This window comes from Gopherus flavomarginatus, chromosome 3 (genome assembly GCF_025201925.1).
Source record: "Gopherus flavomarginatus isolate rGopFla2 chromosome 3, rGopFla2.mat.asm, whole genome shotgun sequence".
Lineage (NCBI taxonomy): Eukaryota > Metazoa > Chordata > Testudines > Testudinidae > Gopherus > Gopherus flavomarginatus.
The window spans coordinates 58341388-58485566 of record NC_066619.1 but is presented as its reverse complement, the minus strand read 5'-3'; the positions used below and the strand labels follow the sequence as shown (position 1 = coordinate 58485566).

Here is a 144179-nt window from a genome sequence, read left to right as displayed (position 1 = left end):
GTTAATACAGTATGTTACCAATTTGCACAAGAAGAACACTGTCTCATTTCACTTGCAAAGTGATGAAACCACTAAATAAAGTGAATTCAGCCATAGGTGCTAATCTACAGTTCTTTAAACTTTTGTACAGAGTTCCTGACTTGCTTAAAACCATCTTTCTCTGGGCTGCAAGTTCTATGTTGCACTTTTAGGAAGACTAGCACACAAGCTTGCCCAGTGTGAGGGCAGCCCAATGAAAGCATGTCTGATAGTGTACAGTAGCATTTCAGCCATATATATATACATATATATAACCATATTACAAAAATCTGTGAGTGGGTTCATTTCCAAAGTCACAAATGGGAGTTAGGTGCCCAATGGACACAGACTTCTAAGGAAATTAGGTGCATAAATGCCCTCTGGTGCCTTTGGAAAATCACCCCTTTACACTATTTAAAATATTTAGTGTATAGAACATAAAAACATACCATATTGAAAGAAATAATTCCAAAGGCATTGTCATTTGATAAGACTGTTACAGTGACAGACCTTGGTGACCCAAGCTTTATTCCTGCAGATGGTTTCTAAAATTAACAAGACATATGGTAAGTGAACCAGCGATGCAGATGGTTAAAAAAAATGTAGTTTTTCAGTAAGAATTTGTTTTTAAATGAATATGTTTTCATTCAAAGTGCCAGTATGTCTTTTTGTTGTTGTTGGAATTTTTTTATTTTTTGATTGGTTCATTGTATTTTTGTGTCTGGTTACAAGTTCCAGGCAAAAGGTATTCAAGTCAACAGAATGCACATAAATCATTCTTACTGCTTATGGAAAACACATTCTATAGAGTCTCAGTCTGGTTACACAAAAAAGTGCTCAAAAGAAACTTTGAAGACATTAATCATAGCCTGACAATCTATTAATGATACCATAGCAATAAGGAATTAGATATGAAGCATGCAGTCATGCTAGAAACTAAAGAGCTCTTTTTTAGCACTCTGTATAGGCTCAAATTTTGGAGCTAAGTTTTATATGAATCTATATGTCATGAGCAGATTGTTTACAGCAGTTTACCATATATGGGTAAACTCAGTTTATGACTTTTCTAGTATATTTCTGAGTTAAATACTGATAGGCTGAGGAAGGGGAAAAGGAAAGGGAAAGGAGGAGGAAACATGTATTTACATTTACTATCAATCATTCGTGCTAACTATTAAACACAGGGGTAAAATAAAGATTCACTTTTATTGCAGTGACTTTAAACTTTACCATGGACTGTTAACTTCAAAAAAAAAATAAAAGGGAGAAAACAAGCTTCTTCGTAGTTGCCTCAATCTAACATGGATTAGCAATATACACTGATTTACCTACATGCTCTTCAAGGTATATTTTCCAGGGAGATCTTTTTCTGAAGCAATGAGGATCATCCTGTTTCCCTACCACTTTTCACCCTCCCCCTTGAAGCAATGTTTTTCTGGGAAAGGAAGAAAGATTCTCTTCAGAACCTCACAGTTTTGCTTCTTAATGAACTGGAAACAATCCCTGTTAAAGTCGCCATAGCCGAAAATATTGGCTCTGCAGAAAATCTCAACACGGTAAACAAACTCATGTCTTGTGCATGGAACTGCTAAGAAGTAGCACAAGGATATCAGGTTGCCTGCTGTCCAAACTTTAAGCTTTAGACATGGGAAACCAAATTCACCACTGAAGTAAGCAAGTAAGCCGCAGCCACATATGCCAAAGTCTTCTTTCTAGTGAAACAGATAAACTAAAAACTAGCACTTACCTGTAATGTCAAGTAAAATGTGAACATCTCATCAGCCTCTGGAAGATCATCATCACAGACCGATATATACACAGTTCTGTTTGTTTCTGTATCAGGTATGTATGTTGCTGCGTATGTGTCAAAAAAGTCACCTGTGTTTTCCCCATAAATCTACAATAAATACACACATGAATATAACCTACTCCCCACTTTCTATAATTTTCTTCTGACTTTGCTTCATATATTACATATGATGTTTTCTATATATTACTCATCCCTCAATCTTCACTACCATCAGCCCAAGTGTTTCTGGACAGATGGCACAGGACAACAACATAGTAAGCAACTTCGTATACCCATGCCGAGAAACTAAGCATGTCACTTATTCACAGCTGGTCATGATTTCATCAGGGAGCCTTAATCCATTCCAGTTATGTGACTATCTTGCACATAGTGCACCACAGTGTCATATTTTAAATAGGAACACTATTTTTAAATACAATTTACAAGAACATGCACACCACACATTATTAGTATAACAAATACTAGTACAGATGCAACAGCCGAGTGCTCCGTATTGTGATGTGATGATCATGGGTCCAGAAGGAACCTTTTCTTCTCCCCATTCTCCACAGTAATGGAGATTATATGCATCACAGAGAATTCTGGCAGATGAAGTAGACCATACTCTAATAGTGGGTGCCGGAGAGTAACATCAATGCCTTCTGAATAGGGACTGCCTGTTGGTCATTCCATTTGTGTGGAATAATAATATATATTCAGTTATGGGAATTATTATACATTATTCATTTCAACACTCACTAGCTATGAATAAATAAAGATTTTAACATAACTTACTTTAAACATACATTTATTAAACTATTATGTTCTTGCTAAACTGCAATCAGTCAACACTGAGAAATACACACTGCCCAATTCTGCTCCCACCGAAGTCAATGTCAAAAATCTCCCATTGGCTCACTTGACAGCAGGACTGTCATTTGACAAATTACATACCTATTGCTTTGAACCATCAAAGCTATCCAGGCGAGGTGTGCAAGCGCACTGAAGTACTGAGCTGAGAAAGCCAACTGAACCAGTGCGGCTGCAATGCCTCAAGTTACCATCCAAACTAGCACTGAAAGTTTGAACTGAACAATGCAGATGGAGCTATTTGTAAGAGCTGATGGGGAACAGTGAAATTCAATTAGTGTTGAGAATGCTTGTGAGAAAGTTCAAGCATTTTGGTATGTGTACACAAAGACCAACATTATCGAACTGGGTTGCCTAAAGTTAGGTGCCTAAGTATGGACTTAGGTGCCTGACTTTTTGCAACAAACTTTGACTAGAAAATTCTGGAAAGAGTACTGCCTGAAGCAGTATTGAAAAGACCAAAAATCTCTACTGTGGACAGACCACACACATCTTCCTACAAGAGCAGTTCAAAATTTTCACTTTTCTGAAATTGCAGAAGATTTTGCTTATTTGAATTTGTTGGTTTTTAGCCAGCTTATAGAATGGTTTAACATTTTCAGAATTTAAAGAAAGTTTGAATTTTTTAATATTCACTTCTTACATTTATTGCACTATGCTGTTGCTTCATTATATTAAAGCTTAACCACAAAGATGCATGTATGCATATCATATAATCTATGCACATGCTAAATTAAGCCTATTGCCACTCTTGAAGTTTACTAACTTTCTTCAACTTTTTATTTAAAATGCAATAAAGTCAAACAATTAACTAGTACATTGTCAATATATAGGACTATGTTTTATTTTCTAATCTCTTAGTTTTCTGTTTTTTTTCAAAGCTGTTTTACACTTGTTCTAGCCAAGGAATTTATACCAAGGTATTGATGCAGTAGTGAATGAAAAATGTTTATCCATTTTAGCTGGAATCAGAGGGTTTTCACTCAAAGAAAACTATCTAATCTCTCAGATCATGGTGTCCTGACTTCTACACAGCAAGTGCCTCTCAGGATAGGTCTTCCTGTTTCCCTTCTGAATGGGCAAATCTCTTCTATATCTTCCCTTAAATGGCCTTTTATGAAATAATAAAGCCACATGCCTAATTAATGAAGTCACTAAAGAGGTACAGCTGTTCTCCCTCAGCCCAGAAAAACTGGAGAAGGACAAATTCTCTTCTCCCCACTCTTCGGGACTGGACTTTCAAGTACCAGCTAGATTCCAAATCAGATTGGCCTATAAACTCACAGAGCTCCACTAGGAGTAGTAGTTGGCTTTCTGAGTAGCTATCAGTAGCCTGAAAACATTTCTATTGGCACAGTCAATGGAAATTTCCTTGCTTGTAGCAACTGGGTATTTCTGACTCAAAACAGTTCCCTCAGTGAGCCCCAAAGGTACCTAGCTATACATCCCATTGCACTGACCCAGTTTAAAAAAAAAAGAAAAAAGAAAACATACCAGCAGCAATCAACATTTCATACAGATATCCAAATTTCATTTAAAAAGAGAACTGGCCTTTTCTTACCGATACAATTGCTGTGATGTTAGCTGGCTCTCCTGTCCTTTCAACAACAAGACGTATAACTGTTGTACTAGTTTCAAGAACTACAAATTCTGTTTGACCAGTAAACTTTACTTCTGTTTCTCCAGATGTGAAGCTGATGAATAATCCTAAAAGAAAGTTAACTAATAAACAAGCAGAGGGCATACCTACAAAAAAAAAATAAAAAAGTTTAAGAATAAAAGAAGTTGATGTTAGTATGTAGGAAACAATTTCTATGAATCACTGACTTACAGCCAACACGTCATATTCTACTCATTTCTTTTTTTAATTAAACTTGTTTTATTTTATTACAATTTGATGTATAATTGGATATTTTCTCCTTTCAGGGAGAAATATGATACAAACCCTAAGGACCATATTTTCAGTAAGATTCACATAATTACCAAATGCAGGGTTTTGTATTCACATCTGATCCACTCACCTAGAGCCAGAGTCTGACAAATTACTTGCATTCATTGGGCCCAATCCTGAAATCTCTATTAAATCTTCAAAATATCAGTTTTGCCTGAGTACAGATTGCAAAGAGCAAGCCCAAAACTCGGTGCAGGGCTGGGTCTACATTTTGTAGGTACAGATAATACTGCCTGCTAAAAACTGACTCCAAGTGTTTAAAATATATTCCACTTCCTATTGTATATTTTTTAATTCGCCTTCCAGATCTCTGGTACTCTAAGCTATTTAGTGTGTGTATATATATATGACCTCTATTTTTATTACTGTTTCTCTCAGTCTCTCTCCCAGATTCCTTTCAGATTTTTTTTTTATTACACTCAGTTGTGGCATCATGTTTTAATGAGACTGTGAACTCTTCAGGGTTGTGACTCTCCCTTACCATGTGGGTGTATACTTTTCTCTTAGGATAGACTCAGCTTGATTTGAGTCCCCTTACTCAGGGCCAAGTACAGTGGCAAGTTGAGTGTCCCTCAAGTGCCAGTGAATTCAATGGAAGTTGAGAGTTCTCAGCATTTCCCAGAGGTACAACACATGTTGCAGGAATGGTTCCCAATGGAGACAATTTTCTTTAGACAGAGTTCCTTCAGCTGATGAAAACAGTGTTATAAATTTACTTTTAGATCTCTCTCCACAAAGTACTAAAGATTTTCTTGTAAAATGGCAATTCACACATGTTCTAATAAATGAATGTTCTGGCAAGAACGGTCACTGGCACAGACAGTGCATTTTGAATGTTCGTGAAAAGTGAATGTGAAATTTTTAATCAGGATGTATTCAAAGAGTGCCTGTGATTCTAAAAACTATGCACATCCAATAAGGTAGAAGAAACATGTGATTGCCCTATTCTTGCAATGAACTCTGCACAGGCAGATCTCTGAAAAAATGAAGCTTCACACAGACTCAGGGCTCTGCCCATGCAGAACTTATTGCAGGATCAATGTGACTGGTGTCCAGTCAAAACAGGATGAATATTGCACTTTGTATATTCACAATGAACTATAAACAAGCTACAGGCCAAGAATAATTCAAATAAATCATGTATTGAATAATTTTGAACAATAAATAAACTCAAGAAAATTACAATCTCATCACAGAAAATTTACAAACGGGAAAAAAGACAATGTTGTTTGTTTAAATTATTAGTAATAAGTTATTCACTCAGTTCTACCAAACACCATTTTGGAAACAGCTGGGTAATGAAAACCCACAGGCAGACATTATCCAAAAGACAAAATCAGTGACGGAACAGTCATCATTCTGGTGAAACAAATGATTAATTTTACAACCCATTTGAAATGTTTCATTATTTCTGATAAGAATGTCATCCAATAAAATATTTTTTTGCTTGAGGAATTTCACTCCACCATAAACTGAATCTTAATTACCATGAGTACAATCCCACAAACCTTCTATCTGCAGAACTCCCACGGATTTAAAATGAGAGTTCCGCATATAAAAGGCTTTCAGGATCAGTTCCCCCAAGTTTCAATATTATCTACAATATGGACTGGCCAGTGACCCCAACTGCTCCACTCCACTCTTCCTCAACCTCTTTCAAGTATGTACACCACCATGTCTGCATGAAGGGAGCAGTGAATGAATTCCCCTCAAGCTTGAGGTCTACAATTGTTACAACCCTTGCATGGGGCATGCAACAAGAAGGGAGGTTCTTCATACACTCCCTCCTCTCTGCATACCTGTACAAGGGCCTGTCACAATCTGCCCTTATGAGGTAACTTTCCAAGCACAGGAAAAAGGTTTCAAGGAAAAAGAGCCACTTTAAAGAGACATGATAACACTCATTGAACAAACAACTCACAACTTACGGGATCCAGAGTTACAGCAATATGATTTCAAACTAAATTAAAACTTAAGTTTTGGAAGGGATATAATAATAAAGCCCTAACCAATGGGAATTAGGTTAAAACTTCCCCTATGGGCAGGTTACCCCATAACTGCCTAGTACAGGGTTTCTTGCATCTTTGCCTGTATTGAACACAGTCAGGGACAGAATGCTGGATTAGATAGACAACTGGTCAGATGAAGGAAGGCAATTCCTAAATTACAGTGACTCTGTAGGGTGACCCACATTAGTCACCTATTAATACCTATCAATTCAACTATGAAATGGTCTGATGCAAAAAAACAAAAACAAAATAATTGAGGACAAAAAGGACAGAGCAAAAAAATAAAGATTATGAATGAAAACCCAATCCTGCCATTTCAATTGGAATGGAAGGTTCTAGGCACCTCACAGGACTGAGACATAAGAAAGCTAACCTACAAGTGGTGTGTATTGGTCTCTACCCTAAATTGCTCTCCAGAGTATAAATGTTATTTTGAGTGCCTATATTACAGCTTGAATGTGAATAATCGCTGTAACCTTTGTAAACTTTGAGACAATTACATAGTCTGCAAATGCAGGCATCATCTATATGAAACTGAAGAGTTTGTTGACCTTTTCGCTTCAGCTGTTACCTTGTCATAGGCTTAGCAAGTAGCTTCCCACGGTGTGTGCTGCAAGTAAACAATACTGAAAATATGATCCTTAGGGGGCAAGGTTATCAAGTTTAGAATTACTTGAATTCTATTACCTCTACTAGGGGACATTCTAAAACTATAGGATTACTCCTGTGGAACAAGAGAGGTTTCGTAATCATGCCATCAATTATTCAGCAGGTGAAATTCTTCCTCATTAAATTATCTGAACTATGATTTACTATGTGCAACCAGCCAAAAATGACTTTTATCTCTGTGCATATTAAACCAACTTTAAAATATTACAGTTAGTAAAAGTAATGTAAATCAAGACTTGAAGAGTTCAGCTCATGGGAATCAAAATATTATCCAAGGAGCAGGTATAGCTCACAATATTTTACCTTATAAAATACTAGTCATGATTTATATACTGATTCCTCCGATCCTGCAAAGATTTACACATGTGCTGAAGTACACACACTGTGAGTGGTCCCATACTACTCATATTGTATCAAATTCAACAAGTATCTTGGCAGGATGGGGCCTAAATTATTTTTTTCTGAGACAAGAATTATACATCTTTTTTTACCTATTGTACCATATTAATATTGGTAATTTTATCTTTGACATTTCATATTTATATTGAAATTTACAGTAGTTTTTCCACAGTAAAAATACTAAACTTTTAGTATATAATACATTCCAACCTGCAATGCTGCTAAATTACTAATGTTTATTGGGTCCAACTCTGCCACCTCGAATCCTTTAATAGGAGTACTGCTTTTGAGAGGACTGAGTGAGAAGAAATTTCAAGACAAGATTAAAATCACATAAATATGTAACATGTTGCCACAACTGCTATTGAGTGTGAGGGGGAATATAACAAATCTTTAAGAAAAAAGGGTCTAAACAGCCTTTTTGACTCTGTAGCCTCGGAAGTCAAATAGAAACTCAATGGGCGAACAGCTGTGTAGGTCAATTTGGGCTGGATAGAGCCATAGCAAATAGAGATTTAGAGTGTCAATAGTAGCTTCAAATGATGTTAAACGCAATTCTGGATCCTAAAAATTAATGGGTTTATTCTAAGGGTTTATATAATCAAGAATATAAAAAACTAGCTCCCAAAAGAAAATAACAGACTTTTAAAGACAGTGAAGGATGCTGTAAATCCCAAAATTACACCCTTGTTAGACATTCAATTTAAAAATCAAAGAATTTTTAAACAAGTAATGCTACTTAGCAGGTAACATACAGGTTCTTGGCTAAATATAGCATTTTCTGGAGCACATTTATGTTTCTACAGAAAGAGCAAACTCCCAGTATAGAACAGGTAAGATTACTTACTGATCCTATACAATATTTTCTAAAACGTCACAAATCACAAATAAGTCAGAGACCATATCACCGCTGTTCTGCTCCCTCTGTCAATCCATGTTGACTGTCACCAAACAGCATGTTACAAAAAAAGCATTAATGCAGTCTGTGGTATGCATTTCATTCAATAAATTGAAAGAATGCCACACACTGGTTTTAAACTACCACACTTCACAATGTCTTTGCTGCCTTAGGAGATTCCATAGTCGAATAACAGGTGGATGATGTGGTTTTCACTTCAAAGACGTGCAAGCCAGATGCCCCAAAAGCATACAAGCTTTTCTGATACTTTGTACCATTATTTTCTCTGTGGTTTCTTTTTCTCACACATTATTCATAACCTTTCAGAAGAAAATATTGCCCACTTTTGCACCTAAGTTTCTAAGATCATAGCAAATTATTCTAAGACTGGACTTCAGTTATGCTGAGTTTTGCTTCTGGGCCCTGATATCACAAAGACTTACTTGAATAGACTTATTTCTATAAATTGTGAGCAATTCCACTGAAGTAAATGTGCAGATCAAGGGGTGAGGACCAGGGGCGCTCTAGACATTTCGCCGCCCCAAGCACAGTGTCATGCCGCAGGGGGCGCTCTGCCGGTCGCTAGCTCCGGTGGACCTCCCGCAGGCGTGCCTCCCGCATGGACCAGTGGACCCTCCACAGACATGCCGCCGAAGGCACCCTGCCTGCTGCCCTCCCGGCGACTGGCAGAGCACCCTCCGTGGCACGCCGCCCCAAGCACGCGCTTGGCGTGCTGGGGCCTGGAGCCGACCCTGGTGAGGACAGTGAAGATTGCTTTATGTTCAAGCATTATGATGTTGAATTTCTGCCAACCACCAAACCAACAAAATAAATTTAGGGTTTTTTTTTAATTTAATTTTAGAAGGTCTTTTCCACAGATTTTTATACTCTGACTTTTACATTCAATAATCAAAAGCCTATAAAATGGAAGGCACCACCCACTTTCTCTGGATGGTGGCACACACTCAGTCTGCAAAAAAGGATCAACCTAGGATAGGAAACAGCAGTGAAAGGATTTGCACTTGAAAAGGCAGTAGACAGGTCATAATCTGACATTAAAGGAGAAGGACAGTGCAAGATAGCAAAGTAGGAAGAGAGAAGGGCAAGAGGAGAGAAGAGATCACTAATGGGGGAAGCAAAAGGAGATAAGCATCTGGAGCCAAGACTAACTATCGGACCTAGCATAGCTGATGGTGAGGGGAAGATGGTGGGGGAAATGGACAAATGTTTTAGAGTGGAGTGATCTCTTCAGATCTGTGACTATTTTGTATTGCTTACCTTCACATTGTACTCAGGGTTACTAAGGTGTATAGGTATAGCACATCAAGGTAGGTATAGCATCTACCACATGCCTTCCTATCTGTCCCCATTATCTCCCCTCAATTATTATACACTCAGCCAAGCAGAACCTCAAAATAATGGCATGTCTGCAACTCTGCAGTGTGAGCAGCATGATGGCCATCTCGGGCTGACAGACAGTACCCCATCCTCAACTGGGTCTGTTCCACTGTACACCCTGCAGGATCTCTTCCTGAATCAGCATGGAGTCAGAACTGCTCTTTCATCTTTACAGGCAGTTTCTCCAAAGGATGGCTGAAGCACACTAGGTTGGAACAGTGCAGGAAGGTCTACAATGTCACCACCTTTGCTGTATATGTTGTAGAGATACAAAAAGAACTCCTGGTTTACAGCATTGAACTTTATAAAAATTAGGAAGCATAATATTATAAAATCATATGAACTGTAATATCATCAGTTCATTAAGATTCAGAGCTTCCTATGTGGCCAGTAATGATCACAAAATAACAGTGAAGGAGTTTCTGTATTTAAGGCTTATTGGAACATTTCTCTTTTTCACCTCACAGCTTCAGTAGCTCAGCTGTCAATATTAAGGATCAAATTTTCAAAGGACACAATTTGTGTGCCAGCAAAACGTGGCATTTGAATAGTGTGTATTGCCCCAGCCTCTCTCCCCCGTGGAGTTGGGGGGTGGAGAAATAAATCCCTTACTTTGATGGGAGAGCGCTGGCCAGACAGTGCTTCCATGTCACTACTGCAGAATGACAGCCTACTCCAGCGAGAGAAGCCTGATGCCTCTACGTACTGCAAAATGGAGGAAGCAGGAGATTTATAAAAGCCCAAGAAGCCAGGCTGGTTGCTTGTCTCTTTGCTCCCCTCTTCCCCATCTGGACTACTCTGGTGGATGTGACATTTTGTGGGAGACTGTTAGTATCCCAGTTTTTCCATGCATATTATTTGGGGGCCCTGCCCCCAGCTTCTGTCTCAGAATGCCGACCCTCCTTCCCTCTTTGCTGCAGGGAGCATCACTCACAGGTGTCTGTTCTCCCGTTTAATGCAAAATATTGGGAAATACTTGACTTAGCTCCCACATATAACATACACGCTGCCAACTGCAGGGAGCTCTCAGCTGGCTTCCACTGTCCCAAAACTCCCAACTCAGTAGCTTCATTCTGCCCACTAAGTACTGCTGCCATGATGGAGCACAAGCAAGCTCTCATTTCAGTTTCCAGGAGGGTATATTTGCATTTGAAGGAGATTATTTTTAATTACACAAATATTAGGCAATTATTCTCCTGAACAACAGCTTTTTACCACAGCTGCAGGCCTCTTTAAAACTTTATGAAAATTCACTAACTTGACATGTAGCACTGAGAATGGAGCAACAGCTAGTTTAATGTACCTGAAAGTATCTCTCTATGAAAAACCTCTTTCTCTCAATTAAGTCCCCTTGAAGAGAACACTCAACCTTCATTGTATAAATATTGTCCTGAGGAAAGAAGTTTGAGCAACCTTTCATGACATTCATACCTACTAGCCAGAAAGCTAACTCTTAGACAGCAAACTAAATCTATTGTACCAGCCAAGAAACTATACTAAAGATGGTGAGGTCTCCCAGCTGAATCTAGAGGTAGAACCCTGATGGGAAGCCCAAAGCATCCGAGCCTCTTCCTTGAAGCTAATGGGAGAGAGGTGAATGCCATCTTCTCTTCCTTCTGCTCCTTTGTCCAGGTGACGGAAGTGGGACCATTGCAATTCATACTCTCCTTCTGTACTTTCCAGTGGCTTTTCTCTTCATCCTCTCAAAAGGAGATGGATGTTCCTTTCGTGTGCTCTTAGTATTTCTCAAGTTTATAATGATCTCAGGAGAAATGAGCTGTCTTAAAAATCAGGTAGACCTCAGTGTTCTGCAAGGTTTAACTTACCTGCTCTACCCATTTTCTTCAGGCAGAGCACAGAATGAAGTGCCAAATTATCAGGTGTTAAACTCACATATTGAGCTCTTTGCCTTGCCAATGGCAAGCAGGCAAGAAAATTGTTCATATAGAGTATAGGTCTTTAATAACAAACATTTGTGGATACCTTACAACCTGTTCTGAATAGACTTCCTGATCATAGCCTTACTGGGCATCCCACTGAACCATAATAATTATGATTAGCATTAAGGGCCAGATTCTGATCTCAGTTATGCAAAGTAATCCAGAGTAATTCCAATAGTATTTACCCAACTGGAGTTAATCCATATTTACAGCAGAGATCAGAATCTGATCCTGTGTAATAAACCATCAAACTTTGGCTGAAATCTGCTAAGACAACATTCTTTTATCAACATATTATGGATTTGATTCTAATTCATTTGCACTAAATTTACACCAGTACAACTCCAATGATTTCAACTGATCTACTCCTGATCTACACTGAAGCAAGTGAGATCAGAATTTGTCCATGTGTAGCTATATCCAAAGCCCAGTAATACCATATACTGTACCAGATAAATATACTATAGTATTGCAACAATTGGCAATACAGCTTGTATTATTTTTGGCATGCACATAACTATCACTGAAGCGAAAGGAAAGTCCCATAGAAGGATCCCATTTTAACAAACCCTTACTCTCATGCAAATAATCCTGTTTCACACAAGTATTCACATTGAAGTCAGAATTATTCACACAAGGGTTTGCAAGGTCAGAGCCACTCACGCATGACACAATATAGGTGGCATTCTACCTCTCAAAAGAAGTGGGATGGATATGCTTTTCACTTAACTGAGACTATGTTTACACTGCAATTAACAACCACTGGCTGGCCCATGCCAACTGACTTGCGCTTGCAGGGCTCAGGAGAAGAGGCTATTTAACCATAGTGTAGACATTCGGGCTTGGGCTGGAGCCCGGGCTTTATAACCCTGTGTGGTTGGAGGGTCACAGAGCTTGGGCTGCAGCCCAAGCCCTAACTACACCACAGTTAAACAGCCCTAGCCCAAGATCCACGAGCTTGAGTCAGCTAGCATGGGCCAGCCGTGGGTATCTAACTCCAGTGTAGACATACCCCGAGAGGCCTCCTATCTCCCATAAAACATGCAACCGCCACCCCTCACACTTAGCCAGTTTCTATTCTGTTGTATCTCTCTCACATGGCTTCTTACACAGTTGACCAAAAAGATACTTGTCATTACAGATGGTGACCCACAGCTGCCATCAATTATAGAAGGAACTGCAGGTGCTCACCACATCCCAGAATCAGGCCCTTAAATACCGGGGCCAGAAGCTAAGCTGGTGTAAACTGATATCATTCCATTGGATTCAATGGAGCTATGCCATTTTACACGAGCTGAAGATCTGGCCCTTGGACTTCAGAATAATTTCCATTTGTACCTTGAATTTGGAGGTATCTGTTACCCTCTCAAAAGTTAAACTTACCACATTTTTAAAATATGAAGTGTGAATGTGAGGACAAAATTTATCCCTCTAATTACTGTTTGCCTGGCTGAGCCATATATCGCACGCATAACATATTACTGGATACTTTAGTGCATATTCATTAATTTATCTCTCATGCTGGAATGCTTTGAAAAATAAAAACAAACAACCTTGACTATTGCTTCTTACATAATAATTTTATAGAAAAAATGATTTGTAAGGTGAACAGATGTGAATTATAGCCTCTTGACAGGGATTAAAGAGTATTATTTCAAGTGAACTGACAAAAGAATTATTGCTATGTATTGTGGTTCCTTGCAAGGGAATAAGCACGTATGAGCTACACAGCAAATTAATGTGTTACCTAATCATAAAAATAAATCATTCATCACAAAAATATATTCTTAAATATTAAAACTTGTACTGAATATTTATACCAAATTACAGAAATATATCAATATGTGCATCAATTATTTGATTAAATATATTTCGTTATTACAGGGAAGCAAAGAAGAGGATTTTTTCTATAGATCTGTCTTTTACAAAGGCCCCAAAACAATACATCTCCATAGAAGAAAAAATTCCATTTGCATCATTTTGGAATTGATGTAATACAAGGCCTCCTCTCCAATCTATACTATGAATTAATCCCTTACATCTCTGCAATCTGTTTTTAAATCATACAAATGATAAAGTGCTGTGTACTGAAGGGAGCTCTGAAAGCAAAAGCTGTCTGGGTTCAAAGACTCATCATATTATCTTTGTTAAGTGGTTTGGGTTTTCTTAAAAACTTTTCTAAAGCTTTTAACCTGTGCCACAATTTAATAATGACTATTTAATAATTATAATAATTCCCTTATTAGCTGGGTATTTAATTTTCCTGCCCCATAGCACCCTGTAGCTCAAGACAAGAAAATCTCTTTGTTGCGTAGTTATTTAAGACCAGCAACAATAACTAGGCTGGAAAGAAAGGTACTTTGAGAGGATTACACGGGGCAAGTTCTCAACAGCACCAAGCCGAGAGCAGCAAATTACAAACCCAAGTACTTCAGTGCATGTAACCAAATTGGCTGGCTGAAATGCTAATTGCTTTTCAGCAAAGCTAAAGACAGACAGAGGACCTTGTGCTTCAGAGAATGACACACATTTTTTACCCCACTTCTGTGCCATTGTCTTGCTGAGAATTATACAAAATCTATTCATAAAGGTAGCTCTTTCCCTAACCTTTAAAAATGTGGGAAATTTCTACAGCTCGCCTCTGCCCAGTACCTCAGATCTGTTGGTGTGCCAAACCCATAACAGATGGCTGAATTAACTCCATGTTAAATCCCTAATAAAGTAAAGCTTGAAAGAGTTCAAAGCTCCAAATATATAGGATGAGGCCTGGAGAAGTGACAGGGGAAAGGAATAGCTTCTTGTTCTAGCAAATGAAGAATGCAAACTCTGATTTACATAACTGTATTTTAACTTGGAAAAGTACAACTGACACAATATCAAAATATCTTAACATTTAAAGAGATCATACTATGGCATTTTAGAGGGAATTTTCTTGTCAACATATTGAAAAATCCACTATCACAAAATTCAAAATGTGTACAGACTGTGCCTTTCATTGTATTTCATTTTGCCAGATAAATTCAAGAACTTAAACAGCTTCTTCCCTGATTAAATCAACGGCAATATTCTATCCTAAAGACCACCATTGGTATTTATAACAAATTGCAACATTTGGTGAGTTATACAACAATTGTAATAGTTTTCAAGAAAATACTAATCAGGCAAGCAATGAGTCAGTATTTAGGGCTGTGAGTTTGTTTTTGTTTTTTAAGATTTGAAACACTGCAGCATCTCTAGTTCTCAGCCCCTTGCTATAGCCATTTAACAATTCCTAATAACCCCATGAGCCCAATCCTGCAAAATCTCATTCATGCACAAAGTCTTTACTCAAGTTCAATAGAACTACTTGCTTGAGTCAGGACTTCTTGTGTAAGTCTTCACAGTTTTCAAAGTGAAAAGTTAACATTGTCCCACCTGGATTAGGCTGTATGACTGACCAGTTATTCATCAAGTCAGTCTCTCTCCCTCAAAAAACTAACGTACTTCTCTTGATAAAATGCAAACTTTCTCTGAATTGCTGGAACTCTGTTAATGTCTGAAATCCACAGAATCAGATCTATAAACATGAACATGGCAATGAGGGTGTTATGCATAGCAAGCAACGCTTAACTAGTACACTGTGCTTTTTTTGATGGGAGAAGTATTCTGTTCAACAGTGATTATAATCTTAGGCCTGGTCCACACTACGCAGTTAAATCGATTTTAACAGCGTTAAATCGATTTAACGCTGTACCCGTCCACACTACTATGCACTTTAAATCGATTTAAAGGGCTCTTTAAATCGATTTCTGTACTCGTACAAAACGAGAGGAGTAACGCTAAAATCGATATTACTATATCGACTTAGGGTTACTGTGGACGCAAATCGACGTTATTGGCCTCATTCTTTTACAGTAGCTACCTACAATGCACCGCTCCAGAAATCGATGCTAGCCTCGGACCACAGACGCACACCACCCAATTAATGTGCCTAGTGTGGATGTGCACAATCGACTTTATAATATCTGTTTTATAAAATTGGTTTTAGCTAATTTGAATTCATCCTGTAGTGTAGACGTACCCTAAGGGTCTGATCCCGCAAAGACTTAAGTACATACTTTATGCAAGCGAATAGTACCACTGCAGTCAATAAGAAAACTCATGTGTGTAACATGATGCATGTGCTTAAGTCTATGCAGGTTCAGGGTCTAGTTAATGCATATGAAGAGTTTTCACATAATAATTCATACTTGCTCCTTCCTAATTATATTTAGGATGTAATATTCCTTATATTTCTTAAAAGGGCAATTTTTACAGTGACAGTAATACTAAGAACACATTTTAAAAGGGCACTCAGGAAGAGCAAATAAGAGAGAGAAGTGTTATCCAGCAATAAAATGAAGTTAAATTATCTTAGACATTCTATTTAATATAATAGCCAGAATCCAATGTATAGCACAGTTTGTTAATATCTATAAAACCACCTTAGGCTAAGAGATCTTCAAAAGTACTCAAGACAAGTTTAGTAGGTCCAACTCTATCGAACTTTGAACCATGAAAACATTTTCAAGTTTTCATTTTAAAATTTAAAATATTTATTGAAATTATATTCATGTTAGATATCAAATATTTCAAAATACAATACATAAGCAATAATAATTCCCATTCTTTACCCATGTTCTAATTTCTGACAACGGTGGAAGTTGAGTACTCCAAAAGGTGATTTTTTGGTTATCAATACATTGTCTCAAAATTACCGTACTTGGCTTACAGTTTATGGACCAGATCCTATAGAAATATACATATGTCAGTAACTTTACTCATATTAGTAATTCCATTAACATCTATGAGCCAGTTATTGCAGCACTTCTGCACTTGTTTAACTTTACTCATGCAAGTTGCTCCATTGAAGTCACTCAGATTACTCACATGAGTAAAGTACAACATATGTAAAAGTGTTTGCAAGATCAAGCCTCCTGTGAGCCTTACACGTGTGAGTAAAGTTACTCAAGTGTGCAAGCATTTACAAGATTGAGTCCTATATTTGAGAGGATTTTTAATGGAAACCTATGAGTCTTTCAAGCAAATAAACTAGACCCTCACTATTTTAAATAAAATGATGCAATGCATCTGATATGGCTTTAAACCTTTCCTATATTAGGCTGACTTCTAATTTTCTTTAAAAAAGCACAAAACGTTAATAACAAAAGGACACATTTTAGGCCCAATTTTGAAACCTTTATTCCGCTAAAGCTCCCATCCATTTCCATGGCTGTTTTATCTGCATTAGGATTTCAGGATCAAGCTCATACATTTGCTTGCAGTTCTTCAATATCCAAAATATATTATTTTTGAGCCCTCATAATTTTGCTAGCCCAGATAAGAAGTCCAGCCCTAAACCCAGAAAGCTAATAGCAGTTTTCCCATTGATTTCAGTATGAGCAGGCTTCAACTCCCATAACTATAAGGTGATAACCCTGCACTTTTGATGCCAGAATGCTTATTCAGATGTAAACAAACTATGATTTCATGGATTTCTTCCATTTAAAAATGTAAGAACACAATAACTTTGTGTTTAAATAGTATTAGGATAAAGAAACAAATGTCTTAATTTTCCTGGCTTTTGACTAATACTTCATCCTTAATTCATGAAGTGGTTTAAAACATACTTGTATGGAATGTTAGCTTTGTCTTTAAATTTTCTGAAAGCTGGACATTTTCAGTTGCATCTTTAGTATTATTTAAACCATACTGATCCCCCTCCCCAAAAATGCTCTCAGTTTGCAGATAAACACTGAGTACATTTTTGTGGGATAGGTTGTTTTAGTTTAAAAGAGGGGTAATCTATTTTCTGGATGTATATATCTTTGGCTATTATACTGTACTAATATATGTTTTCTTCTCAATGCCTATCATTTAACTGCTGGAATAGTTCCAAGTAGATATGTATTTATAATGAGTGCACAATATATATGAGAAGCACAAAGCACACTTTCGGATGCTGTTCAAATAGTGTATCAAAATAATAATTTGCATGCCACACCAAATCTATCTATATTGTAAATTTACTGGAGACACATTTAGTTCCCATTAAATTTGAAATATGGTTTGTTTATCTGGTTTAACCAGAGTGGATTCTGCAATAATTCATACAAAATCAAAACATCAAAAAGTGGTAGAACAGTAAACCCTTTTAAACATCTACACTATTCCATTTTCATTTATTTTAATTGCTATTATTTGCAAATTAATTCTATGATGGGATGCTCGTTGGCCAAGTTTTATTTTTTCCCCGCTTTGTTTTGCGGAGCTATCCACAGTGCAAATATGGGAGAAGTTCCCCCAGTCCGTTTTGTGTTGTCACTCCTTTGAAAACTCAAGCTGATGTTTTGTTGTGTGGTCTTCAGGGTATTAAATACCAATCGCTCACGCGCTTGGGACCTATCAGGCTGAGTTTCTTCTGCCTGCTCTGATCTCCCAGGAACAAGGGTCTCCCTTGGAAGCGCTGCTGTCTCCAGCTGCTCTAGCCCAGAGAAGAGAAAGAGGAGCCGCCAGGACACTTACACACCTCAGCAGACTATATTCTCCAGCAGCCATGCAGGGCGAGCTCCATGCCCAGCTCAGCCCACAGCCAAAAAGCTTCTCCCTGCGGCAACAGGTGCTGCTGCCACAACTCTAGAGCTAGCGGGGGAAGCTTTGCAGCTGAGGAAAGATGCTCCAAATGCAAGGCCCGCTCTCGCCCTGGGAAGAGACGGGCAACAAACCTACCTAGACCGGAGGACATGGACATCCGCGTCCTGTGGACTCCGCCAGCCGCCCGCGCGCTCACTGTCACTCGCACCTTATGCATCCTCCCGGCTCCTACTTCTCCCTCCTCTCCGCGCCGCGTCCCGCACTCCCCGCCCTCCCGCTGCCTTCCCACCCTCTACGAGAGAGGGGGGCGGGGCGGAGCCCTGTACCCGCCAACAGCTTCAGCAGAGCCAGCCCCTTCCAGTGCCCGGCGTAGCTGCCCGGTTGTTTTCCCTGGAGGCGGCAAGGGCAACGCGGGGTCTACTAGGTCCCACAATTTTTGTCTGCATCACACGTAAGCCACTGCCTAAACAGGGAACAAGCATAGCCATCTCTACATCACCAAACGCTTCCTGACCAAAAGCACGTCTGACACAGGAGTGGAGCGGAAGTACAAGATCTTGCCACTCAAACTGTGCACTCTAAACAGTATAGCAGTTCCTACTTCACTAGAAAAAACTCTGGACTCTAATGCATTTCAGACCAATAGCACTAGGAAAGAAAACATTTGGTACCTATCTCCTGAATAATCCTAAAAATGTTAACCCAATTAACTCCAATTTTACTGTCTAAAGAAAAAAGTAGCAGCTCCTATTTCACTAAAAAGTCCAAGCCCCCTGTTGCAAACTAAGAGAGAGTACTACAAAGTCATGTATCCAACATATGAATCCTGCTGTGTCCAAACTAGTTTTTTTTTCCCCCAGCCTTAAAACTTCTACCAACTAAATAGAGAAGTGCAGTTGCTCTAGTACCGGTGCAGACCCACAATGCATCCTTACTCTACTGCACTGCAAAAACACATATCCATCACCTGGGAGCTGCTGGATTCTGCCATTTTTTGGCCTGAAGTCCCCAGATTGTGTCAGCAAAATAGACATATTACCACTCCTAACAGACTAGAAAAATCTAGATTCTGACACATTCTGGTGTAAAAGCAATGCAAAAACACTTAACTGACACAGGTTTTTCCAGATACAGCAATTTTTAAATTTGTAAACTGTTAAATTGATAGAGAACTTTTCCTAGTCCACAATATAACTAGTCTGCAGAGGCACAGCAACTGGATGGTGGGGTGATGAGCAAATGCCTGAGCAGTGGAGCATGTAAAGTGCCTCCTTACCACCTCTTCCACCCAGAGTGGGAGGTGAAGTCTGACGATGAACCTCTGAACTCTGGGGACTGCACTGGCCAAGGACAGCAACTATTAGTGCGGTGCAGAGAAGGGATGGGCCCATTAAAGGGACTTCTGGGTTGTTGGACTTAAGAATATAGACCATACTTATTAATGGGTGACTCTATCCTGGGCAGTAGTAAATCGAAAAGGAACTTGGGGGGCCTGGCAGATAATCAGCTGAACACAAGCTCCCGGTAAGATGTCGTGGCCAAAGTATGATCCTTGGATGTATAAACGGGAAAATTGAGTAGTAGCAAAGAGACTGTGTTTGTCACTAGTGCAATCACTGGAATAAGGTGTCCAATCTGGTGTCCACAATTCAAGAAAGATGTTGAAAAATTGGAGAGGGTTCAGAGAATGATTAAACGATTGGAAAACAATGTCTTATAGTTTAGGCTAGGATTTAATCATGGGTATTTTAAATAAAAGTCATGGATGGGTCATAGGCAATAAACAAAAATTCACAGCCCAGGGACCTGTCCATGACTTGTACTATATATACCCCTGATTAAATCTTAGCTGGCGGCAGGGGGCACTGCTCTGGGGGCCTTGTGGAGGAGCCGCTGCTCTGCAGGGGCCCTAGGAGAGCCACTGCTGATGGTGCTGCTGCTGGGGAAGGGGCCAGAAGCCATGGCTTGGGGGTGCCTCGGGGGGCTGCTGCTAGTGGGCGGGGCCATTGGCATCAACTGCTGGGGCTGCCGAGCGCAGCTGTTCCAGCGATCCCCAGGACTACCTCGTGCCGCTGCACCAGCCACCCCCGGGGCCGCTGTCAGGGGCCATTGAGCTGCAGGTGCTTCCACCACCCCCAGGACCAATAAAACTACAATGGTTGTACCTTTTCTTCCCCCACCGCTAAGGGCAGCAGTCCTCTATATCTTTTTTCAGAGCTCTGAGAATTTCTCTTATTTCCCACGTTAGCCATAACATTGTGACTCCTTTGTTGCAGATGACTGGACAGAGCTCCTGTCAGCTTGCTCCTTAAGCAATCAGAAGGGTTATTGTTGTGTGACATGAAGGACTTGGTGCCCCTCCTAAGGGCTCAGCCTGCTCCCCCCACAGCACTCCAAACCCTTACAAGTTTTAGGAACAAACAATCAGGCCTGGAACTGGATCTACAACAGATCTGGCATTGCACAGAACTATGCCTTCTCTGTTCATTAAAAGCACTAAATAAGGTACATTAAGTAGATTCCCTCAATTCTTTGTTTGATTGGATTTTCTTTGTTTTGATTTTACTGAACTGTGCAGGTTTAAAATTGGCTCAGCTGCAGGTAAACCAATACTGAAAGCAACGACCACCACAGCATCAATGGCCTCTAGTCTGTTTGTTTTGAAATCTTGCCTTTTCCCTTTACTGGCATCATCTGAAAGAAGAGGGAGGACAAGAGGGAGTTGGGAGACAGAATAACAAAAAAAAGGGAGCTCAGAAAAGGGACTAAGGGAGAAACAGCAGAAAGGCAATGGGACCAAGTGACTAGAGGTGAAATAAGACCATGGAGAAACTCTAAGAAAAGGGTCAGAAGGGAACATTTTCTCTTTTGTACACTTTGTTTTTATTTATAAGCAGGTCTCTGTATTATATAAGCAATAAGGCTATTTTTTTTTCAGTCTTGCATGCTTTAAAGTTAGGCATCCATTTAGGTACCAAAATAAAAGTATCCTAACTTTCAGAAGTGCTGCGCTTCAACAAAGTCCATTAAAGTCAATAGGAACCACAAGTGTTCTGCACCTCTTTAAATCAGGTGCTTTTATTTCAGTGTCTAATAAGGATTTATTTTAATTTTTGGCATCCAACTTTTAAGATTGAATTAAATATTTTTACAGAAATAAAAAACAAGCAAGAATCTTAAAATGTTAGGACCTAAGCCTGCAAAGAACTATTCATGAGCTTACATTGTGAATACTTCCTTTGAACTCAGCAGAACTACTCACCATGAGTAAAGTAAAGCACATGAGTCCTCCAGACCCAGATTTACTGTCTATGCTCCATATTTATTAATGTGTCACTTCAACTTAAAAAAGTAAAAAAGTATCACTATCTCTGACAATGTTTTGTTCAGCTCACCTAGGAACAGGATTGCAGGATCCCCAAGTAAGCCTTGATCCTAGATTAAGTGGTTGCACATAAAGGATTTTGTTCCAAGGGAACTCCTCCTGCACAATGGAAAGTCCTAATGAAAACATCTTTATTTCTAGATCTGACCTGCAATGTCCTTCAGCCATGTGTCTAAGGATGCCTGCCCTGCAATTAAAAACCCATCGTTGATCCATGCCAGCTGACTCGTGCTCACAGGTCTCAGGCTAAGGGACTATTTAATTGTGGTGTTAATGTTCGGGGTTGCTTGAAGCCTGAGCTCTGGGACCCTCCCACCTTGCAGGGTCCTGGAGCCCAGGCTGAATCCTGAGCCCGAATGTCTACATCACAATTAAACAGCCCCTTAGCCTGATCCCTGCAAGCATAAGTCATCTGGTACGGACCAGAAGTAGGTTTTTAATTGCAGCGTACACATATCCTTTAAGGTAGACCAAGCTAGTCACAGATAGTGGAGAGCTTATTGACTCTGATCTTGTGTTGATGAACATGTGGTTGAGGTCCTGGTGTTTGCCTGATTTGCCCTATGTGATGTGGCTGTTAGGTGTTTGCAGCAGGCTGATTGATTATGTCTAGCAATTCTTCTAATTATTTCTTCCTGCTGTAACTTGTACTGGAGGAATGGGATGTGGGAAGGAAGGGTTAGGCTTAACTGGCAGTGGTGGTTTGTATCATGACCAATAGTTAGAAGGCCCATGGTCCCGGGAGGGATTATTATTTTGGGGACATCAGGGGAAGAGGAAACAGGGGGAGTTAGTCTGGAAGCACATCAGCTACACAGAGCAGTGCACAGAATTTAATAAAGTCTTACTTGTTCAACTTAACGTGCATTCAGCTTCAGTCTTCGCTAATGAAATACAGTGGCAGCACTGGAGCTGTGAGTTCTCTGCAGGGCAGCAGCTGGCAGCATAAGCCACAGAACTCAATCAGAAGCCCTCCTGGATCTCTGGATTTTGCAGATGCAAACCTAGCCCAGTGATGGACCCGGAGGCATAAGGAGTTCAAGCTGTACACAGATCTGGCCACACAGGAGGATGACAACAACAGGAAAGTAAAACTGTTATTTTACCTTATTGGGGAACACGAAAAAATGCCTGCACCTCTCAAACTCACTACTGGCTCAAGCCTCACAGCAGTCCCTGGAGCCCTGAGGACAAGCACGACAAAGCCACTTTTTAATGCTCCAGAGAGATTGCTGCTCATGTTGTTGCACCTCAAGCCCTACTAGACAGAGATCAGATATTGTCCAGAATGACTGCTGGTATTAGTGACACCCTGAACAGGGGATATCTACCCAGCCTCAGCGAGTTGAGGGAAGGGAATCAGGACATTGATTTCCATCAGTTTCACTGTTGAAACTCGGAGAGAGTGCAGCATGTTAATGGAGTCAAAGAGTCTAACAGAAAAGGACATCCAACAACAGGCAGGCCAGAAGACAAAAGCCAAGTACTGGTAGGAGCAGGACCATATTTTCACGGTAAAGATGAGCTGAATGCTCAGGATAGAATATTTTGAGGACAGAACTGTTGTCCCTACTTTATTATGTAAGAACACCATGCAAAAATTACATGCCTCACACGTGAGCACTGACAGCCATCTTAAGCCTGAGAGTGTATTTACTGGCTAAGAATGAATACACAACTCTGCTCCTTGTTCGAAGGGTATTACACCTACCCGACATATGATTACCACCAGCAGAAAGAGACTCTTATCACATGAGCTGCCCACCTAACCATGGGGTAAGGTGAGAGTGGATATATTCACCTTCAATGAAAAGCAGTCCTTGATTAGAGTAGACTACTATTCAAATTTTTGAGAGGTCAATGCCATGCCTGATACAAAAAGCAAGACAGTTATTGGCAAACTGAAGTGCCATTTTATGAGATACAGTATTCCAAACACCATATTCACTGACAACAGACTCCAATTTGCCTCAGAAAAATTCAGAGAAGTTGCATACAAGTTGGTGTTTCACCATCACACCTCTTCCCCAGCATACCCCAGAGTAATGGTAAGGTGGAATCAGCTGTGAAAACAGCTAAGAGACTGTTACAGAAGGCCCTTATAAGCCTTTTCTAAGGTTGAGATCCTTATTAGCATTTTTGGCACACAGGAATACCCTATCACAGGGATGCCGAAACAGTCCAGTGTAGGATGTAGGACAAAAACCCTGTTACCAGTGACAGGGGACTTGCTACAGCCAGAAGGATAGGGACACTGCCAAGAGAAGACGTCCAACAACCAGAGAAAAAAGGCAATAGAGTATGACATGTCAGCCAAGGACCTACCAGCCCTGGAGACAGACATTCCTTTGGTGATCCAGTCATTAGATAAATGCGAAAAGGAGTGGACTAAAGGAGCCATGAAGGGTTCCGTGGCATCCAGGTCATATGGGGTGACTATGCAAGAGGGACAAGTGATCCAAAGGAACCAGAGGCATGTATGAGCCAGCAGACACAAAGAGAGAGAGCCTATAGTAATACAAAAATCACCACAGAACAGAGAGATAAAGAACTATTCGGAAGCTAACCATACAGGTATAAAGGAAACTCCACAGAGAGACAGGGATATCTGTTGTAAAAGTGAGATTCCAACTCAGTATCAATTATTTGTTTTTAATGTTTGTATTAAAATATTTGTAAAATAGGGAAGATGTATCATTGAAGCTGGAATCAGAATGCGCATGGTCCCAGGAGAGGCTGTTATTGAGGGGACAAGTCACCAGGGGAACAGGAAACAAGTAGAGTTAGGCTGGAAGCAACTCAGCCACATGGACAGAGTAGCCCACAGGGTTTAATAAAGTTCCACTTGTTCAACTTAACTTGCATTCAGCTTCACTCTTTGCAAATGAAACAGTGGTGAGAAAAATACATAGAGAATGGAAAGACTGCTGAATTCTTCATGGAACTGAGTTAAGGTCATGCTATGGGAAAGGGCAAAAATGACCAAATCTTGTATCAGAGAATGGTTAGCATTTCTTTCATCTTAACATGCTTACTTGCTGAATGCTTTCCTAATGGACAAATGTGTGTGAGAGAGAACAAAGGAAAGAGTTTATTGTCTTTGCAGCCCTTCCAAAACGTGAGAGGATTTCAGTGCATATGCAGGGAGAACAGTAATATCTACAGCGTACAGCTTTATATCTACCTGGTTGCTGTGGCAATAGGTTAAACTCATGGAATCCTCTGGTTCCCAGAGAGGACCAGGATACATTGTAGGAGGAACTTAATAAAGTGAGGACTTCAACATAGAAGGTCATTCGCTAGTTCTCTGCATTCACTTGTCTGCTCATACTAGCTCCCCAGCTCAGACTAGAGGATGAGCATTACTATTGATTGCCACATTCTAGCAGTAGCATGGTCTATAGCTAGAGCTGGTTGAAACTTTTCAATGGCCTTTTATCAAAAATGGCATTTCTCATGGAAAATTGTTGACATTGTCAAAATGTTTCATTCGTTTGTGAGAAATGTTGTGTCTTCATAATAGTTTATCAAAACCATTAATGAAATGTTATGAAAATGGTTAACAATCTTCTGCTGACTTGTAATTCTCACAATGTGCTTGCCAAAAATTTCACACAAAACAAAAATCACAAAAAGACTTTTGAAAAAAAATTCAGTTTCAAATACTTTGAAATAAAAACAACATATTTATTTTCTTGCAAAAATAAGTTTCCAGGTTTTTTACTAGCTCCGTTTACAACTTGGATTCAGATGTTCCATCTGCCATGCTGCAGCTGTTGGAGGCATAGCGTATCATTATACTGGCACATAATAAGTTTGCCATCTATGCAGAGGTGGTTTGGTCTTATAATGAGGCCTAATGGCCTCTGTTCAAACCACAGTGGGAGCTTACTGGCTTTCCTGTCACACAGAGAAATATCAAGATGAGAACTTGGCAAGAACTCCCTGTCTTCCCCTCACATGTGGTTATTGTTAAATAAACTTGCAGCCTTGTTTTTTCCAGTCAAGTGTATCCATCTCTTAATTTGCAGTATGTCACTGACAATGTAGATACTAGATGGCAACTCAAAATGCTTTCTTATAAAATGCCCACTAAATTACTGAAAAAACTCATGTAAGCCTTGGTAACAGACATGGGACACTCAAAGCACTTCAGACATTAGATAGCAAATCCAGTATGAATGCTTTTGTGAAAGTAGAATGAATTATATTGTGAAAATAGAAAGGATTAAAGAAATGCTGTCTGTACCTTTAAGAAAAACTGTTGGAATACTGCAATCCAGGTGTCAGGAATACAGACATTCACATAGAACAATTGCACCATTTAAGGGCAATTGGTGAAGTATTAGCCTCAGATCCATAAAGAGTTAGTAAGGAAGTAGGATATGCATGCTGTGCCCCAGGTGAATTTTACAGTTTTGCTTTCTTTGTTCCTTTGTCTGATTCCCGCTCTTTTATCTGTATAAATAAGACTGTTTTGGCCTTGCATGGCCGCTCACATATTCTGAATGTTATTGGCAGAGCGCTGTGCTAATAAAACAGAGTGGTCTGACAAATTGTGAGTCCTGATTCTAACTTTGACAATTTGGAGGTCCCACCGAGATGGCAACCGTCTTCACTGGGGCTGTGTGATTCCTGACTGTTTTTGTGGGATGACCGTGGCAGCCGGCACCTGGGCATTTGGCCCAAGCGGTCCCCCACTAGAGCGGAAAGGCGCACAGCCACAGTGAGGTCTACGCCATCGAACCTGTTGGTTCCCACTCTGTTCTGGTAGGGATCCCGGGATCTGACATCAGGAATCTGGTCAGGTAATTATTTCTGTGTTTTGTCCGGACTGAGGACTGTCCTGTCTCTGTGTCTATCTGTCCACTTGTGGAGTGTTTGAGTCTGGGTGCCGTCTCTGTCTGGGGATCGGCCGACCAAGGGGTTCCTGTCCCCGCGGTCTGAGTGAGTGAAATCTGCACAATTGCAGCCGCACCACACCTTGGGTAAAACCCTTAGTGTGAAAGCAAGGGCAATTGAGGCAGTAGCCTGTGGGCTCCTTTTATGTGTTGCAGCAGGCATCACTCTGACGAACCTGAATTTCCTTCTTGTGTGATTGGTGTGTGAAGTCCTCCTGTACTGGTAACCAGACGTCTAAGTCGGGACAGTTCCCTAAATGAACGCCGGCTCATTTTATGTATTTAGGATGGGTCCAGACTCCTGTAAAAAGGGTCAAGACTCCTGTAAATTTCTGGGAAAATGGTCTAGGCTAACTCAGGGGGATCCCAAAACTCAGTGGCCACTGTGAAAATCTTGGAACAAAGACTGAGTGGACGTCTTAAAGGACAAACTCGGCCAACCTAAAACTAAATTGGCTAAAGGAGAGGTTAATTGTTTCATGCAGTGGTGGGAAGAGGCAAATCATAGGTGGACAAAATCAAAACTGGCCTCTCTCACTTATTCAAATAATAAGTTAAAAGCTTTATTAAAAGCCTCCTCTCCCACCACTAGACCGAGCGCTCCCCTTTACCCCGTTCTCCAAACCCCGGATCGATCCAAACCCCTTCATACTCCCATCTCATTGTAAAAAGGACAAAAAGTCCCTTGTTCTGTTCGCCTTTGTTGTCTGCCTCAGAAACTGATTCTTTATAGTGTCCCACTACCAATTCAGCAAGGTTGGGGGCGGGGGGGGGGCTCCTCAACTAGCCCCCACCCTTCCTGGTCCCTTTCCTTGAACATTTCTTTCAAAATTGTGAAATGACCACAATATCATTCACAAATGGTTCATTGAAAAAAGCAGGATCGGGCCCAGACAAGCAGGCAAGCAACAGAAAAGAAACAGGTTGAAAGCCCTAAGGGAATAGTGTCAGGAGTAAAAAAAAGTAGTAAGTGCAGGCATGAACCCCTGGAACAATACTTAAAAGGGTGAAATCTAAGGTGATAAAGGTGTCATTTTGGAACATAAACAAGTGATTTAAGAAAAGAGAGTGAAAAGTTAACTATAGAGGCTGGAGAGAATTAAGCAGTTAAACTTTGTGGAAAATGTTAAAAAGGACCATGTTAAAGAGAGAGAATTCTTGGTTTCTTTGCAGACATTCTAAGGGAAAATGGGCCCTTTTCCAGAAGAGTGCCTGTAAATAATCCTTATATATATACAGCTATGCAAAAACAAAGCAGTGTAAAAAAAAAATGTTAAGGAAAAGAAAATGTGTATGTATCTATTTGTCTGTGTATGTAAAGTTCTAAGAATCTAAACCAACACATCTGGTTTGTAAAACTACTGTTTTGTAGGTGTAAGATAAATTGATTTTGTTTTTAATGCCACTAAAAATTCATTTGACTCTTTGATTCAAAGTTGCAAAACTGACAGACCTTTTTGCAAGACACAGGTAATTAGTGTTGTTTGGCTTTGGGATTTAGCATTTAACCCTTAAGGGGTAACATGATTCTTTACAAAAATTAAAATGTTTTTAAATAAAGACCAAGTCATGGCTGCAATAGGGCAGTCAGAATCAGGAGAATAGGTAGAGATTCTGGAGTCTTTTTGTTTGTTTGGTTTGTTTTTTTTGTAACAATAGCAGATAAGAGCTGTAATGACAGAATAAGAAGTTAACAGTGACCTCTGAAGCAACAGCAGAGGTGAGGTGCACAAAACAAAAAGAAGCAATGTTAAAAACACTGAGCCTTAAAATGACTATGTGTAATCAGACTGTCACTTTAATAAAAGTACATGAAAACTCTGTAAAAACAAAACAAAGTTATACCTTATGTAAAAATTAATATGGCTAATGTTTTTGAAAAGTTATAGTATAGAAAGAATGTGCATTTTCCGTAGGACATGTGCAGCGTATATTCTAGAAAGGGATGTAAAAAAAAAAAAATGCAAATGAAACATGCTGCTGAATTAAAATCCTATTAGGGCTCCAAAAAGAGCCGCAATAGGCTGTGTTTTCTTTTTCAGATCCCTGTGTGTTAAAACAGAGTCTCTGAGCTCTGCTGATGGCTTTGAATCCAAAAGCCTAGCCTGTGTTGATGCAAATTACCTAACTGATAAAGAAAGGTGAAAACTGCCAGCACAAATGAAGCTGCAAATAAAGAACATACCTGGTCAGCAAACAAACTGCCTACATAAAAGGCATGGTATAACAAGATACCTTTAATAAATTTGATGCTAATGTTACTGTTAATATTAAACATTAAAATAACTTTAATGTTAGTGAGTACCCCTGTAACAACTTGTAGTGTGTATGATTTTTGGAAAAATCCTTTAAAGTAATATGGTAATGATGCTTCTCAGCTATTACCTGTGAATAAACTTAAAGCTTAACACAGCAGGGAAAACATTACAAACTTTGTCTGCTATATAAGAGGCAAAACTTGAGGTACACCACCTCATGAATTTAATAACTAAACAGTGAAATAATTTTTGCATAACCCTTAAAATGTAGAAGCCATTAAAACCTGGCCTGCCTATTAAAAAAAAAAACACACAGGAAAATATGGGGGTAATTCCTCTGTTTTGCCTGCAGTCAGGAAGGGTATTTGTAAAAGAATGAAATCTTTAAGCAATAATCAATGCCACCCCAAAAGGGGTAGAAAACTGTTCTTTTTGTCTTTCAGATAATCCAAAGTACTGTATAATGGACTATGTGTATGTGTTAATTCTTGGGGAAAAGTGTTTAAAAAGTGCTAGCAACCCACCAGAAGACAAATGTAAATGTAATGTAAGTACTGTGTTTACCAATAATCACATTTACTATTTGCCACAACAACAACAACAAAAGAGTCTCCGCTTACTGTAAGCACTGATTTAGCTGAGTTCTCTATCAACCTTGGCATTAAATGGCAAACAGTTACCAATCATCTGTTAAAAGGTAAAAAGGTAACATGGCTCCTAAAAAAAATAAAAACAAAAATGTGGAAAACTGAACTATTCATATTATACACGCAAATGGGGACATGTTAAAAATTGCCACTGCATAAAAGCATAATAGCTTACCATTGGTATAACATTTTCTGGATGGTCTCCCACAACTACAGGCATACTAATATTACTACCCTAATTGTTTTTGGTTTTACATTGTATGTGTTTAATTGAAATGTTTAAAATGTGCTGGTGGATAAAACAAATGTATGTAAAGCTAAAGCCACAGGCCCAAATCACCTCCCAGTATTTTCTATTACGTGGACTAAATAAGAAGTGACACTGGCGATTAATAATCTTAGTGTCAAAAGGGGGATATGTAGGAGCAGGATTTTATAATATCCCATAAGAATTAAAGTATAATTTGATTTCATCCTGCTAGTCACTATTTTTAAATAGCAGAAAGAAATGACCCCCTGGGACTATAGGATTCTGTTTTCCCATATGCATTACAAATTGGGCCCTCTCTAACTCTTTGTTTTAAGATTTAGGTAGTAAGAGACAGGATTCTCTATTGTGTCTGTGTTAAGTAAATTAGAGAAACATTGAAGGCCTGGGTCTCAATGTAAATTGTCTTAGTTATCAATTGTAAAACTTAGCAAGGTTTAATTTGCAATGTTTTTTTGTTCAATATAAAATACTACTGTTTGTATTCTCAAATCTATTTGTGTGAATGAGGAATGTATGCATCAGGACAAGATAAGGTGTGAAGGCCATTGTTATAGCCAGAGTCAAGGGACGGCTGTTAAACTGTCTGGCATCTCAGAGTGGATACATGCTTCGCAGTGTAAGAATGCACCACCCCCAGTGAACCAAACACCACCTCAGGACCACGTAGAGTCAATTTTTTTGACTCCAGAAGAAGACGTAGAGGAACAGCCTGCAATACCTTACAATCTACGCTCTCGTAAGGGTTGCCAGAAGCAGATGACTACATAAAGCAAGGCCCAAGAAGAAGCAGTAGTGAGCCGAGCGCCTGCTGCCTGGTGGACATAAAACTGTGGGTGCAATCCAGGTGTGAGTGCAGTTCCCTCAGTTGAGGTTGTCAGAACCAGAAGGGCCTTGCCTCCAACATGCAGCTCTGGTAGCGCCTGTTCCTCGGCTGCTGGTATCTTAAGGTCTGGGGTGCACACAATGACAATTCTTTTATCCAGCAGCAAGTGTGGATAGCTCAGACCCTTATTATTTCTAAATGCTGGGTCTGCAGCCACATCCCAGCCCACTCTCAAACTGGTGTTCCTGTCCTGGCTATCCCACTCAATTCCCCAGACCTCACTGGAGGACCTTGTCTGTTTAACAAAATATGGAACAGTAATGACACCTGGGAAGAGGCTATTGGCAGTTCCTTTACCCCACTTGGGGGAGCAATACACCAGGCAAAAAGGCTCCTAAGTAGTTAAATAATGGCAAATAAAACCAGAGAAAGTTTAAGAGCCCTGGCCAAGGAAACAGAGGCGATCGGACAGGTGGCCCTCCAGAACCGTCAGGCATTGGACATAGTGCTCGCGGCCAAAGGAGGGACCTGTGCTCTCACTGGAAAACAATGTTGTGTGTTTATACAATACCAATGAGGTAATAGATCGAGCTAGCCACTTAGAACAAATCGCATATCTTCCTCATGAAGAGCTGAGTTCTTTATGGAAGTGGCTAAGTAACCTGTTCAATTTCTCTGGCATAGGAAACTGGTTGTTTCAGGGAGCCCTAACTATCCTGTTTGAAATCTTAGTGATTTTTGTATGCTTTCAGTTAATCTGTTGTATCCAGAATTGTGTCACCCAGATGGCTGCCCCAAAACAGAGTGCTAATATAATGATTTTGAATATCACTGATGAACAAAAAGATAAGAAACGGTTAATTTGTGGAACCCAGTAATTGTTGGTCATGGCGTGCGCTTGACCAAAAGGAGGGATTGTGAAAGTAGAATGAATTATATTGTGAAAATAGAAAGGATTAAAGAAATGCTGTCTGTACCTTTAAGAAAAACTGTTGGAATACTGCAATCCAGGTGTCAGGAATACAGACATTCACATAGAACAATTGCACCATTTAAGGGCAATTGGTGAAGTATTAGCCTCAGATCCATAAAGAGTTAGTAAGGAAGTAGGATATGCATGCTGTGCCCCAGGTGAATTTTACAGTTTTGCTTTCTTTGTTCCTTTGTCTGATTCCCGCTCTTTTATCTGTATAAATAAGACTGTTTTGGCCTTGCATGGCCGCTCACATATTCTGAATGTTATTGGCAGAGCGCTGTGCTAATAAAACAGAGTGGTCTGACAAATTGTGAGTCCTGATTCTAACTTTGACACTTTCCAGAAAACTTATATCTGAATTGTATTTTTCCAAAGGCAAACTCTTATACAGTTCAAATCTGTGTCCAAGCATCTTATCAATATAATTTTTTACTTTATATAATGTAAGTTAAATCTTGTATCCTCCCTCGCACATACATCACTTTTACTTTCTGTTTTCTCAGAAGATATTTCAGACCAATTAAGAAAAGTGTTAAGCAGCTCCATCAGCCCCATACAAACTTTTATGTAGTTTGCCTTACATCATAGATAAGTATTTTGTTTGCCTTCCAGGGGAAAAAAAGTACTCAGTGGCACTAAAAAAGTTTCTAATCTTCTACACAAGTTAATTAAATATTTTAAGTCTCTTCACTTCTCCCCTTAAAGTTTACAAGCCAAAATCTGAGATGCTACTCATTTCTTGTTTATTTTTTCCTCCCTGAAATCAATGGGAGTTTTGCCATTGACTGCAATCGGGTAAGGACTTCTTCCTCCAAATGTAACTATACATCATGAAACTGAAGTCCTATTCATGAGCCGAATCAGGGTGTTCATATTTGTGGTTAAAATGGGTCCTTAAGGCAGCAGCCAATATTGTGGTCGTGTGTGTGTGTGGTGGGGGTGGGGAACGACACATTCCCAGTGAGAGATCTACAAGGCATTGTACTTCAGGGAAGCAAAACACTTTCTGGAACATCCAAGGTTGTAGAAGGTACATGCTTGCTGCTCCACCTGTTAAGGGAGTAATGTGTATGCTCTCCCCTGGACTGGAGTGGCATGAAAAGACGATGTGAATACTCTCACCTCCTCACTGTCCTCTTTGGTTTCAGTTATAGTTCTGGCCTGAGTAAAATTCATCTTCACCAGCTCATGCAGCCTTTGAAACTCATGCAAGTGTTAGGTGAGGGTAAGAACAATATTGAGTACACAGGATGCAAGGCAAACCCTTTAGTCATCTTTTACTGTGAAACAGCCTACAACACCTCTGTAAAAGGATACTCTATAAATGCCTTTTGTTATTAATGAAATACATATTAAAGATGTTTTTTGGTGAGGAGTTGCAGGCAATCCTGATGCAAGAAAACTGCCGGATGTAAAAGTAAATTTAAGAATATTTCCTAGAAAAAACATGAAAAATCTTGTAGCTTTCTCTGTTACACAAAATGTTCCCATACAGCCGTTTATGGTTATGGCATATCAAATCAGGGTGTGAGATTGTTCACACAAAAGATAAAAATATTCTCTTCAACAAAAAGCAACATGTGCCTCCATATTCTCCCCTTTGTATATATAGAATAGTTACTGCATAAATCAGGAGAAAATATACTGTTTAAAATCTGTGTAAGACGAGCTAGCTTGATCTTTTAGAGCTGCTCCCAGTTTATACCCACCATGTGTGGTGCTTCCCTGCGGTTTGTTATTTTACTTCAATGGAAGAGGGAGGAAACCAACAAAGCTCAGTAACCACACTGCATAGCACAATGTAACCATGGAAGCATTTGTCCACTTGGCAGAGCCCCTCCAGAATGGTTCAGCCATTCATTTCATTGAATCAATATTGAAAGCTTTTAAGATTTATTACTTGAGGGTTAGAGGGAAACTAATAAAATAAATTCCTTGTTTCTTCCCATTAAATTCATCTTGTCATGCGAGGCATATTAGAATCTTGTAGACACTTTACTAATGTGAGCTGGGATGCATTTCTGTTTCTCCTTATGGAGGGATTATTCATAATATATTTGCATTAACATGCCTAATACTCAGTGAAAGAGAACGTAAAGGTTTTTGAAGCATTCTGATGTCCGTAAAAAAGCCAAGTAGAATAGAAAGACAAAAGTTGTATAAGAATGGAAGAGAAAGGAAGCTGCTTTAAAATTCATGAAAAAGAGCTATTATGTTTACTGGAATCCCATGTCTGTTATTTCGATATAAAATATAAACTGGAAATTTTATAATTTGTTGCAAAATGCTTACAACATTTTTAATGGAGCAATGATTTGGAATGTATAGCTATATCTTTGTTAAAGTACAATTATGCTAAATGAAATTGTTATTAATTTATAGAAAGCCACTGATACAAAAGATAAACGCAAATATAAAATTAGCTTATTCTGCAAGAAAATGTAACCAACACCTAAAAGATCTGTCCTGGTGCAAATATTCCAATTTCTAACTGGTTGAAGCACAGATATATATTTTTTTTTTTTGGTAAATTTTGCTTCCCCACCCTGAAAAAAAGCTGTGAAGCAAATTCAGTTGAATAAGCAAGATATTTAATACAATAATTACTAACATCATGACAGAAAAATGCTAGTGTAAAAGTCTATTGCTTTTTGCAATTAACAGAAATTGTGAATGTGCTCTCAATGCCTTGTCCAAAGGTATCATCAACGCTGCAGGCTGTGAAGGCAGTAACACTTTAGGATTTGGTCCGCAGTCTCCTGATAAATCCAAATATCTTGAGTGAGGCAAAATTGCACAGGATGCAAATTAGTGTGTGAGAAAAGGTGGCTTAAAATTCACCTCTGCTCTTCCCTGATTCTGCTGCTGAACTATGCTGACTAGATTGTTCCACTGTGAGAGAGTGAGGCAGAGAGAGAAAGTGACCTTATAGTCCACCCTCTCTGTAATTCCACACAACACACCCAAGAGATGCTACACAACGATTATCTCAGCATAACAGATCCCCAAATCATCACAAAAGTATCTGTCTGTGAAGTTTATGAATTCAGGCTGATATGAGGAAATTACTGTGAAAACTGTTGTATCATGAAGGCTCCCATCCATTTGCGCGTATCTACCATGAACTTGCAAGATTGCATCATGTCTCTGCCAGCATGGGAACAATAGTGGGTTGTTAGAACTCAGAAACCACCCATAAGGTGGAAACAGTTTGGAATAAAAAATTGGCTCCTGGCCAGAAAACCCAGTTTGCAGGGTGCCGCAGTTTGGACAGTGGAAAATTACCAAACCCAGAACAAAGAAACCAAGGTGAGGATATATAAACTCACTCACAGAACAATGCAAGGGAGCTCAGGGTGAGACAGAGAAAGTTCAGACAGGAGGAAGGAAGGAGTCAGACAGGCCAAGGTCAAAGGAAGCAAGCTGATCTAATGAGAACACAAGCCAACCACTAAAGCAGGACTTGGGACAGGTCCAAAGGCCACTGACCCAAGCCCAAAGGATGCTCTAGAGTAAAAATTATTCTTGTATAAATGTATGTAGAATTTATAAGAAATACAGATTTATACAAAAATATGATTAAAAGTAATGTGTTAGACTTCAGTGTACACAGTTGTTCTCAGACTTTTGTACTGGTGACCCCTTTCACAAAGCTAGCCCAAGTGCAACCCCCCATTATAAATTAAAAACTTTTTATATATTTAACACCATTATAAATGCTGGAGGCAAAGCAGGGTTTGGAGACTGACAGCTCACGATCCCCCCATGTTATAACCTCGCAACCCCTTGCCTGAGGGGTCCCAACCCCCAGTTTGAGCACCCTGGTGTACAGCATCAGCGTGTTATAATTAAAGCTACGTTTATGTCACTGAAGTTGTGACATTTTCTGCTTCAGCCCCTAGGGCTGCGGGACTGGAGTTGTCAGCCAGCAGGACACCAGCAGGGTTCCAACAACAGGGGACAGCCTCCTCATGGTCCCTCTGCAGGGTTCCAGCGATGGGCGACAGCCTCACATGGGGGGGGGGAGGGGAAGGGACCCCCCCCACAGCTCCCAGCCACCACAGTGGCAGTGGAAACCATGGAGCTGCAGCTGCAAAAGTCAGACAAGTCACAGCTTCTGTAATTCTTTTGTTTATTGCCCATGACCTATCCATGACTTTTACTAAAAATAACCATGACAAAAACCTTAGCCTTAGTTATGATACATCTATCACTTGGCCCCTGGAAGAAGTAAACCAGAAGGCTTGCACCTCTGGGTGGCATTCTGGGAGAGGGCATGTTTAAGCAACAGAGAAGTCTGAGACTGGGCAGAGGCACCACATGGTCTAAGTCAGGGGTGGGCAAAATACAGCCCGGGGGCTAGATCTGGCCCATCTAACATTTCTGTCTGGCCTCCCCTGCCCCCTTGCAATTTCCAAGTTTGAGTCACTAAGAGTCCCCCACAGCGCAGGGGAAGTGCTCAGACAGGCTGCCTGCCTGCCTACCATGGCCCCACACCGCTGCAGAAAGCAGCTGTGGCCAGCTGCTGCTGGTAGCGGCATGTCTCTGCGCATCCCTGATGGGGGAGGAGAGAGGCGGCTTCATGCACTGCCTCACCCCCAGCACCGTCCTCACAGCTCCCACTGCCGGGAAACTGGCCAAGGGGAGCTGCAGAGGCAGTGCATGCAGGTGCAAGCAGCGCATGGAGACCCATTAACCCCCTTCCTCTAAGGGGCGTGCAGAGACATGCCAGCAGCAGCCGGCTGCAACCACTTTCGGGAGCAGCATGGGGCCATGGCCTGCAGGCAGCCTGCCTGAGCCCTGCTACACTGCCAGCCAGGAGCTACCTGTAGTAAGCGCCTCCCGGCCAGAGCCTACACCTCACACCCCATGCTGCACCTCAACATCCGGTCCCAGGTCAGAACCCCCTCCTCCACCCAAACTCCCTCCCAGACCCTGCACTCCAATCCTCTGCCCCAGCCTGGAGCCTCTGCCTGCACCAAACTCCCTTCCAGAACCCGCACCCCATCCATTAGGATAGTAGAAATGTGCAGCCTGTGATCACTTACCAAAATTCATGGAGTGCCCCCCCCTAAAAATTATTGCTCACCCCGATCTAAGTGCTCACAACAGGGTGCTAGAGAATCTGCACTCTCAAAAGTAGCCCTAGTGACCCTGTGTGACATTCTCCTAGTCTTATCTGGACCAGTGATCTGCTAGGTCACTCCAATCCTCGACTCTGGGAGCCAGCCTTACCCTGCTCCACAGTGAGAACCCCCATTCTCAAGCTGTTTACACATAGCATCTAGCTAGGGTTAGAGTTAGGGTTAGGGTTGGGGGGGAGAGGAGCCCAGCATTCCGCTGCTATGACAGTCCAGGCAGTACAGAATCTTTTCTTTAGACATGAAAGGGGGGAGCTGATGGAACTCAGCCCCCAGTTGCTATGATGAGGACGGTTACCAGACGTTCTGTACCATCTACCGGGAATGACCGGGAATCATTCCTATTTTTACCCAGGCACCCCCGGCCGACCTCATCTGAGGCCAGCCAGGAGCACTCACAGGATGATGAGAATAGCTCTCAGTCCTTTTGTACGGTACCGTCTACCACTGGGGAAGGGAGGGGAGAGGATGCTGCTATTCAGTGCCACAGCACCGCATCTACCAGCAGCATGCAGTAGACATAGGGTAACATATAAAAAAGTCAAGAAACAATTTTTTTCCCTTTTCTTTCACGGGGGGGGGAGGGGTGGTAAATTAACGACATATACCCTGAAACACCCCAGACAATGTGTTCGACCCTCCAGGCATTGGGAGCTCAGCCAAGAATGCAAATGCTTCTCAGAGACTGCGGGGACTGTGGGATAGCTGGAGTCCTCAGTACCCCCTCCCTCCCTCCATGAGCGTCCATTTGATTCTTTGGCTTTCCATTACGCTTGTCACACAGCACTGTGCTGTGGACTCTGTATCATGGCCTGGAGATTTTTTCAAATGCTTTCTCATTTTGTCTTCTGTAAGGGAGCTGTGATAGAACAGATTTGTCTCCCCATACAGTGATCAGATCCAGTATCTCCCATACGGTCCATGCTGGAACTCTTTTTGGATTTGGGACTGCATCACCACCCATGCTGATCAGAGCTCCACGCTGGGCAAACGGGAAATGCAATTCAAAAGTTCGCGGGGCTTTTCCTGTCTACCTGGCCAGTGCATCCGAGTTCAGATTGCTGTCCAGAGCAATCACAATGATGCACTGTGGGATACCGCCCGGAAGCCAATACCATCGATTTGCGGCCACGCTAACCCTAATCTGATATGGTAATACCGATTTCAGCACTACTCCTCTCGTCGGGAAGGAGTACAGAAACCAGTTTAAAGAGCCCGTTATATCGATATAAAGGGCCTCGTTGTGTGGACGGGTGCAGCATTAAATCGGTTTAACGCTGCTAAAATCGGTTTAAACGCATAGTGTAGACCAGGCCTCAGACTCAATCCTTTTAATGAGGCCTAGGTGTTCATCAGGCTCACACTTGCCCTCATTAGTGCCACCCCCCACCCCTCAAGCTAGGAAGCAGCTAATTATCACACAGGTGGTGCTAATTGAATAGGGCAGACTAACCCAAGATCTCCTGGTCCTGTAACAGGGCAGGTGCTCTGAGACTGTGGGGCCTATTTCTGTTCCTCTTTGGTCTCACACAAGCAGAGTTCCTCTGAGTGATGTCTTCTGGCTCCCTAGATACCTTTGAAGAGCAGTGGGCACTGTCTGACGTTCTCTGCCCTGTTTTTGTACCTGTGACCCTCACTCTTGACCCTGTTATTCATTAGTTGGACCCTGTAATTATTTGAACCCTGGGTCCAGTAGCTCCTCCCCTTAGGCTGGGGAGGGGCCTTCAGATGCAGGTGGGCTTGTGCCCACCCACCTCTCGTTGGGTTTAACAAGGTAGGCTGTCCTATGACAGATGCTAATATAGGGATATTGAGTCCCCTCATGGCAATCTGGTGGTCTGCCAGCAGGGGGAGCCTAAGTAGCTCTGTAACATCTTAGGACCTAATCATTCACTTCTGCATAAAAATATTCACTTCCCATGTAGAAAATGGGGGAGTTAGCTAACTGTATGACAGTGTTTCCCACTTCCCTGAGATCCTGCCAAAGGCTCTCTTTACGACTCGGGATCTGGTGGGAGACCACGTGCTGAGCAAGTCAAGGAAGAAATGGAAAGCAGAGAAAAGACTTGCCTTATCCCACACTGACCGCATGCTGATTCCCCCAGGAATGTATTACAGACTCAAGCTGTATTACGTTTTTGCAGCTTTCCTCCCTTTAAGTCCTGTAAGCAGATATTGGCTGGACAGCTGAGTTCCACTGGAGTTATCCTATCAGGGACTTCATATTATTGCATCTGCCTCCTCTAACTCCCTTAAATGATAATCCCAAGTGTGGAGTGGAGGGAGATGCACCACTGTAAGATTGCCTGTGGGTGTACATATCTGAGTGAATCTCTTAATTACCCATATTGTAACATGCCTTTTCATTCAGGGGATTATAATATGTATTTAGATGCCTAACTTTAAATACCAAATTTGAAATCTTGGCCTATGTCTTTAACTATAAAATGCTAGTAATTTACAAAATAGTAAGGGAAGGTAACATGCATATATATCAGAAAGACTAAGTGTGATTATTTACTGAAGATGACTCAGAAAAGGTATCAGCTTTTCCCCTTACCTCCTTTCCTTTTCGACTCCTTTATTAAAATACTTTTGTTCCCAGCGGGACTGTATTTCCTAGCTTCTTCTCTGTTCAAGCAACATTGAACACAACATGTCCAAATGAAAGGGAGTGGAGAGCCTGCTGCAGTTGCACTTGGAATGCCATGTAGCGATTAACACTGACCTTGTTGCTCATTGAGTATGCGCTATTACGATATGCAAAGTAACTTACAGAGGGATGTAGAAAGGCTGTTTTCCCATTAGCATTCATAGTAGTTGCGCAGCTACCATCCTGCTCATGAAGTTGGGAATATACCCTTTTGTATATTGATGGGAAAATGTCACTAGTTACAAACAGTTACAGACAGGGGTGTAGTAAGGTCAAAGCAAACTCCAATACTTTTTTTTTCCGAGGGAAAGTGCTGCTTCGGCAGTTCTCTTTCACCCTGATGGTGCACCTCTAGATAAAAGAAATGGTGGAATTCCCTGTCCTGACCCTCCTTGTAGCCCCACCACCCAAAGACTAAAGAAAAATGTGCCATTTTCAATACAATACGCCATCAGTTGTGTATGTTGGAACAATCACAAAACTTGGCTGCAGGTGTTACTGAGTATGAAATGTGCCCTCTCAAGGTCCACCCACTACTCTGATCAGTCTTATAAAACAGTCTTTCAGCAACATGAATGGAGTCTGAATTCCCAGTTTCCCAGTTACTGACAATGACAATTGCTTCATTTCTACTGCTGAAAGCTTCCTTTTTAAAGACGAGTGGGTGTTTCAGACACTACTTGCCAAGAGTCCAGTGACAATTCTTAATAGCTGAAATTCCCACTCCCTGGTTACTACTATTTTCTGTCATCTGGAGAGACCATGAGAAAATCTTGGTTTGTAGATAATTAACCCAATACTGTCAGCTTGCATAAGGCTTCCTACACTCTCTATTAATGTAGCTGGAGGAGGATTTAATCTTCCCACCATTTGCTGTTGCTTGTATTATAGAAGAGCATATTGGGGCAGAAACAAGTTCATTTAGGTAAGCTGACTCGCAATTGAAACCGGTGCATGAAAGCTGCTTATACACAGAAGGACTTTGATGGAGCTATGATAGCTTATACAAGTTAGAGATCTGGTCCATAACAATAGCTCTTAAAACAACTAATCTAATGATCTGGCTAAGTATTGGGAAGATGGTACAAAATACATTCTGCAAGGAAGAAAAAGGACTATGGGGAAACATAACGTTGTTAGGCTCCCTAAGTTCATTTAAGAAATTCCTCTTGTTGCACAAAGGGCTATAGTAGTTTAAATATGGCTCTGGGTAGCTAGAGCTATCTTACACTTAATGCTGAGATGAAGATGCCCATAAATTAGCTTATTTTGATCACTCCCAATTTTGTACTGGACATGCACAATTTTCCATTAACACTGCTAGCATATGACCTCTGCAGTGTGCCACTATGCTTGCTTTAAAATGGTGCAGAATCACTCCTGCACTGCCTGTGCCCTTCCTTGGACCCAACTCATATTTTACTCCTATCACACACTTCCACAATGCACCTGAGAATATGGCCCATTATATTTATGTTCTTTTCCACAATCTCTCTCTTCCTTGGTTTTGCACCTTTACTGCTCTGGATAGAAAATTTCTGTTGAGGCTTGCTACTTCTGATTTTTCTCATTGGCATAATTTATCTTAAGAGTTTCTAAATGGTTTAGGATTACTATAGAGAATCCAGAATTTTGTCTGAGCCATCCCCACTTTCCTGAGGCAATTTCACATCCTTCAAGCAATGCTTCCTGGAAAAATCTATTGTCAAAACATCATTAAATTGTTGTGATTTAAACATCACACTGCATCATGACCTTATTTTACAATTCTGATAATGCCCCCCATAAGGCTTTATGGAAATATGCTTATGAATATATATGACATAACAGGAATATGTTCTGTGCTACATATGCATGTAACATATCTATGCAAAGGTTATGATCTACTGAATCTATTAATCCTCTTTGTATGCATGCATCATTTTTGTATTCAAAGTTATGAATACTGCCTGTGTACTGGCTTGAATTCTAAATAACCTTAGTAGAGCATTTGGTCAGTTCCTGGAGAAAAGAATTTGCAAAGTTAAGTGCCCAGTCAAGAAACACTTGTGGAACAATGCATCTTGGAATGCTCCAATCCACATAAGAAGTCTTCCTGGAGACATTCAAGATACCATGTGGGCAATGGCTTCTGCCTGTAAAAACTGAAAGTCATGCATGGACATGTGACTTCCCCAGGTGACTCCAGAACTCCATCTTGGAGCTGGACTTTGCATAGGAGAGAGGAGGGGGTCTCCACTCACAAGAGAAAGTCTATTTAAGTCTGTGGGAGACCCCTCCATTTTGGTCCTCAGCTGGCTAAAGAGAGAGCCTCCCTACCCTCAAGGATACCTGAAAGAAACTGGAACAAAGGACAGTCACTACAGGGGAGGGGGTGTGATTGCTGGACCCAGACTAGCAGGAGACTAGTCTGTAAAAGGAAGCTTACTGGAACTGGTGAGGTGTTATTTGTATTCAGTTTTCTTAGACATAGACTTGCATGTTTTATTTTTATTTTTTACTGGGTAATTCACTTTGTTCTGTCTGTTACTACCTGAAACCACTTAAATCTTACTTTCAGTATTTAATAAAATCACTTTTTACTTATTAACTCAGAGTACCAGTTAATACCTGAGGGGTAGTATCTATCAGTGTTATAGAGGGCGAACAATTTGAGTTTACCTCATATAAGCTTTATAGAGGGTAAAACTGATTTATTTGGATTTAGATCCCATTGGGAGTTGAGCATCTGAGTGTTAAAAACAAGAACACTTCTGTAAGCTTCTTTCAGTTAAGTCTGCAGCTTTTGGGCAAGTAATTCAGACCCTGGGTCTGTGTTGGAGCAGATGGGCATGTCTGGCTCAGCAAGACAGGATGCTGGGGTCCTGAGCTGGTAGGGAAAGCAGGGGCAGAAGTAGACTTGGCACATCAATTGGCAGCCCCAGAGAGGTTTCTGTGATTCAACCCGTCACAACAATGTACCACATTGCAATGTATTTTATTTATATTTAAATAATTAAGAAACCTATACAAGGCTCCAGATGACCTAATATATCATTAGAATTCTAATAAAATAATGAAAATGACCATTTTAACAGGAACTCTGCTAATCAGTCAGCTACAAAACCTCCTTTCCCACCTTTAGCTAGGACCCTCAGCCCTCTCTAAAAACCCTATAAAATAGTCATGCTGTTAGGTCACAATGGTATTATGCATTGAAGTTTATTCTGCAAGGCAAATTCCAAAAAGGAAGCAACTCCAATTTGTGGACATGTTCAAGGAAAGAATAGAAATACATTATTTTTGTTTTGTACATCATCAGACTAACGATGACGAAGCCACTTGCTGGGCTGGGGCTGACCTCCTATGCGACACTCAAAACACTGATTACATGTTGCCAACTCTTTCAATTGTATCATGAGACTCAAACAACATTTTTCTTAAAGACCTGTGCCTGAAGTCATGTGACTACTTGAGAATTTCACTTTTCTTTGGAAATTTCTAGCCCTCCTTATTTTCCTGCAGAGAAAAGCTTGAAAATGTGAACCTTAGAGGCTCAAAATGAGAAGACAAATCAAAAGTTATTTTGTTGTTATCCAAAACGTGTTATTTTTTAAAATCTCATGATTCTTTCATCAGAATTTTTGAACACTTTGTGGCTGGTAACATTAGATTGGTTTAACATGAACCTCCACTGTCTGGCCCAACCCCGATCTTGCCAACTCTTATGATTTGAATAACACAATTTTGGCCCCTGCTGAAGGCACTTTAGTGATAATAGACCAGAAGCGCCTGCCTTGGTGTCATTTGGGAACATGGTCTGTCTACCCTTCCCCACTTTTCCACCTCCTGTGCAAAAGCAGCCAATCTGAGCTAATGCAGGAGCTGGGCAGAGCTTTCTCTCTCCGCAGAGGAGTTTTTGGGTAGGAGAAGAGGGCAAAGGGAGCAGCCAACACCATTTTCACAAGAGAGGCAGATGGAGCTGAAAATATCCAATAGCTCAGGGAGGCTTTATTCCATTTTTCTCACCATAATAAACTAGTTGGTCATCTTGATGCCTTCCATCTTCACCCCTGCAATCCCAGGTCTGGGAAAGGGGGAAAAAGCCCCACAATCTGCCCCCCCCCCGCAATTCAGACCCAGAAAGGGATAAGGAGAAGCACTATAGCAGGGCTTCTCAAAATGGGGGGATAGGACTTCTCAGGAGGGTCACAAGGTTCTAAAATGGGGGGGGTTGCAAGCAGGCAGCCTTCACGTCAAACCCTGCTTTGCCTCCAGCATTTATAATAGTGTTAAATATATTAAAACACTTTTTGAATTTATAAGGTGGAGTCGCACTCAGAGGCCTTCTGTGCGAAAGGGGCACCAGTACACTGCACAAAAGTTTGAGAACCACTGCACTAGAGCTGCAGATTAGAAGGGGCAAATGCGTCACTGGGGCGTTGCACAGTTCCCAGCTGGCCTGGGGCACTCAGCAGACCTGGGACGCCAGGTTAACTTACTCGAATTGTTCAGGGCTGGGTTGAGGCTGGAGACTCCGCACCATCCAGCAGCATTTTATAACGTGGGCATAACTTTGCAGTTTGCTCTCGGGTCCACATAGCGTGCCTGCTTTGGGGCCAAAAATCACCCCCCCCCCCCCGTATCTCTTGCAAACCCCCAGGATCCTGGGGCCGTCTCGTGAGCTCTAGACGCTCGCATTGGGCCCCGCTGCCAGGCGCCCTGTCCCAGCGCTGGGCTGGGCCAACCCACGCACCTCGGCCCCCGAGTCACGCCTGTTCCAGCCCTGTGGCGCTGCGCTAGGTGCACGGACCTCGGCGCCGTGTCTCTAGGAGGCGGGCCGCAGCGAGCACCTCCCGCCCCTGGAGCTCAGGGAACAGCTGACTGCGCTCTACAGCGTCCCTCGCTCAATGCGCATGCGCGGCTGGGCCCCCGCGCAGGCCCCTTCAAGCGCGCTGGGGGCGGCGCTGCTGTGCAGACGTGGCGGCCGTGAGAGGCCGCCTCGCGCGGAAGGCGCTGAGGAGCGGCAGCCGCCCGGCGCCATTGCCATGAAGAGTTCCTGGGGGAGCGGCAGGTAAGTGTTGCCGCCCCTGGAGAGGGACCGGCGCGGCTGCCCTGAGTCCCGCGATCCCTGGCATCGGCGAGGGGGCAGGTACCAGCCAGGCGCGGCAGAGCCTCCGCCCCGCCCCCAGTGTAGCGCCACATGAGCAGCGCCGTGCGCAGGCCCCGGCTGGGCGCCCGGAGCCAGCGCAGTGGGTGGGCGAGGGGGGCTGGGCGCGGCTGAAGGCTCTGCCCGGGGTGGCAGGTGTTTCTCTGTTGTCGGTAGAGGCGTCCCGAGAGAATGGCCGGGAGGAGCCAGCCCCCAGCCGGAGCCTTGCTCGCGGCGGGCAGCAGCCGCGCCTACCCGTTCGGAAACGGTCTCCAGGCGGACAGCGAGGCGCAGGAGGAGGACGGGGAAGTGTCCGAGCTGCGCCCCAGAGGGAGGGAGAAGGTCCGACGAAGTACCTCGCGGGACCGGCTGGATGATATTGTGCTGCTAACGAAGGACATCCAGGCAGGCGAGACTCTAAACGCGATAGCGCTGCAGTATTGTTGCTCGGTGAGTCTCGTGTACGGAGCGGTTCCCAGCGCGGTTTGTATTTTTGCCCATGAGCCGCTCAGGCCCAGCGGGACATGCAGTGTTCCCGACAGAAACTGCACAACACGAATGCTAAGTTGCGTGATATTTAAGCCCCCAGAAATCAAGAAATGTCCAAGTTAAGGCTGACAAGGTGTGCGAGGTAATATCTTTATTGGACAGCTTCTGTTGGTGAGAGAGACAAGCTTTTGAGCCATACGGAACTCCTCTTCGGACCTGGAAAAGGTACTGGGAGCATTAAAGAAATGCTACAAAATATTAGTATATGCCTTATGGTGTAGAAAAAGGTTTTAGTGTTTTAAACTATTAGTTTAGCTATAATCTTGAATGTATGCATAGTAGCACCTTTCATCCAAATGGAACCTAGAATGTTTAAAAACTTTACTGTGTGTAAAATATGCTGACGTTGCACATCTTTGAACTATGGCTCCCTCTGGGGTGATATGTGACAGCTCTTCAGCAGCACATAACACAACAAAAGGACTTAATGTTGTTAATACATGTATTGTCACATTTTCCAAATCTTCATACTACATTTTACAGATTATATTCTTGAAAGCATTTCCTGGGTGTTATGCATTTTGGAAAAAAGTGTGGTGTGTTTGAGAGAGAAGGTGAGGCTGCATCTGAAGTCTACCACAGTGCATAGCCACAAGTGGGCAGACTTATAGTAGAGCAACCTGTATGGAGACATTTCTTGATTTGGATGCCTAACAGCAGTGCTCATTAAATGTTTTCATATGGTACTTTTAATTTTTTTTTTTTTTTAAAGAAAAATAGAGAGAAGAAAATGAGTAACTTTGCTCTCCAGAACTCTGAAATTCTGAAGACTAGCCATAAATGGGTATTGGCACATGTAAATAACATCACTAGGAGCTTATCTCCCTCCCTATGCACTTTAGGAGAGCCAAGAGAACACTCTTCTTACATTAGCTATAGGGTGCTGCTAACTTTGCAACATCTCCAGTTTTAGAATTTTAACTTGAATGAGTAGTGTTTAGCTTCTTGGCACTCTTGCATAGTCTACTAGTATTGAGCCAAGCCAAGGGTTTCTGCAGAGCTCTTGCCTCAGCTAAGGTGAACCTTCAGTACACTTCTCACTTTGTAGTTAAACTAGCTGTACATGTGTGGTAGTATAGCCTTCTTGACCAGAGCAGTGAAAAACTTGTACAAAATCTGAGCTACATTTGCTCATGCAGCTTTCAAAAGCTCGTAACTTGGTCAATAAAAAACAATTTTCTAAGGAATGCTCAGAGGTGTTCTTATGGCTTTTTTCATGCAAAATGTAAACTTTCAATTCTCTAGCCATTTTGTCTGTAAAACAGTTTAAAAAAAAACTTGGTGAGTGAAGCAGAAACCTTGTTTACTAGTTCTCAGATGTTTTGCTCCTATTCTGGGCGGGGGGAGGATTGGTGGGGAGGGAAGAGAGCCTTGCTACAGAGACCAAGCCTGTAAGATGAAAAGCTTTAAATCAAATGTTCAGATACTTAACTTTTTAACTGAAAGCTTTTTTAAACTACCCCTTCTTTAATCATTTTCTCTCCTCTCTCTCTTGTTTCTACCCTTCACAAGCTTATTTTTTTGTAGCTGTTTGTAATGTAACCTGTAGTGGAATATTTTTTGTGAGAGTTAATAAGTGGAGCTCTTAAATCTGTAGGAAACCCTGCCCTTTCTCAAAGGGGGGAGGGAGGATAGGAAGACTTAATGCCCTGAGTTATGCCTATTGTTGCACTTGGCAATACAGAGGCAGAGATGAAAGAACTATCTTAGATGAATGAGGGTAGTTTTGTAAAGTAGGAGAACTATCTACCTAGATGTTCCCTAACACGGGTCGGCAACCTGTCAGAAGTGGTGTGCTGAGTCTTCATTTATTCATTCTAATTTAAGGTTTTGTGTGCCAGTAATACATTTTAACCATTTTTAGAAGGTCTCTTTTTATAAGTCTATAATATATAACTAAACTATTATTGTATGTAAAGTAAGTACGGTTTTTAAAATTAAATTAAAATGCAGAGCCCCCCGGACTGGTGGCCAGGACCTGAGCAGTGTGAGAGCCACTGAAAATCAGCTCACGTGCTGCCTTTGGCATGCATGCCATAGGTTGCCTACCCCTGGTCTAGAATAACCAAGGCACATCTGACAGTAATAGTATGTCTGTTTGCAAAACACTTCATAAACTAATGGTTATCGTTTCTTTGAAAGGGAGGGAGGAGTATTATTTCCGTTTTTATAAATAGTTATTGAGACACAGGTTGAGTGACACTTTCCCCCCAAGTTCAGAGGGAGTCAGTGATTATTTGCATTAGAATACAGTTCCTGCCTTCCAGTCTGTACTTCAGTTCTTGTCTGTTTCAAAAATTTAGTTTGTATTTGGAACTCTTTGATTTCATGTCTTGCATCAAAATATTTTTGATTGGGTTCCATTTATAATGTGGGATTCCCCTTTTTAGGGGTGTATACTGTCACTCAGGGAGGCTAGAGCTCTTCTTCAGGTTTAATAAACCTTTCATGTTGTTTAAACTACATTGCTTTAATTTTTTATTTCCAGGTTGCAGACATCAAGAGGGTTAATAATCTTATCACTGACCAGGATTTTTTTGCGCTGAGATCTATCAAAATTCCAGTGAAGAAGTTCAGTGTATTGACTGAAACGCATTGCTCTCCAAAAGGCAAGCAAGTTTCAAGACCTTTATCGTCTACTCAGTTTTCCCCAGAATTCCAAGAAACATCCCCAGCGTCTGATTCATTTTCCTGTAATGAGACTGTTGGCAACTTCTTGAAAGAAGTGGATCGCGATATAGAACAAATAGTAAAGTGCAATGATACGAAAAGAGAGAATCTTAATGAAGTTGTTTCTGCCTTATCCACACAGCAGATAAGCTTTGAACCTGATGCTAAAACCAAAAAGCGGAAAGATCCCTATTACGGAGCAGACTGGGGCATAGGATGGTGGACAGCAGTGGTGATAATGTTGGTGATTGGCATAATAACTCCAGTTTTTTATCTTTTATATTATGAGGTTTTAGTGAAAGTGGACGTTAGTCACCATTCTACAATGGAATCTGCCCACTCACTAGTCACAGCACCATCACAACAAAAACAAATGGAATAAATCCAGCAAACATCATGAATGTTGAGAGTGAGGAGGAGCTTCAGCATTACAATGGAAAGTCCCAGGAGACTGTTGTTTATACACATATATAACATAACTTTCACATGAAGAGAGAAACAGTATAGAATGCAAAATGCATCTGGAATGCAAAGAATAGATATTACTGATGTATACATTCCTTCTTTTTGGGCACTATTAAAGTACAAGGATGCTTTGCTTCCTTTATTTTAATAGTTGTGGGAACCTGCCATATTTACATAGGAGATAATCCTGTGGGTCACCTAAACTGTCAAGCATGTTGACAGATGACATTACCAGGTTTAATGTGAGACTGTCATGGAATAAATGTGTATGTATGTAAACAGGTATTTTTGAAGGCTTTGCACTTTTTTCTATTTAAATATAACCTGTTTTGTTTTGTTTTTTTAATTAACGATTGCTGTTAAGATGCAGTTCTGACAAACATGAGATAAATGAGTACAATTGACTATAATTTGCTATCTGAATGCATCTGCTTCAGCATGTTTAATTTTAAAAATAAATATTGTTTCATGCTTTATTTATAATATATTTAATGGTACATGCTACATGGGCTATCTTAATATCCCAGTTTATGGCTGTCAACTGAAGAGATCTACTTCCCACTTCATAATGTATACCACTGAATATATATTTAGTGTATGGCTGGTGTAAATTCTGTGTGTAAAACCTTTTCCATATATAAAGTTCAAACCACTTTTTTCCTTAGATCAGTGTGAAACTTTCTGAAAGGAAAATGAATGTTGGGCTGAGAACTACTGTTGACTGACTAGAAAGATGTATCAAATTAAGCTTAGTAGACTGATAGGGCACTGCTTATGTTGGACTTTTTGCCCTATAACTACTGCATTATGTAATAGACATCAAGTGGTGAGATTGCAAAGACATTTAATAGAAGTTTGTGAGCTTTTCACAATCAGTGCACAACCAAACAGTTTATTAAATTCCTCCTTTGAGTATAAGGAAACTTACTTTACTACAAGTAAGGCCCAGTATTCAGACTGGGTCTCATTTTCTGCTGCAATCCAGTCAATAGGTTCATAAGCCCTCTTTTTTAAATGTACTTCAGAAGCTTGCTTGAGGTCACTTTGTGTATAAGTGAGCTATGCTCTGATGCCTAAACACAATCCAGTTGTTGAGACGGGAGTTCTTGTCCTGTGTAATAATTAGCTGCTCACATTTGAATAACTAGAAATTTGGCTAAATAACATGCCTTTTTCTGTTCAACTACTTGTATGGGAAAACAATCCAAGGGATGTAGCATTTCCTTCCAGGGCTCCTTACCTTTTTTGTATTATTAAGGAAATACTCTTCTAATTACATTATACAGTGCAGAAAACTGGTTTTCCTCGGTTGAAACAGCTGGTGTTTTCAGGTATCTGAGTGGATGCATATGGTAATATATAGGAGGGCTTCAGAAGCACCACTCTTTTTCGACCCACTCTCACAACACTTCAGAGGGAAACCCTGTGGAACCTAAAAGAGAAATTTGGCCTGCGGTGATGATGCAGCTGCTGGCAGTGCCTTACTGCCCGCATGATCCTTGTCAGTCTCTTGTGCTCTTAAATTTCTTCCCCTGAAGAAGGCTAGTCTCTGCATTTAAGCAGTCACATAAATTTTTCCTAAGAAATATACAGCTAGAGAAGAGGAAAATTAGTTTTCAACTTCCTAATTTTTGTTTAAAGAGGAAAGGGAAGGTAGTTATGTATTCCTTTATAGGGATTTATTAAAATATGAATTAAGATAGTGCCTATAACTTACACTAAATCTCATTGTATTTGCCCCCTGAAGCAAAGTTATCACTGTTATCCTCCACTCACAATTACTTTACCATGTGAGTAAATGGATAGGCTTTGGCAGCAAAAGAGACTTGAGTGAAAAATACTTCTCTTCGATGTTATATTTTGTATTTAAAAAGCATCTTGTCCAAGTGTACAGTATAAACAAGTGATTCTGAGAAATGGACATACCTTTTAAAAGATGCAGTACTTAAAAAACTTTATTTAGAAATTCTGATGTCTTACAGATTTTAAGGAGGGCAAATGCAGTTTGTTAAATGAGGCAAACATGGTTAACTGGCTGTGTTTTTATTTAAAAATTGTAAAACTTGACAATACAAAAATTGCATTTTAAGGCTGAAGTTGTCTAAAATTTGGTGGCAGGTGGAAGTACACTTTGATCCTGTGAATTTTTATTTTGGAGCTATTCTGAATTGTTTGATAAAGTGGCTGCGCTCAGAAGAATTTGATGCAAAATTTCTTCCAGAGAAGACCAAACTAGCCATACAAGTAGGAATTATTTAACATTTGTTTTGTTTTAGAAATGGTTTTAAAATCTTTTGTTACAAACATAATAGGTCAAACATTAAACAGTTGAAGTTTAGAAACAGTTGATTGCTTTAATCTAGGATTTCAACATTACTTTGAAGGTGCCTTAATAGAAATCATATCTATGTAGGAACTCTTTAAGCATAGAATACAATTCTGTGCTCTGAGCAAACTTAGGTTTGCTCCTTTTGCTTGCCTTAACTAACCTCTTGCCCCTATGGCAATGATTAATTTTGGAATTACAAAATGTTAATGCTTTATGATGCCAGATTGGTCCTTTCATCACAATAAAAAACTCAAGAGAATTATTAACAAGCTGAAAACATGAAATTAGGTTGTTTGGGATTTTCAGAAGATACACTGCATACGAGTTATTTTCAGTAAGTGTGACTCATTGCATACACATGAGCAGACAAAAGAAAATGTTAAATTGCTAATATTTTGGTAATAGATTGTAATCAGATTTGGTCATATCTTGAATTAGAATATGAACGGGTTCTATACTGTTAAAATACAAGAAAAGAGACATTGCTCTGGCATTATATACTAAGAGCCTTTGTTTTGCTACATCTCTCACAAGTCAAATTTGTGTTTTTTAAGGTCTGAGAAGACTTGTGACTTATTGTCAATGAGTTCTTCCTTAAAAAATGTGTACTGCAGCAAAGGTATAAACCTTATCTTTTAAAGTAGTTTTTGAAAAAATACTTGTTTTGAACAACATTCAATTAGCTTATATAACATTTTTAAGAGCAGAAAGTTAATTTTATCAGAGTCTACCATAGGTTTCCCTTGAATATAGGACTCCTGTTTAGTACTAAAGGGAGTTGCTTGCATGAATTTCAATTTGCTTCTTTGTGGGTAGCCTTGTTCTGTTGCAATTGTACTGTCTTTTCCAAACTATGACAGATACTGCAGTATCAGTTATTTACCTGTAGCAGTAAACTAGCTGATTGCGCTTTGTGATACAGATTTACACTTAATAGTTAGTAGTGAAGTGGTAAAGCCAGACTCCTGTCACAACTGTTTCAACAGTGAAGTTGGAATTGTAAAGAAATTTACTACATGGTGCATTCAAGTGAAGAATCATGCTTTAAATTAAATATAAAACATGATTTGCTCAGGAAGTCAATTTTTATCTAAGTGCATATTGCACTGTTGGCACATATGTAAATGTTTTATTTAAATCTGATATATTTTTGGAGTACACTACCACAAATGGTCTTTGTATAACAAAGTATTTTATACAGGATCAAAATGTAATTAGATGTGAAATAATGCAGTGCTGAAGATGTAAGCCTCTTATTAAACCTTTTGTTCCTTTTACTTGCTTCATAGTTTTGGGAGAGCTCCGAGCATTCTAATAAAATACTTTTGTGTGCAGCGAAATGTGAACTTGACGGCATGTTCTTGTCCCTGCATCTGCTTTCCTGAGGAACTTGCACACTTGTCTCTCAAGCTGATATTGGTTAGCCTATGTACAACCTCAAACTAAACTCTTTAAGTTGGTTAATATCTCTGTTTATATGTTGTGTAGATCTCAGTCCAATATTCATATCTATTGGTATTATGACGTTACAGTATGGTTATTCACCCCCTCTTGTATGAGTAGACTCTCAATTTCAGATAAATGACTGCCTTTGACCTACCTAAAAACCATGAGGTGAGTGAGGCAGTTTTAAAAAACAGGCCCAAGAAAAATAACCCCCGTTATTAAGCTAATTTTCAGATGCCAACACTTTCACAGGCTGGCAAAACTACCTTTCTAGTGGTATATTATACTTTCACCTGCCATTGTCCTAGGAATTTGCAGCTGAAATCCTATTTAACTTTGTACAATTGTTAGCCAGAGTCAGAAGTTTTCTTAAACCCGAGTAAACAATGTTTTGTTTTGTTCACTCTGCTACCATTGTGGAATATTAATCATATTCTAAATAATTAAAGGGACTGTGCCAATTTTGGAATGCTATTTGAAAAGTAGTTCTACGTTTCGTGCAGACCTTGAACAGTATAGTTTAATGCTCTCATCTTCATCTTTCCCTTTGAGAGGTAGACAGTCGCAGGTATGCTGCTAAGTTCAATTCTTGTATCAGACCCTGTTCAACAGAGTGAACAATCAATAAAATTTTACCAAGCTTTATTCTTAAAGGGCTGTGCTAAGGTATGCGTGGGCCTGAAGTGGTTTGCTGCATCGTTGTCTATATTTGCCACCAGCCATGGTAGCTGCTATAGCCATAATAGCCACATTTCTCCACATGGAAGGGGGGTTTGTAACATCTTCCCCCCACTAGCTGTGCAGGGATTAAATGGAAGGAGGCCTGTCTAAAGGGAAAGTCATAAATGGCTGCAGGATCATCTGAGTATATGTGGTACAATGCACAGATAGCAAAAAGCTACCACTAAGTTATTGGTGCCTTGAGATTGGTCACTGAAAGGCAGCTTTGGGTTCAAGGCTTGACTACAGACAAAAAAGGGAAGGAAGGGTATCCTCATACTTAAATTGGCTTACAAAACATCCTTGATCAGCACAACTACATTGTATTCTCCAAGTCACTGGGACCTGAGCAGTGTGTGCGTATGGAAGATATTTGCCTGTAACATTACACCTCTTCTTTCTCCACATTCTGAAAACACACTTTTATAAATGGAGTTTAAAGTACTATTTCCTGTGTGTCTTCATGTTGGTTGACACTGGTGTGATTCCTGGTTACTGGCAGAGTCTGGAATTGTTAGGAAATAACTTCCATCTTCATGGTGATGTGCAGGAGACAATGGTGTTGTAGAGTACATCAGTGACCTCTGCTGGTGACCCCATTCCTGTACACTCAGACCCTCAAATACCCTCCTATTCTGCTCCTGGTACTGAAAACTCCAACAAGACAACTTACCTTGAGCTGGGTTCAGCTAAACTCTATAAATCAAGATAATGTCTTTTTAAAAGATACGTGACAGCTCAAACAAAAATTATGAGCTTGATCTGGTAATTAGTGGATTAGATTCCATGGTCTATGGAGATCAGACTAAATCATAATGGTCCAGTTGAGGCCTAATCAGCAGAATTACTTCTGTCTTGCTTACAACACTCCTGCTAATACATTCCAGAATGATGTTTGCTTTTTTTACTGCTGTGTTTAGGGTGACCAGATGTCCCAATTTTATAGGGACAGTGCGCATATATGTGGTTTTTTTTTATATATAGGGGCTCCTAATACCCTCCACCCCGTCCTGATTTTTCAGACTTGCTATCTGGTCACACTGTGTTACACTGTTCACTCATATTCAGGTTGTGATCCACTCTGACCCTGAGATTCCTTTGTGCAGTACTCCTTCCTAGGCAGTCATTTCCTATTTTGTATGTGTATAATTAATTGTTCCTTTGTAAGAAGAGTATTTTGCATTTGTCTTTATTGAATTTCCTCTTCTCTACTTCAGATCATTTCTCAAGATCATTTTGAATTTTAATCCTATCCTCCAAAGCACTTGCAACCCCTCCCAGCTTGGTATCATCCACAAACTTTAAGTGTACTCTCTATGCCATTATCTAAATCACTGATGAAGATACTGAACAGAACCAAACCCAGAAGTGATCCCTTATGGGACCCCACTCAATATACTCGTCTAGCTTGATTGTGAACCACTGATAATTTTTCTCTGGGAACACTTTTCCACCTAGATATGCACCCGCGTTGTAGTAGCTCCATCCAGGTTGTATTTCTCTAGTTTATTAGGATCAGTTGCAGAACCTCTGGAGTGTTCCAAAGATGGTAACTTTATTAGGGCATCTTCTCAGCTTCTCTCTTCCTGAGTTGGTGCAGGAGCCCACATGCAAGGATGGGTAGAGAAATAACTGGACAGGCCCTGGCCATATAGAGGCAGCCTATGTGCATAAATTCAGTTTGTGTGCAGATCATACTATACATTTTTTTTAAACCCACAAACTTTAGTCCTCAACTCTTCATTATTAGTTATAAGAAAATTAACTTCAACACAAAGTCCTAATTAATGACCAGAGTAAATTTCTGTTGCAATACAGCATAGTATTTAATAATACAGAAATAAGTTGTTATACATTGTTTTGCTATATCTTCCTACATAGCAATTTAATATTTAAAAATAATCAAGTTTAAAATATACATTTGAGGTGTGCTCTGCATTGTATTTAGTTGTCTCATCCTTTGGAATTGCTTCACATTTTGTTTATCAGAGCATTTAAATTAACATAGGAAAAAAATACAGCCATGCCCTAAATTACACAGCTATTAGTACAGGTAAATAGTTTTTTCTGAATTTTATCTCTCTATTGTTTCAGAGGTAGCACTGAGGTAAAGTATTGTTTGGCAAATGTGTGTCCCAGCCATCAAGAAACAAACTTTAAAAGCTTACAAGATTATTTTTTTTTAAACTAATAACCAGTTTCTCACTGGATGAGAACACATTTTAGTTCTCAGCAGCTAAAGAGCGAAAAGAAAGAGGACTAATATGATCAGCTAACACAGGTTCCAATTTGTGCAGAGGGACAACAAAAGCATAGGTTAGAGCCTTTTAGTGACATTTCCGAGATCAATAATTCTAGAGGAAAAAGTTTATTTTCAACTTTTTATTCATTTTTATTAAATTTTAAATTAAATTAAAAAATCTGAAACCTGCTCCCCCCTGCCACCCCCAATCCTCAAGTCAGCTAAAATGCTTTCTGTTGATTTTACTTTAGATTTATCCTCAGCATCTCCATCTTTGAGAGTAGTTGTGAGTCCAGCTGGGAGTACTTCAGAGAAAAACAGAAGCATGAAGGAAACAAAAAACAATAAGAATAAGCTTTAAATTTCCTTGAAGATTGGCAGAAAGGAAATTTAAAGCCTATTCTATAAAACCACATGCTTCTCCTTTTATGAAGACAGCTCCTGTGGCTACTTCAAAAAGGCATCAAAGGCCATAACTGAAACTGTGACAGTTTCAGCTGATGCTGAGATTTTAGGATCCAGTGCTTTCTATTCATTCTGAGTGAATTTAAGCAAAGCAAAACAGTTTTTAAAAAATGAGACCTATTTTAAGTTGCTTAGGAACACAAAAATGTTAGTGATACATTTGAAAATGTTGTACCTACCAACTATTGTCACAAATAACTCCTAGGATTATTGTAATGGAAAGATTAGAGTCACAACATATTCATCCTCAAATATAGAATATTTATAGAATTCATGTATTGTTTTCACCATCTTCACAGTTTATCATAGCATATTACTCTTCTATTATATGTACCATTCTTTTACTGTCTGATATTTTGGCTGTGCTGGGAAGTAAATTAACTGAAAACTATTTCAGATTTACATAGCAGGTATTTTTACGAACATCGACTCTCAACAGTACTATGAGGTAGGAAGTAGTATTTTCCCCCATTTAACAGCTGGGGAAACTGATGCAGAGATGTTAAGGGACTTGTCCAAGGCCACAGAGAAGAGCCAAACCTAGAAATCAGAATTTCCTGGTTTCCAATCCCTTGCTCAAACCTCAGCCACAAAACCTCTCTAAATGAAGCTACTAATTAGCCCCAGACCTCACTTCCAGCAAAAAGTAATTCATAAAACACAATCTAATCTCATTTGTTAAGTCTCCTTACACCCAGCAAGCACTGATTTGAAAGATGCTCCCTATTGGTCGAAGTGCTGAATTATGAAAGTCTGTTGATTAGAATGCAAGAGCCTTTCAAAATTATCTCCTTACCTTGTTAGTCCACAGTACCAAAGTACTTCTAGGCTACTTTGTTCATGAAAGTGCTCAGTGTTCAGTTATATTTCAATCCCCTGATTACAGAAATTATAATAAATTCCTTTAGAAAGTCAGCAGCTAAGTAGGAACAGCTTGTGTTCAGAAAGGACCAAATCCTGGTTCACTTAAGTCAATACAAGTTTCACTACTGACTTTAGTATCCTCTGAAGTATGACTTCAAATTCGGAACAGGATTTGATTCCACCCATGCATAGAATGGAGAGAAGTGCAAATGCTTAGGCACAATTCAGTCAAAATGCATATTCTTTTCCAGTGCAGCAGAGGCAATACAAAGGCATACATAGTACAAATACAGAGAACCTTGCAGTGATAAATACCTGTCTCCAAAGCATTTTGGAAGAACAGAATATGGCAGCTAGGTCTCCCATTTTTCAACTCCGTTAAATAAATCAGAAAAAAAAATGCCCTTTCATCTGAGGGTGAACTCAGCACTCCAACTCCAACTAGCCGCATCAAGAGTTGTGAGTGCTCAGCCCACCTACAACTGGGTCCAAATGGTTTAGTGGATGTATTAGAAGGCCAGGGTAGGACACAATCTAATACAAATAACTAATAGGTTGCTTCATCCATATTGTCGTCACTGCCAGCACCAAAGTCATCGCCATCTTCAAAATATGAAGCAATGTAGTCGTTTTCCTAAATGAAAATACATTATAGATCAAAATACTTTAAGTTACTACTGATGTAGTTGAGACAATTAAATGCACCATTATTAAACAAGGCACATTGCCTTATAATGCTAATCAGGAGAATACAGTATGATTTTGAAAGAAGAATATGCAGGGTTACATCCTCCTTTCCAAGTTTGATGAGAAAGGAAAAGACCAACATTTCGGGATGTTTAAAGTTTGATTGTCTATACATGGACACACCCATGGTGCCTCTAACACTTTCTTTCCTGGAGGAGCCACAGTTACCTAAGGCAATGAGCCATTTGGGTCACACGCCAATATAGCCTGAGATACAATCTGGAGCTTGTTTTATTTTATTTTTTTAAAAAATCTGTTGTTTTCAGATGCCAACAGCCACCATAATATTGGGGAACTAAGACAAGCATGTTACGAAAAACTGTCTTAGGTCTTTGTAAAAGTATCACTATAAACTTGTCATTATTTATCTGTATCACTGACAAAGTGCTGCATCGATTGTTAGTGACAGGAGTCACTCCTAACTGCTGAAACAAGATTTTGCAATAATTTGGTGATACTAACATATCTAACAGAACCTATTAAAATCAATCACAGCACTAAGCAGCATAATGTGCAGATTGTCCACGTAATAGTGCCTCTCTCATACCAACTTTTCCTCTAATGCAGAACAGCTAATACCTTTGTTGGTAAACTTGGTTTCAGTCATCATTCCTATCATCATATTTACCTCTAACAAATAGGCTCTGTTTTGTTAGAGCTGGAAAAGGAACCTGTACCTCTTCGTGTTCCTCTTCATCATATTCTTCTTGTTCATTTCCTGCTTCTTCTTCTTCTTCTTCTTCACCCTCTTTATCTTTTTCTTTCTCCTTTTCCTCATCAGATTTTTCTTCATCACCTTTCTTTTCCAACTCCTGTCACAAGTCAGAACATGTTAAGGTATCTAGCAACAACATATCCTCCATGCTATCAAAATGCAAAGTTTAATTTTGTTGTATTTAAACTAATAATAAGGCAACTAACCAAACAATGGTGTAGAAATAACAGGCAATCATGTCACTTAACTAAGTGTCAGGATTTTCCTAGGACTTATTAGACCAAATACTAGCCATTACGTTTTTAGCACATTTGGTGCAGTACTCCAGTGCTGAGTTCCCTTCCCCGTTATCATAGGGTAAAGTGGCAATTACTTGTGCAAGCACACATGGTGCTTTATAAGACAAAGAACACCACATAACATCTGCTCCAATGTGCTTATGTACTAAATCAGACAAAGACACACAGCAACTCTGCCTCTCAACCTCTTAATACCATTGTGTTCAACACATACTTTGACAATTATGGTCAAAATTTCCTCCCAATTTGCCCAGCCATTGTGTCCCCTCCACACTCCTTCTCTTCTCAACTCACCATATGGGTTTATTTGCAACATTGGTAGGTTGAGAGGGCACTGATAGACCTCTCCTTCCCTTTCGGGAAGGCACTTCAACCAAGTTCTCCTGTTGTCCTTTCAGAGAACCCTTTTGTTCAATTAAGCCACATCCCTTCCCAGTGAGAATGACCAGCCAGACATCTTGTTCAAAGGGCCAAAAAGCAGAACTGTATAGAGCGGAATCACCACAAAGTTTGGTGACAGAGACAGTCCTCATCCCATCTCTTCAGATACCATACAGTCATGTGTCAGCAAGGCAAAGCAAGGCCAGAGAAATGGCTAAAGTGTGAGATGTCCCACCCAGTGTAGGATGATTGAGATGTAATAGCTATTGAATTCTCTTCCTGCAGCTTTACTCCTGGGGGAATTCTGTGTCACTGCACATACACAGAATTTATGTCCCCTACAGATTTCTTTGTTTCCCAGCAGAAAAGTGACTTCTGATGAGGAAGCAAAGGGAAGCCAAAAGAGCGGACAAACACCTCTCCTGAGCAGTGCAGGCAGGTCAGTTCAGGCACCTGGAGCAGCCAGTTGAGATGTAAATCGCAGCTGGGAGGGGGTCTGGTCTGGCCAGTCATGCATGTGAGAGTGGCACACTGTCCCTCTTGCTCGCTATTGCAGCATGCTTGGCGTGGAGGGGCAGGGCTTTGCGGTGTTTCTGAGGAGGTAGGCATGGGGCAGGCTCTCTCCACTCAGGCAGAGCGGAATGTAGCAGCCTGCCTGCTTAGTGAATTGTTGCCATTGTCCTGTGATTTCCCCCAGGAGTATAAAAGAGATGTAAAAGTTTTAATGCTTCTTTTTATTGCCAGAGTGGTGTAAAGGACAATATGGCTTATAAATGCTTATGGTGCTTTAGTGATTAGAACTGGTCTAAATTTTGGACTGAAAAAAATTCCTCTACAAATTTGCTCCATGAACTGTTTACTACTGACCTTTCTGCAGATGGTCAGAAGTCAATATAAATTGTGAATTTGATTCCCCAGCTTCACTTGTTCTTCAGTTGCCTATGATGTAACACTGAGCATATGGCTGCATCTATCTGTTGACTATTAACAAGAAATAAAGGATCAAACCTAACTACATTACTATTAGGCAAGGGGCTTGGGGATTTCCTCCAATGCTCCCCACTCCCAATCTCCATCCATTGCAGTGTAGTTTAAATAAATTACCTAAATAATTGAAACCAGAGTGTTTTGACAGACAAAACATGCAGAATTTTAAAATATTGTGCACAGCATTTTTAATTTTTTGGTCCAGAGTTCCCTTGGGAGTAATCCTGTATTGCATAACAGAGGCTATATAGAGAAACTGCATCTTTTGCATCCAATAGGTCTTACCTCAATTTTTTTCAACACATCCACATTACTTTTGGGTGTGGCAACTTTTGCTTTTTTCATTTTTCCACCTGCTGAAGTAAAATAATAAATTGCCTAATGTACCTTCTTAATTCCTATGTAGATAATACACATTGCTGACTGTTAGATATTACAACACTGTTAACATCTCTCATGGCAAATTAATGTAATGTCTGTGCTATATCCTTGCTTTACAATTGCAAATCCTTTACCCTGCACTGAATTGCAATAGCCCAATTTATGTAAATGTTGCACTTTTCCCTAATTAGGGCAGATCTGAAACTCAACTTTGAATAGGCATTTGTCCAAATTATGATATTACGCTTCAGTCAAATAATTTTCAAACATATATTCAAAGCTGGTGAAGAACATACAGAAGAAAATATGTATTACTGTCATTTTCTATCATCTTAAATATATTAGAAATCCCCTGAATATCATTTTAATTCTTGTACAGCACATGTAGCTTCGAGATCATAGTAGGTGTTTGTAGCAGACTGGTAGTCCTCACCTTCAAACATCCTGCCATCTTAACAGCTGTTGATCCAGCTGAGAAAGGGCTAAGTAGCTTCTGCTGACTCCAGGTTGCTTGTTACATAGATATAAGTGAAGTAGATGTTTCTCTTTAGGGAGAAATAACCTAGGGTGTTGACTAAGCAATCTTGACATATAAATCCTAGGCCAAGCCTGTAGAAAAGGCTTGAGATGACCTTTACTTTATTTCATTCTTTGTTAATAAAACCATACCCCACAAAAGAGTGAGCTTTTAATTCTACGTAGGTACTTGGACTTTGTTTTAAATCAGGCTATGGAAGGGCCTTGCCTACAGTATAACTGTAAAATAATGACTCCTAAGAGGCAGCTCCATTTTTGGAATGACAATGTAGACACCGAGCACTTTAGGCCCTAATTTTAAAAAATGTCAAGTCCCATGTGACTATACAAAAGTAATTAGGATGTCAATGGAAAAGCCAAGAATAGAACTCGGATCTTTAGATCCCATGTCCTCTGCATTAACCACTAGACGAGGATTTCTCAAATGGGGATATAGCATTAATTCCTCTTTATGTGATAACCTACAAGAGCCAAACTGCAAAATTATAGCGATGGCAGTCATAGTGCCATAGTAGAAAAGGAGAGGAGATTTGTAGTAGGGATTCAAGCTCTTTTTCTTGTAAAAAGAATGCAACATAACCTCCCTAGAATTACAAGACTTACTCTTCACTTATTGAATGATGAGGATAGGAAACTTATATAAAGCGTTGGAGGCTGTGTGGTTTTTCAAGTATACTGGAACACAACCGGATCTTGTTTTATCTGGACTAGCTTTTGAGAAAAGACTAAAGACTGACAGAAAGATATAGATTTGTTATGTAGGAAGCATTTGTTGTTGACAGTTTCGATGCTCACTTGAATATTTTATCTAGATAGGGATGCTGTGGCAACAAGGAAATATTATTTTTAGCATATCTCTTACAATCCAACACAATACATCTTTGATGCAAGTGGAGCTGCTATGTAATAAATTTATGAACTGTATGTTTACATGATTATGAGGATGCTTGTTTGTGAATATACTGGTTTAGTTTTATAGAGGGCTATAAGGAAAGCAAACAGGAAGGGAACAGAATGGCTTAAGATAAGCCACTTCTCCAAAAACATTTGAGGGCTGTTAAAAAACAATGCCACTAAGGAGAAGGCCTGAGAACCAGAAAATCTAAAGGACTATAGCAGTTTAAAAAGAAACTCTCAGCAGATGGTTGTTGGGGGTTTTTTTGGTTCTTTTTTTTGCGGGGGGGAACGGGGGAGAGAAGGCGGAGAAGATTTGTTCAGGAGAACCAGGTGGACACAGACACTCATTGGGGGGTCTGAAGCAGTTAGGCCTGCCTAGCTCACCATCAAGACGGCAGGGTTTTAGGCATGTAAAACTATTATCTTACAATCCTTTTTCTCTAAATGCTTTGTTCTTTCTGTTAAAATAAATAATATGTTGGTTCTAAGGTCACTACATACACCTGGTCACAGTTTTTTGAAGTGCAGAACCAAAGATGCCAAACACAGTTGCACCTGCTGGGTACGCATGGTTGAAACACATCATGATGTAGCAAAGGGCAGGATCTCAGAGGGGCGGAACTTCAGAATTCCACTCCTGGGAGATAAAGGCATGAAGCCTAAAACATGACGGAGTGCTCTCAGACCAGAAAAGGAATAGAGATGCAACTGCCCTTTAAGTCATGGCAATGTCATTATCCAGAAGTAAAATCACTCCCAGTAACATATATAGTTAGAATGGGTGAAGCAAGTTGGGTTGGATTCCAAGATAGAAAAACTGACTTGCACTAAGAGGGGAAAAACAAACAACCCAAAAACTACCACCCTCCTCTAAAAACACACACATTTGACTGGATTATAATATGTTATCTAGATCAGTGGTTCTCAAACTGAGGCCCTTATTCCAGAGATCCGTGAGTCACATCTGGGGCCTTCACCCTCACTAATCAACCCCTCCCACTCCGTCCTAGTGCCTCTTGCATGCCACAGAACAGCTGTTCAGCGGCGTGCAGGAGGAGCTGGGAGGGGGAGCGGGGACAGAGCACGCTCGGGGAAGGGTGAAAAGAGGCAGGGAAGAGGAGGAGCAGGGGTGGGGTCTTGGGAAAGCGATGGAGTGGGGTCTGGGGCAGAGCAGGGGAAAATTAGAAAATTAGCTTGTTGTTCTGTGAAAAATTTTAAATCAAAACGGGAGTCCTGCTAAAAAGTTTGAGAACCACTGATCTAGATTATTGTTCTCAGAATATGCCAAGATGATGTAATGTACTAATGTGTTAGTGGCCACCTTTCTACAAATCTCCGCAGTGTATGTTTTCTGAAAGGATTCTATATTAACTTTAGTGCTGTTTGAACTTTTTTTTTTTTTAAAGTAATCTGTATCTTTCTTATGCTCACAGAAGTTAAACTGTTCAACTGATTTTTGTTGTTGCTATTAAAGAGAAAAATGGTCACTTTTGGTGTGAGATCAAATGAATAAAAATATGTCTTAATAGGCAGTGACTTTGAGCCTATGTTTATGGTCATCATTTAATGTCACTCTAGCAAAGGAACAAACCAGCAGCTGATTTTCTTAGGATCTGGGAGAGCTAATTACTGGCTCAAAGTCTGTATAAATACAGCACTAATTACATTTTTGAACAATAGCTATACACTGGTTATTCTTCTCTGACGATCTTGACAATAAGAATTTAATTTCCAGTAGAATGCTTGCACTCTACTTTTAGCACCATGCTTCTCAATGAGGCTCTTAAAAGGAAGAGCGCTTTCAGATGAGCCAGTCTCCATGACTACTGCACATTCAAGCTTTGGCGTTCTATTTTATCCTTGAACTGACAGATGACACACTAAAGACTCGGACAAGAGCTAATGAAAGTAAATAAATTATACATAACAGACATCTAGGTACCAGTCAAAGGGTTGCTTTACGTCGACAAAACAATAGTTCTCTAGAGAAAATCAGAATAATGGTCATGCATACTAGGAAACACTGAAAAATAAATACATTTCATGACATTTTGTAGTGAAAATTAAACTCCTTTCTCTTTAAGAGCAACCAGTACCAGCTCTAACTGCTGTTGAAGGATCTGATTCATAATTCTGTCAAAGAGAGCAGAAAATAAACAAAAAAGGAAAAATAGGGAAAAACAGAAGTTACATTAAATCACGTACAAAAACTAAAATAAACAGAAGAGCCAACCAAATCACAAGCAGGAAAAAAAATCATGGAGTATGGGAAAACAGTGGTTAAAGATGTTTGCAAACTTCTGAAAGCAACAGCAAAAGCATACAAGTATTTTTTAAATCACTCAGCGCTACCCCATCAGCATTCAAAGACATATTGGTATGAAAAGCTGGAAATGCAGATACATCAGCTCCAATAAGTTCACTATTATTTTCTTAAAATATCAAAATTTAATTTTTTGGTAGTTCTGAAAGCATCCTATAAAACAATAAATAGACCAGTCAAATGTTTAAAAAAAATTACCAAAAAATAACCTAATCAAAATGTTTCAAAAATTATTACCACTGTTTTATTTTCAACCAGCTCGAACAATAGTCTCTCTCACACCTAATTGCTAGGTATTGTGAATGCTCCTTAAAACTACATCAGCTACCTTTTTTGGTCTTTTTCCTTGGCTTCATCTCTCTTGGAAGTCTTCGCCAATCTGCATAAGAAATAATTTTACGATATAGGAACTATTATTTATTTGTATTAGTGCCCAAAGGACTCCATGAGGGTTGAGGTCCTATTGTGCTTGGTGCAGTATAAATATAGATTCTGATACTGCAAACAGGCTCAAATCTTTGGTATGCAGCTAGTCCCATTGAAGTCAACACACTAGCTGTGTACTTGAAGTTTAGCCCTATTGTAAAGATTTACAGAATCAGACCCATATAACAAAAAAGAGTTTCTGCCCCAAAGAAGCAACTGAAGTTCAGACATAAATGAATCTAATAACCTTTAATTTACATATAGATAAAGCTGAGCTGATCTTTCCATTGCAAACCCTAAATCTTCAGGTCACTGATACCACAAATTTTCATTGATTAAATGTCTCATGTTAATCCTCAGCTCAAGCTTGAATATTTTGAGGAAAATGTGATGCAAGTCTGAGACACTGAGTTGCAAACAAAGGGGAAAAAAAAATCTGATTTATTTTTTCAGGCAGCTCAAACACAGGTTTGTCAAGTTTGCAGTGATAAAACATATGTCTACACCTCCACAAGGAATACACAATTTAGAAAGGTTGCAAATTCCATTTGACTGGCATTGTTTTAAAATGGAGAAACTGGGTGTAACATATGACCATTCTTTGCAGTTCACTTTAATTGAGTGACCTCAGTTGGCTCCCGTGGGACTCCAGTCACGGTGGCATAGTCTGGCTTGGATATACATTACCACACATTAATTGGGTTTTTGGATCAAAAATTAATTTTGATATTGGAGAGTTTAAGGATTAAAAATCAGTTACAATGAGTGAGCCAGGATCACAGGAAGATCTTGACAGAAAAACCTTTGAAGAATTGTGCTTACAGAGGGGGTTGGGAGCTGTGCCAATACAGGACGGGGAAGTGGGTAAAAGACATCCCATTGCATATCTAAGCAAAAAACTGACACCCACTGAACAATACTATGTGATGCTATGAACTGTGTGGGCAGTAAAGCAACTCAAACCCTCTTTGCATAACAAGAAGTTTACCATGTTCAATGATCATGCTTCCTTGGTGTGGTTACACAAAGCAAAAGGAACCAATTCTAGGTTACTCCTTTGGAGTTTGGCCTTGCAAGAGTTTTATATGGACATAATTCACATAAAAAGGAAAGAGAATCTTGTGGTTGATGCTTGTCAAGGTTGGGAGATCCTTGAGGTGTATCCAGGACCTCTAAATAGCTCCCTTCCACATCAATCTTGCGTTGGGGGTCTGATGCATGACCAGAAAATGTTAAGTGTCCTGCAGGATAAATGACTCAAATTCAACCCGTAAAAACATATAGGTAGATAACGTTTGTGTTTTTACATATATATTGGTAGAGAGAGCAACAATGTAATCAAACAGTCCCTGTCTATGCTGTAATCTGTTAATTCAGAGATCAAGAGAACATATTAACATTTAAATGAACTGTAAACATAGGATATCGTTGTATTCATCTCTCTTTGAAACATATAGCAAATCATCTGTGAATGGCGCAAAAAACAGGAAACTGCCTTATGTTAATCTGTGTGAATAATTACCAGTGATGTTTAGGAAATGGGTTCACTTCATAGTTCACATGAATGTGTATTGTTCACTAAAGGACTACAAGCAGTCACAAGAAAGCCTGAAACTGTATAAAGATGTTTGGGTCCCAATCCTTTTTATCTCAGATATGCTTGAGGCTTCATGCAGGGGAAGCCTGAGCCATAAGAACTGAGATCCCAGTCCTGACTGGACCACCCTGAATATAAACATTGGCCTATGACCTATGAACTATTTCTGAAAGAACTCTTTGCATCTACAAAGCTCACCATCTCTGCTACGAATCTGAATCTCAAGATTGACTCCTGGTCTGTATGTATACTGATCTCTTAACCAATACTCTCTCTCTTTTCTTTTAAAATAAATTGTAGTTTAGTTAATAAGAACTGTCTGTAAGCATATATTTGGGTAAAATCTGGAATATTCATTATCCTGGGAGGTGTGTCCGATCCTTTGGGATTGATGGAACTTTTTTATGATGAATAAAATTTTCAGTAATCCTCATCATATTTGTCTTGTGTGTCTGGGTGGAGGCCTAAGGCTGGATTATTTCGAGGAACTGTGTTGTTGGGGCTTCTGGGTAACCAGTGAGCTATTATAGAAGCTGTTTTGTGCTGGCTTGGTAAATCCAAGTATTGGAATATCCATCAGCTTTGGGGATTGCCTGCCCCATTCTTTGCAGTTTACCTTAATTGAGTGACGTCAGCTGGCTCCCCTGGGACTCTGGTCACACTGGGCATTTAAGAAAACTGGCAGATTATTCAAGATCCACCCAGAATTTCACTGTTGTAATTTACATTATTACCTGGGGTCCATTCCATGGATTCTTTTCTCATCTGCAGGTACTTTTTACTATATTTTTCAATTCCTAGATAAGAAAAATGTGCAGTTATTGAATTCTATTTCATTTACATGCTATTAACCAAGGCAATCCAAACACTTATTATATGCTTCTCTTGATCCAAATATATATACACACACACCTTCCTTTTATGCAGATGCACTTTCCATTGTGCTGATTATTAACATGTTTAACTGTACTAGTATGAGTAGTTCCCTTGAAATCAATGGGATTACTAACGTGCATAAAGACTTGTCTACACTTTTCAGCAGCACAACTGTGCCATGGTAGTGCATCAGTGAAGACGCTACCTATACTGATGGGAGGGTTCTCCCACCGGCATAGGTAATCCACCTTCCCGAGAGACAGTAGCTAAGTCAGCAGGACAATTCTCCCATCAACCTAGCGCTATCTACACTGGGGGTTAGGTGAGTTTAACAGCATCACTTAAGGGTGTGGATTTTTCACACCCCTGAATACTTACCTAATTTCCTTGTAAAGACCAGGCCTCAGCGTAGATGAGGATTTAGTCAGTTAGACCTCGCCTGCATGGAAAACTTTTACCATTTATACTGATCTAGTATACAGGTATGCTACACTGGCAAAAGCTCTACTGTCAACACAGTTATACTAGCAAAAAAAGTCCTTTTGCCAGTATAGCTTATTCCATTCAGGGAATTGGTATAAGCTAAATCTAAATTATGCCTCCATTAAGAAGGTTTGCTGGTATATTTATACTATGAACCCTGTCTAGTGCAGACAACGTCTTATTCTGGTATGTGGCTTTTTTTCAGTATGGCTTAATCCCTTTCCCAAGCAACATAAACTTAACTGAAAAAATGCACTCATATTGAAACAAGAGTGTCCACATGAAGAGTTATTTTAAATCCAAACCTTAGATTATAATGAAAAACCTTCCCATGTAGACAAGCCATCCCTCAGTAAAAAAAAAAAAACACACCTGGGACTGGAACTTTGGCATTCTTGACCGTTAGTCCTTCTTTATTACTATAAACCATAATGCCTCAAAACAAAAAATAAATACCCATTCAATACAAAATTATTAATTTCTACTGCAGTAAAGCCTAATGATCCCCAAAAGGGATGGCCCCTTGTATACTAGGCACTGTACTAACAAACCACCCCAGAGAGCTCAGAGTCTAAGATTTACCAAAGGCACAGAGTAAATAATGAGACAAATTAGGATGGTGGGAGATGGAAAGGTAACATTACATGAAATTCTAAATCAATTACAGACGTCCCCTGACTTACGCAATCGTTCCGTTCCAGAAAGCCTTGTGTAACTTGAATTTTGCATAAGTCAGAAACGTATACTTGTACGTTATGCAAAAATTTCCGCAACTCAAAAATCCTGTTTCTGGCTTATGGAACTTTTTCTGTAAGTGCAAATTTGCATAAGTCAGGTCTTGCATAACCCGGGGAGTGTCTGTTCATATATGATTCCCCATCATTTGGGCTTCCAGTCTGTTACCAAGGCAAATGCAATCACAAGATGCAACAAGTGGAACAAAAGCTCATGTTTAAAAGGATGGGGCCTCAAGGGGTACCTAAAGTAATTGGTGTTGGATATTTTTTGTATGAACTGTCAATGTCAGGAGAGGAAAAAACAGAGGCTTTGATTTCAAGATGAAGCTCATTATGGAAGAACATTATTGCATCTGTTAATATCAGGGTGGATTTGATTTAAATCATGGTTTTCTACATAAAAGTGCATTCTTGTTGGTTGTTATAACCTTAATACATATTTTTCACAACTCAGAGATAGATGCAGGTTTCATTTTTAGAAGGCACACCGTTTACATTTTTAAACAGTGATGTATTTTGAAAACTTTTCAGATTAGTTTTACAGCTATATCAGAAAATGAATGATTGGTTATTTCATTTATCAAAGGTACCTGAAGCAGCTATTTATGAAGTCACTGGTACGTGAACTATCTCCAATTCAACAGGTTAATCGTTAATATTTGGAGGATTTTCTTGCCATGCTGTATTAGGAAGAGAACATCACCTGGCAGACATTTAAATTGTTTTATTTAACTAAAACAACATTAAGTATTCTGGATTTTTTTCTTCACCAGCAAACATATAATATTTGAACAACACAAGCATATGTCCCTGGCTTCTCACATTTATCTTCAGACTTCTTCTCCTTGTCCAGATCTATTCTGCACCAACAATCTTCTATTCATTGAACTTTTAGAGAGAGGTAAAGGATTGACTCTGCGTACACAAATTTGCAGAGGGACAACAGAATTGAGATCTGTTATTTCTCAGCTCTATATATGTTACCTCTGGAGACACAAATCCACAGTTTGAGAACTGCAAAACTAAGCAGCTGTGATGGAATCTTCTAGACTGAACACTGAGTCCCATTGGGTAGATAGAAAGATTAACCTAAATCTATGCAGAAGCCTGTGGAACCCCATAAGATTGAGTCCCTAATCCATGAACATTGGAATTCATTTACAAAACTTTTCTTAAACATTATGTGAATATATTGTCTCATACTACATAATAAGAATTTATAATCCCTATTCCATAATGAGATATCTTTGAGCTATAATAGTATCAGAGGGGTAGCCGTGTTAGTCTGGATCTGTAAAAGCAGCAAAGAATCCTGTGGCACCTTACAGACTAACAGACGTTTTGGAGCATGAGCTTTCGTGGGTGAATCTGAAGAAGTGGGTATTCACCCACGAAAGCTCATGCTCCAAAACGTCTGTTAGTCTATAAGGTGCCACAGGATTCTTTGCTGTTTGAGCTATAATGTAATTAAAACTATCTTTAGATAGGTTTTTTCCTTAAAAAGCATTTTATCAAAAAAATCCAAATTTTAAAAATCCGATTTAAAAACAAAACAAAACACACCAATGATTTTTATCCAATCTGGCTAATATATGCAGTAAAATCTGTGTGCACCAGTGACTGATCTTAACCAACCAAAGCTACTAGGCAAATCCAAACACAGCAGCATAGCTGCTCTTATGCTCTTACTACAGTGACGGAAGGGTTTTTTCCATTATTGTTGTAAATCTACCTCTGCAAGAGGCGGTAGGTAGGTCAATGGGGTTTGGGTTGGCTTAACTACCATTTTTCATACCCCTGAGCAACCTAGTTAGGTTGACCTAGGTTTTAGCTGTAGACCAGGCCTTCATAGTTTGTAAAGGCACCCATCTTCAGGCTAATTAAAATGTTTCAAAAGTTTTCATTTTAATATGGATGTACTAAATTCAGGAGAAAGCAGGCTGGACAATATTTTTCAGCATGACTGATAATAATGATATATAGTAGGCAAGAGAATACATTTGTGTTTAAGTAATATCTTCTCAGTTCAGTTGATGGATGTTACCCCAGTTCTTATACATCATTGCTCACCATATCCCAAATAAACAAGAATGAAAATTAAATTCCTGAATCCAGCAGCTCGAATCATGTATTCCACAGGCTCAAATGTATATTAACATTACAAAAAATCATACTAAAAAAAAATTATCCACGAGTGATATTGCCAAGATGCAGTATCCTCTCCCACATCTTTCTTTTGCCATCTTTGCCATTTTAAAGCATTTCATAAGAGCATTTGATCATTTTAATCCAAGAAAACAAAAAGGAGCGAAATACTCCTTTCACCAGTTAACTACTTAATGACTGTGTATTTGATAATCAGGGTCAGGTGTGCTAATGGGTCTAACTTCTGTAAGGAGAAACAGATTAGATCATCTGCTACTGCAGGATTCTTACAGCTTTGTCTGTAATATCTGGTGCTGGCCTCCATCAGACACAGGATACTAAATTAAATCGGCCTTCAGTCTGACTGAGTGGGTAATTTCTGTGTTCCTTAAAGTCCCCAACCAACATCATTTACCATACACTGGTAGTCAGGCTAGGCTCACAGGAAGATGGTGGAATTGACAAAAAAGGTTGAATAGGGAAAAAATCCACTTTGAATAATGAGAGCCTTCTGTGATTGCTAGATTTTTGATACCCCTGCAGTGAAACTGGGAGGTACTTGGGTCCTTTGTTTTCCCCAATGCAATTTTCAAACAAACACTTAGAAGCTTTGATTTAAACACTAGTCAACAAACTACTGAAAAGATAAAAACATATGTATTGGATGTCAAATACAATATGTCAGCCAACACTGAGAAAGACAACAAATATTTTCAAAATTACACTGCAGTTTTATAAATCTTTAAAAAAAGGGGTGGGGGGGCAGATACTATGGTCTAAGCGAAACAAGCATAAGGCTGGCAGTCAGGAATTCCTGATTTTTAATTCCACATCCACCACTGATTCAAGGATTGGTAAATCTCTTCACCTCTCTCCTTTTCAGCTTTCCCATCTGTAATACTACTTATCATACCTACCTATCTTTCAGGGATGTTGTGACAATTACAAAGGAGCACTGACTAATTTGGGCTACTTTTTAGTTACAACAAATGTAGGCATTACTTGTAACTCTCCTAGGTGCAAAAGTTTCATCACAAAATGTAATTTTCAAGTTGACATTGTCCCTTTCACTATTCAGTGTCAGTACTACAGATTGAACATATAAAGTGCTAATTATTACATTTTTCATACACAAATACATTTTGCTGTTTTAAAAATTATACTGATGCAGAACAAACCTTGATTTTCATCTTCTTTTTGCATAAAATAAGGCATTTTTTTCATACTTGCTCTAAATTCTTGCTTTAAGGCCAACATATAATCCTCTTCCTCTCCCATTTTCAGAGGCACTGGCTTAAAATCTGTTGGCTGTGTAAATTATTAAGGTGCATTATTATGCTAATATCCATTACATACAACAACACAAAAAGCTGCAGAAAAAGGCTACTTATGGAGGAGTGCAATTATGTATTATGCTAGTTTGCAAACATGTTGTATTGCATTCTGACAATATGTTCAGAACTTTATATAGCATATTTTTCAGTTAAATTGTAAAAAAAGATTTATTTCTTTTTAATGTATCCATCCATGAAAATCTCTATTAGGAAAGGAAGAAAACAAGTATCTAAAACATTTTCTTAACTATTAAAAAAACATAAAATTCTAATTCATCTGACTGTAGATCGGTGAAGCAAGGTGCAAATCATCATCCATCCCACCCTTCACCATCCCTCCAAATGCAGTGCCTCAGGCTGACTTATGCTGCTCTGAACCCCTTGCTTCTATCAGAGAACAACTTCAGCAATACCTCTTCCCAAAATACAGTTGGATCTGTGCTAAACATGATTAATCTGAACAATGCAGACCCGTTATTTTGCTTTTTAAAATTATGTTAGTTACCTCATGGACAGTCTAATATAACTTAACAAATCTGTTGTCAAGAATAAAAAAAAGTCTCTTTCCACTGTGGCCTTGTCTACATTAGAGAACATCCTCTAGCAACAGTGAGGCTGTAGCATAGACAAGACTGTTTATAGTATCATCAGACAACAGTGTAAAACACCTGAATCCTGCCTACATAGTCTCTGCTGTTGAGGTATCTATCACTGGGAGCACATGATTACATGGACTAGTTACTTTCAAAACTGATTGATAGTGTTTTAAGTTTTTTCCTCACATTTATGCCTGAATATGAAAATGAAACACATTACACAGACATGCAACATGCTCTTAAAATTAAGTTCTGTACTTACAGGAAACAGTGGAGGGGGCTTGAATGCTACTTCAGGTAGCGTTTCACCTTTGGCAAAGCCAATAGCCTCGATGTTGAAAGTAAATGCAGCACGTCCTCTTCCTTTCCCTGACCCAGCCATTTGGAGTTACTAAAAACATTACACCTTTTGTTAGATTCTAGTTGTATCACAAAAAATAAAGCCAAAATTAAGATTGGGAAAAAGTCAAGGACTAATAAAAGGTATTTTTAAATTGCAAGACTCATACCAACTGTGATCTCCAGCTTGGGGAAAAAATACTTCTGTCTAGAAATCAAACTGGACTCAAGAATCCATTTTTCGCTTTTAATCAAAACTGTGAGGCTGTTTTAAAACTAAGAACTTAAAAGAGATGGGAACACGTGTCAGCCAGCCCCGCCCCCGGCTACGCTGCCGCAGGCCGCAGTGGGTGCGGGCGCCGCGCCGGCTCCTCCTGGAGGGCGGTGGCCGCGCAGTGCGGGGCTGTGTGCGGCCCGGCATGTCGGCGCTGGAGTGGTTCGCGCACAAGCCCCTGGGCGGCGGCATCTACTGGATCCAGGAGCGGTTCTACGAGTCCGGCAACCGAGCCAACATCTGGCTGGTGCGGGGCTCGCAGCGCGACGTGGTGATAGACACCGGCCTGGGGCTGCGCAGCCTGCCCGACTACCTCCACTCGGCCGGGCTGCTGGGGCCGGGCGCCGAGGCCGGGGAGGCGGCGGGCGGGGGCAGGAGGCCGCTGCTGGCCGTGGCCACCCATGTGCACTTCGATCACGCGGGCGGGCTGCACCACTTCGACGAGGTGGCGGTGCACAGCGCCGAGGCGGACGCGCTGCTCCGCGGGGACAACTACGAGACCGTCACCTGGCTGTCGGACAGCGAGGTAGTGCGGCCGCCTAGCCCCGGCTGGAGCGCCCGGCAGTTCCGAGTGCAGCCCGTGCAGCCCACCCATGTCCTGCAGGAGGGTAAGGGGCAGCCCCGCTCCGCCGGGGGGCGGGGTGTGTGTGAGGGAGAAGAGTGGGGTCTTCATGCCGGAGGGAGGGCGAGCGGGGCAGAGACCGCTCCATAGAGCACTTGCTCTGGCGTCTTTGTAAGGGTGTGTGTAAGATGGGCTGGGGTGAGTTGTGTGTGTTCTGTTGGGCGTGTATGCGACCGTGTGCTTGCACACACGCAGAGGTTGTGCTGGACACTTGTGTAAGTCAACAGCACCTACGTGTTTGTCTGTGTGTAAATAAAGTGGGGCTAAGAGGGTGAGTTGTGCATCACTGTAAGGCAACAGGATGTAGGTGCATCAGTGTGTGCTGTATCTGTGTAGTACATCTGTACTGATACCCAGCATGTGTGTGCCTGGAGAGATGAGCTCTGGAGGTTCATCTACATATGCGTGCCTTACTGTGTGTGTTTGGGGGGTTTAAGAAAGTACATCTGTGTGTCTGCACTACTGTTTGTGGGAGGTGTTCATATGCTGTGTTTGTCTTTAATATACGTCCATGCGTGCACATCTGTTGTATACCTGCATCAGTTCACCAGTGTTTAGTGCTACTAGATTAAACATCATCTTATATACAGTGCATCATGTTTATATGTATCTAAATATATACCTCACGTTTATAGTGTTAGTATATTGTATGGCACTTGAATATAAAACATTTTTTTAATATAAAGGGCATCAGTGATATGATGCTGTCTCTGAGCTGTATTCATATATCTTTGTACTACATATAGTAATCAGTCAATTTATATGAAGTGAATCATATATAATGCATCAGGATGTATGTTTATGGTGCATGTCTGTATAGTACCTGTGCATCAGTGTACCTCAGGTTTCAGCTAAAGCCTTGATTCTGTGCAGCCTTGGCTTTGTCAGTCTTCTACACCTGTGCAAAGGTGTATAATGCTACTAGCAATATGTGTCTGAGAGAATTCTGATTTTGGTATGTTTTACACCCACTTTTCACGTGAATGACTGCACAAGGTGCAGGGTAGTGGAGAATCAGGTCTGTGGTTTACTAAAGGAAATTATTTGTTATCAGCTGAATAAGGCAAAAATTATTCTTCCACATTGGTTACAATTCTGACTTTCCTGCATACCTCTGGGGAACAGAGGAAAAAAATTATAATGCTCCTCTTTGATCTAGACAGATCCAGTGGGGAGCAGGCAAATCAGGAGCTGACAACACTGCCAGGAATGGTGTCACCTCTCAGTTTTGTCTCTTCTGTTACAGGAAGTCTTTTCACTGAGGGTGAACAGAATCTGGATATAAGGCGAGAATTGTCTATCAGTCACCAATAATTTGGAGAAGTTGTGATGATGTGCATTCTTCCATCATGTACAGTAGAGGTAGTCAGTAGGCAGCCCCGGGGGACAAAAGTTTGTCAGATGCTTTTGAACAGATTGCAAAATCTTTGTATTTACTACCTATTTTCATTACTGGTTTTGTATTATTTTCTCTGGAGTCTGGACCTTGACTAGACCTTGACCAGGAAATTTGGACCATGACAAGAAATAATTGATTACCCCAATGTACAGTTTCATGATGGAAGTAATAATTCAACATTATTTGTTAATATGAAAATTTCATGGTGAATTTTCTTTCAGAATCTCTTTTGACCTGTGCTAGCTTTTGTATTTGGAGTTTGGTTTGTTTTGTTGGATGGGCATTGGAACTGACTTACAGATAACAAAAGTGGGGAAGATCTGAGATTCCGAAGCCTCAACTCCCCCTCCTTAATTATTTTATACTGAGAAATCTCCCTCTATCGCATTAACAAAATGACTATAATAGGTATACCTATATTTTTCCCCCATTGATCTCGGAGCAAAGGAAGCAAATTTAGCTTTACTCATTCCTCAGCAGCAAAGAAAACTGGCAGCGAATGTGGAGTGAAAAATAAGGTTTCAAATCTGTGATAAACTATATCATGGATGATTGTCAGCTAGGACTATCCTCCTGATGAGGTTTGTTTGGGCTGCAATTTTCACTTTGAAAGAAAATGGAATCTAACCAAATGAAAAGCAAGGAGCTGGTAAATATCTGATACCAGGGGGCTTTTGAATTGAATACTTCAGCCTACTGAGTATAACTATTTTTCATTTCTGCAAGTAGTATTTAATTACTGTGATGTGATAGTTCTTTCTTAATACTAATAGCAAATGTCTAATGAAATATATTGCCTACTTTCGTAAAAATTTATGCAGATTGGAGATCTAATTGGATTTAATTCCCAGACTGTTCTTGAACAGAATAAAAGGAATTGTGTGCAATCTTGTATTTTTATTATGAAGATTTCTGAAAAGGCTGGATATTATTTTTTCCTTCTCCTCAGGTGACTGTGTAAAAAACATACTTGTGGTAAAATATTAAATAAAAAAGATATTGACCACTCTGGGATAGTTGTAGCAATAAAACATTTTAAAATTATTTAATTCTTCCACTGGGTGAAGTAGGGCACTATGTTTCATTTAATAAAACATTCCCCCTCCCACATGTATTTAGGTAATGTTTTTTAATTGTGCAAAGGATGTATTTGTTTGTACAGTTAAAATATCCCTAGTGACCTTAGAGATAATATTACTAGTTTTCCTCCTTTTAGAATACTTTATAGCAGAGAGGGAGAGACATTGGGTGAGTAATGTCTCTGCATAGTTGGATAAGAGAGCTGGTTATAAAACAAGTGTGTATATGAAGATAATTAAAATTGGGGATTGATTTCTCCTTATTGGAGGTAATAGTTTAAACTTTTTAAAGTGTTCAAATTGTAATAAATTATGTTTAGTTGGATTGCTGTGCTGCCCCCTCCACTCTAGCAATACAAACCCTTTATTTCTGGAAAGTGGTGAGTGGTACAAGGTTGGAGAAATCAACTTTTAGCTGTGTAATCACCTGTTGATTACACTGTCTAGCCTTTTCTTATTCTATACCTATTTAAAATCTCACTTAGTGTAAGTTATTCAATTTCAACTGTTTTTCCTTATCTTGTCTGAATTTGTTGTTAAAATGTGAACACTTCTCTTCTCCCTCTATTTGAATGATTTTTGGTTTTAATATTAATAGGTACCATTCTCTTTTTAAGAAACCAATTCCATGGTATTTGGATTATTTGAACTCCTTGGCCCTAGAACTGTTTGTGATAATTTCCATGCTGATTTTGTGCCTTATGAAGACTTTTTTTTTTGTTGATTTACAAAAGCTGAATTGCAGATTTAAAAAAACAAACAACCCCCCCCCCCCCCAAAAAAAAATCAGAAGTACACTGCAAAGTTTATTACACTCTATACAGATGCGGGAATATAGTAAGGCAAATTAAGGGTCTTACCAGTTCTGAAAATGTTGACAGAATCTCAGGGCAGGTCTGCACTTAAAACAATGCAGCAGTTGGAAACCTTACCTTGTGATTTTTCTGAAACAGCATCAGTTTAGCCATTTTACATGTATGTAGTACTTGATGTTTGTTATCTGACAATAACATTGCTATTTTACACAAATGTATACCATACTATACAAGGTATGCAACAAGGCAGAGCTAACATTCTGTTAGAAACTTTAGCTCTGAATTTTGTGACCTATGTAATTTATCAGTCCTAATAATTAATTGAGGTTAGCTTTTCCATTTACATTAGTCATATGTAATCTCTCAGACTACTAATGCCACCTTAATTTGTTCATCATGTCTAAAATCTCACTGATTTTTAGCCTAAATTGTCTGTCTTATCCTTGCATTTTTTGTTCCTACACTCCTGGTGTACTTCATTTTCTTCAAGCCATTCTGATGATTGCGCCTTAATTCTGCAAGTGCTTTCCTCCTCTTTCAATTCGGGCTGTTACATGCTGTTCATTTCTTTAGCCTCTTCTTTCAATTTTCTTTCTAGTATGATGTTACTTTGGGTCTGGGAAGCCCATTGGAGCACTTCACAGCTCCAGCTTCCTCATTGCCACTATTATTTCACCACTTTGGCTATTTTGTGTCTTCTATATAAAATCATCAGTGTTCATGCTATTAAAGCATTATCTAGGCCTTACATACGTATCCTCAAAAGGGAGTTTGGCTAATGCCAATAGCCCCCCAAATAACTTGAAACTAATTGGGTAGCAGATTTTCACATAGAGACGATACTATTTCCCTATGCTATGGAGAATAGTCAAATCTGCTTCGAGATTTAATATTGTGATATTGGTGAGATCTCAAACCTTTGGCGTGGCATAGCAGCAGTGATAAGTAGGGCCCTACCAAATTCATGGCTGTGAAAATCTAGTGTCCCCCAGGAAATCTGGTTATTGTAAGGGTGTCACGGTATTGCCACTCTTACTTCTGTGCTGCCTTCAGAGATGAATTGCCAGAGTATGGTGACTACTGGACCCGGAACTGGGTTTTGTTCCAGTTCAAGCCACCAAACAAAAATAACGGTTCAAATACTGGTTTGAGCCAGTTCAAATAAAATTTTAATCTCACTGGAAATAAATTAAAAAAGAGTTCAAACTTAAAATGGAAACTTTTTTGAATTTTGACCATTTATTTTTTTAACTTTACATGTTTTCCTAGTGGTTTTCGTTGTCAACTAAACCATTTTTTTATGAACAATTTATTTGAGAGAACTAAAATAATATCTTCTAATATTTGCCTGTCCATATTGGATCTTTTCAGTGAAAGTTTAAATTTGAGTTTGGGGTATTGGCCCTGCCTCAAGTTGGGCATCTGGAGAGGGGAGCTGCCCCAAAGTTGGGGATGGGTGGGAGGAGGCCTGGCTAAGGGGGAGAAGGGTTGGGTAGCCATTAACTCTATTCAAGCGCAAGGAAAAAGGTATTATTAATTTCTGGGACCAGGGAGTATTCCACATCTCTCCTCAGTGGGAAGTCCCAGAGATGGACCTCTATCATTCTCTGGATCCACTGCTTTCACATGTGTTGTGCAAGCAGTTCCTGAGCTTCTCATCTTCCTTCCCACTCTTGTGGGCCTCATTCTCTTCTTGTTATACTGAGGCATGCCTTCAGGTATGCCTATTTGTTATCTTGTTGTCTTGTTTTATAAAGTAGGATCACAGTAATTTTAAATATTTAAACCTAAAAAAAAAAAGTGAAACCTTTATTTTAACCAGAAACCCAAATAATTATTTTAAAGTTCAGGTTCAGTAGGTAGGACAAATTCATGGTTCAGGTTTGGTTCTAGTTCAAGTAAAAATACTGGTATGAACTGGTTCTGCTGTTCCCATTCAATTCCCTGGCTAGGACTAGATGTTTTGTAATTTCTCCTTAGTCTTTGGACTACCTAGTGCATGGTGGCATGTTAAACATCCTTCTTATTTTAAATTAGCTTCATCACTGTCATTACAAAGGTTCTGGATCATGGTTGCCATCCTTCAGGTTGTGGAAGACGATGGAATTTCCTTTAGAAGAAATAATTAATATCACTCTTTAATCAGCAGCTTGTATGGAGGTATTTGTTGAATTAAGTCATGTCTGTCCCTCCTCTCATAGTCTAGGCTTTGAAGTTGTAAATCTTACTTTTAACCACTTCTTTTAAATTAACTAGAGATTTAAAAAAAAAATGAATAGAACATCAAAGTTCAAATGCTGAATTAGCTATACTGTCTGACCTGTTCTATATCATCAACCTGGGCTTCTGCTGAAACTATCAATGCAATAGCTATTTCACTGAAAAAACATTCATAGCTATGGTGATAGTGAAACAGTTCTTAAAAATCTGTTTCAATATGAACTAAAATATGACTACTCCAACTTTCCTTTAATTTCATATATCTTAGTCAATACTAGTATTCTGAAATGTAGTATGTTTGGGAGCCAATCTTGCTTCCATTGTAATCATTTACATTGTTCTGTCACTGCAGATCTCAAAATAACTGTGGTAGAGTCCAGAGAGATAGCTCAATAACAATAAATTTTGGAAGACCATAAAATCCTCAGTATTAAAAATGCAGGAGAAACCAAAGTTGGGAAATCAGTAGACTTTTAGAATGTGTGTTTTTCTGCCCAAATTTCTTCATAATTTTTAATCAAGTGATCTGAACTAAGTCCCATTCCATGTTTTCTTTACAATGTTTTGGTCTTTTTAGAGGATATATAATTTGCTTACTGCATAGACCTCTATATACACTTTGGTTTTGGCTTACAATGCATAATAAATGCCTGTATTTTCCCTTAATATATTAAAATGTGTAGGGGACGTGATCAACCTTGGTGACCGACAACTGACTGTCATGCATATGCCTGGTCATTCAAGAGGAAGTATTTGCTTACACGACAGAGATCAGAAGATATTGTTCAGCGGAGATGTTGTTTACGATGGATCGATGATTGACTGGCTTCCCTACAGCAAGATAAGTGATTACATCACAAGTTGTGAGCGTCTTATAGAATTAGTGGACAGAGGTCTTGTGGAGAAGGTGCTTCCAGGGCATTTTAACACCTTTGGAGCTGAAAGGCTGTATCGTTTAGCTTCCAACTACATTTCAAAAGCTGGAGTTTGTCACAAAGTTTCTACCTGTGCCATGAGGTCCATTGCAAGTTTAGCTCTTCATGTGACAAATTCTAGAGTCACTTCTTAGTGTCGGTTCATTTTGTTAATATCAGCTATTGTAAAACCAAATGGCTTGTGAGCTAGTGTTGATAGAATGCAAACAAAAGCAGTACCTGTTACTAAAGAAAACGCAGACTAATAATGAATGAATCATAAAGATTCTTATTTTTGCTTGCTTTATTATTTTATAAAATTAACTTCAGCTAAGCCACCATCTATCTTTTCTTCAAGGCATGTTTGCACTTGGATTATGAATGCCATTAGACTGCGGTTTGAAATATATTGTTTTATTTTTTATATTATTCTGATGGATACGTATGATATGCCAAAATGAAGAAAAGTTTGACATTCATGCCTGAAACTTAACTTTTTTTATGTGGTGTTAGGTTAAAGGCTCAATTTGTGTTTAAAGTGTATTTTTAAAATGGCTGAAATGTAATTAAGCTGTTAGTGCTATATTTGAAAAGATAGCTGTAACAAGCCATTGTCCTATTTATAAGTACTGAATTCAACGACCAGTACATTTAGTTTTACTTTTAAGTGAATGTAACTTGAACTGTTTACTATTTGTTTATAAAGTATTTCAGTACATATTGTTGCTTTTAGAAGTAAAGTACATTGCATTTGAGTCTCTGTTGTTCCTAAAACAGATTAAATGCATCCATGAAAATTGCTAAGATATGTAATCATTTCTTCATTAAAATTGAAGTTATTTTAAATTATGTTAAACAAGTTAGTTTATAGGTGCATAATTATTTAACAATTTAAATGGACACTGTCTGATTATTTTTATATATATATATTTTACCTTCCTAACAAGTTTGACAGTGTTTTGTTTTCAAATTTTGTTTTTCCAGTTTAGCAAATTTATTTTATCCACTATGTTTAAGTGGAGTTTAAAAATTAACCTGCTACTTTGTTTGCAATTGACTTTATACGAAGAGATGGTTTTATGTGATCATACCAAGTTATATTTTGGGCTCTGTTCAGAAGAAAATACCTATGGACTTTCTGACCTAACATAAATTTTGGGAGAAAGAATGGTCTGCTATGGAAACTAATCACAAATTAATAAGCACTCTTGTCCCGAAGTTATGGAAGTGAAGCTCTTGCGTAAATCATCTCTCTTCTCGTGACTGTTTACTTCATATATTCTTCACCAAAAGCAGCACTGCAAATAGAGTTTATTAAAGGCATGACACATTTATTTAGATTTTAACAGTGCCTAGTGTAAGCTGGAGCAAAATTGTAAGTGGGCAGGACAGATCCACTAGACTGTGGCTAGTCAGAGGACAGGTTAGCAATGATATGTTCTGATTTTTGAGGAAGAAATCTAAATTCCTTTATGTGATTATGTGAAGGAATGTTTACTGTGGATGATAGTTCTTCCTGAACTAACATCAGAAATGAAGCAATTTAACTCAGTTGCTACTTTTCTTTAATACCAGAGAAGAGAGGCAAAAAAAGTGGGCCTAAAAAGAAAGTCACTCAGTGAAGGGCCACAAAATAAACGTCAGATCATAGCCTCTCTTCTTTTCAGTTGACTGACATTTTCTCTTACACACATATGCTCATTGCAGTTTAAATATTATTCTGGAAAGCAGGCAGGTTGTCAGGTGGAGAACTGTTGTGGGAAGCAGAAAATTCAGAATGCCTGAAGAAGCATATTGTATCTACCAAAGAAGGTTGGTTTTACATTGAATTGTCTGGGTGACTTGCAGCAGCTGTTGGAACAGGAGACTTGTGGACTCCTTGATTCAGTAACTGCTAAGAAAGGATGTTTTGTACTGTTTAAACACAGAATTTGTGCTCCAGCATCAACTATTTCATACTACAGAGTCCTTAAATTCTGACTTCACTGGGTGTTTTGCCAGTGTCAAAGAGCAGTAATTATCAATAATAGCAGTAATTGTCAGATTTTTTCCTCCATTTAATTTTTGCCTAAATCAGTAGTGGACCCAGTATAAATACCGTCTAATAGTCACAGAAAATCATAGTTTTGTGGGTCTTAAAATAGCAACTATTTTTATATTATAATAAAAAACTTGTTAGGCAAGTAATATCCTCTCTATAAAATATCTGGAGGCCTTCCCGTCTCAGACTATATATTTTTTTTAATTGTCAGATTTTGATCTTAAGAGTTTGACAGTGTCCTTTTCACATTACGTAGATTAAATATATTTAAAATCGGTTAAGTTTAAGTATAGCAAAATTTGGGGTGATTAGAATTGTTGTTTGTAAAAAGTCTGAAGCACTCTGTGTTAATTAAGTTGTTTTCAATATTGTGGAGGTTTTACAGAAAATATTAAACTTGGTCTGTTATCTATCAAAACTTTACTGATGTTGACTGTTTTTTAGGAAAAACTGTATTGCATCTTATTTAGCCATGGATACTCATAATAAAAGTGTTCTATCATAGTGTCCAGTTATAATTTCCATACAATTATATTTAAGAATTATACAATAAAGTGGTGCAGCAAAATAAAAGATATAGACTTCATAAAATACCTAACACATGCAGAGCAGAGGTTCTCAAACTGTGGTCTGAGCTCCATTCAGGTGGTCTGCGGATAGTTCCCTCTAAGGTGCGTGCCTGGGCGGCTAAACACAAGAGAATGAAGGGCCATCTACCTAATTAGTGGAGCTATGCAGGCGTAACTCTGCTAATTAGGTGCCTGTACCCTGGAGAAGACGCACACATAAGGTGAGGTGGTGGCCTTGGGCGGAATAGGGAGTTGGTGTGAGTGGACAGTGGAGTGATAAGAGGGGGTGGGAGGAATCTGGGACATGCTATGGCCCGAGAAAGAGGCGACTTTCCCCACTCCAGGGCTGTGGCTGCCTGGGAGAGACAGCCCTCCTTCCCAGCCCCAGCTCAGGGGCTACTGTGGTAGGGGAAAGAGGGAGACGCCCCTCGCCCCTTCACAGTCCAGTAACAACCCAGCCCCAGCTCGGGGGCTGCCATGGCAGGGAAGAGAGGGCACATTCATTGCATTAGAAAGGTAAGACTACTGATATTAAAATGAGTTGTGTGCTTTTATTTGTTGAACAAAAGAAGTTAATTAAGGTTTTTTTATATAGCACTTTTATCCAAAGCACTTTACAATAGTTAGCTAATGGTACAAACAGCATTTGGAAAGATCAATAAGTGGTCTGCTGAAACCCTCAGCAATTTTCAAGTTGTCCGTGGGGGGGAGGAAATTGAGAACCACTGATGTAGAAAATACAGTAGTTTCAATGTAACATGCATATAAAGATCCCACATACAAAGGCTTTTAGTCTTAGTGTTACAGTCTAACCCTGCACTTAATACAACATAGTATACATGATCTCTATATACATATAAAACACCATCATATTCAGATTTAAAAAGAAAACATTTACTTAACACTAATACTTAATATCCAGTGAACACTGGCCAAGTGGGCAGTGGAGAACCCCAGGCATTCTTAAAGAAAATAATTTAAAATTACTGTTACACTCACACCAAAATCCCTCTGACTCATCTTAGGTCTTTCTGGTGTGTCAGTATAAAAGACGAAGATGTCTGTGCCTGGAGAAGAGTCTAGCTGATAATGACATTTTCTTCTGTCTTTATTTAAATATATATCATAAGGCTGAATTGCATCATTATTACAAACATATCCAATTCCCTGTTCTTCCATACAAGTCTCAAGTTCAATGGTTTTTCAAGTCTGCTTTTGTTGTATTGCCCAGAATTTGTGTTCTATTGATTGAATCACACTGGTGTTGACATTTGATACAATAGGGGATATCCATTCAATTTGGGCATCAGATATCATATATGCAGTTGCTTGGTTTAATTGAGCATTGTATGTGAAGTTTACCATCTTCCACTGAGAATAAAGGTGGTTTGTTTTTTTTTCAGCCTCAGTGGCATATTTCCTCATTGGAATTTTACCTATAAAAATAAGAAACACTCATTCCATCTCCTATAATACCTTGAAAGCATTTTCCTCTTTAAGTTAGCAACGTTTCAGTCTTAGGGCTTATTCTGGATTAATTTTCACATGTAGACAAAAGGAGGTGTGAATATAAAGCAGATTAACTGTTCCTGATTAACTCCATGTGTGGAGGTTTTTAATCCCAGAATAAGAGTGCATTATTCCAAATTACATAAATTCAGTGAATTAACCTAATTTGGAATAAGAAACTCTCTTATTTTGGAATAAGAATGTCCACCATGGAGCTAGTCTGGAATAATTCCCCATGTAGACAAGTTTGAGCAAGCTGTCCTTGTCACGTAGCCAGTGTGTCATGTCAGTGAGGGAATCAGTTGCATCTGTAATAAATCAGAAATAAAGCTAGGTGTCCTGTGTATTTTTGTCAATGAAATAGCATGTCTCAGCACCTCTCCGAGTGGTCTCCTGGATTCTGAAGAGGAGGGGGAACAGAATAGTTCCTTGTGGAAGCCCACCAGTGAAGACTTTGCTGGAAGAGAAGCAGTTGCCCCCCATTACTCTCTGAGCCTGTTAGAAAAAAATGATTGGAGCACTATTGCTCTGCTGTCCGGTTCTGCAATGTCTTGCAGTTGACAGTCAAAAGTTGTGGAGAGATTAGGTATTATGAGATCTGAGATTGTCCTCTCTCTTCATGCCTTAGTATTACTAGGGCTGTCTCCATGCCATGTTCTGGTCTGAAGTTGAATTGCAGGGCATCCAAGCTGTCAGCAAAAGTCATACCTAGTTGAATCTCACTGCTAAGGATGACATTTTCAAGAGCAGGAAACAAGGCATCTCCAGTGCTGGGTCCTGAACGTGTACCACGAGTGATCAGAATGAACCTTAGTCCAACTGCTCGTAGAGCAGAAAAATAGCTGCAATCAAAGAAAATGAAAAAAGAAGGAAAAGGCATAGGCAGGAAATTATGGATGAAGGAAAAAAACTTTTCAAAGTTAAATTAATGACAGAACAGAGTCCATATTGACTAATTTTGTGTTTCTTAATTATTGTATGTGCTGCCTAAGTACTACAGTGATTTCAGTAATATCTCTCATGTCTGAAAAATTGTACTGTGTGGTATTTCAGCATTTCACTTCTAAATGGAACCAGGAAGTGCAGAAGCATGGAGAACTGAAAAATAATTGGAAAACAGTAACTAAGCTTTATTTGAACTTCAGCAGATGTTTGGTTCAAGTTATGGTGATGGTTTGGTCAGTTCATATTTTATGTAAATCAGTTAATAGAGCCTTAAAGAAAATACAAGCAAATTATAGTATTTTATCACTGCTATTCCTTGTCTATCTTCCGTTATAAACACAATAGTCATTTAATGTTCGTTAGCTATAAGCCTAACCAGTGTAAATGCAAGTAAACATATTTGTTCACTCATTAAGATTCACCAGTCATTTCATAACAGGTGACTGAATAAGTGACAGATACATGCCATCTGGTGGTTTACCTGCATATGTACAGTTTAGAGCGCTACCATCATTCTCCTTTTTTTAGGAAATATTTTTCCAGTGTTGTCCTTTGATAACTAGCAGAACAACAGTAACATTTAAAAAGATACTGAAAGGGAGCAGATCCCTCCGAAGAATATATCAAAACAACATGAAAATGAAACTACATGTGAAGTTAGAAATTTCAAGATTTGGCTAAATAGCTGCAGAATGTTTCTCTTCATTTTCAAACCATCTTATCACTGTGGTATCCAAGAGCATTTTCAGTGATTTGTTCTGAAAAATTAATATATAGTTCCTCAAGCTGCTCTCTTTCACTAGCTGCCAATAACATGCAGGGGCTATTCCAGTAGTTTAGAGGTTAGCTTCCATTCTGTGTGTAAGAGTGCATGAGTAAGGGGGAAAATATTAAACAAGGTAGTAGAGAGTAAGGAAAAGGAGGAAAAAAATAAGGGCACAGAAAAGGCCATACTCAGGAGGGAGGGAAGCCTAGGATAGAGGGCAAAGCAGAGAAAAGCAAAGTGGGGAACAAGATGACAAAGACCACCAACTGTAAATGGAAAAGAGACAGGAGCAGGATTTGCCTACAAAGGGAACGGAGGCCATGCCCATGCAATAGTAACAGAGATGCTCTAGGAACACAGCCTGCGGTGAGTATGTGATGTGGGAGCTGGAATGGAGATCCACTATGCACATCCCATATACAGTCCACCAAAGATCCATTAGCTGGAAACAAACTTATTTCTCTACTGAGCTGGGCTAGATTCAGACTGGTGACCTAGAGGGGAAAGGCTCTAATATATTAGTAGTGTTCTAAGGCATTGAGCCCTCCCATAAGGGAATACTTAAGAAGGGGTCCTCTCTATTGCCAACCTCAAAATTTTAAAAGTCATGAACCAGACTCCAAAAATCATGAATATAAAAGATGATCCCGGTCTATTGTCTGATTTCTGAACTCTTAAAATTGTCTCACATGCATTGAGGATGGGCAGGATTTCAGAGATCAGAAGATAGACCAGAATCATTTTTTTATATATATTTTTATATATATATATATACTGCCCATCCTCAATGCATGTGAGACAATTTTAAGAGTTCAGAAATCAGACAATAGACCGGGATCATCTTTTATATTCATGATTTTTGGAGTCTGGTTCATGACTTTTAAAATTTTGAGGTTGGCAACAGTGATTACAGTGTTGCCAAGTCTCTCAATTTTATAGTGACAAGGACCATTTTGGTCCCCACTGTCAGAGCTTTTGCTAGAGGACCCAACTAAAATCAAGGCCCCATATGCTAGGCACTCTTCAGCCACATAATAAAAAAGAGGCTTGGTTTCTATGGGGAGTTTAAACAGGACTAAACTGAGTTAATCTGATTTGAAAACACCTGTGTACAGGGGATGCAATTCATTATAGCGCACTGACTGCATTTATCACATTCTGGAGTCCTTTTGAAGTGTACTAACTTTGCTGCAAATCAAGTTAATTCTGTCTACTCATGTGTAGGCAATGCTGCTGCAAACTGCTTTGGCAGTCTTCCAATTCTTATCCTACTCTACTTTTCAGGTAACCATTATTGAACTCTCTGTTTACCTGCATGCCCTCCCCTGTTCTGGGGTCAAGTTGACCAGATGTTCCCTCCCCTGTTTATAAGCTGGAGTACAGACAGATTTTGTCTATTTGCTCCTGGATTCCATTTTATCACAATAGCTGTGATAATATTCAAGGAGCCCTACAAGACTGAGTAGGCAGATCCTGTGAAGGGAACCTTGGCATGTCTTTTAATAATTTTTGTAATTTAATATTTATATTTTATTATGTTATAGTGTTGTACTAACTTCTGTTCGAGGTGTCCCATAGCTGCAGCTATTCTAGGTGGATGCAAGCTAGAAGATTTTCTGAGGCCCAGGTCCCTGCCTCCCTCGCTCGCTCGCTCTATCAGCCCATGCTGTCTATTTGTCCCTTGGTCTTCCATACACCTTTTTAAAATGGTAGATACGCTGGCCAAATAATTGGTCTCTATCTCATGATGAAGCCCCAGTTAGTGACCACACTCCGGAAGGCACATGCCTATGTATCTATTTTTATTTCCCCTTCCCTTTGCTTGGCAAATGATATCTTCACCTCCCCCATTTGCCACCTCAAAATGGTGGCTGGCAGCATATCACAGTTGCAGCTTTTATCTCCTCCCTCCCTGCAGAGGATTCAAATAAGGAAAACATTCTTTTGTGAAAATTGTAATGTTTACTGAGGCAGTGGTTACAGAAAGAGAGTTTGGTTAGTGTTCTCACTTTATATGAGGTAGACATTGACACTGAATGTCTGTAAAAGTGACAGAGTACTCATCCCCTAACTCCACCAGAGAGGTCCTTTGGGGCCATCTGCCTATCCCAAGTCAGGATAAAGGAGGAGGGTTGGGCGTGGGGCTAGCAACTCCACCTTGTAAAAAATCAACCTGCTACAGAAACACCAACAATAGAGACAACAGAGACTTTTACCCTGGAAAAAGAACGGTCTTCAACTCGAAGATGCATGACGCTGGGTGGTAAAAGCCGTGAGGAAGCCACTAAGCCAATTACCCTTCTTGCAACCAGGAGGATTACCATAGGCACATGGAACGTGAGGACCATGTACGAGTCAGGAAAGACGGCGCAGGTTGTAGCAGAGATGAGGAGCAACAACCTGACCCTATTAGGCATCCAAGAAACACCTGGCGACGCGACCTTCAGACTGATAGCAAAAAAATGGGCTATACCTGGAACCAGCTAGAGCGAATGGCCCAGGATAGAGGACTCTGGAGATCTGTGGTTGGCGGCCCATACCCCGATTGGGGTGACGGGCATGAGTGAGAGTGAGTGACTGATCCCCTACAAATGCCCTGTAAACACTCATTCTTACAGACTGGTAACAGTGAATGCTTCAGGCAATCATTGGAGAACACTATTTTTCTCTGCACGTTCAACATGTCTATAGAGGAGATAAAGCAAAAGCTAAGGCTGAAAAATTGTCAGAGATTATGAGGAAGAGCAAAGGGCCAGTGCGCATTAAATGGCCAACACACTGTTTCCTGGCAACTAATGGCCAGGGCCCTTTCCCCTTGCAAGGAGATAGCTAAAGGTGTGGGAGAACAAAGAGATTAGGTGACCTCCTGGCTCTGGAAACGAACACAGCCCAGAGAGGAGGGGCTGAAAGGGAAGTCAGTTTGGAGCTGTCTGGGGACGAGGAGTGAGTGCAGACGTGGGTGTCTGGCTCGCTGCCCCCCCCAGGATGGACCCGGCTGAGCGGTCCTGTTCTCTATACCTACAAGCTCTGTTTATACCATGTTCCTGTCATCTAATAAACCTCTGTTTTACTGGCTGGGTAAGAGTCACATCTGACTGCGAAGTTGGGATGCAGGAGCTTGTGGCTTCCCCAGGATCTCACCAAGGCAGGCTTGCTATGGGAAGCGCACGGAGGGGCAGAGGATGTCAGATGCTCCAAGGTCAGACCCAGGAAGGTGGAAGCTGTGTGAGCTCCTTGCTCTGGAGACAGTCTGCTCACAGAGAGGCAACTTCACCAGAGTCCTGATTGGCTTCACAGGGAGCAGTTCCAGAGCATCGCCCAGGAACTCCGTGACACCATCTTGGTGAATAACTTCACAGCATCTCTCATTGGTCTGTCTTTTGCTTTTTTAAATAAGGTCACTCTTTGCCTCCTACTCACCAGCCTCAAGGTAATGTCATCCAGGGTCAGGACAGCCTAAATGTTGAAACGATTATTATATAACTCACCCCTAGATTCACCCCACTAACTCTTCTGTACTATATAAGCACCTCCTAGGCACAGGAAAACTGCAAAGCCAGACCAAGAACATATATCCCCTCCCCAAAAATCTCCAAGGTACAACTACAAAGCCGAACAGCACATACAGAATGGACAAAAAAATCCCAATTCACACACCACTCACCATCTCCGAGGTTCCCCCTCAGGCTGGGAAGAATCTCAGAGACATAAAACCAGAAAAAACTTGTAAAATGATGTTCTCAAAGCACACCCTCCCCCCCTCCAAAATATGAACTATAAATGTCTTTTTCCTAATACCCCACCACTGCGGCACCTGCACTGGCCAGACCCTTGAGGTCAGAGACTTTGTCAGTGTTGGTGCCTAGACATGCTCCGTCCAGGCAGGGTGCTGAGCGCCATCCGGCTCCACAGAGACCAGCCCACCTCAGCGTTCCCGCCTCCTGACTGAAAAGACTCCGCCTCCCCCGGCAGCCTCCTGAGCGTCACAGGCTGCCTCGCTGCAAACCCCGGGCAGGGGCCGCCGACGCTAGCGGGAGGGCGGAGCCTCGCAACTACATCCGGCATCTCACCCACATTCTCACCGCTTTTGAAATTTAACCGCCGCTTCCCCAACGCAAAGCCTGAGCCGTGAGGCATTCTGGGTAAAATCGCAGCCGCACGCTTCAACCAAATCTCTTTGGTTGACAAGCACTTCAACCAATAAGAGAGTATCTCAGGGAGGAGGGTGGGAGGAAGCTGTTGTTCAGCCACTTAGATTAGCGGTAGCGGGCAACTCGGCTCTTGTGTCTAGAGTGTATCGCGTTTCCAAGGGGAAGTTGGAGCGGCGTTGCCGCTGTTGTTGGTGCCGGTGACAGCAGGGGAAGCCCAGTGCGGCTCAGCCCGGTCTGGGGACGCGACCATGAGTTTGGCCTTGAGGTCGGTATGGATGGAGCGAGGCGCCAGGGTCTGAGCCTAGGCTGTGACCGGCCGGGACCGAGCGCGCTTGCTGAGGCCGCTCCCCTCCAGGGCTACTACCCCAGTGGGCGGCCCCGGGCAGAGAGGGGAGGCGGGGAGGAAGGGCCGGCGTTGCTCAGTGACTGGGGCGACTCGGGGCCCCCGCCCAGCGCTGGGGCTTTGGCGGCACCTTGGGGCCCATGTATCCCAGCTCTTTGCCGCCAGTAGCTGCCTGCCACAGCCTACCCTTGTGTCAGGGCCCTTCTCCTCTGGCGACATGGCTGCCCGGGGGCGGGGGGCAAGCGGGGCAATTTGCCCCGGGCTCCGCAGGGGCCCCCACGAGTTTTTCGGGGCCCCTGGAGCGGGGTCCTTCACTCGCTCCAGGGGGCCCGGAAAACTCTTGCAGGGCCGGGCCCTGGAGCTTCTTCCGCTCCCGGTCTTTGCCGTCGAGGGGGGTCCTTCCGCTCCAGGGCTCCAGTGAATTACCGCCGAAGCGGGACCTGCCGCTGAAGTGCAACCCGGTCTTCGGCGGCGGGGGGCCCTTCCGTTCCGGGACCCACTGCCGAAGTGCCCCGAAGACCCGCGCCGGGGGCCCCCCGCCGCCAAACAGGGCCAGCTCTAGACATTTCGCCGCGCAGGGGGCGCCCTGCCGCTTACCGGTCCCGCGGCTCCGGTAGACCTCCTGCAGGCACGCCTGCGGATGCTCCACCGGAGTCCCCTGCCGCCGACGGCCCCAGGCCCCCGGAATCCTTTGGGCGGCCCTGTCTGGCGAGACACAGGTTTAGCGTTTCGCAGGACTCCTGCCGGTTTCAAGGTAGCAAAAAAAAAAAGGCCCAGTGCGAAGGCATGAGGCCATGGGGAGCGTCTGGCGCAGCAGCCCTTCGGTGACCTACAGCCCTCCTGCATGCTAACTGTGTCCCCGCCCTCGTCTGCCCGTGACAGCAGCCCACACCGAGCAATAGTCACTAAGATTAGCTAAAGTATTTAGCGGCTCAGGCTGATACGTCCACAGGATCAGTGCGGACACCTTGGGCAGATGCGGCCTTAACGCTTTGGTTAAGCCTTACAGACTATTATTTAGTAAGGGCTGTTGCCATATGTATGTACAAGACCCATAAAGTTCAGTTTTTTTTATTCAGTTTTGCTTCAGAAACTTCATTGTTAAAACAGACATTTCATTTTAAATAATCATAACTTTGCAATGACTTTCAATAAGTTTGTTTTGCCTGTGAGAGCAGCTAGGCATCAAAAATAAATAAGATTTCAGAATCTAGTGTTAAGACATCATCTTTCCTGTTGCATTTCACATACTGTCAATACAGTAAATAATAGGATACATGTGATTAGAGCTTTGTAAAGCACATATTTGACCAAATCCTGCAATTTGTCAGTATAAATCAATACATTGGTGCACTTGGTTTTCAATTTTCCGATATACTGAGTATGTACTCAGTGCACCTGCAGAATGGGAGGGAAAGGTGGTGCTAGTAATTTATTATTTGCATTTCAGTATTGTACTAAGGCACTTTTCAGGATCAAACTTCCATTTTACTAAGTGTTAAACAAATACTTGGGTAGACACAGTACTGACTCCAAAGAACTTAAAAGGTAACTAATGTATTTAAGTTTTTAAAAAATGTGAACTTCATTCCTACAGCTGAAGAAGTGAGTAAAGTTGGAACAATTTCTCAAGGTTTATGGTTGATATTCCATCACTGACAAACTTTAAATCAAGTTTGGATCCCTAAAATGGATGCTCTAGAAATTATATTGTGAAAGGTCTATGGCTTGTGATAATACAAGATGTTGGACTAGTGATCGCAGTGGTCCCTTTTGGTCTTAGATTAGAATCAATGAAGGGTGGATCTGAACTACTTTTCCACGTCCCCACTCTGTAGCTAACTGTGGGCTGTTTTAGGCCTTTCATAAAGTACAGAAGCCTAGAGGCTGGAATGCACAAAATTTCAATGGCTGGAGTGGTCCCATACGTAAACTCTTCACCAGCTAGGGATCAGAAGAGTGCAAGGTGGGTTCAGCTGGTGCAAGCCTTAGTTTTTTTTGTATATGCTTTGTTTGCACTGGTACAGCTACACCATGGGCTGGTTGCTGATGATGGAATCCCAAGTATAAATGCTTTGAGGTAGCAATTTTTTGTGCTGTTGTACGATGCCAAGCCCAATGGGATTTTGGTGCATAATGGGCTCCTAGATGTTATCGCAATACATGTAATACATAATTTATAATAGGAGAGGTGTAGGGTTTTGGTGAGAGTTCCTGGTATAAGGTCACCATGGAAGAAAGCATGGAGATGTTTGTGTGAGTAGCAAAGAGTTGTCTAGGCTAGTGTTACTGACAAAGTAAATGGGGCGAGGAAAGGTGAGAGCAAGTAATTTCTGATAGAGTACTCTGTCATCCATCAGAATTTTCTGCCCTTTTTCCAGGGGATGAAGAGAAGCAATTTCTGTAAGAGTATGCAGTAAACAAATACTCAGTGAACACCCATCACAGGCAGCTGTCCCACCTACTCATTCAGTAACAGTTCTCTAGCACAAGGTTTCTCAAACTGGGGGTCAGGACCACTTAGAAGGTTGTGAGGTTTATAATAACCTTAGTCCCAGATTTGGACCTTAGCGTCCAAAATATGGGGGTTAGCATAAAAACCTTCAAGCTTAGCTACCAGCTTGGACCTGGTACCTGCTGCCACCACCCAAAAAATTAGAGTGTTTTGGGGCACTCTGGTCCCCCTGAAAAACCTTTTTTGGGGACCCCAAGACCCAAATCCCTTGAGTCTCACAACAAAGGGAAATAATCCTTTTTCCCTTCCCCCCTCCAGGTGCTCCTGGAGAGATACACAGACACAAGCTCTGTGAATCCAAACAGAGTGAATCTCCCTCTCTGTTCCCAATCCTGGAAACAAAAAGTACTTTCCTATTCCCCCAGAGGGAATGCAAAGTCAGGCTAGCAATCCAACACACAAATCTCCCCTTGATTTTTTCCTCCCACCAATTTCCTGGTGAGTACAGACTCAATTTCCCTGAAGTAAAGAAAAACTCCAACAGGTCTTAAAAGAAAGCTTTATATAAAAAAGAAAGAAAAAATACAAATAGTCTCTCTGTATTAAGATGACACAATACAGGGCAATTTCTTAAAAGAATATTGAATAAACAGCCTTATTTCAAAAGAATACAAATCAAAGCACTCCAGCACTTATATTCATGCAAATACCAAAGAAAAGAAACCATATAACTTACTATCTGATCTCTTGGTCCTTACACTTAGAAACAGAAGATTAGAAAACAGAACTACTTCTCCAAAGCTCAGAGAAAGCAGCCAGACAACAAAGACAAAAACACTCAGTTCCCTCCACCCAAAGTTGAAAAAATCCGGTTTTTTGATTGGTCCTCTGGTCAGGTGCTTCAGGTGAAAGAGACATTAACCCTTAGCTATCTGTTTATGACACGCCCCCCAAATTGCAGACAGTGGGGAAGCTGACTGGCGGCGATTTCCTTGTAGAACTTGAAAATAAACAGATTAATACAACACATACACCTTTACATATACACGACAGGATGGAAGTTGTGATTTGTTGCTTTCTGCATGAGCACTGCTCCTATACCACGCTCAGATGCATCCGTGGTTACTAGGAATGGCTTGTTAAAATTTGGGGCCCTGAGCACAGGGTCCGACATGAGCGTTGCCTTAAGTTGGGTAAAGGCCTTTTGACACTTATTAGTTTACTTAACTGCATTTGGCTGGGTTTTTTTGGTTAGGTCGGTTAGTGGGGCAGCGATTTGGCTGTAGTGGGGTACAAATTGCCTGTAGTATCCGGCCAAGCCTAAGAAGGATTGGACCTGCTTCTTGGACCGTGGGACAGGCCACTTTTGGATAGCATCCACCTTGGCCTGTAGGGGGTTTATGGTTCCTCGACCCACCTGGTGCCCCAGGTAAGTTACTTTGTTTTGGCCTATTTGACACTTTTTGGCCATAACAGTTAGTCCTGCCTGCCTGATGCGCTCAAAGACCTTTTCCAGGTGTAGTAGGTGTTTGGGCCAGGAGTTTGAAAAAATGGCCACATCATTGAGGTAGGCAACTGCAAATTCTCCCAGTCCAGCTAGTAGACCATCTACCAGCCTTTGGAAGGTTGCGGGTGCATTTTGAAGGCCGAAAGGAAGGACATTGAATTCATACACCCCCGCATGGGTGACGAATGCTGACCTCTCCTTGGCAGGTTCATCTAGCGGTACTTGCCAGTACCCCTTGGTTAAGTCTATTGTAGAGATGAACTGGGCACGTTCCAACTTTTTTAATAGCTCATTGGTACGTGGCATTGGATAGTTGTCCGGACGAGTTACAGCATTTAGCTTACGGTAGTTTACGCAAAAGCGTATTTCCCCATCTGGTTTGGGTACCAGAACCACTGGAGATGCCCATGCACTGGTAGATGAGCGGATTATACCCATCTGTAGCATGTTCTGGATCTCCCGTTTTATAGCGGCTTGGGCATGAGGAGACACTCGGTAGGGTGGGGTTCTGATTGGGTGAGCATTACCTGTATCAATGGAGTGGTATGCCCGTTCAGTCCGTCCTGGGGTGGCTGAGAACAGTGGGGCGAAGCTAGTGCACAGCTCCTTGATTTGTTGCCGCTGCAGACGTTCCAGGGTGGTTGAGAGGTTGACCTCTTTCACGCCACCGTCTTTTTTCCCGTCGTAGTAGACACCGTCAGGCCACTCAGCATTATCTCCCTGGACTGTAAACTGACAAACCTGTAAGTCTCTGGAATAGAAAGGCTTGAGAGAATTAACATGGTACACTTTAGGCTTTAGTGAGGAATTGGGAAATGCTATGAGGTAGTTTACAGCTTCCAGGCGCTCTTGGACCGTGAAGGGCCCTTCCCATGATGCTTCCATCTTATGGGCCTGTTGCGCCTTCAAGACCATAACCTGGTCTCCTACCTTGAAGGACCGATCTTTGGCATGTCTGTTATACCAGGCCTTTTGCTCTTCTTGAGCATCCTTTAGGTTCTCTTTAGCAAGGGCTAAAGAGTGTCGGAGGGTGCTTTGTAGGTTGCTTACAAAGTCCAGAATGTTAGTTCCTGGAGAAGGCGTAAACCCCTCCCATTGCTGCTTTACCAACTGTAATGGCCCCTTAACCTCGTGACCATACACAAGTTCAAATGGTGAAAACCCTAAACTGGGATGTGGTACAGCCCTGTAGGCAAACAGCAACTGCTGCAACACTAGGTTCCAATTATTGGAGAATTCGTTGATGAATTTCCGTATCATGGCCCCCAAAGTTCCATTGAACCTTTCCACCAGGCCATTGGTTTGATGGTGGTATGGGGTGGCAACCAAGTGATTCACCCCATGAGTTTTCCACAGTTTTTCCATGGTCCCTGCCAGGAAATTAGACCCTGAATCTGTAAGGATGTCAGAGGGCCAACCTACCCTGGCAAAGATGTCTGTTAGGGCCAGGCACACAGTGTTAGCCCTGGTGTTGCCTAGAGCTACTGCTTCTGGCCATCGGGTAGCAAAGTCCACTAAAGTTAGTACGTACTGCTTTCCTCTGGGCGTCTTTTTTGGGAAAGGGCCCAGAATATCCACAGCTACTTGCTGAAATGGGACCTCAATTATGGGGAGTGGCTGGAGAGGGGCCTTGACCTGGTCTTGAGGCTTACCCACTCTTTGGCATACCTTACAAGATCGGACATACTTGGCAACGTCCTTGCCCATCCCCTCCCAGTGGAAGGACTTCCCCAACCGGTCCTTGGTTCTGTTCACCCCAGCATGGCCACTGGGATGATCATGGGCTAAGCTTAAGAGCTTTCCCCGGTACTTAGTTGGAACCACCAACTGTTTTTGCGGCTGCCATTCTTCCCGGTGTCCACCAGAAAGAATTTCCTTGTATAAAAGTCCTTGGTCTATAACAAACCGGGATCGATTAGAAGAGCTGAGAGGCAGTGGGGTGCTCCGTGCCGCCGCCCAAGCTTTCTGAAGGCTGTCATCTGCTTCCTGCTCAGTCTGGAACTGTTCCCTTGAGGCTGGGGTCACCAGTTCTTCCTCAGACTGTGGACTTGGGCTTGGTCCCTCTGGAAGCGATGTAGGTGATGGGGTTGTTTCCGTTGCTGGTGAACCGCTCTCCGCTGGTGCACCTGAGGGTATTTCAGGCTCTGGCCGAGCCTTTTGGGTATGGCTGTCTGTGGCTTCTGCCAGTTTTGGCTCGCTGGCGCCCTCTGGCGTTGAGTTTGAAGATGTAGTTGCACTTGTTGGTGCTGGTTGCTGTTCCAGTTCCGGGCCTGGGACTGGAGATGCTGTGGCTGTTTCAGTGGTAGGCATGGAATCCGGGTCCACTACCTCTGTCTGGGTCTCTGGTAACACAGACGGGGCCTCTGTGGACGGTTCAGGAACAGGAATGGGTCTGGAAGCTTGCCTGGTTTGGCTACGTGTAACCATTCCCACTCTCTTGGCCTGCCTCACCTGGTTGGCCAAGTCTTCCCCCAGTAGCATGGGGATAGGATAATTGTCATAGACTGCAAAAGTCCACATTCCTGACCAGCCTTTGTACTGGACAGGCAGTTGAGCTGTAGGCAAGTCTACAGCTTGTGACATGAAGGGGTAAATTGTAACTTTGGCCTTCGGGTTGATGAATTTGGGGTCAACGAAGGATTGGTGGATAGCTGACACTTGTGCCCCCGTGTTTCTCCACGCAGTAACCTTCTTTCCGCCCACTCTCAAATTTTCCCTTCGCTCCAAGGGTATTTGAGAGGCATCCGGGCCTGGGGATCTTTGGTGTGATGGTGGTGTAATGAATTGCACTCGCATGGTGTTCTTGGGACACTTGGCCTTGATATGTCCCAGTTCATTACACTTAAAGCATCTTCCATCTGATGGGTCACTGGGCCGAGGTGAGTTACTGGAGACTGGTGAGGTTGAAGGGTAGGGTATCTGTGGCTTTACTTGGGTGGTATGTGGGGTCTTTGGCTGTCCTCGGTTGTAGGGTTTATGGTCTGTGTGCCCCCTGGGGTAATCGTTCCCCTTGACAGTAGCTTTCTTGCTTTCTGCCAGTTCCATCCATTTGGCTTCAATTTCCCCCGCCTCAGCGATATTCTTGGGGTTTCCATCTTGTATGTACCGCGTGATGTCTTCAGGAACACCATCCAAGAACTGCTCCATTTGTATGAGGAGGTTCAGTTCTTCCAAGGTTTGAATGTTGTTTCCTGTTAGCCAGGCCTCATAGTTTTTTGCAATGTAGTAGGCGTGTTTGGGAAATGACACCTCTGGTTTCCACTTTTGGGTTCTGAAGCGCCGACGGGCATGATCTGGGGTTATCCCCATCCTGTATCTGGCCTTGGTTAGAAAAAGTTTATAGTCATTCATTTGGTGCTTAGGCATTTCAGCTGCCACCTCTGCTAAAGGTCCACTGAGCTGTGACCTCAATTCTACCATGTACTGGTCTTCGGGGATCTTGTACCCAAGACAGGCTCTTTCAAAATTTTCCAAGAAGGCCTCGGTGTCATCACCTGCCTTGTAGGTGGGAAATTTCCTGGGCTGTGGAGCAATATTTGGCGCCGGGTTGTTAGGGTTGGCTGGCACAGGCAGCCCAGCTTTTGCCAACTCCAGTTCATGTTTTCTCTGTTTTTCCTTCTCTTCATTCTTTTTTTGTTGTTTTTCCATTTCTCGGTGGTGAGCCGACTCTTCTTCTGCTTGTTTCCTTCGGTAGGCCACCTCTTCTTCTTTTTGCTTCCTTCTGTGGGCCAACTCTTCTTCTTCTAGTTTTCTTTTGTGTGCTGCCTCCTTGGCTGCCTCTTTGGCTGCCTGTTCTTTTTGGTAGGCTGCCTGTTCTCTTTGGTAGGCTGCCTCTTTGATCTGTTCTTCTCTTTCTTTCATCTCCATCTCTTTTTGTTTTATTTCCAGTTGTCGCCTGTGTTCAGCTTCTTTGATTTGTTCTTCGGCGTCAATTTTTGCCTTAGAAGTCATGGTTCCTGTTTTCTTGTGTTGGGGTGCCCTCCGGTGTTTATCTTCTGAACTGCAGGTTCTGTTGCCTCCTGGAGTCTGCCTAGCAACAGTGCTTTTTTCCTTTTCTCTCTCTAGCTAATGTTCAATGAAGGGAAACCAGAAAAACCACTTTATTTGCATTCATATAGTGCTGGTATGACTCTCAATGGGAGTGCTATTGTGTGACAAAAGACTGTTAATAGTCCTTAACGACTTCTGCTTAACATGCAAGCCACAAACTGCCAGAGAGAGCAGAAAAAAAAAATTCTCTCTGGTTCCCTTTTAAAACCAACTGCTTCTCTCTGCTAAAAAGCCCTTAGCAGAGAAACGAAAAATATAATATTTCTACTGGCTTCTGGATTCTGTCTATCTCCCACCAGCTGCACACCATATAATAACCTTAGTCCCAGATTTGGACCTTAGCGTCCAAAATATGGGGGTTAGCATAAAAACCTTCAAGCTTAGCTACCAGCTTGGACCTGGTACCTGCTGCCACCACCCAAAAAATTAGAGTGTTTTGGGGCACTCTGGTCCCCCTGAAAAACCTTTTTTGGGGACCCCAAGACCCAAATCCCTTGAGTCTCACAACAAAGGGAAATAATCCTTTTTCCCTTCCCCCCTCCAGGTGCTCCTGGAGAGATACACAGACACAAGCTCTGTGAATCCAAACAGAGTGAATCTCCCTCTCTGTTCCCAATCCTGGAAACAAAAAGTACTTTCCTATTCCCCCAGAGGGAATGCAAAGTCAGGCTAGCAATCCAACACACAAATCTCCCCTTGATTTTTTCCTCCCACCAATTTCCTGGTGAGTACAGACTCAATTTCCCTGAAGTAAAGAAAAACTCCAACAGGTCTTAAAAGAAAGCTTTATATAAAAAAGAAAGAAAAAATACAAATAGTCTCTCTGTATTAAGATGACACAATACAGGGCAATTTCTTAAAAGAATATTGAATAAACAGCCTTATTTCAAAAGAATACAAATCAAAGCACTCCAGCACTTATATTCATGCAAATACCAAAGAAAAGAAACCATATAACTTACTATCTGATCTCTTGGTCCTTACACTTAGAAACAGAAGATTAGAAAACAGAACTACTTCTCCAAAGCTCAGAGAAAGCAGCCAGACAACAAAGACAAAAACACTCAGTTCCCTCCACCCAAAGTTGAAAAAATCCGGTTTTTTGATTGGTCCTCTGGTCAGGTGCTTCAGGTGAAAAAGACATTAACCCTTAGCTATCTGTTTATGACAAGGTTATTACATGGGGGGTTGCAAGCTGTCAGACTCCACCCAAACCCCGCTTTGCATCCAGCATTTATAGTGTTATATTAAGAAGTGTTTTTAATCTATATTTAAGGGCGGGGGGGGGGGCGCGGTGTCACGCTCAATGGCTTGCTATGTGAAAGGGGCACCAGTACAAAAGTTTGAGAACTACTGCTCTAGCATCATGTCAGTAGCCCTCATGGAACAGTCACCAATGCATCCACATGCACGCAACCCAACACCAGCCAGTCCACACAGTGAACTCCCTCTGCAAAGAAACACCTCGCATGCAGCAACAACTTGAGTGAATACACTCATCTGCAATCCAGCATTCTTACTGCAAGCTAACACCTTTATCCTGAACAAACACCCTCAACGCATATCCATATCCAATAACACCCCAGTAAAATGCCAATGTGTGTGTATACACAGAGGATAACAATACCTTCAAGACTACCAAAGCAAACATCCCTGTGCGCAACCTGACATTCCCACTCTAAACAGATACCCTCCAAGCAAATTTCCCTGGGGTCATCCATCAATATTTCCAAACTGTATTGAGTCCCCCTTAGCAAACAATCCTCTATATCCAAACAACACCTGCACCCCTTATCCTGAATCAACACTTCTTCCCTTTAACAAATACCCTTGTGAATGCACTATACAGTAATCACTAGGGATCTACACACTACTGTAATCCTTTAACATCCAAACAGCCTTACTACTGGGAATGAGTGACAGGGGATAAATCACTTGGTGATTACCTGTTCTGTTCATTCCCTCTGGGGCACCTGGCTCTGGCCATTGTTGGAAGACAGGATACTGGGCTGGATGGATCTTTGATCTGACCCAGTAGGGCCGTTCTTATGTAATCTAGCACATGTATCCCCAGCATGTAACAACTACTCCTTGCGCGTGCACCAGCTGACCCTTTATGCATATCTTGTGTGTGCAGGCTTCCAGTTCCACGCTGTTGACACTTCAGCAGTAGCCATCAGCCACTATCATGTTCACAACATCCTCACAGCTCTCACTCCCTACATGCATGCTATACAATATGCTGTATCCATATTTTTCAAGAACTTCATCTATCCTCACATGCCAAGAGAAAGAAAGATGCACTTGCACAATATTTGCAAATATTTTCTTTAAAAATGTGCAGGGGAGCAGAAAAAGCCTTAATGTGTATGTTTTAAAGGATTTTTTAAAAAATCTTTTGTGCATGCTATTTATCTAAAGAGTACTGTATTAGAAATTGGAATTTATAGATACTAACCACTAGCATTCTCACCTGGACCTCAGCTTGCTAGTGCAAGGCTTTGTTTATAGTAGGGTATATTTCCTAGAATTTCCCACCATTGCTACTGGCACCATCGTCTCAGCTCCATATGTGGTAGTGACTTTTGGGAGAAGTCATGTAGGCAAAGCGCTGATAGCTGTTTGCTGTGCTGTCTAAACTTGTGCTCTTGCTACCTCTTAGGGAACTGAACAGAAGGTAGCAACAGTGGAAAATATTTAGGAACAATTTTCTAGTGTAAGCAAGGCTTGAAGGTTTTTGGCCATTAACGGTAGCTGTAGTGGCCAGAGGCTGTATGTTCTTTGAACCTACATTTGCAGCCTCCAAAATGTTCCAATCACTTAATTTTTAACCACAGTTAGCAAATAAGCTTTCCTCAAGGCTACATCATTTCAGTTGCCACTCCATCTCTCCACTTCAATTCATCTGTGTGTAGTTTCAGGAATCCTTTTATTTGTTTCCTCTTTTCTGTGATTTTCATCATGTAGTGGATTTCTCCTAATGTTTGTGCGAGTATCTTATGTTCACAAAAAGGGGTGCTTCTTTTCAAGTTTTTGGAGTGTCTTTGGTCATGCTTAGAAGTTACCTTAATTTACTTTGAGACTTTGGCTACCTGGATTTTCTTTTTTGGGATATCCTCAGCTCTTGCTGTGGGGCACGTCAGCACTGGGTCTAAAGATACCTTTTTGGCATTATTATTTATAGTGCAGTAGGGTCTTAGATGCTCCAGCTAAGATAGGTGTCCCGCTGTGCTGGGCACTGTACAAAAGTGTATATATAGAGAGAGCCACTCGTCCCTGCCTTGGAGAGAGAGAGATGACAGACAAAAGGTGAAAGGGAAGACATGTACACAAAGGTAGAGTGACTTGTTCTAGCTTACACAGCAGGTTAATAGTTAAAGGCAGGATTTGAATCTGGGTTTTCTGGCCTGGATCACCAGGCCACTGCCCTGTCACCTAGACCAGGGCTGGCCAACCTGTGGCTCCAGAGCCACATGTGGCGCGTCAGAAGTTAATATGCTGCTCCTTGTATAGGACTGATTCTGGAATTGGAGCTATAGGTGCCAACTTTCCAATGTGGGCAGGAGGGGGGGTTCTCAACCCCTGGCTCTGCCACAGGCCCTATCGCCACTCCACCCCTTCCTGCCCCCTACGCTGAGCCTGCAATGCCCTCACTTCTCCACCCACCCAGAGCCTCCTTTATGCCAAGAAACAGCTGATCGGGATGTGTGGGGAGGGAGGAGGAGATGCTGATCATCAGGGTTGCCGGTGGGTGGGAGGTGCTGGGAGCAGGGTGGGGGAGCTGATGGGGGGGCTACTGACGTATTACTGTGTCTCTTTGGCAATGTAAATTGGTAAATTCTGACTCCTTCTCAGGCTCAAGTGGGCCACCCCGACCTAGACCATATGCTGCCTCTATGCTTTGATTTGTTAGTTAATTTTTTTTTTTACATAAGTTAAGGTACCTTAAAAGTTTTATGATCTTTCAGCAACTTTTCTTGAGGTCCCTTAGTACTCTGTTAGCAGCTCTTGGTGCATTGTCTTGGTGTTTTCAGCTATTGCTTAATGCCATTTTGGCTTTCTGTTTTGGTGCTGTATCATAAGGAATCTGTCAACTGCCTTTGATGCCATTGACCATGAGATATTGACCAGTATGTGAACCCTAGGTGGAGGGAGTTGGGATGGAGTCTCTCTGGATAGTATCAGAGGGGTAGCCGTGTTAGTCTGGATCTGTAAAAGCAGCAAAGAATCCTGTGGCACCTTATAGACTTACGGACGTTTTGGAGCATGAGCTTTCGTGGGTGAATACCCACTTCGTCAGATGCATGTAGTGGAAATTTCCAGGGGCAGGTATATATGTGCAAGCAAGCTAGAGATAATGAGGTTAGTTCAATCAGGGAGGATGAGGCCCTGTTCTAGCAGTTGAGGTGTGAAAACCAAGGGAGGAGAAATTGGTTCTGTAGTTGGCAAGCCATTCACAGTCTTTGTTTAATCCTGAGCTGATGGTGTCAGATTTGTAGAATAACCCCGGTCAGTTCATCTATCTATTACCCAAGATCCACAAACCCGGAAATCCTGGACTCCCCATCATCTTGGGCATTGGCACTCTCACCGAAGGACTGTCTGGATATGTATACTCTCTACTCAGACCCTATACCACCAACACTCCCAGCTATCTCCGTGATACCACTGGTTTCCTGAGGAAACTACAATGCATTGGTGACCTTCCAGAAAACACCATCCTAGCCACCATGGATGTAGAGGCTCTTTACACAAACATCCCACACACAGATGGAATACAAGCGAGCAGGAACAGTATCCCTGATGATGCCACAGCACAATTGGCTGCTGAGCTCTGTGCCTTTATCCTCACACACAACTATTTCAAATTTGATGACAATATATATCTCCAGATCAGTGGCACTGGTATGGGCACCCGCACGGCCCCACAATATGCCAATATTTTTATGGCCGACTTGGAACAGTGCTTCCTCAGCTCTCGTCAGCTCACGCCCCTTCTGTACCTACGCTACATTGATGACATCTTCATCATCTGGACCCATGGGAAGGAGACTCTGGAAACATTCCACCATGATTTCAACAGCTTCCACCCCACCATCAGCCTCAGCCTGGACCAATCTACACGGGAGGTCCACTTCCTAGATACCACGGTGCAAATAAGTGATGATCACATTACCACCACCCTATACCGAAAACCTACCGACCGCTATGCCTACCTTCATGCCTCCAGCTGCCATCCCGGGCACATCACACGATCCATTGTCTACAGCCAAGCACTGAAGTACAACCGCATCTGCTCTAACCCCTCAGACAGAGACCAACACCTACAAAATCTCCACCAAGCATTCTCAAAACTACAATACCTGCACGAGGAAATAAGGAAACAGATCAACAGAGCCAGACATGTACCCAGAAGCCTCCTACTGCAAGACAAACCCAAGAAAGAAACCAACAGGAGTCCACTGGCCATCACATACAATCCCCAGCTAAAACCCCTCCAATGCATCATCAGGGATCTACAACCCATCCTGGACAATGACCCTACACTTTCACAGGCCTTGGGTGGCAGGCCAGTCCTCGCCCACAGACAACCTGCCAACCTGAAAACATATTCTCATCAGTAACTGCACACCGCCCCATAGTAACTCTAGCTCAGGAACCAATCCATGCAACAAACCCCATGCCAACTCTGCCCACATATCTAAACCAGCGACATCGTCACAGGACCTAACCAGATCAGCCACACCATCACCGGTTCATTCACCTGCATGTCCACCAATGTAATATACGCCATCATCTGCCAGCAGTGCCCCTCTGCTATGTACATTGGCCAAACTGGACAGTCTCTACGGAAAAGGATAAATGGACACAAATCAGATATTAGGAATGGCAATATACAAAAACCTGTAGGAGAACACTTAAACCTCCCTGGCCACACTATAGCAGACCTTAAGGTGGCCATCCTGCTGCAAAAAGCTTCACAACCAGACTTGAAAGAGAAACTGCTGAGCTTCAGTTCATCTGCAAATTTGACACCATCAGCTCAGGATTAAACAAAGACTGTGAATGGCTTGCCAACTACAGAACCAATTTCTCCTCCCTTGGTTTTCACACCTCAACTGCTAGAACAGGGCCTCATCCTCCCTGATTGAACTAACTTCATTATCTCTAGCTTGCTTGCACATATATACCTGCCCCTGGAAATTTCCACTACACGCATGTAACGAAGTGGGTATTCACCCACGAAAGCTCATGCTCCAAAACGTCTTTTAGTCTATAAGGTGCCACAGGATTATTTGCTGCTCTCTCTGAACAGGCTCCAGTCTTTTCTTGTGAGACATCTCAGCTGATAGTTTGAGAAATTGCTTGTATTACTTGTAGAGGCACATAAGATTGTCATCCCTTTTCACATGTCTTTGAGAGTACAAGGATTGGTGAGTAGAGATGGGCGATTCTGATGAGATCCACCTCTGCCTATCTGTCCTTTCTGACCCTGCCAGTATAGTGGAACAAATGACCCATTTTCTGCTTGAGGTGAAGCTTTGACAAGACCTAACTGGCTGAAAAGAGGCAAGTTTGAAGTAATATTGGAAAGTTGGGGGTTACAATCAGAAGAACTAAAAAGAGCTTTTTGGGGGGATGGAGGGTGGGGGTCTGCACCATTATTGGAGCGAAGGGGCTGCCAATGGTAATTTATTTGTAGTTCAGGCATCTTAGTTCCTGGCTTTCTCCCAGATATTTAGGTAGTAACTGTGGCTCATGGGTTTTTTTTCTGCTTTGGCTGCCTTTGTCACCACAAGACTATACTACTGTAATATACTCTACATAGTGCTACATCTTGAGACCATTAACAAGCTGAAGCTAATGCAGAATCGGTTTGCTCTGCATATAGTTTCCCAGCTTGTGCTTATGAAACATGCTCCATTTTCACTATCTCCTTGTTGCCATTCCAGCAGAGTTTAGGATTTTAAAGTTTTAACCCGTAAATTGCTAAATTTATGCATTTCTTTGAAGCGTTATTTGTTGTTTGGAGAATTGTACAAAAGAAATTTTATGGCAATTTTGTGTAATATTGTAACCCAGAGTATAGAGTAGGTATCTTTTTTATAAATATAAATAAATAAAAGAAATGGTTTAAGGTCTTGTTACCTGAGAAAGTGCCTCTCTAGCTGTGTGAAAACACATATTTATGATCATGTGAGGCACTCCCGGTTTAAATGGAAGGGGCTACCGACAGGGCATTTTCCACGAGAGGTATTCTGATCTGGAGTTCACTGTCCCACTTGGTTTGCCAGATTTATCAGTATTCCAGTAGTAAATTAAAACCTTAGTAAAACCTTCCTGGTTTAGTCTCTTGGGCATTTGGGGAGGATTTGAAAGGAGGGATTTAGTGTGGTCAGATATGGAGTGATTATGATTATTATTGTGTTGGTGTGAAAAGTTATATAGAGCTGTATGAGCAAATCATTAGATGTGTGGATTTTGAGACTGTATTTATTAATTACTGTTAGAGCGCCTAGAGCAGAGGTGGGCAAACTATGGCTTGTGGGCCAGATCTGGCCCATGGGACTCTCTTGCCCAGCCCTTGAGTTCCTGGCCCTGGAAGCTAGCCCCCGGCCCCTCCCCTGGTGTCCCTCCTCCCCCATAGCCTCAACTTTCCGTTCCACCAGCACTCTGGGTGGCAGGGCTGCAAGCTCCTGCCTGGCAGCACGGCTGCAAGAGCTGCTGGCCTGCTCCAGTGCTTTAGACTGCATGACAGTGGGGCTGGCTCCGGCCAGGCGGCAGGGCTGGCTCCGGCCAGGTGGTGGGGCTGCCAGTCCTGGTGCTCTGAGGGGCATGGTAAGGCACAGGGAGCCGGGGGGGGGGGGGCTGGATAAGGGGCAGGGAGTTCCAGGGGGCAGACAGGGAGCAGGGGGCGATTGGATCGGCATGGGAGTCCTGGGGGGCCTGTCAGGGGGCAGGGGTGTGGATAGGGGTCGGGGCAGTCAGGGGACAGGGAGCAGGGGGATTGGATAGGAGGTGGGGTCACGGGGGGGCAGTTAGGAGCGGGGAGTTCCTGGGAGAGGGTTGTCAGGGGACAAGGACCAGGGTGGGTTGGATGAGTCAGGGATTCTGAGGGGGGCAGTCATGGGGCAGGAAGTGGGATGGGGTGGATGAGGGCAGGGGTTAGGCTGTTTAGGGAGTTTGCCCACTCCTGCTCTAGAAGTATGTCCTAGATACTATACTACAAGTCTATATAAATAAATAATCCTTGCTGTGCCATAGAGTCCCTCTTCGGGTTTGGGCAAGTCACATGAGCCTCTCTTCCTCATTTTTCTTCTTGTGCAAAATCGGTAGAATATCTGTATACCTCCCAGGCATGTTGTTGTATTGTTTACATTTGTAATGTGCTTTGAAAATGATAAATCCTATTATTATTTACAATGAGCTTATTTTTTTTAACTTGTAGGAATGATCTTGCGGTAGACAAAACCAAAAGGAAAAAAAGAAGAGAACTGACTGAAGAACAGAAGCAAGAAATTAAAGATGCTTTTGAGTTGTTTGACACAGATAAAGATAAAGCAATAGATTATCATGAATTAAAGGTAACTTGTTTTTCACTTAACTTTTGGCTATATTTCTAAAAGAACTTCCACATTTAGACAGGTAAATAAATTGGCCTTATTTTCAGGAGTGCTCAGCATCCAAGATACTGTATAAATCAGTGTTCTCTTGATACTGCATCATGTTTTCTGGAGGGCAGTACTTCTCTTATTATGTAACTAGTAGGGCTTCTCTGGGAGGAAATAGCTAGCTAGCCTCCTACAGTCGCTTTGTGAATGCAATGCTAGAATGAAGAAAAAAGAGTTATTTACTTTGTGACTCCTGTTCTTTGAATGTCTTACCTCTGTAGAGCCATGCAAACTCCCTCCTTATTCCTCCAGCCACTTATTTCAAAGCTCAGCTAGTTTAGGTCTTATGAAGGTGGTGGAGAACTGGGGACTGTTGGTGGGGGGTCGGGGTGTATGGATGTTTTATACCTTTGGACAGTATAATTAGGACTCAAGGGAAATACTTTCAACCACATCTCTCATTATTGTATAAAAGGTTCAATATCTGTATGATTAGGTATTACCTACACTGTGGTTCTCAAGATGAGACAGTTGGAGAACAGAGGCATATAAGACAGAGTAACTCCCTTTCCTGTATAACCCTTATCTGCAGTGGAGTTTGCATGTGTATATAGTGGGAAAGGATTTGACAAGTGTGATTTAGAGTGAATGCCAAGATTCTTAATTTAGCTGTAGAAGGGTAACTACAAATGTTCACAGTTGAAATAAAGAACACAGTTCCCCTCTAAAATGCATAGCTTTATGTAACATTTCCTTCTTAAAAGGATTAAGAGACGTCTGATCTATATTTTGAAGGTGTTATATTGTTGTACTTCTGTTTTATTCCAAAAGGTGGCAATGAGAGCCTTGGGTTTTGATGTAAAAAAAGCTGATGTACTAAAAATACTTAAAGATTATGATAGAGATGCAACAGGCAAAATCACCTTTGAAGATTTTAATGAAGTTGGTACGTATATGATTTCAAGTACATATTGAAAGTTTTGTTTACCTCTGCTGCTGCCTGATTGCATACTTCTGGTTCCAAATGAGATGTGTGGTTGACCGGTCAGTTTGTAACTCTGGTGTTCAATACTGTCATTGCAGTTGATTCAAGATGGGTGAGAAGAGGTCTTAATGGAAGATGTTCAGTTTAATAGACTTTGACCCTAGGTCCCCTATCTATCAAAAAGAAATGTTAAAGAAACACTTAATTGCCAGCGCATACATGTGCGCGCTCTCTCTCTCTCTCTCCCCTCCCTGCTATGGTTTTGGGGCTTTTTGCATTTTTCTTAACTTAGCTAAATTGATTCATACCTCCCTACTCTTTGTACTGCGGCTACATATGAGGAGTGATTTTTCTGGAGGAAGTACTCTTTGTCTGACTGACAGGTGCTGCTTCTGGTGAGATGGAATTTCTCTTATATGTGTGCTTTCCTGTTTTTCCCCTTTTATCCCTTATGTTCAAACAGTTTCTATTCTTCTGTCCCTATTCCTGCTTTGAGTGGCCATGAGGCAGCTCAGCCGGACAGAACCACTTACAGCATAAGAAGGTGATACTCTTGTCTGAACTCATCTCTAAACTTTTGAGTCACTTTCAGCTCTGGTGAAAATCACTTGGCCCTTTCTCCTTAACTGGTATGGGATACTTCATCTAGCTGAATGAACTGGACTGAGTGGAGGAATGTGAGATACAGGAATTTACAGCACAGTAAAATTAGTTAGCCACATTTTGTTTTCTTTGATGTAAATTAGAAGGGAAGAAATACACCTTAATTGTCTTCACTACTATACCGCAAGTTGTTTACTAGCTTAAACATAGGAATGAACCACAAAAAACAAAATGAATAAAACTATTATATGTTTGTTTTTTGGTTTATAAAGTCAAGAACCCTCTTTGAAATTTGCATATATTTTGTATCTTTAATTTACATATATTTTGTATCTTCAGTCTTTTAGGATAATATGTTTCAATTAATTTTTTGGAGTGCTCTTTGGATAAGTAAATCTAAATTTTTCACGGTCAAAGGACAACTAAGATGATTCAAATAATGTAATGCCTCTATACATACATGATTATTTTAAAGCTAAATCAATACACTCAAAATTTTCAGCAGAGCCACAATAAATTTATGAGCTTAGATCTAATTTTTTCCTGTCAAGTTCACTAAACCAGACAGTTCATTCCATCTGCAAACAATAGCAAGTTCTAAATGGTTCTGTAAGCCCCAGCAGGGGTGAAGTATTTATAATGGCTTGTTGAAAGTCATAAATAGCAAGTCCTGTAATATAAGACTTAACAGGTACAAAGTGTGAAGATGTTTTCTCTGTTGTTTCCAGAAATGGGTGAAGCAATTACTAGCGAAATATTTTGACACGACAGATTATTTTGTCTTGCTTTTCTCTGCTATAGGACTCACAAATGGATGTGATAAAAAGAATAATCCAGATTGATTAAGCCTTCCTGGATTAGTGTCTTGCTTTATATAGTAAAAGCCTCCTCAGTGCCTTGGGGGGGGTTGGGGCTTTTTTCATAAATTACAAAGCCATAAGGTATCATTGTGATCATCTAGTCTGACCTCATGTAAAACACAGACCATAGGACTTCCCTGACTTTATTCCTGTTTGAACAAGAGCATATCTTTTAGAAAAACATCCAATCTTGATTTAAAAAGTTCCAGTGTAGGAGAATCTACCCTAACCTTTGGTAACTTGTTGAAATGGTTAATTACCCTCACTGTTTTGTTCTTGTTGCCGTTTGTATCATAGCTCTCATTTTTAGATACTTATGCTTTTTAGTACCCAACTGCTTCTCTCTCAGTATCAAGAGGATTCCACAAAATTTAGAAGCAACACAATCACATTTATACATCCTGCATAGTAGAGCTTTTCCCAGAGCACCAATTTGAAAGAGACTATGGCTGTGTAGACTTAGCCTCCTGCAGACTGGTACTGTGGGAAAGGTCTACATATCAAAAGTACAAATGAGGTTAAACTGCTTTTCAACCTCCATTTTAATTGAACATACCACAAAGAGAAAGATATACAGGGAAAATAGAAGGAAATAAGATAAACAAATAAATACATAAATGCGACATAAGCATATTGAACTGAACTAGAAAAATGCAGCAGTGAAAGTGTAAAGTGCTGTTAAAAAGTATATGTCCAGTGACTCTCCACCCTCAACTTTTATACTTCTATTTACCATATATACTCATTCATAAGCCAGATATTTTTGGTAAAAAAGTGATGCATCATAGAGTAGGGGTCGGCTTATAAATGGGTCTGCAACAAAATGTGATGATTTTAAACTCTGTGGCAGTAGTTCTCAAAGCCAGTCTGTCACTTGATCAGGGAAATCCCCTGGCAGGCTGGGCCGGTTTGTTTACCAGCCGCATCCTCAGGTTGGGCCGATCGCGGCTCCCACTGGCTGCGGTTCACTGCTCCAGGCCAATGGGGGCTGCAGGAGGGGGAGAAGTGGGGTCATGGTGAAATGAAGTTTGAAAACCCCTGTCCTAGTCTATAAATTATGCTCTGAAAATGTAGGTATTGGGAAGTGACAATGATTAAGGCACTTTTGCTAGAAAAAGGAGAAGGAAAGGCAGATTCAGAGTGGTTCCCTGAAGCTTCCTTTCTAAGACTATACCATGTCAGTTGCTGTCAAATCTGAAGTGCACAGTGCTGAAGAGACTTGGCTTAAGTTTCCTCTTCCAGACTGATCCTTTTTTTGTTTTGGAATAATGCTGCACTAGCCATGCAGTCCCCCAACTGGCGCTTTTGATTGTTATACAGCAAACATTTAACATCCTAATCAGACATCTTGTCTTCACAGGAGACAGTGTTTGAAGACAGTCTTCTCTTCTGGCCCAATCCTAAAATTTAATGTTGACATTAAAACTGAATGGAAGACATGAAACAAAGATGAGTCTGGGGTATTCAACAGATCTTAACTTAAGAACTGTGCAAAAACTGTTGTAACTAACTAGAAATACCAATGTTTAAGCCTTTAATAGTAAATTAAAAATGCCTGATTGAAAGTTAAGAGAAATCTGAACAGGTGAAATAGTTTTAAAAACTAGAAGCTTAGGAAAAAAGGACTAACTTCACTTAGAAAGTAGAGCTGGGACACTGTGAAATTGCCATTTTTGAAATAAATGGTATCTTATTTTCCCTACATTAGTGACAGACTGGATATTGGACAGAGATCCACAAGAAGAGATACTCAAAGCATTCAAATTATTTGATGATGACGACTCAGGTAAAATAAGCTTGAGAAACCTACGCCGTGTTGCTAGAGAACTGGGTGAAAACATGTCTGATGAAGAACTACGAGCTATGATTGAAGAATTTGATAAAGATGGAGATGGAGAAAGTAAGTGTTGAACTGAACAAAACAAAACTCATCTTGCCTTGTTAGTTTTGTCCCAATCTTGACTTAAAATGTGGTTCTGGTCTGAGAAGTGACTGTAAAGTGGTCAGTTTTAAATTCTTTGTCTTTTAATGACTTTCAGAACAAATTTGCTCAGTTGACAAAATAAGAGATTGATTACTATTTTTTATTTAATCATTTCTAACTCTGCAAACACATCTTGAGACCTGAAAGTTAAGTTGGGTTCTTTCTTGTTTGAACGTGATCACCGGTAACTCCGATACAACTGGGGTATATTAGAGGTCTAGTAAGGTGCAGCTGGAATTAATTGAGTCAGATATGGAACTTCATTATGCCACTTCTAGAATTGAACTACACTGCAGTCATTTCCACACAAATCACGAAATACTTAACTGAATTATTGAATATGGTGAAATTGATAAATCCTAAAGGAAAATCACAAAGGATGTCTCTGAAAAGGCCATCCATAGGAGTAAGTGCTATATATATTAGCAACTGCCACTAAGGAGTTAGTGAAGGACTGTTAGTTAAGTATCTCTGGCCTAAACAGGCCATACATGAACACATCACATAGCTACCACTGCTAGGAAACAAGTGATGATGATAGTAGTTAGTTTTTCTTCATCAGTTAGAATGCTACTCTAATCAGATACTTTCTTTTGGGACTATTTCATCTTTAAATGGGGTGACTGTAATAATGAAAAAGTCCTGTGAGTTCCTTCAAGTTTAAGTGGATTTGGTACTCAAAAATTGCTACATTAATAATGCTGTAGGCTGAAATCCTCAAATTATCTTCAGAATAGGTACAGCACACAGCTGTAGATGCAAGTCTCCTCCTTCCTCTCTTCCCCCAACCTCTCCCTGCACCAGCATCTTCACAGTTGACCTCAGTGCTCTTTTGAAAAGAGGACTATCATAACCTTAGTCCCAGATTTGGACCTTAGCGTCCAAAATATGGGGGTTAGCATGAAAACCTCCAAGCTTAGTTACCAGCTTGGACCTGGTACCTGCTGCCACCACCCAAAAAATTAGAGTGTTTTGGGGCACTCTGGTCCCCCTGAAAAACCTTCCCTGGGACCCCAAGACCCAAATCCCTTGAGTCTCACAACAAAGGGAAATAATCCTTTTTCCCTTCCCCCCTCCAGGTGCTCCTGGAGAGATACACAGACACAAGCTCTGTGAAACTACACAGAGAGACTCCCCCTCTCTGTTCCCAATCCTGGAAACAAAAAGTACTTTCCTATTCCCCCAGAGGGAATGCAAAATCAGGCTAGCAATCCAACACACAGATCTCCCCTTGATTTCTTCCTCCCACCAATTCCCTGGTGAGTACAGACTCAATTTCCCTGAAGTAAAGAAAAACTCCAACAGGTCTTAAAAGAAAGCTTTTATATAAAAAGAAAGAAAAATACATACAAATGGGCTCTGTATTAAGATGATACAACAGAGGGTCAATTGCTTAAAAGAATATTGAATAAACAGCCTTATTCAAAAAGAATACAAATCAAAGCACTCCAGCACTTATATTCATGCAAATACCAAAGAAAAGAAACCATAGAACTTACTATCTGATCTCTTTGTCCTTACACTTAGAAACAGAAAATTAGAAAGTAAAACTACTTCTCCAAAGCTCAGAGAAAGCAGGCAGGCAGACAAAAGACTTAGACACTCAATTCCCTCCACCCAAAGTTGAAAAAAATCCGGTTTCCTGATTGGTCCTCTGGTCAGGTGCTTCAGGTGAAAGAGACATTAACCCTTAGCTATCTGTTTATGACAAGGACTTCTAAGGTTGAGAGAGTAGTTCAGTCTGCAAGCATATTAAGTCCTTGGCCTCTTTACTGAAGTTACCAACAAGGGTGCCAGTTGTGATGGTAACTTTTGTTATGTGTACACCTTGTAAGCAGGAATTGAATAGAGACCACCAATTTATTTCGCAAAGATAACTGAGTTGTAACTACTTTTGGTCACTGCTAACGTTTCTGAATTTAAAATGGTGACCTAGAAGTGAAAGTCTCCATTCCTATTATCCACTGAACCATTCATTTTTCTCATTAGGTATTCAAGTACAGGAATGTATGTAGGAGACTGACAGCATAATATTGATCTATGCCATTGTTTTTCTGTAAGATTTTGTGTTTCTTTCAGTTCTCTAAAGCAAACTGATGCTGTTTCTTACACTGAAAGATTCATTCTGAAAAAAATAAATCTGTGAATCGTTGTTCTGTTTAGCTCCAAACATCTGGGCTATGTAACAAAATCTTTTCGTCTTTGCTACAACTCTCCCTGCTGAAAAAATATCTAAAACTGACTACTAGTATCATTTTTAAAATATACTATAACTATAGAAATAACACCTCTTTTGTGTTAACAGCCCTCTTATGTTAAAATGGTATTGTTTTGTGCTAGAACAAAGGTCCACTGACAACCAATGCTAGTTTGTCCCCTTTCCCTTCCATTAGCGGAGGCTACCCAAATCTACTGGTTCTGTCCTTGGAGAGCAGAAATGGCAGTTGAAGTACGGCTCCAGAGCATCATTCTCTCCTCTCTAACAGCTTCTGTGCTGGAGCTTCATGAGGTCAGGTTTCTGTGGTATTTTGGGACCATGAGTGGAACAGCATATGAAATCCACGACTTCCAACTACACTAAATCACAACTTAATACTGCTTGAAGCAGCATTCAGTCTCCTGTAGCCTCTCAGTGGCTTCTACTGCACAAACATTTTTAACAGCAATAGCAAAAGCTCCAGCAGAGAAGTAAAGGAGAAAATTCTCCATACCTTTGCCTCTGCATCTGCTTCAGCCCCAGGAAAGGGGTCTGTAACTTTAGCCTCGTTGCTCAGGGCTGAAGCCCTTGGGCTTAGGCTTTGGCTGTGGGCCCCAGCAAGTCTAAGCCAGCCCTGACGACCCCATTGAAATGGGGTCACGACCCACTTTGAGGTCTCAACCCACATTTGAGAACCCCTGCCCTATACTCTAGTGGCCAAGCTGCATGGATACACTTTGATATCAGCCAGTGAGGTAGAATTTGGTAAGACTGAAAAGAAGCCCAAGTCCTAGCTATTTGACGATCTACTGCAGAGATGGGGAACCTTTTTTTCTATCGGGCCATTAACTCACAGAAAAAAATAAATCGTGAGCCACACGCAGCCACACGGAGTATGAAGGAGGGAGTGCGCAGGCTCAGGACTTCCCCCTGCAGCGGGGCAAGCCAGTGCTCACGGTTTCAGCCCCACGGGGTGGCGCGGAGGCTTGGGACTTCCCCTAAGGTTTCCAACTTTCTAATTGCACAAAACTGAACACCCTTACCCTGTCCCCTGTCCTCTGCCCTGCCCCTTCCCCGAGGGCCGGTCCCTTCTCTGTGGCCCCACCCCCCACTCACTCCAGTCCCCCACCCTCACTCACTTTCACTGGGCTGGGGGGGGGGAGGGAGTGAGGGCTCCACCTGGGGGTGCAGGCTCCAGGGTGGGGCCAGAAATGAGGGGTTCAGGGTGCAGGATAGGGCAGGGGGTTGGGGTGCCAGAGGGGGTGCGGGCTCCGCTGGAGGTGTGGGCTATGGGGTGGGGCCAGGGATGAGGAGTTGGGGATACAGGAGAAGGCTCTGGGCTAGGGCAGAGGGCTCTGGGAGGGAGTTCTGACCTGGGGTAGGGGGTTCGGGGTGCAGGGTCTGGGAGGGAGTTTGGGTGCGGGAGAGGGTTCCAACCTGGGGCAGGGAGTTTGGGGTGTGGGCCCCGGCCTGGAGGTGCTTCAGGCAGCTCTCAGTCGGCGGCGTAGCAGGGCTAAGGCAGGTTCCCTGGCTTCGCGCTGCTCCCGGAAGCGACTGCCATGTCTCGCCGGCATTGCGGAGACGTGGCCAGGCAGCTGTGTGCAGTGCACCCCCTCCCCCCAGCTCCCATTGGCCAAGGTTCCCAGCCAATGAGAGCTGCACAGTTGGGGTTGGGGGCAGCACATGGAGTTTTCTTGATCACTTCTGTACCTAGGGGCAAGACATGCCTGCTGCTTCTGGGAAGCTGCGCAAAGCTGACCAGACTTTTAACGGCCTGGCAACCCTAGCTCCGCTCACAACAGGGTGAGCCGGAGCTCGCGGCTGCAGCCCTGGGCGGGGGCATCAAGGCTCGGGGCTTCCAGCCCACAGCGCAGAGACTTGCTGCAGGCCAGATTAAATTAAGCAGCAGGCTGGATGATTAATTTCCCCACCCTGATCTATGGGTCTGCCACTAAAAATCATGATTGTGATGTACAAGCTGTCTAGGAAAGGGTTCCAAGCTGGGACTCTGCTTGGAGGCAATAGTGACGTACTGGAAAACTGGCTTATTTGAGTCACACAGTGTGAATGCATCTTGAAAAACAGACTATACACTTAAAATTGTAATCTATCCATTACATGGTGACATGCAGCAAAACACAGGTCAAGTTTTTCAGGAACTTTTCACACATTTCAGTGGCTTATGTCCTATGTTGGCAGATTTGTAGCTTCAGGGGTAAGCATATGGCACAAGAAATGTAATGCTGTACCTGCATGAGCTAGTTCTTGTTGTCTGAGGGATTCTTCAGATATATTCTGGGTATGGTATTTTTCTCTCTCCAAAATAATAAAAATGCACTTGAACAGCAGTACACTAGTAGCACAATTTGAGACTCAATTGGTATTTTGACCTGAATTCTCAGTTGTTGAGAGTTCCTGAAGAGGCAGTGTACTTCCCATGTGGGAGACCTTTACACTATGCTGCAGTGACCTTTGGTCAAATGCAGGATAAATATTGCTGGGCTCTGAAGGGAGACCAGGCCTCCTTGATTGGCAACCTCAGCCTGATGATTGTTTTGGAAAAGGTTTAATTAAATCACATGAGTTCTTTTGGAATTTTGTGAACACATAGGGGAAAATGTGTTGTAATTTTTTATAGACACTTTTAGGGTTGGATAACACAAAATATTTAAAAAACAAATGTATTTGTTATGGTGACTCAGTGCAAAGTGCTTTTGACACATTCAAAGAGATTTAGTTAGTAAATTAAAAGAAACTCATTCTCTAAATATAGTATTAAATGGCTTATATTTTCCATGTTTATGTTGAAAACAAATCTCTAATCTTATCAGTATTCAATGCAATGTCACAATTACTATGAGATAGAACCTAATTTTTAGTAAAGATGGGGAAAATCCAAAAGCAAGTAATAGAAAAACAGGGTTTTTGCAGTATTAAGGAATATTGTCTTACCCAAGCAACAACTGTTCTAGGTACTCTGACATCTTGTCTCCTTTGGGACATATCAACGGGTTTGCATTTTTATGTTCTAGTTCAGTGCAACTAATTTCAGGCGGCTTACATAGCAAGTGTTATTATGCAATAGTAGCCTAAAGCCTATATCTCTCCGCTTTGTTTATATGACTTCCATTGCCATAATATCGGAGCACCTACTACAATATTTAAAAAATATAAATAACAATGGATCTTTCTTGCTTCCTGTAAGAGGAAAAGCTTGATTTAAGTTATAGGGACTGGTGTGCGAGTGGGAGTGTTGTATATCTGTGTGTATGGAAAAATTAGAGCGAAAGCTAAGCAGAAATCAGCTAAATAAGCCCCTTATCTGTTTTAATGACGATGAAGGCCTGATCTACTCTACAGAATTGGGTCAGTGCAAGGCAGCTTACGTTGACCTAACTCAGTAAGCGCCTATGCTAAAATGTTCCTCCTGCCACACCGACTTAACTCCACCACTGTGAGAGGCATAACGCTTAGGTCAATGTAGTTGGGTCGACCCAGTGTCAGTGTAGACATCATGTTATTTAGGTTGACTTTAGTGGCCTCCAGGAGATGTCGCACAATGCCATATGGTGACTGCTCTGGTCATCATTTTGAACTCTGTTGCCCAGTGGCCAGGTATACAGGTGTACACCTCTCCTCTCTAAAGTCCTGTGAATTTTTAAAATTCCATTTCCTGTTTGCTTGGTGTGGAGAGCTCACTTAGCGACTGCCTAGCTGACCATGCAGGCTCCATGCTGCAGACAGGATCCTGCCTGGAATATACAGGAGTGGTGGATCTCCTGGATCTGTGAGGAGAAGAGGCTGTGCAGGCACAGCTTCGATCCAGCTATAGAAACATTGATATGTACAAGCAGATTGCTTGGGTTTTGTGTGGGGGGGGAGGGGGCTAGGGCTACAGGAGGGGCCCACGGCAATGCAGTATGAAAGACAAGGAGCAGCGGCAAGTGTTCCAGAAGGCAAAGGAATCTAACAGTCACTTTAGTGCAGAGCTGCAGACATGCTGCTTTTACAAAGAGCTGCATCCTCAGACCCCACAATTATTCCCAAGAGCCCTGTGGATACTTTGGAGGAGCCGGAGTTACAGGTCCCTGGAGAGAACAATGAGGAGGAGGAATATGGGAGACAAGCGACCGGGGGATCCAGTGGTTCAGCAAGCCAGGATGTGTTTTGACTCTACAGAAGTCAAGCGCGTCCCTGCAGTCCAGCATGGGTGAGCCTGATGCAGGGGAAGTAATCACTGATAAGTATGCAGTTTGCTTTGATATTGCAGTGACATGTCTGTTCATTTACTCTTTTTTTAATCATGCTAGAAAAGATAGTTAAATATCCAATAGAGGTAGAGTTGCTCTCTTGTTCTCATTCCCGTGTACAGTTAGGCAGAGAGAGCCCTGCAGAACAGTTTGTTAATGTGCACCAGGATGTCCCGTGAATCTTCTAGAGAGAGCTTGAGGAAACTTTCCTGAAAGTAGTCTGCAGTCCTCTGCTGCAGGTTTCTGGGGAGGGCTGCCTTATTTCTTCTGCCACGGTAGGACATTCTTCCGTGCCACTCAGTAGTTACTTCAGCAGGCACTGTTGCAACGCACAGAGTAATAACATATAGCCCCAGTCTGCAGTTGGAAGTGTGAAAGAACTGTTTCCTTTCAGCCTCTGTTACCCTCCAGAGTGAGATATCTCATCTGAAATCGCCACCGCCTGTGGAGAATGGTGTCAGTATTTAGTTCAACTGTCAGATCTGCAGGCATGTGAGCTACTCCCTGCCCGTATTGTTCGAACTCCACACGCATCCCCTCCCTGGTCTGTACCCACCATGGCTGGGACACCTGCCGTGCTCTGTGAATCCCCAGAAGGAGTGAGAATGTAGTGCTTGCAACTTGTGTGGATCGAAGGCAGTGAGTTCATTATACCAAGTTTCCATTTATTTTGTGAATATACTCATAATAGAACCTCTGCACGTTGCTGCTGGAAATGTGGCCTTGACAGTCCCACCATCCACACCAGCGGAGCAACTCAGCCAGATAAGGAGAAGGAAGAGGACATAGGATGACATGTACCAAGAGATCCTGCAAACCTCTGGTGCTTCAGATAATCAGCACAGGTCTTGAAGGATCGCCCTAGCTGACGGAGCGGACGAGGATTTTACTGCACACATAGCGCTCATTACAAGGTTCATATCGGGGTGCAAAAAACAATGTCAGATCATGTTACAGCAATACGCGTTACTGTATCTCACTATTGAAATGGTCTTTCAAAGCCTCCCTGGACGATATAGCTCCTTATTGAGCTCTTCTTATAACTGACAGCTGTTCCACCTTCACCCCAGGAAACTTTTTTCCTCCTTTGCTACACAGATATTATGAAGCACACAGCAGGAAGCTATAACCATTGGGATAATTTTTTCACTGAGGTCTAATCTCATGAGAAGACACTGTCAACAGCCTTTCAAATGGCCAAAGGCACATTCAGCTGTCATTCTGCACCTGCTGAGCCTGTAGTTGAAGTGCTCCTTGCTGCTGTCGAGGTGGTCGGTTTACGGCTACATGGGCCACGGGAGAAAGGGGTAGATTGGGTTTCTAAGGATCAGAATGGTAATCCTTTGGTCTGGAAAGAAAGTCCCTGCTTGCAGCTTTCTGAACAGACCTGTGTTCTTAACGATGCAAGTGTCACGCGCCTTCCCTGACCATCCCACACTGATGTCACTACAACGTCCATGGTGATCTACCACCACTTGCAGTACCATGGAAAAGTAGCCTTTTATGTTGATGTACTCTGTGACAGTGCGGTCTGGTACCAAAATAGGGATATGTGTGCCATCTGTTGCCCCACTGCACTTCTGGAATTCCATTGCTGCAAAAGCATCCACTCTGTCCTGCACATTGGTAAGAGTCACAGTCCTTCACAGCAGGACACAGTTAATGGCCCTGCATGCTTGCACCACAGCAACCCGCACGGTGGATTTCCCAACTCCAAATTGATTGCTACTGATCAGTCGGGAATCTGGCATTGCAAGTTTCCATGCAGTGATTGTCACTCACTTCTCCTCTGTCAGTGCATGCCTTATCTTATTTTGGTGTCACTGTGCTGGAGAGCTGGGGTGAGCTCTGCACAGAAATCCAGAAATGTGGCCTTGTGCATCATCCTATACCTGCATAACATTGTGATCTCGCCCATCAGTGCTTGGATCTTGGGCCCAGAACTGGCATCCCACCATCTGCAGCTGCTCTGTGAATGCCAGCGACATTGAATTTTTTCTTTTTATGTCCCACAGCAAGCTAGCCTCCAAAGAATTGGGTCATGGTCCCTGTGGCTCCTCTGGTGGCTCTGCAAATACTGCGGAATCAGGTGCCCTGTGCTCTCAAAGCTCATCACCTTGCAGAGCTGTGCAGGATCCATGCTTCTCACACATAGAGTGAACGTGTGGGTTTGTGGGACTTTTGAAAAGAGGCATAGAACATTATGGGATGCAGACAAAATTATGGGATGGAGAAAATATCATGAGACATTGAAACCATGTTCGCCATCACCCTGGTGCAACTCATTTACCCCGCCCATGAGACATTGCAAACCCTTCCCAAAACACCCTGTGTTAGGTGGTAGCAAGTTGCACAGTGGGATAGCTAGTTATGGTGCACAGCTCTCTGCATCAATGCAGGTGCTGGTAGTGAGGACAAGGAGCATAGCATGGACACGCAAATGTGATTTTAATTACTGTGGTGGCTGTAAGTTGTTGTAACTTAAGTTGACTTAATTTTGTTGTGTATACTTGCCTTATATTTTAGGAATGTGGGCAGAATTTGCAGGCCACTTTGGTAACTTGCTAGGTGTGAAGGGCTACACCCAGTGTCTTTTTCTGAGAACAAAATTGACTGATTAAAGTCAAATTCTGACCCCTGAATTTACGTTCGATGTGGCTTGGTAAAAAGCCACTATGGACTCTCAGTGGATCTCAAAACTAACTATGTAAAGCTGGGGTGGGCAAACTACAGGGTGCAGGCTGGATCTGGCCCGTGAGCTGCACAATGTGGCTCCACCATGCTCTGGCTGGGGCGCTGGGTCAGGGGCCTGACTACGTGTCTCGGCCCCACTCTGGCCTGGGCACTGGGTTGGGGGCTGCACCACATGGCTCCCGGAAGCCGCGGCATGGCCCCGCTCCGGTTCCTATGCACTCCAATGAGAGCTGCAGGGGTAGTGCCTGCAGATGAGGCAGCGTGCAGAGCCGCCTGGCCGCGCCTCTGCATAGGAGCCGGAGAGGGGATGTGTGTGGATTAGCTGTAGAGGAAGTATAGTGATTGGTGGAGTTACCTCTGATGTCAAAACGGCTCTTCAAGACTTACTTCAGCTCTAGGTCTGAACCTTTATGTAACAAAGGGGTTCTCAAACTGTGAGTCGGAACCCCAAAGTGGGTCACTACCCCATTTTAATGGGGTCGCCAAGGTTGGTGTTGGCCCTGGTCCCCAGCAAGTCTCAAACCCAAGTCCCAACGCCCAGGGTTAAGGTTCCATGCCCCCTGCCCAGGGCAGAAGCCCTTGGACTTCAGCTTTGGCCCCTCCCTTGCCCTGGGGTGGTGGGGCTCGGTCTTCGGTCCCTCCTCCTGGGGTCATGTAGTAATTTTTGTTGTCAGAGGGGATCACAATGCAGTGAAGTTTGAGAACTGCTGATGTAGCCTATACAATCATAACGATTGGATACAACAATCAGTAATAACTTCACTTAGTTACAGCCTAATTTCTTCAACTTTAGCTTGTGTGTAATATTTCAATTAATTTTAATCATATGGAAAGTTTGAAGCATGGTTGTGATGTTTCGCTCCATATTCTTTATGAAAATATGCTTATAATATGGATATAACATAACTGAGATATACTTTCTGCAAGATAGGTCTTGTAAGGTATCATTGGAAAGGTTAAAATTTACTGAATGTTATTATCCAGTTTGTATGCACGTATCACTTTTGCATCTAAAGTTAGGAATATGAACTATGTAACAATTACAACTGGGTGTGTATTCGGAAGACACCCACCAGACAACAGGCCATCAGATTTGATGGGCTATCAGGAAGGAACAACAAGACCATGAAGATACTAATCTGTCCCCCTCCTGGGAGGCATCTGAGGATATAACTGTGACACTGCTAAGTCAGGTGGTCTTGTCACCTGATACGAAACATTATCTGGGACTTCTTGTAACTTGCCACTGAAAGGGAAGGGGAGTCAAGTTTGAGAAACAGGATTCCTGCCTTATGTCTTATTTAAGAGTGGAGAGGAAGGCAAATGGGACTCCTCTTGTCCATGGCCTGTCTGCCCAAGAAGAAAGACTGCTAAAGACACCTGAAGGAAAAGCAGAAGAGGGGGTGGGGGTGGGAGTCCAGACTGAGACAGGAGTCCAGTCTGAAAAGAAATATAACTGGAACCCTAAATCACGGAAACTTTGCAGCCTGTCTAAAATAACATTTAGGGTAAGAAATTATCTTTTGTAACCTGCTTCTTAAGTATATTGAGCTTAGCTTGCGTATTTTGTTTTATGTGCTCAGTAATCTGCTTTGTTCTGTCTCTCTTATATTCACTTAAAATTCACTTTTTTTTTTAGTTAATAAAACTATTTCTTGTCTATGATATAACCCCGTTTGGACAATTCACAATTGGGGGGGGGAGGGAGGAGGCAGTAAGAGGCTGTGCATACCTTCCTTCACATTGAGGGAGGAGGCAGATTTCATAATATACCTTTTGGGTCTGAACTCCAAGGGAGGTGGACACGAGTGCTGGGGGCAAATCCCTTAAGCTGAGCCTTTCCAGAACTGTTCTCAGTGTCTGTTTTGTTCTGCAGTTGGGTGTGGCCCTGCCTGTGTGTGTGCTGGAGGAGGCTTAATAGCTTGGCTCAATAGGACAGGTAAAAAGGTGCCCAGGCGGGCATAACAGGCAGGTTCAGTGGTATCTTAACACATTAGGTGGCATCCTAAGGGGGGCAACCCATCATAGTGGCATAGCAGGCAGGATAGTTTGCACAGCTTATTGCCCTGAAACATTGGTGGTGGTTTTAAGTGTGGTGACTAGAGAACAGACAAAGTGGTTACTGGTTTGTTATTTTCTGTTTGTTTATTTTGGGGAAGGGAAGTAGAGGCAGAAAAGCAGCAAAATGAGTGAAAGTGAAGCTATCAAAAAGTTGGAGTGCTACAGATTGCAAGTAGAAGAAAGTTAGTTAGAATTAAAACAGATGGAAATTGATGAACAAAAGGCTGCACATCAGAGGGCCCTGGAACTGAGGCAGCTATAGGCTGATAAAGAAATGGAGGCAGATTTCATAATAGAACTTTGAGTCTGCACTGCAAGGGAGTTGGACACATCAGTGCTGGGGCAAGTTGCTTAAGTTGAGCCTTCCCAGAACTGATCTCCGTGTCTGTTTCGTTCTGCAATTGGGTGTGGCCCTGCCTGTGTGTGTCCTGGAGGAGGCTTAATAGCTTGGCTCAGCAAGACAGGTAAAAAGGGTGCCCAGGCTGGCATAACAGGCAAGCTCAGTGGTATCTCAGCACATCAGGTGGTGTCTTAAGGGGGGCAACCTGTCACAGTTGTTAGTCCATTATTAAAATTATCTGGGGCAAAGGAAACACTGCAACAGAAGCTAAATTTCTTAAGGATCCAGTTTAATTTTAACTCAAACTAATTAACAAATTTACTTGTAAATTCATTATAAGTACTATAATTTTGGGGAAGATAGTGTATTTTTCATACATAACAAAGTAGTTGAATCCCTGCTTTAAAGGCAAACTGAAATTAAACCATAACCATGAAGAGACTCTAACATCTCCACAGTGAAAGGTTTTTTTCCAGCGATGAAATGCTGAATACATTTAACATTTCCTCATAACTTCTCCGTTGTTTCTGTATACGAGTGATCAGAACTGTGCACAGTATTCCAAATTGGACTTTTACAGTCTCTTTAACAGTTTATCTTTTTTAATTACTTTTTATAATAGGTAAATAGAACTATTGCTATGGCAAGATATTGTTGTGCACTGAGCTTTTGACTTCAATGACTTCTATAGTAATGCCTAAATACTGAATTTCTGGCTTACGTTTTTAAAAATTGTGAAAACAGTGTTGTGAATACATTTTGTGTAATGAAGAGTCTTAACTGGTTATAAATTGGAAGCAAAAAATCCAGACCTATGTTTATTAACTTCAATGTGCATTGATTGGATCAGTATCTAAGAATACAAAAGGGAAGCTTTAAAATAAAATGTGCAACATATACATTAAATATTTTTCTGTCATTATTATAGACCTCTACTGTGTTTGTCTAACTACCTTCTGTGTCTCTTACCACAGTCAATCAGGAGGAGTTCATTGCTATTATGACTGGAGACGTTTAAAGTTCAAGAAAATGAACTCAACAACAAAAAGGGAGGATTATTGGCTGTTAACATTGCAGTTGCTATCTTATGGTTCTGTTTATTTCTATAGCTGGACCCAAGCAAAACAATTACTTTTCTCAAAGGACCAAAAGAAACATAAGTTTTATGTACTGATACTTCAGTAATTTGTAACATTAATTTTTAGAATAAACAGTGTTAAGTTTTTGAAATGTTTTGAGTATTCATTTGTAAAATAGCTTTGTATGAGATTTCTAAATTAAATCATATTTAAAAAATCTTTTGAAGTTTACTTTGTTAGCAGTAGCTGTGGCCTTAGTTTTGATATATAAAGTTTTGACAAACTCCCATTTTTAATAAAATGTTCTTTTATTATTGGTATTTGAAAGTCTTGTTGTTTGTGTTTTAATCCAAAACTGAATTATACTGTAACTTAAATTGTTAGTCTTAAATAAGCTTTATTTTTCAAAAGTAACAGTGGATTCTTTTGTTGGGTATTTATAGTTGCACCTCTATTGTGTCATGACTTATTAAATGAGCAAGCATTATTCACAGTTACATAGATGAATTCTACTAGTTTTGCATAACCCACATTACCATCATACAGAAAAATGGTAACATGGGGATAGCAGAATCAGGGGACTTCCACACAGAGCCCCTGACATGGGGGAAAGAGGAGCCACCTGGAGCTACTGGCATGGAGGGGGAAGCTGGGGGGAGGGGACATAGAGCTCCCAGCATGTGGCAGAGGAGGAAATGGGGGATACACAGAGTCCCAAGCATGAGGGATGGGGTGAAGGAAATTGGAGCCCTGACCTCCGAGCCACCATATACTGTTTCATAAGGACAAGGTCCAGCTCTGCCCATACCCTACATTCCTCCAGAAGGTGGTCTCCACATGGGTCAGGACATTTTTCTACCAGTCCTTTGCCCCAGACCTCACATGACTAAGGAGGAATGCTTCCTCCACACGCTCAATGTGAGGCGGGCTCTGGCTTTCTACCTCGAGCAAACCAAACCTTTCAGAAAGTCCTCGCAGCTGTTTGTCACTTCAGCTGAGCATGCGAGAGGCCAGCCGATTTCCACTCAGCGGTTGTCCAACTGGATCACTTCGTGCATCTGCACTTGTTATGAGCTGGCAGGTGTTTCTCCACCGCCTATTGTTAGGGCACATTTGACGCTGGCGCAGGCCTTGTCGTCTGCCTTTGTGGCCCACATCCCTGTTCAGGACATTTGTAGGGCCGCCATGTGGTCTTTGGTTCACACGTTCACCTTGCACTATGCGATAGTCTCCCAAACCAGGGGTGACACCAGATTCGGCAGGACGGTACTCCGTCCTGAGAACTTGTGAACTCCTACCTCCTCCAGCAGATACAGCTTGGAATCACCTACTGTGGAATTCACATGAGCAATCACTCAAAGAAGAAAAGACAGTTACCTTTTCCATAGCTGGTGTTCTTTGAGATGTGGTGCTCATGTCTATTCCACATCCTGCCCTCCTTCCCTGCTGCCGGAGTTGTCTGGCAAAAAGGAACTGAGGGTGGCGGGAAGCACGCAGTTCCCTTTCCACCGCACCAAGCAGCTGCAATTCCAGGGGTCGCGGGGGCACTCCCTCCTACAGGTACTGGTAGGGGAAAAACTTCTGGCACCAGTGTACATGGTAAGCATGCACACCTACTGTTGAATAGACGAGCAACATCTCAAAGAACATCAGTTATGGAAAAGATAACTATCTTTTCTTTTATCCCCCTTTGCTTCATGACCTTTTAGCAAGTCCAAATAATGTCAGCGTGGCAGAACAGTATCAAAGATGGATAAACATCATGGTAACATCTGCCTTAAAGTCTACCACATTGTGTAGAAATGCCAGTTATGCTTGCAAATGTAAAATCTAGCATCTAAGAAATAGGATGCAATTCTAAACCCTTCTTCAGTTATCCTAAGAAACTCTGGTAAGCTTATCATTAATCAGGTTTCAAATGATAAACCTATAATCCAAAAGCCTGAGTCAAGAAAAACCACGCAGGCCTGGATTCACAAAGGGACTTTGGAGTTCTAAAGCCTGACTTTCAGGCACCTAGCCACCCAGTGAAATTCATAAATCCTGAGTTAGGTGCCTAGGCTCCTTATACAATGCCTGGGAGGAGAGAGGCATATGAGAACAGAATCCTAAGCCAGCAAGCTTTGTGGGTACCCACCTCACCTAACCAGTACCATTTGCTAAAAAGAGAGGTGTGTCCTACACCCTGCCCCTCTCAGGGCTTGTAATCCGCAGTTTGGAACTCTTTCTTGGAGGAGAGGCATCTTAGGCACCTAAGCCAGCCATTTCTTGCAAGAACAGCGGCAGTGCACACCTAACTCCACAAAACTGGCCTGAGGGTGGAAGATAAGCCCTAGCCGCTAGGCTTTGGGAGATTCTGATGTGGGTCTCTCGCAAGCTCTCCTGTTGAAGCTGTGCATAAATTATTAAATTTGTACTGGACCACAGAGTGTGATCTGTTAGTACAGTGGTTAGGGCACACACCCAAGAGCTGTACAACTCCTGTTCAAATCCCTCATCAGATAGAGGAATTGAACTGGGCTTGCCCACATCCCAGTTCAATAACCTTTATCGCAGTGATAGTTGGGAAACTTTTACCCTCCCCTCCAGGATGTTTTATGTGTAGTTAGGTTAGCTCTGAATGCACCTACTAAAGTGGCCTGCCCTGCTTCACCTGCTTTGAGGATCATGCCTAGGGGCAGAGCTTAGGGGTGTGATAAGCATCCAGCCACCAGCCTGGGACAGCAGTGGGCATGCCCAGAGGCAGAATCTTAGGCACCTAGGCAACTTGTACAGTGGAAATTTAAGCACCTACAGGATTATGTGGCCACTGAATGAGGATTTTGTGGATTGTAGTAACACCTAAATCTGGGCTTTAGGGCCCAGATTTTTAAAGGTATTTAGATGTTGATGCACTCAGTGTTGCACCACCTAACTGGTTTAGGAGCCTCAATCTCATTTTCAAAAGGAATGTAGAGACCGTCTAAATCCCACCAATTGTCCCATCCTAAGTCCCTACATCCCTTTTGAAAACAAGATTGAGGCTCCACACCAGGTAGGGGTTATGATGCTGAGTGCAACAACACCTAAATATCTTTTAAAATCTGTGTTTTAGTGCTTGAGTCCCTTTGTGGAAATGTGCCTCAGTGCTGGGAATCAATGCCAGACCTTAGTTCTCCCTGTTGAGCCCAGCAGGGACTCTCCAGAGTGTCTAGCACTGTTAAAGCCAAAGCTTCTGCCAAATGTCTGCTCCCTAGAGCATCCAGGACCTTGGTACAAGAGACCCTAGATATGGGGTCCAGAGAAAAAACCAAAAGTTTTCCAAAACACTTGTCAAAGCATCTGCCTTCATGTAACTGTAGAGAGGCCTCCAGATTTTCCTATGCTGTTTCTGTGTACTCAAATCAGAGAGGAAAAGGTGAATCTGCTGCTCTGAAAGGCTGCCATAAAGGCCACAGTTTCAGATTTCAGGCATTTCCCTCATCTTGTGTGCTGCAGCATCAAGAAAAATGCCCAGTATCGTGAAACTCATGCTAAAATCACAAGAGCTGGCAACAGTGAAGTGCAGAAGCTTCTGGTATGAATATAATCTATATAATTTTCCATGTTTATTTCTATTTAGTTTGGGGAAATACTTGTAGTTCAATACTACAGCATGGTATCTCCTGATATATTAGACTTTTAATGGTGACCACTATAGGTAAATGCAACTTCCCTTACTCCAAAATCAACCATATTTAAAGCAAGAGCTACAGTTTTCCTTCGTACTTGTTCTTTAGGTCAGAAGTTCTATCACTTAGTGATTCTCACAAGCAACACTTTTCCAGAGGTCATATTTTGTACCACTCTTGCTGGGAGATAATTGCAATTAAAGTAAGTCTGCAGGGATGTTGAGAAGGTTTTCATCGAGTAACAAAGGGGAAATGGTCCCTCAGAGAAAAAGGGAGGTCAATGTTTCAAGTTCTTCTAGCATCCCCAAGTTATATCAAGGGAAAATCTGTACAGATTTCATTGGAATTTCACTACACTATTGTAAACGAATAGAAAAGCACTAGAAGCCTCAGAAATGCTTAAAGAATCAGAAAATGTCTTACTTTTTTATCCAATGCACCAGGGGTCACCAGGGGGGAAACTCAGTTGCAAAGCAAATTGATCCCATTGGCAATCAGCTGTAGGACATAATTCTCAGAACATATATCAAACAGTAAGTGGGGACCCATCTTACATGCGTCCATTTGGAATGCCACATGCTATTTCTAATTTCTCCCCCCCTCCCCTTTTGCTGTACGAGTACAAGGGATATGGCCTAGAAACAGATACTTTACTCTCATGTTCCTGTTTGCAAGAAATTCAAAGCCAAGATGGTAGAACACAACTATTATCCTGAAAGCTATAGAATTACTGTGATTTTATCACTACAGCAGACTCTGTCTTATTGGTAGATAAAAAGTTAGCTCTGCCACTGTTTATTCCTCACAGACATGCTTTTTTTATAGGAATATTTAGATAATAGCTTTGGTGGGAAAGGACTACTCTTAATGGGTGATGAATTTTCTGTTAGCAGCTAGAAAAAAAGTTCAAAATAAGATTGACTGTTCTGTTTTGCAGAAGTATTCTGACATTTGGGTAAAGTTCATTATCTCAGTGTTCAGTTATCATGTCAGTATTGGACTTAGAAAATTAGTTTTTGAGAAGGTCTTGATTTCTATATGTTTGCGTGACAAGACCAAACAAGTTCTACGAGCAGAAAGTGCCTGCATTACTGTTTAGCAATCTGAGTTTGAGTAAGTCTTGGGTTGGCAGGGATTTTGAGCACTTTGTGTTGCATTCCACAGTTTCTCTGGTTTAGGTGTATTCTTGTCAGGTCTTGACAGAAGTCATTTCTAGCCCTCTGCTGGAAGGAGGGTTACTGCAACACAAGGCCCAGGGATTGTGTTAGGGAAGGTAAACAGAGTTGAGAAAGAAGGTTATTTAAAAGGCCCTCCATGACCCCCAAAATGTAGATGTGCAAAGTGTCTTTGTTATCATAGACTAAGTAGTGGACGAGAACCTGGATATAAGTTGACAGTGTGCCCTTGTTGCCAAGAAGGCTAATAGCATTTTGGGCTATATAAGTAGGGGCATTGTCAGCAGATCGAGGGTTGTGATCATTCCCCTCTATTTGACATTGGTGAGGCCTCATCTGGAGTACTGTGTCCAGTTTGGTGCCCCACACTGCAAGAAGGATGTGGAAAAATTGGAAAGAGTCCAGCGGAGGGGCAACAAAAATGATTAGGGGGCTGGAGCACATGACTTATGAGGAGAGGCTGAGGGAACTGGGATTGTTTAGTCTGCAGAAGAGAAGAATGGGAGGGGATAGCTGCTTTCAACTACCTGAAAGGGGGTTCCAAAGAGGATGGATCTAGACTGTTCTCAGTGGTAGCAGATGACAGAACAAGGAGTAATGGTCTCAAGTTGCAGTGGAGGAGGTTTAGGTTGGATATTAGGGAAAAACTTTTTCACTAGGAGAGTGGTGAAGCACCGGAATGGGTTCCCTAGGGAGGTGATGGAATCTCCTTCCTTAGAGGTTTTTAAGGTCAGGCTTGTCAAAGCCATGGCTGGGATGATTTAGTTGGGGATTGGTCCTGCTTTGAGCAAGGGGTTGGGTGAGATGACCTCCTGAGGTCCCTTCCAACCCTGATATTCTACGATTCTGTGATTCTAACTGGAAAAGTATGGTACAAAACACCTGCTGGATAGAGGCAATGAAGAAATGTGTGGGTGCTAAGTTTGAAAACTCCCACAAATTAGTTAAAAACTGCTAGTTATTTGGTTTACAGGAGATTTGAAAAACCAGAGAAAACAGGGCTCATCTGTAGGCCACAATGATGTGGGATAAGGCTCCACTCCAGGGCTTGAATTCATATTGAATGCTGTCCATGCAGGAGGTGATGAATGGTAGTATTAGAAATTCTGTCCATCAGATGAGGCGCTAAACTGAGATCACTCCCTTGGTATCTATCTTGGTGGAAGTCAAATAGCCCCTTTTAGAAAACTGAAAATAACTTTACCAGGAGATTGGGAGTTTTCCTCACCTAACAAAACAGGCTCTAGTGTCTGTGTGTGAACTAATTATAGCTGTTTATCGTGGCCACCTCATTTGCCAAATGAAGTCACTGAATTACCAGTGTCTAATTCAGGGGTCTCAAACATGTGGCCCGCAAGGTATTTTCCCTGCCTGCCTGCCCTGCCCCCGCCGCTCCAGGAAGCGGACGGAACCTGGGGGAGGAGAGGTGCAGGGGTGTGTGTGTTGATGTTGCTTCAGGCACCGCCCCCAGCAGCTCCCATTGGTCGTGGTTCCCCGTTCCTGGCCAATGGGAGATGCTGGGGGCAGTGCCTGAAACAACAGCAACACCTCCCCCCCCGCCATGCCTCTGCTCCCCCATGTTCCAGACGTTTCCTGGAGCCACGTGGAGCAGGGCAGGAGTTGGGGTGGGGATTTCAGGGAAGGGGTTGAAATGGGGGCAGGGAAGGGGTGGGAAGAGGCGGGGTAGGGGTGGGTCTTCACAGAAGGGGTGGAGTGGGGGTGGGGCTGAGGGCAGCATGGGGGAGGTGTCAGTAATGCGGCCCTCAGGCCAAAGTACTAGTCCTCATGTGGCCCTCATGGTCATTTGAGTTTGAGACCCCTGGTCTAATTCTTTACTACATGAAATGCCTTGAATATCATGACTCTGAAAAGTGCTATTCAAAACTAAATTGTGAAGTTTTGACTCATTTTTGCAAAACCATAATACATGTTGTCATTCCAACATATATATTACACCAATCAGGACCAAATCACCAGTAAAATTATTCTATCTTTTGATAAATATTTTTTGGAAATTGATGTTATGTATTTACTAGGTAGTTTGTGTTAGATCACTGTGTTAGGTACTGCACTAGGGTGGTGACATTATTGCTTAATAAGCCATATCACTTACAAAATGCTTTACACTTTCAAAGAGCTGTGCAAGCATTAATTAAACATTTCCCTCCATTCATTTGTGCAAGTGGGAGAGAAAGGGCTTGACTTGATAATCAAAACTGGTATAATGGCAAGAAATTTTCAAGCAAGACATAATTTATTATGTCCTTTATCCACTAGGGGGCCCTATTGTTATGACTAAAACATGGTATCTGAAGTTAGAACAACATCATCAAATATTTGGCTGAAGTTTTATAACCAATCTTTTAACCCTAACCAAGTCTGCACACATCTGAAATCCTAATGTACCTCTTCCACCCATGGAATAGTTATTTCCCAACTAAGATCTGACTTCTATACAGCACAAATAAAATCTAAACGTTCTAAATACACCAATTTATATGTTGAATCATCTTGGCAGCATTACTGTGAAATAGAAATGAAAAGAAAAGGAAAACAGAGATTCATTGTTTGTGATTTATAATAATTCCTTAGAAAATATGGACTGATTCATAGCTGTGGTGGAAGAAAAAAGAGAAACAACTATCCTTTCTTCTTTGTCTTGAAAACCAAATAGCTTACCCCTGTCCTAATCATTTTCTGCCTCAAGTAAGCAAATTCCTCCTCCTGAGACCTGTCCATTCAAGATGCTGCTGCCAAAATCATCTTTATGGCCTATATCACCTGCTTGTTTAAGTCATTCCATTGTCTTGCCATTGTGCTGCGCCTCTAATCTAAATGTCTTTTTCTTGCTTTTAAGGCCCTCTAACACTCAGTTGCTTGCACATCTCTCTAACCTAGTCTCCTTTCACATATTCCCATGCCCTGACTGCTCTGCCAGTTATGCCAGTCTCAATAAACCTTTCATCTCCTTCTCTCATAAATATATCTGTGCCTTCTTCCGTACTGTCCCTCATGTGTGGAATACCACCCCCACCCCCAACTTCTGTGCCATGGTACATCCCTCGTTCATTCAAATCCATCCTAAAAATATTTCCACTATGAAAAGTTAGGGGGAGGTAAAGTTAGCCAAAAAGCACTGCAAAAAACGTCAAATGTTTACATGCATCTGCTTGATTAATATCTGTGTTATCCTGTTATTGTCAGACTGCTTTTCCCACTCCCATTCTTTCTTTCTGCCTTTTCGTCAGTTTATACTACCCACTTGTGTCGTGTTGTATTTAGATTCCATGCTTTGCAGAGTCTTTACAGGCTGTTTCTTTGCTTATTTTGGTGACATGCTTAATTCCCTTTTCAGCATTCAGAGATTATGAGTTAAATCTTATTTACTCACAGTGGATCCTTTTTACTGTTGTTCCCATTGCTATTAATAAATATGTAAGCCCTGAGAACATTTTGCCTTTCCTCAGAAAAAATATTGGTTTGATCAATTCCTCTTATTTCACACATTTCAATATGTTAAAATAATGTACTTGGAGTGTTTAAAATTTGCAGTGGATAACCTGTGCAGAGTAAAAGTTAAGATTAATCTTTCAATTACCTTTTCAAATTTTAAATAATGTTTAAATCATTTATGTCAAAAGAGTTTTCTCACAAAATATGTAATATTAATTATTGTATTATCTGACCATGTAATATGAATGCTGTAGTGAGCCAAATATTAGCTCCTTTTAGCTGGATCACTTCTAATGTAATTGTTTATTTAGAGATTAGAGGTACAAATTCCCAAAGTGCTTAAATTACTTAGGGGCCTATGCTCAATTTTCAAAATGACCCATGGGACTTAGGCTTCTAAGTCACTTAGGGTTTTTTTGAAAATTTTATCTCAACATTTAGTGCTGGGAATGTGGATATGTTTCATATGGCAGTCTTCCAAGCACTTTTTAAAATGTATTTATTGTTTACATGTATTTAAGCAAGTGAAAAAATGGAATTTAAGTCATTTTTACAAGGCCATGATTTGGCCAAGAGGTAACCTTCCTATCTACTTCCACTATGACAAAATTAAACAGCAATCAAGAATGAATCTGTGGCAGGGCTCGATTCTATGTTTCAGGTGTGCCCAAAACTCCCCTTAATCTCAGCTGTGGGTGTGGAAGGAATACAGGATTGTTCTTATAATTTGGTGAAATGAAATGATGAAACACAGTAATAAGTTCTTGATTAAATAATGGAAGGAAACCTGGCAGAGGACTGGAGGAGGTGGTTTGAACACTTCACATTTCTCTGGAAACAAGTGGTACAGCACAGACATCTGAGAGGGAGAAATTCTACACACTGCTTCATGTAGCAGGCCCAGAAGCACTGAAGATCTGCAATACATTCCAGTGGAAACTCCATGGGAACTATACACTGCTAGACAAAATCATTCCAGAATGTCAAGAACACTGTAATCCACGCAAGAATGTCACTAGGAAAAGGTCCATTTTCTTTACAAGAAATCAGCTGCATGGTGAGATCATTGACCATTATGTTACAGACCTAATAAAACAAGTCATGTGAGTAGCTAAGAGATGGATTAATTAGAAGCTGGATTATTTATGGGATCCCTTTGTATTCCACCTTCCACATCAAATTTAGATCCTTGGGCAAGATTCTCCCCACAGCTCCTGACCTTTTACACGGTGTAAGAGGTCAGAGCAGCACAGAGGGGCTCTGAAAGCTGAAGTTCTGGCTGTGGGAGAATCTCCCTGGCTCACCGGCCATAAGGCTGATTTCTGAGGACCCCATTGCAGCTCAAATATAGAGGCAGTATTGGGGGCAGAAATCCCCCAGTGCTGTCTCAGTTGTGCTGGGGCTGCAGTTCAGCTAGGGTTGCCACCTAGTTGGTGTTTGCACTGCCAGTGAAAAGATTTAATGTGCTGTGTTTTTTTTTTCCACTTGGGACCAAAGTTCCCTGTAAGCTGCGCGCTTGCGAGGCTGCCCACCCATCTTGTAACTAGCGCACATGTCACATGGCTGGGAGTGCAGCCAGCACCCGCATCTTGTTCTGGAGGCTGGGCCCTCAACCTGCTGAAACTGTAGCTGCTGTCAGTGCCGGGGGACTAGGAAGTGGGATGGATCTAAGGATTATCAGCAAAGAGGCTAAGGAGAGAGGTAGAGTTGGCTGGGCCTCCTGGAAGGGGACAGTAGGTCCTTGAGGTTTGAGGTGGGGTTAGGGATGCGTGTCTTCTGCATCTCAGAGGGGGTAACCCCAAGAGCAATCAGTGCTTAATTTGTAATGAAAGAGGTGCTGGGGCTCAAGCTTTTTTTTTTTTTTTTAAACTTTCTTTACTAATGCGGCAACCCCAGAGAGTCTGGGGCTATCAGGGCAGGCTCCAAGTACCAGCGAAGGAAGCAGGTGCCCGGGGCAGTCAATAGAAAGGGGCAGCACTCTGTCCCTTATTGGGGCAGCACATCTGGGTCTTCGGTGGCACTTGGGCGGCAGCTCAACTGAGTTTTTCTTTTTTTTTCTTCTTCTTCTTCTTCGCCGCTTGGGGCGACAAAGAAGCTGGAGCTGGCCTTAGGGGCTATGAATTGCCAAGCATGGAAGTGCTGGGGCTCCTGGCAAGCCCCTGGTTCAAATGAAGCACTAAACACAACCCAGGACCAGAAAGGTGCAAAGGTTGATTAAAACTGCCTTTGCCACTTCTTAGAGGCACAGCACCAAATCTCACTGCTTTTATTCAGAATTCTGCATAATCTATGTCTCTTCTCTTGTCTCCTTTTGCCCCATGCATGCCTTTGCATGCACCCATCCACTACCTTTAGTATGGAGTTTTCTTTGGTTTTTATTTTAGTAAGCTCAAAGCACTCATAGAAATGCTACACGCCATATGAATGTTCTGTAGGTGCCTATGAACTGAGGCAAAGGCTCCATATGATGAGGCAAATGCAGCCTTAATTTTGGCATTTTGATTCCTTAACCATGCCACCTACATGTTGCCTGAACAGATTTTTTTTTTTTTGGCATGGAATAAATAAGAATTTTCATTCTGAAGTAGTTTAGTGTTAAAAAAAGACTGCTCTAAATAAAATAGAAAAATATGTAAAATTTGGCAGACAGAATGGAAGAGTTCTTTTTTAAAAAAATATTTTCATTTCAGTAGCCCCTTGATGTTCTGGAAAAAGGGAATTAAAGGGAGGGTATTGAAGGACCCCTGCTAATGATGGATGTTTGGATTATCCCTGATTTAGGGTCTGTCACCTATGGTCTCAATGAAACAGAAGAAGGACAAGATTAAAGGTGAATGAAAGACAGTTTATTAGGTACAGAAAAGTAAAGAACACTCAGTGGTTCGGAATCAAGGGTGTGAAGCCCAGTCCCTCTAGCCCTTACAAGTGTGAAGGACTAACAGTCCAGAAATCTATACTTTACAGATGAGACGTCAGTCATGGATGGAGGGTCGTGTCTGACTGATTTCCTCAGCTCCAGTGCGATGGACAACCCAGACCTTCTACTGTGCCTGGTGATGGTGATGTACACAGGAGGAACACGGATCAAATCAGCTGCTGGACCAGAATCCCTCAATCTCAAGTAAGTAGAGGTGAGCTGATGTGTTGCCTCTTGGAGACTGCTCACAATGACCGACGTGGACATGGGCTGCCACCATGATGGACAGCACCCTATAGCCTGTGAGAGGAGCTTATATACTCTCTTGTCTCTGGGCAGAATTGTCAGATCATGTGACCAATCTTTTCCCACCTTACAGAAAAAGGGTGCCAAAAGCTCAACAAGAAGGGAGACCAACATGGCTCCTAGACAACTTTACAGAATTCAAAATGGTGATTGTGAACAATTTTTAAAACAATGCCATAACACAATATACAGTTAGATTACATAATGTAACAGTTTTCCCGTACATTGAGGACTCAACTAAAATCAGGTCTGTACACATACACGGCTCCAGTGTACACACAGAGTTGCACTGATTTAACTAAAGGAGTGATGTTAAATCAATACAGTCCCACTGGCACAACTTTGTGCACATTGGTTTAAACCTGTTTTAGTTTAGATGACAATCTTTTATGGGATTTGGAGAATGCTGTAATTTATTTCATCTCCATCTGCATCCGCAGAGAAATCCACCTGATCAAGTGCAGAGAGGATACTCAGGCCCTAAAACAGGACATGAAATAGCCACTGTTTATAAATATTGTAGTCTTGTGTTCGCTGTTGTTCGTTTAACACCTTTCTCAAATATTAAAAGTTTATTTTTTTAAAAATAAGGATTTTGATAGAAATCAATATCTTGGAATGGAGCTGTGACAGCTTTAAAATTTCCCACATTTTTTTCTCTTTAAGAGAGATGTCTGATAATACAATGAGAAAGAGTAATAGTCTTCACAGTTACTTGCCAGAAATGGAGACTATAACTCCTATAAAAATAATGATCCTACATACAGTGTTGGGCTACACATCCTCATCTTCTAATATGTCCTGTACCCGACTGTATAAGCAAATATGGGAGCTTCTGCTCTAAACCCTTACTTATATCTTATATCTATGGAAATACACTTGTCCAATCTAGTTGTCTTCCATTAGCAAAAAAATAGAGTGGGGTTATGATTAAATTGAACCCCTGGTTTGATAGAGTAATACCAGAACACATCTAACCACCTATGCAACATATATGAAAAAATCATGTCCCAAAGATTAATATGGGGAAAAAACCTGGTATAGTATAATTGGAAGCACAGAGCATAAGTTCAACAGATTTATACCAGGAAAGAATTTGGCCTTTTATTTTGCAATAATGAAATGTATAGTCAATGAAGTCTGCTTCTCATCAGATGCTTTATCTATTGCCCACCACGTCATGCTTATCTGCCCATTATATGTATTAATTAGACCACATTGTTATACAGTTTGTGCAGAGTCTCTCAAAGATGGGATGCACAGGGTTGAAATTGCTCACTGCAATTCTGGCTGCCACAGGAATACTACCCTGCAGGTTCTCCATTACAGGATCCTTTAAGGCATGTTTATGAGTCAGCCCGCTGACTGTACATTTGCATACTTGATAATGGCCTTTGTGCAGACACCTCCATCCAGGACTAACTTTTATGTGGTTATTGCCTGTTGGAGTAATGAATCCCCCACCACACCTAGAACCCTATTAAAAGAAGACACTCTTCTACACATATCCTCTCTCCAAGGGTAAAAGTAAGAGAACAAACAGCATGACAGATGAGAGTCACATTGCTTAATGTACTACTGGACAGATTCTCAAATATTACAGCACCAAATGAGAAGCCAAGTAGAATGCGGGTACAGGTTAATATGTGCACCTGTAGCAGTCCTCCAAACATGTTGGGAAAAAATGTGGCATAATAATTTGTAAGAGATACACTATTCTGAAATCCTGGCAATATTTAAGCCAAGTGGGGTAGAGTAAGAATAAAGTAGCAGTCTCAACTCTAAATTTTCTTACTGTTGGCAATTTTAATATGGATATAAACATTAGAATTTTTAAAATAAATGTGTATTTAATATGAAATAGTGGTACCTCAGCATAGTGTAAATGGCATCTTTTGACTTTGATCACTAGGAGTCAGGTGCCAGTAATTCTACAGAGTAACTCAGTGAATGTTCTGTCTAACGCCTATATAAACTACTTCCATATTGTGAAAGGTTTGCTTGCATTTATGGAAGAATTTTTTAATACTTTTTTTTGGAGCTTTGAAAAATACAAAGAGAAATTAAACTGTTGCTGAAAAACCAAACAGCCTGCCATCTCTTTTTCTTTTCTGGGCTAAAGTCCAATTTGCACAGCAGTTGCAAAGAAAAAGCAAACGCATCACTAGATTCAGTGAGAAATATTGTAACAGTATGTAATCTCTGTCAAGATAAAATTGCTTTGTGATTTACATTACAATAAATTCTGACCTTTAAGTGCTGCAGACTAAGCTAATCTGTGAAGTACTTTATTCTATCACTGAATCAGCGTGCAAAGCTGAAGTACAGTGACTAGATTAGTCCCACCATGGTGTTGGGGAAGGGTATGTATAGAGGCAGATTATGGTGCCTTGTTCTATGTGTACTATAATAAGTGACATAATTGAAACATTTAGTCTGTTTCTCCATTGTGGATTAATAGAATAAATTTCACCTCTTTTGTTTACCTATTGTATGAAGTACAAATTAATACATTTATAAAATATAAGGGTCACACTTAAATTGACAAAGTGAGGAAATTCAAAGTTAAAGTTAAAAATCTGGCCTGACATTCTAGCCTTAATTCACTCTGTTGTGCCTCCCCCTCCTCTGTGGGTTCTTTTTTTTTTCTGGGCACACAACAGCCAAAGTGTCAGCCTAGATATCTCAGCATTAGCTTTACATTTTTGGCCTATGTCTGTTTAAGTCAGATTTAAAGCTTTGTTTAAGTGTAGCCTTTTGTAGCTGAACTGCCTTTGCATCTTAAGTTAGTATTTTGTTGTTGCTGAAAAAATTACCTAGAGTGAATATTTCAAGAATTCTTTAATTAGGTATTTACCCGATAGTCCTTACCTGCAAACACATAATGATCACCAGATTGGTTAAGTATGTAATCAATAAGTTATTAAAACAGGGATTTTTGATACATTATCCCATAACAGAGCTGTTAAGGTTTATTGTGTCAAGGTCTACTTGGAACATTTTTATCTTATATGTGCACTTACAGACACTCTTATGATTATAAAGCACTTAAGGACATTCAGCCAATCAGGTGTCTAGAGTAGCAGAATACTTTTAACTATAATTTTGCATAGAGGGTACCTCATGCTGTGGAACTAACTGCTCTTCGGGGCTTTTATTGTTACTATTACACCACATCATTTAAAATCACATTGAAAAGCAGGAAGAATTGTAATTTTAATAAAAAAGTTTACTTTATTTCTTCAGTTATTTGTGTTACATCACATTTTAATTCTTCGTTTTAAATGCGTATGGGGTCTTGAGACCACACATAGTTGCATCATCCTCTCAGTATTTGCAATCTCTGTGTAAACTCTTCAGGGCAGTGCTTATGACTTTGGGATGCCATCAGAATCAGCTTTGTCCCTGGGTCTGATAGCCTGGAAGCATGGGGAGAGAAGAATAACTGGAAATTGAGGCTGAAGGCAACAAAGGAAAAAGATGCATTGTGATGTCCGATACAAAAAGAGAAAAAGAGTGAAGTTAGGAAGAGAAAAAGTGGTGTAATACAAGTGAGAGAAGTGGAGTAAGCTAAAGGTTTTAAAATGGAATAAACATGAATTTGATTGACAGGGAAATGTTTCTTATACCACTAAATGCTGTGTACATCAGTACACAACTGTTTGACTTCTTTAAAATATGGTCAGAATGTCTATGCAGAGCAGGGCAATACAATTCATCCCAGCTAGGAACTTATATTTTGTCCTGTACATTTTTTCAAGCCTCAGCATTATTGTGTTGATCACCCTTAAATGCATCTTGGGTTGCTAGGCGCTCTCATTTGAAAATGACTGCTTTGCACTATAATATTTAGATGTTTGTAAGTCTGAGAATACATGTGTGGGGAGGCATAATAGCAAGACTCAAGGCCTGTTCACAGATGAACTGAGAGTCCACTGCACTAGTCCAGATGCAATTATCATTCAGCTTAGCTCTTTAGCCAGCATTTGAAATACAACTGGAACGAACTCAAGAAAGGTTTTCCGGATGGTTGGAGTTGTTGCTGAGGTGATGACACACCTGCCATGGGGCACGGGGTCAGGAAAGTGGTCAACTGAGAATTGAGAGGTTTGGTAGCCAGATTATTATGCATAAAGTTATCTAGTGTGACTGGGCTTGCCTGTTTAACCCTGATGGCATCTGTTGTTCAGACATCAGCTGTGATATCGTTTAACCTGAATCTCCAGACCAGACTGGATGTCTGGTTGATAGATAAAGGCATAGGGGAGGATAGAGCTGATGGCTAGTGGTATCTGTAGTGATCTTAGATTATCTCTCAAGGAAATATATCTAATGAAGTTACAGCCTTTTCCTAGCTCTGTTAAACAGTGAGCTTGTATCATCATTTGAATCTGGCAGCAACAAGGCTGAGAAAAAGATGTGTAACAAAACCTTCTGGACAAGTGATCATGCCTGTTGATTTACATAGAATGTTTAGAGGCACTTGTCATGAGATATCCTCCATACCCATAATTCAATATGACCTTAAATATTGTTTCAGGACTCAAAATAGAGGACTCTTACTCCTTTCCCATAATGTTTGCGTTTTATTTTCCATTCATTTTCCATTCTCACTTATGTACCTCTACCTTACTTATTTTTAAAAAGAGTAAATTATAATATTCACTTCCTCCCAGAAGTTGATCAGTTGATGTGAGTGTCATTCCTGGGTGCAATTCTCAAATGTAACTGATTTATCCGTATAAAGAGTGAGTGGGGGCGGGGGGGCGGGCGCGGGGATTCACAGAAGATCATTAAGCCTCCCTAGTCTAAAGAATCCAGCTGCATATTCCTCTTGACCTTAGTGACCAGTTTGCATGGGTTCAGAAGTCTCTCTCTAGAAGGAAAAAGACTAGACAGGACTTTTCAAAAAAAGATTAAAACAGATACTCTCTTTTAAAAAGGAACAAAGGCCAGCTCTGTTAACAAGGGGCTTGCATGAGCAGTCATGAGCCCCCTTCAATTCATCAGTTATCTAGCAGAAGTACACAAGTTTATGTAGTATAATTATAATGATTTTGCCCTAGATCAGGGGAGTGGAACTTTATATCATATGGGATGGGTTGCAAATTTAGTTGACTTGTGATTTTCATTTACTAGGCCAAGGCAGGCTACATCTGTCACAAACAGCAAGATATCAGCTTGTGAAAGCAGTATTTTGCATGCCCTACAGGCAGAGGAAGAAAGGCTGGGTAGCACTTGTTTGTTAGAGTTAGCAGAATTTGGAATTAAAACACTGAGTAAAAAATAAAGACAATCTGTCTCAGACCACTAGGTATACTGATCAGTATAAAAAGAGTAAAAGCAACTAGTAGCTTGTAATTTGCTACCATAATAAAATCTTCAAGGTCTCAACCAACAATAGTTTGTATTGCTCTTTTCATACCAAAAGATCTGAAAGCTCTTAACAGCTGTATTCATACTGGACTACAAACATGCAATGGGTAGGGGAGGGGGAAACCAGCAACTGCTGCAAAGCATGCTTTACAATGATGCAGAGACAGGTAAGCACATTAGAGCAAATTTAATGTCATGGGATATCCAGGACTAGACCTGGGGTAAAATGGGTACAAATTATGAACACAAAGTTATGTGCTTTTGCAGTCCTGTGTTTGTAACTCCAGCCCCTACAACAGTGTACTAAAAATTGTAGATTTGTGCAATAGGATTTTTATACATCTACCAGTTATGCAATTGCTTTCTTGCATATTTAGGTATCTATATACTCACTTGCATCTACAAGTGTCCCATCTGCACACACTATTGCACAAATTATGTAAGTCTGCAAATACACCCACATAATTGTGAATAGACCTCAGGCTTTTCCTGAAAAAATAAAAATCTACCCCTCATTGCTATACAGAGCTAAAAATGACTTTGGTTGTTAAGGTCTCATCCAATTATTGTTTTATTGGAGTTGTTGAAAATGAAGTTTCTATTTGAGGCTTGTTTGTACCATCTACTTTTTCCTTCTGCTCTTTGCCAAATATAATGAAAAGGGGCAAACTTCTAGTTCAAAATGTTGGTGAGTGGACTGACACTAAGGGATCCATTTTCCCCAACAGATTTACAGTCAGTAGTGACCTTTAATATAGCTAGTATGAGACTGTCCCTGATGCCACACTAGTGAAACAGTGTTAAGTGGGGGGATCAAATTCAGGGGTATCAAATTACACATGGATAAATTAGAATAATTTGCAAGCTGAAGGGATAAAGTTGTAGGAGGAAAATCAAGTGGCCAGCTATAAAAGAAACTGGGGGGGGGGGGGCAGCAGCACAAGAGTCTGTGCCTAGTCACTCATGTTCCACACAGATTGTATCACCTTGGTCTTTTTAAAACAAAAAAGACAACAGAAATAAAAGATCATGAAACTGAGGTTATAGAAAGAACCACTTCTGTTAAAAGAATGAACCCCACAGAATTTTAAGTCTGCAGGAATATTTTGTGTTTCTCTGTAATATGATACCCATTGCTGCCTGGAGAGTCTTCCTGGGGCAAGCTGCAGCAAAATAGGTGTGCCTGCTTCAGTTTACACTTAAGGGTACATCAACAGAGCAATTAAACAGCCATGGCTGGCTGGGGTCAGCTGACTCAGGCTTGGACTTATGGGGCTGTAAAATTGCTGTGTAGACATTCAGGGTCAGGCTGGAGCTTAGACCCAAACATTTATGCAGCTATTTTTAGACCCATAGCCTGAGCCCAAGTCAGTCACCTGGGCCAGCCTCAGCTATACCATAGGTCTTTTATTCCAGTGGAAACATAGCCTTAGAGTCCCTAGAAATCACAGTCTTTCTGAATGTATAGATCCCTTACAGGGTTAATTACCCAAGAAAGTCCCATACACATGAACAGTAATAAAACAAGTCCCAAACTAGAACAATAGTCCAGACAGTATACGAAGTAGAGCCCCAGCGATCCTCACCTTGCCACACTTCCAGCTCTTTCTGATTCAGAGAGCCAACAGGCACATCTCACTGCCTCTTTCAGCCTTCAGCCCTCTCCAGCTAGTCAGTAGACTAGCCCCTCTACTAGTTTCCAAGCCCTCAGCCCTTTTTAATTTCCCATCATTAGTTTTGATTCAGGATAGTCATCAGGCTAGTCTCTCTGCTGGTTGCTCAATAATACCTGCCTCTTTTCAGGAAGAGCTTGCAAAGCCCTTCTTCTAATTCCCACATCTCAACTACTTTTCTTCTCTTAGAGTCTCCCTTGTCCTTTACAGCTCCCATATGCTGCCCTGCCCTCTTAATTGGCCAGCTGAGAACACCTGTTCTAGTACAGGTGCCCTGGACTTGCTTCATTTATAGGGGCCAGCCACCCTATGACAGTCCTTCATTTTGGGTCTTTGCTCCACATTGCACTACAAATTTAAGACCTGGCAGGTTCAGAGAATACATGGTCTCTGCTACCACAGAGAGGGACAAGAAAAAAGTAATAAATAAGTCATGGAAGAACAGAAATTAAAAATAAATGTTAACATTTCTTGATACATGGTATATGGGTTAAAATGAATTAGCTTTGTTTAAACCACATACTCCAACAAACAAATAGCAAACCCCTCATCTCTTACTTAGCCAGATACATATTTTTAAATTACATCTTATTTAATGAAGTTAGAAAAATAGCATTAAGACACATAGGAAAAATAAACATTTATTCTAGGCTGATTCTATTCCTTAGCAGCCTGGACATGTTGGCAGCTAGTGGAAAACAAGGCAAATGTTTGAGTTGTGGAAAGTGGTTTCCTATCTGTAACTTCCTGACTGGTACCATAGTTGGATTTTCAAATTGGTTTTTGTGGTCCACAGCTACACAGAGCAGATGAAATTGTAGGCATCTCTTAGGCTGCAAGGGTATTTTTAGATGTTTTGTGGGTTGTGTATCAGTTACTTTGTAACATAGAGTTAGAAAAGAATGTACAAAATATATTTAGCACCCTTTGAGAGTATTTTAAGAGCATTTGATTTTGACACATGCTATATAATTTACAGTGATGCAAGTTACATCATTATAAAACTACATATTGGGAAAGCTACTGAAAAAAAAATCATTTGAACTGTGGCTGAGGTATCCACCCTGGAAAAAAGAGAGGTGTTTTTTTTTTCCAGAGATTCTCGGCTTCCTACCTAAGGGCAGCTTTTGGAGGATTTATATGAAAAAAGAAGATTTTTGCTGTAGGTTATTGAACACGACTACATACATGTGAATTGCATTGCTGACCGAGGGATCCTTGCTGGTAGAAGGCCATGGGCTACCATTGCTAGGCTCCCCCTCCTCATTCCTGCTGGTTTGTACTGAGAAGAGGAAGGAGGAGAGGAGAACTGCACTTCTCTACTGCCATTACCTTATAGTTTTTGTAATATGTGTGGAGGAACATCTTCAAGTTAAAAAGCTTTGCTGTTGTTGCAGCTTTAGTGGTGCATTAGCAGAATGTTTGGCATTTAATTTCCTTGGTTTAAAAAAAAATCAAAACAGAAGAAAAAGAAGTGGCCTGTAGTTAAAGATATAAAGAGCTGATTGATTGCAGCCAGGCTTTGATGTTCTCCCCTACTGCATTGAGGAGAACAGAGTGAAAGAAGGCGATGTCCCATCTTTACTGCTACTTTTCTGTTTTGCTGGAGATTTCATTGGGATGGCTGCAACTTCACAACAGAATTTTCGAAGAAGGGTTAGACAACCGAATAGTAGAAGCACCTGGGCCCAGTCTATGTTAGCCTTTCTATCATTGCTAATACCAATGGCAAATTGCTGATCCAGTTTTGTCTAGTGTAGATTAATCCTAAATGGCCTGACCAGGGTATTCAGGCAGAGAGAAGGACTGGTTACTAAGGAGCTGCTATGAGTCACATTCAGCAAAATTTTGCAAAACGCTCAACTAATTTGCCTTAATTTCTGGAATAGGAATCTGGAATATAAAATAGTTGAGCCTGTGATTTTGGAATTTTTGCACTTTTGACTGACTTCTGGAACTTCTGCTAAAAAGACAGTTCTTTGTATTCCACTGCAGATGCAGCCACCTTAATGAAAATCA

At 41.3% G+C, this 144179-nt stretch overlaps 5 protein-coding genes across 11 annotated transcripts in view; 3 read left to right on the top strand and 2 right to left on the bottom strand.

Moving 5' to 3' along the window:
- The window catches only part of ADGRV1 (adhesion G protein-coupled receptor V1), a 447886-nt gene extending 429149 nt beyond the window's left edge, over positions 1-18737 (bottom strand). Inside the window, exons 1-4 of the mRNA XM_050943853.1 lie at positions 18689-18737; positions 4239-4423; positions 1766-1915; positions 468-563 (exon numbers count right to left, since the gene is read on the bottom strand). Of these exons, the coding sequence (XP_050799810.1) occupies positions 468-563; positions 1766-1915; positions 4239-4423; positions 18689-18710 (453 nt within the window). The 5' untranslated portion in view covers positions 18711-18737. The remainder of the gene's footprint in view (positions 1-467; positions 564-1765; positions 1916-4238; positions 4424-18688) is intronic.
- Positions 18738-44729: 25992 nt separating this feature from the next.
- On the top strand, positions 44730-52089 carry LYSMD3 (LysM domain containing 3). The gene is given in 3 exon segments (XM_050943931.1): positions 44730-45186; positions 47774-48332; positions 48335-52089. Coding segments are annotated over 3 exon segments (912 nt in total). The 5' UTR covers positions 44730-44928; the 3' UTR covers positions 48430-52089.
- Positions 52090-54716: 2627 nt separating this feature from the next.
- On the bottom strand, positions 54717-100245 carry POLR3G (RNA polymerase III subunit G). 2 transcript variants are annotated; one of them, XM_050943938.1, is made up of 9 exons: positions 99892-100245; positions 76521-76604; positions 72210-72338; positions 71196-71325; positions 66511-66573; positions 64082-64132; positions 59901-59971; positions 57911-58045; positions 54717-57120 (listed from the first exon to the last, which is right to left on the bottom strand). In XM_050943938.1, exons 3-9 carry the CDS (start codon positions 72327-72329, stop codon positions 57034-57036), a joined length of 657 nt encoding a protein of 218 aa, XP_050799895.1. In that variant the 5' UTR covers positions 72330-72338; positions 76521-76604; positions 99892-100245; the 3' UTR covers positions 54717-57033. The 2 variants fall into 2 exon arrangements, with proteins under 2 accessions (XP_050799895.1, XP_050799897.1); XM_050943940.1 differs by having other exon boundaries at positions 59901-59968.
- On the top strand, positions 72630-82157 carry MBLAC2 (metallo-beta-lactamase domain containing 2). Its single transcript, XM_050943930.1, has 2 exons — positions 72630-73168; positions 79379-82157. The coding sequence occupies exons 1-2, from the start codon at positions 72706-72708 to the stop codon at positions 79762-79764; spliced, it is 849 nt and encodes a 282-aa protein (XP_050799887.1). The 5' UTR covers positions 72630-72705; the 3' UTR covers positions 79765-82157.
- Positions 89689-123761, top strand: CETN3 (centrin 3). Of its 6 annotated transcripts, XM_050943934.1 has the most exons (6): positions 89689-89855; positions 106395-106530; positions 107389-107503; positions 110714-110905; positions 113383-113498; positions 122007-122368. In XM_050943934.1, exons 1-6 carry the CDS (start codon positions 89839-89841, stop codon positions 122046-122048), a joined length of 618 nt encoding a protein of 205 aa, XP_050799891.1. In that variant the 5' UTR covers positions 89689-89838; the 3' UTR covers positions 122049-122368. The 6 variants fall into 6 exon arrangements, with proteins under 6 accessions (XP_050799891.1, XP_050799892.1, XP_050799890.1 ...); XM_050943935.1 differs by lacking the exons at positions 89689-89855; positions 113383-113498; positions 122007-122368 and adding exons at positions 122593-122655; positions 123506-123761 and having other exon boundaries at positions 106354-106530; XM_050943933.1 differs by lacking the exon at positions 89689-89855 and having other exon boundaries at positions 106354-106530.
- The last annotated feature ends 20418 nt before the right edge of the window (positions 123762-144179 follow it).

What these genes read in the sequence shown, in the direction of transcription:
- POLR3G (XM_050943938.1), bottom strand. Translation starts at nt 72,329, where the DNA reads ATGGCTGGGTCAGGGAAAGGAAGAGGACGTGCTGCATTTACTTTCAAC. An exon ending in AGCCCCCTCCACTGTTTCCT is followed by an intron (nt 71,326 to 72,209) that starts GTAAGTACAGAA and finishes TAATTTACACAG; the next exon opens with CCAACAGATTTTAAGCCAGT. An exon ending in ATCCATGGAATGGACCCCAG is followed by an intron (nt 64,133 to 66,510) that starts GTAATAATGTAA and finishes TTTCTTATGCAG; the next exon opens with ATTGGCGAAGACTTCCAAGA.
- MBLAC2 (XM_050943930.1), top strand. Translation starts at nt 72,706, where the DNA reads ATGTCGGCGCTGGAGTGGTTCGCGCACAAGCCCCTGGGCGGCGGCATC. An exon ending in CACCCATGTCCTGCAGGAGG is followed by an intron (nt 73,169 to 79,378) that starts GTAAGGGGCAGC and finishes TAAAATGTGTAG; the next exon opens with GGGACGTGATCAACCTTGGT.
- CETN3 (XM_050943932.1), top strand. Translation starts at nt 106,369, where the DNA reads ATGAGCTTATTTTTTTTAACTTGTAGGAATGATCTTGCGGTAGACAAA. An exon ending in TAGATTATCATGAATTAAAG is followed by an intron (nt 106,531 to 107,388) that starts GTAACTTGTTTT and finishes TTATTCCAAAAG; the next exon opens with GTGGCAATGAGAGCCTTGGG. An exon ending in TGAAGATTTTAATGAAGTTG is followed by an intron (nt 107,504 to 110,713) that starts GTACGTATATGA and finishes TCCCTACATTAG; the next exon opens with TGACAGACTGGATATTGGAC.